Source organism: Nuphar pumila, chromosome 14 (assembly GCF_984573655.1).
Source record: "Nuphar pumila chromosome 14, dmNupPumi1.hap1.1, whole genome shotgun sequence".
Lineage (NCBI taxonomy): Eukaryota > Viridiplantae > Streptophyta > Magnoliopsida > Nymphaeales > Nymphaeaceae > Nuphar > Nuphar pumila.
In genome coordinates, this window is record NC_143262.1 from 59311532 (window position 1) to 59455710 (window position 144179).

Consider the following 144179-nt stretch of genomic DNA (forward strand, 5'->3'; position numbering starts at 1 on the left):
ATCGCATGCAAGGGTAATTTGCTAAGCATATCCCATGGTGATGTCATTCACATGCAATACCATGATGAAATTTTGCACACATGTGTCATGGTGTGCAAGTGGTGTAATTCCCAATAACTTTGCAGGAATCTCATTAGCGCTCATACATACATAATCGAACATGGCGCTTGCGAAACAAGCTAAGGAAAAACTTACGAGACGTGGTCACGGTGGTCTAAGAGTGGTGTAACCACCAATAACGACCAACAATGGTCACAGAGATCGTTGTGATGAGAGCAAACTCGGTGGGAAGCAAGCTTCCACTTGTTGTCCACCTCCCTGCTGTCGCGGCATTGCAGCAGAAAGTGCCAGAATTGCCAGCAAGGCCAACACCGCAGGCCCAGTTTGAGGCCAGCATGCTGCAGCCTTGACCTGACCCATCCGGGTACAGGCTGGGGCCAACAGCCCAGGTTTAGACAACTGGTCCAAGCCTGTGCTGATAGCGCAGAGTGTGTGCAAGCCATATACAGGGCATGGACCAGTTGTCTAGACCGAGTATGGTTTCGCCACACCCGACAACTTCAACTGAACCAAACTCGGTTCAGTTGTTGCTGACACGGGAGGCCTGGGTCTGGACTGGCCTGTTCAGACCCATGTCGAGGTGCTCGGGCCCTGAGCCATGGTTTGGACCGGGGTGTTCAGACCCGGTATGGGGCTGCCATACCAAAAAAAAAGAGAGAGAGAAGGGGGTGGTGCAGGCCTGCGCTGGAAGGCCTGCAGTCGATGCCCAGCACCCTGGGTGCAGCCAACACCCAGTTGCCAGTCCTTGTAGGGCTGCAAGGCAGGGAGCCCGTGACCGAACCCTGCTTAGTCTAGGGTGACCCTGACATGGCCGAGAACAAAGGGGCTACAGCAAGCCCCGGGCTGGGGTGCTGCTGTAGCTCGACCATGGACAAGGGAGAAAAATAAAGAAAAGAAAAGAAAAGAAAAGAAAAGGGGAAAGGGGCAGGGGAAAGGTGGCTCGGGCTGACCGTCATTCGGACAACCTGGGTCACGACTGCAATGCAAGCAACCTAGCTAGGAAACGCTGCCCACACACCGAACCAACCTAGTCCAACCTACTACGGAAATAAAACAAAAAAATCATATGAAAAAGAAAAGAAAAGAAGGGGTGTTATAGGTGCACCGAATTCAAAAATGCAAGACACACATGTTTTTGCTAAAACCGAAAAAGAAAGACATGATTCTATACCCTGAACACCATTTCAAATCCAAACTCAGGTTGAGTCCCTTGAAATCCATGGCGTGTACTTTTCAACGAGAAATAAAGAAAATCGTGAAGGATACAAGCATTTGCACGTACTAAGGTGTGTGAGTGCTCAAGACGTGAAGAAACAACCAATGCAACACACACACAGTCTAATTCACCAAAAACTCTTGCATACACCAGATGCAAAAAGAGTTTTGGTTTCATGCTTGAACCGAATACACCTCATCCACTAAAAAAATAGTGAAAAGAGGAAATCTCACCTTGATCGGATGAAGGAAGGAGAAGAAGATGATATGCTTCTTCTTGCTTGGAATGAAGCTCCACCACACACACACACTCAGAAATTTTTTTAGAGGGAGAGGGAGAGAGAAGAGAAGAGAAAGAGAAAGAGAGAGAAAGGCCAAAATCGGATGGGGTCTCTCTCTTCCCCTTCCCAATCATAAAGCAACATGGATGGCTGGGATTAAGACGGAGAGATGGACGGTCCAACTTGAACATGCCCCCCCCCCCTCCTCTTGACCTTTTGAAACCCCTCTCATAAATGCCAACCACCCTCCCATTTTCCCTCCTTAAATTCAGGTTGATTTTTGGGCTTTTTGACTTTTCATTCCTTTTTTTTTTGGAGTCTTTTCAAATTGGCATGGGCTGCACCCTAGAGTGTGCCCATGTCTTAGGAAAAGGTTGGTTGTGTGCCAACCTTTCCAAGAATTCAAAAACCCTCCTTTAAGTTGTTAAATTTCATTTTAGTTCATTTTCAAAAAACCTCTTTTTCTTCTTTTTTTTAATTTGAACTTAAAGTTTGAATACATTTCCTAATTCTCTAACCTTCTTAAAGATTTAAAAAAAGAAGAAAAACTCTTTTAATGTAATATTGTTGGTAATAAAAATCCTAAAACATTTCAAGAATTTGAATCAAATGAATATATATATATATACGTATACAGAGGCTCGTATATATACTTTAAAATTCTATCATAAATTGAATAATTTTCTCAGAAAACGTGTGGGTCTTACGCCCTATCCTCCTTAAAAAGGATTTGGTCTGTGAAATCACAAACATCAGTCAACAAAGAGATCAGGATATTTCTCCCTCATGCTCGCTTTAAGCTCTCATGTGCATTCTTCGATGTCATGGTGTTGCCAACGCACTTTAACCAACGGAATGGTCTTTGGTACACAAAACTTGATTTCGTCGATCAACAATCTCGATAGACTTCTCGGCTATCATCAAATCTTCTTGTACTTCTACATCTTCGAATCGAATGATGTGTGACAGATCAGGGATGTACTTCTTCAACATCGATACATGAAAAACATTATAAATTTGGGCATATTGCTGAGGTAGCTCAACTCGATAAGCCACTTCTTCGATTCTCTCGAGAATCTTGAATGGTTCGACATATTTAGGACTCAATTTTCCCTTTTTTCCGAAACGAAATATTGTTTGTTGGTGATACCTTCACGAAAACCATGTCGCTAACGTCAAAATGAAGCTCTCATCGTCTCTTATCGGCGTAACTCTTCTGTCTATCTTGAGCTGCCTTTAAACTCTCTTGAATCTTTTGTACTTGCTAAATATAGTGTTGAAGAACAATCGATGATTCATTGGATCTATTGTTAATATCATTCCAATATGATGGTGATCAATAAGGTCTCCCGTACAAGGCTTCGTATGGAGCCATCCCGATACTAGCATGATAATTGTTGTTGTAGGTAAACTCGACTTAACACAAGTGTAAATTCCATTCACCTTGCTAGTCGAGTTTACAATCTCGCAACATATCTTCTAACGTCTAAATCGTTCTTTCTGACTATCCATCAGTCTGAGGGTGAAAGGCAGTGTTGAACTTCAACCTTGTCCCCAAAGCTGACTGTAACTGTCCCCATAGTTCGTGAATCTGGGATCATGGTTCTCTCGGATATACAAGTCAGCTAAACTTTCAAGCAATTGACTGATCCAGATAGGTAAGAAATGTGCAGACTTGGTGAGTTTGTCCACAATTACCCAAATTGTATCGTGTTTTTGTATGGTTCGATGTAAACCTACCACAAAATCCATAGTAACATCTTCCCATTTCTATTGAGGAATCTCGATCCTCTGCATGGAACCTTCAGAACGTTGGTGCTCGATCTTGATTTGATGACAAGTCAAACACCTCGATACGTAAGCTGCTACTTCTTGCTTCATACCGGTCCACCAATACTTTCGTTGTAGATCCTTGAACATCTTAGTACCACCAGGATGAACTATGTATTTCGATAGATATGCCTCATCAAGAATCTCTTTCTTCAACTCAGGGTCATCTAGCACCCAAAGTTGATGTTTCATATGGATACTACCATCATTACTAACACGAACAACTGAGCCATCTTCATGAGCTCGATCCACAAACTTCTCATAACGCGCATCTTGCTTCTATGCCTCGATAATCTTAGGCAAAAACTCTGATCTAATGGTCAAACCAGACAATCTGATAGTTCCGCCTCCGATCAAAAATGACTTCCAAGTCACAAAATCTTCAATCAACTTCTGGCTCTACACAAGACTAGCCAAAACACTGCTCGATTTGCAACTAAGCGCATCTGCCATGACGTTCGCCTTATCAGAGTGGTAAGACAACATGAACTCATAATCCTTGATAAACTCGAGCCATCGACGTTGTCTCATGTTCGATTTCTTTTGGAAAAATAAATACTTGAGACTCTTGTGGTCGGAAAAGACCTCGAACACATCTTCGTACAAATAGTGTCGCTAAGACTTCAAGGTGAACACCACTGCTGCTAACTCCAAGTCGTGAGTTGGATAATTCCTCTCATGAACTTTCAACTGTCTCAATGCATACGAGATAACTTGGTCGTGCTACATTAGTACGCAACTCAATCATGTTCTTGAGGCGTCTGTGTACACCATAAACCCACCTTTGCCAGAAGGTAAAGCTAACACCGGAGAGGTCATCAACTTCAGTTTTAGGATCTGAAAACTCTCTTTACATGAGTCAGTCCACTCAAACTTGACTCCTTTATGCGAAAGTTTTATCAATGGTAGTGCAATTCTGGAGAAATCCTGAATGAAACGCCGATAATACCCAGCTAATCCAAGAAAACTTTGGATATCGGTAACAGTCTGAGGCTGCTTCTAATCTAATACGGCATCAACTTTCACTAGATCAACTGTCACTCCATCACTGGATATCACATAAGCCAAAAACATGACTCGTCTAAGCCAAAACTCGCATTTGGAGAACTTGGCAAACAATTTGTGCTCCCGAAGTACTCCTAAGATGATACGTAGATGCTCTTGATGCTGCTCCAGACTCTCTAAGTATATCAAGATATCATCAATGAACAAGATCATAAAGGTGTCCACAAATGGATAGAAGATCTGATTCATTAAATCCATAAACGATGTCGGTGCATTCGTGAAGCTAAATGGCATCACTACAAACTCATACAACCCGTATCTAGTTCACAATGCTGCCTTCGAGACATCTTCCTCCTTGATCCAGAGTTAATGATAACTCGATCTGAGGTCGATCTTCGAGAATATCTTCATTCTCTGCAACTGATCAAAGAGATCTTCGATTCTCGGTAACAGATATTTGTTCTTAATCGTTGCTTGGTTGAGCATTTTGTAGTCAATGCATAACCTCATGGATTTGTCTTTCTTCTTCACGAACAAAACAGGTGCACTCCACGGTGAAGCACTGGGTCTGATGAATCCTTGTTCCATCAACTCTTCTAACTGACGCTTCAGTTCTTTGAGTTCTGTTGGGGCCATACGATACGGTGCCTTCGAAATCAGAGTCATTTTAGGCAATAACTTGATATAAAACTCGATCTCACACTTCAGAGGTAATCCAAGCAGTTCCTCAGGAAACACATCGGAAAACTCCTAAACTACATCTAAGTTCTCGATAGGGACTATCTTTGGTTAAACTGGGGTGATACTGACCAAGAACGCAATACCCTCGTTCTGCAAATACTTCTAAGCCTTGAAAGATGAAATCAAATGACTATCTCAAATAGGTTGAGAGAGTCTAATTTTCAAAATTGGATGATCAGGCCGATATAAAACCACCTTGCCTTCTCTGCCCAAGACTTGAGCATAATACTCAAACAACCAATCCATGCCTAGAATGACATCGAACTCGGTCATGTCTAGCAGGATTACATTAGCTGACAAGTTTTGTCTTGCCAGTGACACCTCGATGCTCAAAATATCTGAAACACATAAGGACTGATCACTAGTCGGAGTACGAACCTCCAACGGGTAATTCAACGATTCAATAGTCATAGGTAAAGTTTTAGCAAATCTAACAAAAATAAACGAATGAAAAGCACCACAATCAAATAAAGTAAAAGTCGATTGTCCAGCGACTGGTATAGTACCTTGGACCAATTCTCCCTTGGTCACTTGCTCCACAGTGGCCGCATAGGCTCGTCTCGCCATTGTTCTCTGTTTGCCCGCCTTCTGCTGATAAGATTGATGTTGCTGAGGTGGTCGTTGATACGCAGGTTGTGATGCTCCTAGGGTGTTCCTTTTCAGATCATCTGACTGCTTTTTTCGACAGTCCTTGATGTAGTGGCTCATCTTTACACAATACAGACATCCTCCGATGTCGCGAAGACACAGTCGGCCAAGATGGTCAACAAAACATTTCGGGCAACCTAGTGTTGCCACTGGCTTTTGCTGCTGCTGATAGTGTCGCCGATTCTGATACTGATTGTTGTGGCCTTGAGGTTGGCTTCTCTTCACTGGTGGAGTGAATTTCTTTCCACCTAGATTCTTTTGAAAATGTCTATTCTTAGACCAACTATTTTGACCTGAATGTTGATTCCTTCTGAATGGTTGCGTCTTTGTGAACACCCCAAATTTTTCAAAATCTTGTAAATATTCCCTTTTTGCCTCTAGGCCCCTATTTTTTGAGAAAGAGGAGCCGTTTTCATTCAAAATTCCAGTTTATTGCTCAAATTTACTAGATTTAAATCCATTTTTTATATTTGACTCAACTTTCGGATCCGGATCCAGGTCAAAATCCTAATTTGAGCCTCGCTATCCAGTTTTCAAATTAAAATTATGAAAAATATCAAAAATAATTTCTGAAAGGCTCAGATTGTTCATCCGGTATCCGTTTGGATCCACTGTCTTATATTTCTTGATTCGATGTCCAAAACTTGAATACCTCCTCAAATTCTTGATCAAAACCCGTTGTCTGAGAAAATTTCAAAAGTTTTTCTCAAAAAACTCCTCGTCTTGTAATTATTTCTTAAAAATATAAGAATAGTTTTAAATCCCTTATTTTGAATAGATTTTAGAATTTTTATTTCAAAAATACAAAAAAATGCAGAAAACACAAAGAAAAACAACAAAAAATTCAAAACATAAAGAAAATTACAAAAGATAAGTTTTAAAACCCTGTTTAAGAAAACTTTTATTTTTAGAACCTTGTTTTTGAAATTTTGAAAATTTACAATGGCCGATCTCGCCTCACCTTGCCTCGCGCTCTTCTCTCTCTCTCTCTCTCTCTCTCTCTCTCTCTCTCTCTCTCTCTCTCTCTCTCTCTCTCCATCGCCTTCCTCTTCTCCCTCTCCCGATCCTCCCCCTTTTGGAGAGTTCCCTACATCCTCAACCCTTCGATCGTCTGCCTCTCCCTCGACCATCGATCCCTAACTGCCCTTCTCGATCTTTCTTTTGTTTCTTATAAAAACGAACACAGGGGTCTCAGAAAAAGATCATCGATCACATCCATCGGAAGGCATACATCTCTTTTGGCCTCACTGTGTCTGGTCTTCCTCCAAGATCCCTAAATCTGGTAATCCTCTCTCCCTCGTTGAAGAGGGAATTTAAGAAGAAAACGAAGGAAAAAGGCCAAGCAATTGCAGACCAATTGGCAAATTTCCCTTTGGCAGAAGATGTTAAAGCCGAGGATAATTTCCCCGATGAGCGGATCTGCAATATTCAGCAGTCTCTAGTTTGGAATTTATTTTTCGATGGTTTCAAGAATATGGCCGACATAGAAAACAGAATCTTACTGATCGCACCAGAGAAAGAGATGATCCCTTTTCTCTAAAACTGGATTTTCAATGTACTCATAATATGGTCGAGTATGAAGCTTTAATACAAGGTATGAGAATTTTACAAGACTTAAATGTTAAGAGAGTACATGCTATCGGCGATTCATTGCTCGTCGTCAGCCAAGTCAAAGCTGAATGGCAGGTAAAAGACCAGAAGTTGCTTTCTTATCAAAAGATCGTTCTAGACCTCATCAACAATTTTGATGAATTTCAGCTTTTCCATGTCAAAAGAGAGTTTAATCAAATAGCCGACGGTTTGGCCAGCCTAGGCTCCATTATGTCCTTCAGAAGCGGAGAATTATGTCGTTCTTTTGAAATTGTCAGACTTGATCAACCTGCTTTCATTGCAGTAATGCAAGTTAACCAGGCGGAGCAGAAAAAGAAGCCTTGGTATCAAGATATTAAAAATTTCATTGAAATTGATAAGCTTCCACTAGAATTATCAAAGAGGGAGCAAAAAGCGATTCAGCATATGTCTGCCCGTTATTTTATTCTTGCCAATGTTCTTTATCGTTGTGGGTTCAGTTCTGAGTATTCCAGGTGCTTAGATGAAGAAAAAACCAAAGAGGTCATGCGAGAAGCGCATAAAGGCATCTGCGGTGGTCATGTTGGCTACCAAACCCTTGTTAAGCAGATGATTCGAGCAAGATATTATTGGAAAACCATGCAGCAAGATTGTTATCGCTTTGTAAAGAAGTGTGTTCCGTGCCAGGTGCACGCACCTTCCATTCATGCGCCGACTATATACTTGCAATTGATCGTGTCTCCATGGCCATTCTCTATGTGGACCTTCGATGTCATGGGTCCCATCACTCTTTCCGCTTCCAATGGTCATATTCCTTGCCGCAACATAGTACTTTACTAAATGTGTTGAAGTCGTCACTCTGCGTACGGTGGAAGGTCAACATGTAGTCTCGTTCATTCATAAGAACATTTTTTGTCGTTTCGGTATACCGCACGATATCGTATTAGATAATGGTACTCATTTCAAGAATGAGAGAATGGAGATCTTTTGTTCGAAATTCAGAATTCATCATCATTTTTCAGCTCCTTATTATCCCCAAGGGAACGGTCAAGCAGAAGCGACAAATAAAAGTTTGATCTGCATCTTGAAAAGAACCGTTGAGATGGGTCGTGATTGGCACAAGAAAATCCATGATGCACTTTGGGCATATCGAACCACCATTCGAACCCCGACCAATGCAACTCCTTCAGAACTTGTTTATAGGACCGAGGTGGTGCTACATCTTCATGTTCAAAAACCCGCTCTTAAATTTGCATCTCTTCTAGAGCTACCACTCGATCAGTATCAGCAACAAAGATTGGTACAGCAAGACCTACTCGATGAGAAAAGACTTAAAGCAGCAGAGCATGCCTAGTCTTATCGTCAGAGGATAGCAAGGCAATACGCCAAGTCAGTCATCGAAAGAAGATTCCAAGTTAATGACCTGGTCCTTAGATCAATGACTCATCTCAAGCACCGTCCACGTGGCAAATGGTCACCAAACTGGGAAGGATCCTACGTGGTGAAAGAAGCACTACCACGTAATTCATATCGTCTGATTAATGCAGACGGGGTAGAATTACCTGATCCTATCAATGCCCGACACTTGAAAAAATTATACACTTAGAAAACTTCTGTATTCTTCAATAAAGTTTCTCCAATAAATGACCAATTATGTTTTTATCTTAATACTCTTTTTCTTCCCATAATATACTGAAGCATTTTGTTATAAACTCATCTTCCATTCAAAATACCCTGTGTGCAGGAAAGATCAAACAAATCTCTCATTCTGCATACATATACACCCAATTACATCATTTTGCATTCATTTGCATTTGCATGCATCCATTTTACATCTGTATCAAATTCTCATTCAAGATAAGGGATAAATCCTGAGACCCGTGGCATTTGTCCAAGTCATTGTGAGGGTGAAGATTGAAAATCCCCTATTACAATCAATCAACAATCTTTCAAAACCCAGTGCTCGTACTAGCAAACCTTTTAAAATCTAGTGTTCGTACTGGTGTCCTTCCAAAATCCGGTGCGAGTGTTAGTACTTTACTAAATCCTGTTTTACTGGTTGAAACTCTTAAATCTGATTTCTTCCTAGTCAATGTGTCCAAAACCGGATTATATTCATCTAGTTTTATTTCCTTCAAATGTCCTGAATTGGTCTACAAGATCCGAGTTCCGACTCGAATTTTCTTCCAAATCCAATTCAGAATTGGTCTAGAAAATCCGAGTTCTGACTCAAATTTTCTTCTAAATCCAGTTCATCTAATTCTCTTTCCTTCAAATGTCTTGAATTGGTCTAGAAGATCCGAGTTCCGACTCAAATTTTCTTCTAAATCCAATTCAGAATTGGTCTAGAAAATCCGAGTTCCGACTCGAATTTTTTTCCAAATCCAATTCAGAATTGGTCTAGAAAATCTGAGTTCTGACTCAAATTTTCTTCCAAATCAATTCAGAATTGGTCTAGAAAATCCTAGTTTTGACTCGAATTTCCTTCCAAATCCAATTTGTTTAGCTTTTCTTTGAAAGTTTGAACTTCCACTCAAACTTTCTTACAAATTTAGCAATTGGTCTAGAAGATCCGAGTTTCGACTCGAATTTTCTTTCAAAATCCAATTCATCTAGTCTTTTCTTGAAGATTTGAATTTTGATTCAAAGCTTCTGACCGAACCTAGTTTTCCGTCGGTTCGGTTAAATCCAATTTTCAAATTGGTCCTTTTATGAAATCCAATCTCGCCTTGGTTGCTTTACCAAATCTTGTATTTGTATTGATAATCTTTCTAAAATCCAGTGCTCGTACTGGTAATCTTTTAAAATCCGGTGCTCGTACTGGTACTCTTTTAAAATTTGGTGCTCGTACTGGTATCCTTTTAAAACTCAGTACTCGTACTGGCGACCTTTCAAAATCCAGTGCTCGTACTGGTAACCTTTTAAAATCTAGTGCTCGTACTGGTAATCGTTTAAAATCTAGTGCTCGTACTGGTAATCTTTTAAAATCTAGTGCTCGTACTGGTAATCTTTCAAAATCCAGTGCTCGTACTGGTAACCTTTAAAAATTCAGTGCTCGTACTGGTAATCTTTTAGAATCCAGTGCTCATGCTGGTGATCTTTTAAAATCCAGTACTTGTACTGGTACTTTGTGAAAATTCGGTTTTCATACTGGTTGCAACATAAATCTCACATTGAGGTTCAGACTCAATGTTAATCTTCAGATCTGCGAACCAAACAATCTTTATCAGACATTTTAGTCACTCCATTCTGTTAATCTGACCTTTGGGTCACCAATTTTGTCAGACCTCTGGTCATCCATTTTACCAAGCACACCTTTGGGTTATCAAATCCTATCAATATCGATCATATTTGTCTGACTTTTGAGTTGTATCTTGCAATCATAGTCTTTCAAGATTTGACTTTTATGTCGAATTTGTCCGCTAGTTAGTTTAGAATCAATTATCAATCATTTTCTCTTGCGAGGGACCCTTTTTCAGGGAGAGTTCGAGGGAGCTCGTTCTTTTCGCATGTCTTTATTGTTCGTTCGTTGAACCTCTTTTTCTAGGGAGAGTTTGAAGAGACTCGTGCTTCACAAACAGTTTGCAAAATAATCTTTATTGTCATACAAGGAACCCTTTTTCCAGGGACAATTTCGACGGAAGCTCGTCCTCCTTGTAATCCTGAATGTCTTTTGTTAGGCCACCCCCGTCGTCGAGGACCCTTTTTCCAGGAAGAGTGTGATGGACTCGTTCCTCTACAATATCCTTTCAACCTTTGTTAGCGGCGCCATTTCCATAAGAGAAGCCTAGAAGTAGGGAGTTTTGACGAAAACTTTATTTCTCTTCGAAAGTTTGTTTTGCAAACACCTCATCTTTAAAGAAGACAGGAGTATCTTTTGTTACTCGTTCAGAGAAGGGTCAAGCCTGAGTCTCTCTTTTGGAAAAAAGAGAGGAGAATCTAGCCACGAATGTGTCATTTAGATCTCAAGTGATTTCTTTCACCAAGGATTTCAAGAATATTTTGCCAATTTGCTATAAAAAAATAGTTGTTGATCTCAAAAAATCTTTTATTGCATAAAAAAATTGCCTCAAATTACCTTCAGTATTACTTCCAAAAGAGCAAAGCTTTTGCGAAGAAGGATTCAAAATCCAAATTCTTTCTATTGGTCAACCAAAGGGATAAAGAATAAATCTTCGATATAGCCAACAAAGAAAATTCAATATTGTCGCAAAGCCATAAGTGATTGATATCGATCGCAGTCAATGGCACACTTTTAAAGATCATTCTTGTAAAGATAAGGCAGCCAAAACATTTTGGGTGATATAGAAAATTCATTCAATTTCCATCTCTTCTCAATCACCTAAGCTGCAATTAAATATCTAAAAAAGGGATCTCTCAATTGTCGTCAAGATGAAGACAAATTATGCGAGTTAGACCCCCGGGGCCAAAGAAAATTTGGATCATCTCTGAGATGAAGGAGTTTATGACGGATCCTTCCAGGGAAAGTTCAGAGCACCGTCAAGATAAAGGCGACTGCGATGAGCCTCCCGACAAATCCTAAAAGATATTTAATTTTAGCTACCATCAAGAGACCACCAGTCAATGAGCCAGTATCGTCAATATAATCATTGGGGCAAAGAAGGATCAGAACATCTCCAAGATGAAGGAGTTTGTGATGTACCCTTATAAAAAAAGAGAAAAAACTAGGACATCTTCAAAATGAAGGATGATGTAATGAATTTCCCAGAAACCCAAAAAGCTCCATTTCTGTCGAAAAAAAAGCGAGTACAGGCAGAAAGACCATTCTGAGAAAATAATCCCAGGATATCAAACTGCCGAATCTGCCAAGAATCTTCTTTAATTTTGTTAAATTCTTTTATCAATATCCTTTCACCAATTGCTTTCACAATGAGAATACTCTCTTTTCCGTTCATATCAAGGAAATTGATAGCTTCCTTGAAAGAAAGTCAATGACAAGCAATTTGAATTCAAATCTTGATTCTACGAAGTTAAGTTCAGTTGGAGGTAATACTTCAAATAGAAAAGAGTGAATATTTTTCATATAAGTATACTTACATTTCAATTATTTTTGAATCAATCATAATTTTTATCTTATTGACAATCTTTTCAAGTTATCCTGACATGAAGTGAGAGCTTGATGTCTATTTTGATGTATCCAGGCGTTGTTGTTATCCCTTTTAGGATCGGATGACGGGAGTTGTCCAAGATCCTTCCCTTCTTGTTTTGATCTGAGTGCCTGGGCTCTTAGATTTACACACTTCCCTGTGCTTCCCACTGTCCCATCATAGACAGTTCCCGTTCAGGGTAAGGGTTAAACCTGAATTTTATGCAAAAAGGTCATCTGTCTTAAAAGCCATTTAGTCTTAGCAATGAGATGTCCAAGATCAATCCCTTTTCAAGCTTTAGAGAACCCCCTTTCTTCCTTTTGCAAACCCCTCTCAGATTTATTATGCAAAATTTGAAGCTCCCATCATGGTTTCTTCATTTGAGAATTTCGTTTATTGTCCCCTTTTAGGTTAAGGGTTAAGCCTGAGCCTCGTTTTTCCATGAGGTATCGTCCCCTTTCAGGTTAAGGGTTAAGCCTGAATCTCGTTTTTCCATGAGGTATCATCCCCTTTCAGGTTAAGGGTTAAGACTGAGCCTCATTTTTTCACGAGGTATCATCCCCTTTCAGGTTAAGGGTTAAGCCTGAGCCTCATTTTTCCACGAGGTATCATCCTCTTTCAGGTTAAGGGTTAAGCATGAGCCTCGTTTTTTCATGAGGTATCGTCCCCTTTCAGGTTAAGGTTTAAGCTCGAGCCTCGTTTTTCCACGAGGTATTGTCCCCTTTCAGGTTAAAGGTTAAGCCTGAACCTCATTTTTCCACGAGGTATCATCCCCTTTCAGGTTAAGGGTTAAGCCTGAGCCTTGTTTTTCCATGAGGTATTGTCCCCTTTCAGGTTAAGGGTTAAGCCTGAGCCTCATTTTTCCACCAGATATCGTCCCCTTTCAGGTTAAGGGTTAAGCCTGAACCTCGTTTTTTCATGAGGTATCGTCCCCTTTCAGGTTAAGGGTTAAGCCTGAGCCTCGTTTTTCCATGAGGTATCGTCCCATTCAGGTTAAGGGCCAAGCCTGAGCCTCATTTCAGTGAGGTAAATCTTCTTCTTTATTCTTCATTCTACATTTGTCATCACCGTCGTAGCCAATTCTTTCATACTCGGTCAGATTTTCCTAACTGGGGCATTTTTTATATAATCCAAAATTGGTGTATTTTTCTTTGCCACTAAGCTCGGCCCTATACCGGCTTAGTAGCAAAGAGGGGCATCTGTAAACACTCCAATATTTTATCTTCAACCAGTCTTTACATTTCATATATCATCGCAATATCATTTCATCCATTTGACATGTCATCTCATTGCATTGCATAGCATTGCATGTCATTGCATCTCATTATCGAGGTCTAGCACTCCTGTTTTCAAAATATTTAATCCAGATTCGAGCTTTTAAAACTTTTCTTTCAAAATTAAATTTAAAACCTGGGTTTTTAATCAACATTCTGTCATTTGCCAACCCCTAGGACCATATATTTCGAAGTGTTTTTCTCATGAAACAATCTGAATTCATTTTAAACTCAATTTTCAACTAATTTCAATTCTCAGATGAGACCCATTTAGGTGGTGTCGCTTCTAGATTCCTTCATTTATCAAATTTTTCAAAAATTTCAAAGTCCTAGTTGGATCAGAACTCTATCTTTTTATCTTTTTAAAACATTTTCAAAACTCCATTCTGATTTTAAACCAGTTATGGTCATATCCCTTGTCAGCTTCCTCCATTTTGGCTAAAATCTTAGAGTCCTAGTTGGATCAGGACTCTTTTTCCAGAGTCTTAGTCAGATCAGAACTCTACCTTTTAATACTTTTTCTACTTGTTTTGGAGAAAACCTTTCAAAATCTTCCGCTCTGGCCAAAATCCGAGATTCTTAGTTGGATTAGGACTCTTCTTCAAGAATCTCAGTCGGATTAGGACTCTTCTTCAGAGTTTTAGTCGGACTAGGACTCTGTCTTTTGTCACTATTTTTACCTATTTTTAACCAAATCTTTCAAAATGAGTCAAAAACTCAGAGTTTTAGTCAAAACAGGACTCTGTTCAAAGAGTCCGAGTTAGATCAAGACTTTGATCCTGATTTTAATTTTGAAAGAATCTTTCAAAAATCTTTCCATCTATCAAAATTGTTACAATTTTATCAAAAAAATTCAAAATTCTGAGGTTTTATCCCAGAGTCCTGATCAAATTAGGACTCTACCCTAGAGTCTTGATCCCAAAATTGGTTTTCATACTTCATTTTCACTGATTTTTAAAAGCTTTGCCCCAAATTTCATCATTTGCCTATCAGAAAACCAAAATTCGTAGAGTTCTGATCGAATCAGGACTTTTTTTTAGTCCTAATCAGATCAGGACTCTGAACCAAAACTTCAATTCCATCCTGTTTTTAATTGTTTTTCAAAATTCTCTTATTTGTTTTCTCAGAAAATCTAAAAATCTGGGAGTCCTAGTTCAATTAGGACTTTGTCCCCAGAGTATCAGTTGAATCAGAACTCTGTTTTATTTCAATATTTGTTATTGTTTACACTATTTTCACAAGTTCTTTCATCTATTTTTCAGAAAATACCAAAAAAATCTAGAGTTTTAGTCCAATCAGGACTCCGTCTCAGAGTCCTAATCCAGTCATAAGTTTGTTCTAGAGTCTGTTTTTGCTTCCATTTTTACTCTTTTTCATTTGTTTTTCAAAATTTAGGTCATTTTACAGAGTTCAGTTAATCCATGACTCTATTTCAGAATTTCGGTTGAATTAGGACTCTAACCCTGACTGCACTTTTCAACTTGTTTTTACCAATTTTGATAAAATCTTTCAAAAACTCCTTCATTTAGCTTTTAAAATCCAAAATCTCAGAGTCCTGAAATTTCAGGACTCTAACCCGGAGTCCCAGTTCGCTTGCGACTCTATTTTCAAAAATTTTGAATTTCAATTATTGATTTTAAACCCTTTTCAAAGTTATTTTTAGTGTTTATTCTAAAATTTTCAAAACCTGATGTGGGCCCACTCAGTTGGTGCCATATCCAGAAGAGTTCTGACCTAGTTGGAACTCTATGCCATTTCAAAACTTTTAATTTCAAGATTGCTTTTGAAAATCTTTTGAAATTTCTCTCAATTTCAAGCTTTAAAATCCTTTTTGAAAATTCAAGTGGGCCCCACTCAAGGTGGCGCCACATTTGTAAAAGTCAGGGTTAAACTAGAATTAGTCAATGTCCTACCTAGGTTAGATGTCTAGGTGAGTCAAAATTTAATTTTAAAAACCCCTATCTTCACTCTAGTTTCTAACTTTGATTTTAAAGTTTTAAAAAATTAGGTTTTTGAAAAACCCAAATGGCGCCACATTTGGGGTCTTTAGGTCAATTAGAGGTCTAATTAGTAGTCTTAGGTTAGTTAGGGGCTTAATTAGGAAGGTCAAAAGTCAAATTCAATTAAGAAAAATTGCCCCCCACTAATTGTTTGAGATAGGTTTTTAAAAGGGACAAATTGGAATTAATTAGCCTTTTTTTAACCTAATTTTTTCTATTTAAAGAGGCTAGAGGGGAGGTCGACCCCTAAGGCTTTCTCAGCAGTTTCTTGGACCTTCTCTCTCCTCCTAGCTGCTCCCTCCATTGCTGCACCATCTAAGATAGGATTCCTTAGTATTTTTTGATAGTTTTTATTATTTTTTTATAATTTTTCAATAGATTTCACAGTAGGAGCCTCCCTTTTCATGGTTTAAACCATGGAATCACCATCAAGAACCTCAAGTTCAATCCAAGAAGATGATCTAAAACTATTGCATGTTGTTTTCCAGGATTCTAATCTGTTAGAATCGATGAAAGGTATGTTTTCTACGTTCTTAACCAAAGAAATATGAGATTTACCCATTAAATGGGTTAAATCCATGATTTCAAAGGTGAAAGCAATTTCAGCCATGGATTCCCTGTGTTTTTTTTTACCTATTAATGTTTATTACATGTGTTTCAGCATAGAAATTAGTTTTGTTTTACTGTTTAAGTATTTTTTTCATTGTTTTCATTGATTAAAACATGATTTACTGGATTTTCTTAAATTTATGTGTGTTTTAAGCTTAGACCAGTAAAGAACATATTATTTCGTACTGAAGTACTCATTGTAAATCTCTGAATTTTTTATATATGATACATGAATATGTTAGTGAACTACTGTAAAAATTTCAGATGTTTTGAGATTCGGAAACTCTGTCAGAAAAATAAAAGATTAAACCGTGATTTTAAATCATTTAGAATCATTATTGAAATTCATAGGCAACTTGTAGTTGTGTTATTTTTCTCATCTGATATCCGATTCAAGATCCGTAAAATGTAGTGGATTCATGTTGATGCGAACTATTTACAGTAAAATTTTGATAATTTTTTGCTTCTGTTTAGTATTTTTCCTCTGTCATAGAATCATATTTAAAATTTAAAATTCGTTAGGGTCTTCCAAAACCCTAATTTGACTTGTGTTGATCATAGATCTCGAACCGTAGATCTGATTCATGATCTATAAAAAAAGAGTTTCATTATTTTTATGTCTACTATTTATTGCTGAAATTTCAAAAAAAATTGATGGAGAGTTTTATTTGTTTTTGTATTTTCAACCAAAAGTACCTGTTTTAACCAATGTTAGATTCATTAAACTTTAGTCCGAATTGCCAGAAAGGTTTCTCCCTCACCAGAGATGCTTTTTCCAATCTGTAAAATAGGAAATATCTGCTTTTATATCTAGTTTATCTCTATAAAATTTCAGAAATTTTTATGGTGATTTGACCCCTGATTCGGGTCTAACACTTGAACTGGTTTGTGACCATGGACAAAAATAGCTTATTTTAGGGTTTTAATACAATTTTTGAGTTGGAATAATTACGAAAATATATTTTTACAATTCCAATCTGATTTTAAGGTTATAATAAATGCATGTGTCGATTTTTATAAATTTTGGAATCCATTTGATGCTTGAATGGATCAAATTGCAAAACAGGGTACCTGCAGGATCCAGAAACACTGCCAAAATTGTGATTTTTGTGATATTTCTTGATTTTCGTGTATAAATTCATGCTTTTAGGGTTTGTTCATGTTTAGAATCATATTAGGATGCTTCATGATTAATTTTGTGCTTATTTGACTTCATTTGGACCCTAAACCCAAAGTTTTTACTAAAATTTATTTCAGAAAACCCTAATTTCAAGGCCATAGTCTTGCTATCAGGGGTAATTTGGTCATTTGACCTAAATTTCGAAATTCTAAACCCTAATTTTTATGTTTTTAATCATATCATATCATATTTGGTTTAATTTATCCTTATTTGAATTTTAAAACTTACATTTTACAAAATATCTTTTTGAAAACCCTGGTTTCAAAGCCATAGTCTTGCTATCAGGGGTATTTTGGTTATTTTGACCCCAATTTCGAATTTTCAAATCTCATCTTTATTATTCATTTAGTTTTATTTCATATTTCATTAAGTTTATATCAGAAAATCATGGAAAAAGACTTATATCTAGCAAAATCCAGTAATTTCCAGATATTATTGGATAAATCTAGAAAAGCCAACATATATTCACTAACAAGTTTTCTAGTTTTGCAGGGATATTGAAGACTTTACTTTCCTTTAATTTCCTGTATTTAGATTCAATTAGTGATGTAAATTATAATTAAATTTGGAATAAGAATTTCAATTTCTGCTTAGAATAGGATTTGCATTGCATATAGTTTAAACTTTGTTATATAACTGCTATGTATGCCAATTCATGTACATTCTTTACAAATCCACTATGGTCTACATGAATGACACGTGCACTAGCTCTTATGGAGTTGACAAACTTGGTGAAATTTGTATTTATGACCATAGTCAGAATACGAATGAGACCCAAATTTGTGACCTTCATATTAGCCACATTCAGCCTACACTCTTAGGCTAACTTCAAAATGCACTACATTTCTCAAAAATATAAAAAAGTCTTTCTCAATTCCTTAAAATCAAGTCTTTCAAATCCATATTCATTCATTTCATTCATTTGTAAATTCCAATTCCAATTTCAAGAAATCGATTTTCTCAAAATTTTCTAAGTTTAATACAGAAATCGATTTTCTCAAAAACATTAAGTTTTCAAAGGATATTTCAAGGGTTTCTCAAGTTCAAAATTCAATTTTCTAAGTTATATTTTCAATTTCAAAGTTTGGATTCAGAGAAATCAAGTTTTTCCATAGTTATTCCAAATTTCTTAGAATCGATTTTCACAAAACACTTGGGTTCTTCAAAAATCAATTTTCATTTTTCTCAGAAATACTTTCACCATGATTCACGATTTTCCAAGTAACATATTTTCCAAGATTTTTTTCAAGTATTTCAAATCTCAGAAGCAAACATCATGTTTTCAATTTTGCATTTTCAGAAAATTCATAGCACATGCCTGATTCTTTGTGCATTTAGGAAATAGAACACGATTTAGACAAGTTGAGCAAAGCTAAGCACACAATTGATCCTTGGTTCAATTACCCCTGGTAAAGGCGCCATGAACGGTTGAACCTCGTACCGACAGACGAGTCCTATTTTTCGGAATTATCCTGTATTTTAAAACGGAGGCGAGTTATTTTCAAAAACTTTTTCAAAGGTTAGTTTGACTTGCAAAAGTAAAATTTTGTGATGATAACAGAATCTCAACTCGAGACGACGACAAAGTTTGCATTGTTAAAGGGAGCTCCTGTTATAGCAGATGATGCAAAAGTTTACTGCTTAGAGAGAAAATGAAATGTTTGGATTTTTGAAGAATTAAAGTAATACTTTTTGGATGAATGACTTTTTTTGTCATTTTTTCAAACAATATTTTTTTTCAAATCATCGTTTCATGACGAGCATAACAGGGAAGGGTATTTCGATGCTGAGTGATGCCGATACATATAAGGATACTAGCTCCGCGAGTTCTTATGCCTGGCGCTCAGTGGGACCCCGAACACGAGATGTGAGAACATACACAACCCTCTCTTTCGTTGCCCCCCTCACCGCCCCCCCACCCCCCACCCCCCACCCCCACCCCCACCCCCGACTTCCTTCTTGTCTTCTTCTTCTTCTTGATTCCTGTGGATGCTATCCGGAGCCTCTGGTAAGAGTCCCTCCCTGTTACTGCCAAGGAGGAGGAGGAGGAGGAGGAAGAGGACTCGTGCGGACGCCCACCCTCCACCCGCGCGGCCCATCTCCTGACCTCCGCGCCACCGACGCTTCCCTTCCGGTCGCCATAGGATGCGCCTTGCCTCTTATTCTTATTTGAATAACGAGTTCACTTGGAATTAGGGTTTCGGATTGTCGGAGCCCGCCCGCCGTATCTTTTCTCTGTCGGGCAGGGCGCGTGCAGCTGAGAGTTTTGCTCTGTGGGGTTAGGGCTAGTTTCTAGGGTTAGGATTTAAAATCTGGGGATTTTCGGTCTCCGTTTGTGGAGATGGAGAGTTCTCGGAATCCGGTGGACAGAACGAGGGAGCTCGGATTGAAGAAACCTAGATTGTCGGATAAGGCCGAGAGGGGCCGAGCTGCCGGAGGAGGAGGCGGCGCATTCCTCGCTAGGTTCAGGGCGAACGACAGGGAGATAGATGGTGGCAGAGGAAGGGTCATCGTTGATGAGAATAAGGAGAGGGATGATTCGGGCAGGGGGGCTTGCACTCAGCAGCAGGAGCTCTTGAGTCAGTACAAGACGGCACTTCGGGAGCTCACGCTTAACTCCAAACCCATCATCACGAACCTCACGATCATTGCCGGGGAGAATACCCATGCGGCAAAGGGAATCGCTGCAATTGTCTGTGCGAACATCCTAGAGGTGGTTTTTGCTATAGTTGATTTCTTGTACTGAAAGGGAAAACAGAAATTTGACAAAAAAATTGTATTTTTGGTGGATGTTTAGTTCTATAATTCTATTGTACTCTTGAGTTGTTACGTTCAAAATCATGAAATTAATCGGGTCTCCTTCCTGTTATTCTCTCTCTTTTGTGTTTCTTTGGTGATGAGTGAGTGTCATATACCAGTTATTTGCTTTTCTTTGTTGTGCATTTATATGTATAGTAGTTGGAATGGTTGATGCCCTAGGATTTATTCATAATAGAATGTGTGAAATAAGAATTCTGCATTGCCAATGTATCCGGTTCATTAGTTTGTGCACTGGTGCATGTGACGCAAACAACCCTGTCTATGCCATCATAAGATGCACACACATACAGAACGTGTTCATGAACACCAGAATCTTGGACACCTGTACCCAAGAGGCATTTTCTCTGACTTCATGTTTGATGAATATTGAATCGTACCATTCTTATAGATAAGAGTTATAATTTCCATGTGGGTTCCAAACTTTTGGTACAATGAGGATTGCGCACTCCATGAGCAGCCTTATCTATGAAATATCAGACCTCACATTCTTGTTGAAGGGGAAATTTTGTTTCTACTGCTGCTAACTATATCGATCAGTGAAGCTTCATTTCGGAAATGGGATGGGCGGAATGTATTCCTTGTTGATCTTTCTGGTAGTTTGAGTTTTGAACCATGGGGGATGAATCTTTGGTTTGACATATCTTAGTGCGGACTCTGTTACAGTGAACTTCACATTCAAATTGTGCTTTCAGAATCCAGGAAGAATAATTGATCAGTTTGACAAATTCTTTCTGTGAGTTTTATTGAAGAAATTGTTCAGAGAAACATTTGGCTATTGAGAGAGCACATAATTCAACAAGTAAATGACCCTTAACAATTAACGTTATTGGAATCAGGCGATTATATCGCTTTTTGCACTTTCTGATAATGTTATTGTTGTTGTCTTTCTTTGGTGGTTGATCTTCGCCAACTTGTGGTACCGGAATTTGATATCTTTGTTCCTTGACAACTTCTAAATCAGTGGTTCATTTTTTTTTCTTTCTTGCTTCCCATGAGTCAGAAGCATGGTAGATCATCTCTCTCCCTCTCTCTCTCTATTGGGGAAATTCCTATTTGAAAGCTTTAGAAAATCACTTACCCCTTGTTCTTCCTTCCATGAAGTTTCGGATCTGCCTTATCCAATTGCAAATCTCTGAAGGAGAAAAAAGGTTTTTTACTTCTTGATCCAGCTTCCATGTAAAGAATTTGTGGTTAGATTCCAATCAAAACATGAATAGACCCAATTTTAGGGATAAATCCCTGGGTGTATGAAGTATGAACTGATCTTGGTTCTGAGTGTTTGGTTGAAGATGGGTTTAATACTTGCCACACATAGTGAGAACCATGGCCAAAATGGCCTGAAAAGAAAAAAAAAAGTGACAGAAAATGCAGCCAGCTTTTGGTCCAAAGACTTTAAAAAAAAGTCAACTTATATGAAATGACCAGTATCATGTTATAAATTACAAACAAGGTGCGCCATATGAAACTTTATAAAGAAAAAGTGTATCATGTTGTACTGTTATAAGATCGGTATATTATATAATAAAATGCAACTAGATTTCACAGCATTTGTCTAAAACCGTTCTTTCGCCTACCAAACAACTCTATGAGAAGAAGGACCATTGCCTACTACAAAATAGGCCTTTGGTCTGTCATGTTTAGAACAACTTAAACAATATAACCTATTTGTATAGTATGGTTATCAAGACAATCAAGCCTATGTTTGATGCCCTAGCTTTCATTATTTGTCCTTAGCGACTTTTCTTTTTTGTCCTTTTTGACCAAAATGATATGTTATAGATTTCATTTTGGAGATGGAAATGCAAACTGAAGAAGAAATGGCACAAAATATGGAGATGGCAGTTGCTATAGGTAGAGGGTGGTGCACATGGATGGAGAGAAACACAAGCATGTTTTAGAATTCAAGTGTGCTCACTAGCTGTTGTTCTGATTCTCATTATGATCAATGTTAACTTTGTGCTATTGTAGAAAGAACCAGTAACAAATTTTGATGAAGTAACTGCAACATGAAAGGGACTACATGATGGTTTATTTATTATTTGTAGTATAGCACTGTTTCCTTTATTTTTTTCATTTGATGCATAAGCAGGTAGAACTCATTTTCCCACCTATTGCTTTTGGCATAGTGAGGAACATCAACATAAATATAGAAAGATTTCTAATAGTCCTCCATGTGTTTGTTATATCAAGATAAAGATTGATGATTGTTTTTCCTGTGAAGTTTGTTCATTACACCATGGCTGATATTTCTAGTGAAATTTGCAGGTTCCCAGTGAGCAAAAGTTGCCTTCTCTGTATCTTCTAGACAGTATTGTAAAGAATATCAGGGGGGATTATGTCAAGTACTTTGCTGTGAGGCTTCCTGAGGTGAGATTTTTTTGGAGACTTGTTTTCTTGTTGGGTTGTTAACTGATGTAACAAAACTATTGCTGCAGATTGTGCAGTTATCTTATATATTAATATTCATTCCATATGAAGCATCCTTCAATTTTATTATTAAAGTTATCATTCTAGAATTTTTTCTCCCTGTTGCTTGAAGTTAAATATCTTTGAAAGTTATCCTACAAAAAAATCTTTGTAAGCCTAATGCCAACTTTTACATCTATTCATCAATCATTTTTTCTTTTCCTTGATTATTTTTCTTTTAGTTAGCATTCAATTTCCACATAGTCAGAGTAATTGCTGTTCATCTAGGTATTTTGCAAGGCCTACAAACAAGTTGATCCATCCATACATCCCAGTATGCAGCATCTCTTCAGGACCTGGAAGGGTGTATTCCCACCACCGCCACTTTGTGTCATTGAGCAAGAACTTGATTTTCCACCTGCTGTAAATGGTTCATCTTCTGGAGTGCCTGCATCTAGACCTGATTCTCAATCTCCGCGCCCAGCACATAGCATTCATGTAAATCCCAAATACTTGGAGGCAAGGCAGCAATCGAGCAGGGTAATTACTACCTATAGTTATGGCAAAGTATAAATAATTGAGCAGTATATTTTAATTATTACTGTAAATCCTGTAATTTGTTTCTGTATGTTTCAAAATGCAAACTTAATTACATCAGATTATGTTTTTTTTTAATTAGAACGGAATTCCCATCTTTCCATTTTTTATATGTTTCCTTTTTTTTTTTTGAGAAAACCACATTGGCATTAAATAATGATTAAGTGGCTTGTCGGTTTGTTTTATGTCTAAAGTGGATGTGCTTTCGTGCACCTTTTTCTGGTAAGTGTTCTGGGTTTATCTCCTGCATTACGCTTCTGTGACACTTGGATGCAGTTTTCTATTTATTTGATTATGATTTTAGTTTTACACATATGCATAGGCTGAGACAACATGAATGTTGGTTATTATTATTTTCCAGTGTCCAGTCAGCTCAATGGACAAATTGGAATATAGGACTTGACAATATCAAACATGAGAAGGGTGTATCATCGAACACCCTTCTCATTTGATCCAAACCAGATGCACTCGCGTGATCAATGGAGCCCGCAAAAAATGATGTTTTTTGGGGTCTTTAGCCGTGGTTGCTTGTGCTGCTAAAGACCCCCAAGGCTTTAGCTGCGGTTGCTCACCACCGCTAAAGCCTGTTTTTGAGCAAAATTGGATGCACATTGTGTGTCTGACACTGTTCGAGGGTAGTGTTGTTCGAAGTTACCCTGTTCTCTATTAAACATATATTATGTTTATATTTTTTACAATAACATGAATGGTCCAAGAACATTCTAAGTTCTCTTTTAAGCCAAGCATCATGCCTATAGCAGCATATAGAGGACTAAATGCGAGTGAACACAATGTTTGTAATATCTATTTCTACTGTGCTAGTAATAATTGAGTCAGATTATATTTTGCCAATGCTAGGAAGACATCTAATTTTTGTTTTTTCTGAATGTCTACTTTTGACTATGCTTGTTACAGATATTTTTGTAGGAAATACTTGTTTGTATCATCATGGTAATTCATTTTATCCACTAGGGCTTTGGGTACCAAACATAATCACATATACCACCAGTCTTGGCTACATCTTGTCGAGGCAACTTCTCACTATAATATAGTTTAGTTGATAAATCTCGGGCAAAACTTGGGGCTTAAAAATTTTAAAAATACAAAGCAGAAATAAGTGAGAAAATAACTGTTAAGATATGCATAATTGCATATACATGTATGTACATATAAATATATAATGTACATATACATTATGTATATATATCTATTTTAGCATTGTAATACTTAAATACCCAATAAGGGGTATTTTAGTCTTTTCACAGCCTTGTAATGGGTTGTGCCCATTAGGGGCACAACAGTCTTTTATTCTTATTTTAGTAAACTAGTTTTTTAGTTTTGTTTTGAGGGCATAAGTGTCATCAGCCCATAGACTCATAGAGTCATTGGGACCTCCCCAACAGCTCTATTTCTACCCGTTGGGGAGTGTCCCAAGGGCTCTAGTTGTGTATAAATAAGGGTATTCCACTCTTGTAAAGGCAATGCTTTCTCAAGCATTTTGGATATACAAATTCTATATTTTTTATTGTGTTCTTTTTGGCCCCTAAGTGGCCTATTTGTATGCACGTGTTTATGTGATTGACCAATAAGTGGTATATGTGCTCTTTAATATTGTGTTATTGTAAGCCCATAAGTGGCATTCTCTTGTTCTTTTTCTTGTTTTATTATAAGGTATAAGAGCCTTGGTGTTCTTGGGTTGTGACTTGTACATGAAGATCAAGAGGAAGATCATGAGATTGGTGGAGCATTGGTTTGTTGCCTCGAGAAGTGCACCATCAGACCTCTTCAACACATTTTTTGTTATCTTCTTCTTGTCCCTTCTCTTTTTCTAGTTCTCTTTCTTTATCTCTTCTTGTAAAAATAGAGGCTGAAAGAAAATTTGTCATTATCTCCATTCTCGTGAAACTCAATGATACGAACAATGTAATGTGGACATTCATAATAAAACACAAAATATGGAAAAAGGGTTTATGGGGTTTGGTTGATGGTATCGAAAGAGAACCTAAGCTTATGCTCACCAAGATCGAGAATGGAAAGGAAGTAACACTTCAAGGCGATAAAATGTCCAAAGCCGTTGCCGAATATGAGAAAAGATGGAAAGAATGGAGGATAACAACAAACAACAACAACTACGCCTTCATCCCAAAACAATTGGGGTCGGCGATATGAACCAACAAAGAAAATCATTCTGGGTCTTCCACATGAATCCTGCTCCTCCATTCCTTTCTATCCAATGCCATGTCCTCGGTGAGGTTCAAAGCATTCATATCCTTTCCTATCACCTCCATCCATGTCTTCCTAGGCCTACCCCGACCTCTTTTAACTAATATATTTTCCCATTTCTCCATCCTTCTAACTGGAGCATCATTAGGCCTTCGTCGAATATGTCCAAACCACCGTAAATGATTCTCTCTCATCTTATTTTCAATGGGTGCAACGCCTACCTTCTGACGTATCTCCTCGTTCCAAATCTTATCTTTTATTGTATTTCCACACATCCATCTCAGCATACGCATCTCAGCTACACTCATTTTTTGAATATGATGTCTCTTGGCAGCCCAACATTCCGTACCATATAGTAAAACGGGCCTAATAGTCATCCTATAAAACTTTCCCTTCAACCGCAATGGCATTCTACGATCGCACAACACTCCAGTTGCACTCTTCCATTTCATCCACCCAACCTTTATCCTATGATTTACATCTCTATCAATTTCTCCATACTTTTGAATGATAGATCCCAAATATTTGAAAGAATCATCCACCGGTATTTCTTGCTCACCAAGCTTCACTACACTCCCATCTCTATTTCGTTGCTTACTAAATCGACATTCCATGTATTCTGTCTTACTCTTACTCAACTTAAAACCTCTTGCTTCCAATGTCTGTCTCCATAATTCTAACTTAGCATTAACCCCAGCTCTAGACTCATCAATCAAAACAATATCATCAGCAAACAACATACACCACGACACATTTTCTTGAATTGATCTCGTAAGCTCATCCATCACTATAGCAAATAGGAAAGGGCTTAAAGCAGATCCTTGATGTAACCCAACCGTTATAGGAAAATTGGTTGTCACCCCTCCACAAGTGCGGACATTGGTTACTGCTCCTTCATACATATCTTTAATTATACTAATGTACTTGAGAGAAACACCTTTCTTCATCATTGTCCACCAGAGAACGTCCCTAGGTACTCTATCGTAAGCCTTCTCCAAATCAATAAAAACCATATGCAAATCTTTGTTCCTCTCTCTATTTCTCTCAATAAGTTGTCTAAGAAGATGTATAGCTTCCATAGTAGATCTTCCAGGCATAAAACCAAATTGATTCTCTGATATCATGACAACCTTTCTCAACCTAGACTCAATCACCCTCTCCCAAAGTTTCATAGTATGACTCATGAGTTTTATACCACGATAGTTTGTGCAATCTTGTATATCACCCTTATTCTTATATAGAGGCACCAAAGTACTCTTTCTCCACTCATTAGGCATCTTATTTGTCCGCCAAATCTTGTTAAAAAGATTTGTCAACCATTCTAAACCTTTCTCTCCCAAGCATTTCCAAGCCTCAATAGGTATACCATCTGGGCCAACTGCTCTTCTTGATTTCATTTTCTTCAAAGCCTCTGCAATTTCTTTCTTTTGAATCTTGCGCATAAAGTCACAATTCATCTCATGAAAAGGAATGGAAAAGTCTCCAAGATCTTGAGCATGACTTTCATTAAATAGCTTATCAAAATAATCTTTCCATCTCTCCTTAATCTCCTCATCTTTGACTAAAACCCTTTGCGTTTCATCTTTGATACATCTAACCATACCCAGATCCCTCGATTTCCTATCTCTCATTTTTGCAATCCTATAAATATCCTTCTCACCCTCTTTGGTATCCAACTTGTCATAAACCTCCTTATATACCTTATCCCTCGCGTTCCGAAATACTTTTTTAGCTTCCTTCTTTGCTATCATATACTTCTCCAAATTCTCATTATCACGACTTTTACTTAGATTTCTATAACACTCTCTTTTAACCTTAATAGCTAATTTGACATCCTCGTTCCACCACGATGTATCCTTACCTAGCGGTGCATCGCCTTTAGACTCACCCAATACCTCCTTAGCCACCTTTCTCATGCCACCCGCTATCTTATTCCACATAGATTCTGAATCCTCCTCGAGACACCAATCAACTTCCTTAACTACCCGCTCTACAAACATTCCTTGTTTAGATCCTTTCAGTGCCCACCACTTAATTCTAGGATCTATCCTATGTCTATCCCTTTTGCGACATTGTCTAATTCTAAGATTTAAAATTAAGACTCTATGTTGTGTAGCTACACTTTCTCCCGGTATAACCTTACAATCGATGCAACAACCCCTATCTTTCTTTCTAAGTAGGAAAAAATCTATCTGACTCGTATTAACCCCACTTTTAAAAGTTACTAGGTGAGACTCCCTCTTCCTAAACCAAGTGTTTGCTAAGATCATATCATAGGACAAACCAAAATCTAAAATCCTTTCTCCACTATCGTTTCTTTCTCCTATACCATAGCCTCCATGGATACTCTCAAATCCATCCCTACTAATGCCTACATGCCCATTAAGGTCACCGCCGCTGAAAAGCCTTTCTCCATAAGATATCCCTTGTACTACTCCATCTAAATCTTCCCAAAATTGACGCTTAGTGGAATCATCTAAACCTACTTGAGGTGCATAAACACTAATAATATTAATAATATCCGTACCTAATACTAATTTAATAAGTAAAATCCTATCACCCTTCCTACGGACCTCAACTACATTATCTATAAACTCACGACTCATAACAATCCCTACTCCATTCCTATTCCTATTTATTCCGGTATACCAAATCTTATATCCCCAAGGTTCTATCACTTTTGCTTTCTCACCTACCCATTTGGTCTCTTGTAGACATAAAATATCAATCTTTCTCCTACAAATAACATCTACTAACTCTACCAACTTACCAGTTAAAGACCCTATGTTCCAAGTGGCTAACCTAATTCTATGGTCTTGGACTAACTTCTTTACCCCCACCCGTCCAACAAAGTGAGGGAACCCTTGCCTATTTGACACCACACCCGGGCGCTGGTGTGACGCATCGCTTCCGGGCTACGACCTAGCAACCCTTGCCCATTTATCACTGCCTCCGGGCCTATAGAGTACAACGCGTCGCTCAGTAGGGAACGCCCCAACGAGATTCTCATATTGGTTCATATTCATAGGGTATGACTAAGTTTTTATGCTGGCTGTCACAGACCTACCGCAACCCTCCTCCTTTATCCGGGCTTGGGACCGGCAGTGTATAACTAAACAGACGGAGTTAAAGAATGGAGGATGAGTCATTTAAAAATTATTGGATGATTCATCAATAATGTTGACATTAAGAAGTGCTCAAGTTTGGCAAAGCTAATGATGCATGAAAATATCTTAGGGATATGTATTGTCTAAAGGATATAACTTATATATATAATGTACAAAACAAAGTTAGAAACATGAGTCAAGGAGAAATGAGCATTAGGAAGTACTATAATGCTCTTTCTTTTCTTTAGGATGAATTGACTCTTTTAAAGCTTAAGTGACATTGCCCTCAAGATGTAGAACTCCGTGAAAATTAAATCAAAATAGAGCATTTTTACCAATTCGTAAATGCGCTTAGACCCAAATTTGAAGGGATCAAATAGACCCTTCTTCATAGACGAGTACCTACCATAGTAGAAATGTTTGAAGAATTAATTATGGAGGAAAATAGATTAACGAAACCTACCTCTACTAAAGATGAATCGATGCTTGTTATGTTAAGGGCCGAAAACCACAGAAGGGCTTACAAGCCCCCTCACTTTGGAAGAAGCTCCAATGATTATTGGGAAAACTCCAATGATTATGGAAGAGACTCAAATGATCATGAAAGAAATGACTATGAGTACAAGAAAAGTGGTAAGTTAATATGTCACTTTTGCAATGAGTCGGGTCACATCAAGCCTTTTTGCCTAAAAAAGAAAAGAGAAGATCGAAGATATGAAAGAAGGTGCCTTTCGTAGGACCATCTTTTGAAAGAAATGGTGAAAGCGTGGGCTCAATGTCTTTAGCGCAACTCATGGAAACACTACAACCAATATTAAAAAATCAAGCCTCTTCTCTCTTCGGTGCGGTCGTGTGCACATATATTGATCCGGGTAAGACTTCTTGGATTCTTGATTCCGGAGCTTTTTTTCATATGACTCCAAATGAGTCTATACTATATGAATGCCATATTAACCCAAATGATTCTTATGTTTCAACCCCTGATGAAACCTCTTTAAAAATCAAAAGTTTTGGAACTTTGCAAAAAAACATCAAACCTTTCATATACCAAATATTAAAATAGTGTCAAAATTGAATTTAAATCTCCTATGTGTTTCTCAAATTGCGCATCATGGGTGCAAAATTTCTTTCTTATTTAATAGTTGTTTGATACAAGATCTCCAGTCCAGGAAGTCGATTGGGCAAGGCCATAGAAGGGGAGATTTTTATGTAATGGACAACCTTCAATTATCAAACCATATTTTTTATAATTTTGTAGAAAAGAAAGATATAGAAAATTGGCACAAAAGATTAGAACATCCTATTACGTCAAAATTATATTTGTTTTCATTTCTTGCAAATTATAAAGAAAAAAATTTAGTTTATGAAGATTGTATTTTTGGTAAAATGAAATCCTTGCCATTTGGACCTAGTCATTTTATATCTAAAGATCGGCTCCGGTTGGATCCAAAGGAAGAATATTGTACTATGTTATTTTTTTGGAACATTTTAGTAGACACACTTGAATATATTTTCTTAAGCACAAATCTGAAGTATTTGATTGCTTCCAAAAATTTCATCATTATGCAAAAACTCAATTTAAAGCCAACATTAAAATTTTTAGGTCCAATTTCGAAGGCGAATTTTTATCAAATGACTTAAAAAATTATCTTGATTTCATAGTCACTTGTATCGTTAAAGGTAATTTCTCGGCGAGGGTATTTCTCAAAGCGATTTTCAAAAGCTGATAAATCTCAGGAGTTTAAAAAATTGACAAAGATATAAATAACAACAAAAAACCTAAGAAAATAATAAGTTTTGTATTATTTTTCTTTCAAAAAACATAAAGAAAATGATTTAAAGGTTTTAAAATTATAAAAGAAACAAAAAAATAGGAAATACAAAGTTAAAATTTAAAAAAACAAAAAACTAAAAAATATCACGATGTTTTTGATTTGCCAATATTTTGAAAATATTACAAGCTTGAAATTGCCGATAATATCGCGATATATTCAAAATATCGGCGATATCGGTGACATTGCTTAATTTATATGTGATTATTTATCAAAAATCTTGTCCTTGTACTCCTCAACAAAATGATTTAGCCGAAAGGAAACATAGACATATTGTTGAGACCAGTGTTTTAAAACTCGCCGAGTCAACTCGTTGACTCGGCTGACTCGGCCCTCCAGCGAGTCAACCCGGCAAGGCAAACTCGGGCTTGACTCGGCCTGACTCGGGCGAGTTCTGGGATGTTTGAAATTTGTTTTTTGAGTTTCAAATGGTAATGATATATATACATATATGCAGTCTACTGTTTACTGTCTATACAATCTAGTTGAAAAATCATAGGTGCAAGTTGTATCTAAGCAATCTGACCTCATATATGTGTTCAACATGGTTTATTTGCTAGGAATCACACCTTTATCATATTTTTTTATGTAAAAATATGTTTTTTTGAGTCATGAAATTTTGGCATATTGTAGGCCATTGATTTGTGAAGCCCTTGAGAAACTTGCTTACATGTTGACAAACTATTTGAAAAAAAAATTGTGTTCTAATAGATTGTATGTACAATTGACTGTGTAAAAACATACATTGAAAAACTTACTCTATTGGCAAAACCAGGAGATTTTTGTATGCATTTGCTTTTGTCAAATAAAAAATGGTCTATTTTGCAGTTTCAGACCTTGTTTACCTCAAAATTGGGATTGATATGAAAAATCAGATAAACTGTTGAAATGGAGAACCAGGTCTTGAGTAAGGCTAAAAGAGTCTAGTACTTTCTGCAAGCTGATGAAATGGTTTGGGAGTCTGGACTTAAACTAGCAAAATTAATGAATTTTTGCTTGTCGTGACCAACTGTTCTACATCTAATAAACTTTTAATCTTTAAACTCCCAGATTTCTGTGGCACATGACAAATTGACTGTCAAAGTGCTTGTATAGATATCAAATTCAATTATTCAAGCAAACCTCTAGCTCTTTGCAGTTGTTTTTATATTCTTACAGACATTTGGAGACTATGTTTACACAAAAACATGGTTTCAGACAAATTATATATTGTTTTTCTTTTAAAATCAAAAGTTAACAAAACCCGGTCCGAGTCACCGAGTTGACCCGTTGAGTCACGAGTCAATCAAGAACGAGTCGAGTTCCGAGTCACGGGTTTTAAAACCTTGGTTGAGACTACTAGAATACTTCTTATATCAAGAAATGTTCTTAAAAAATTTTGGGCCGAAGCCGCCCTTACGACGGTCTATTTAATAAATAAAATGCCTTCAAATATTATTGATTTTTTTTCCTATTGAAAAATTATTTAAAACTCCTTCCGGTTATAAAAGGTTAAGAGTTTTTTGTTAAAAATGCTTTGTCCTTACCAACAATAATGACAAACTTTCTGCTAAAGTTATTCCTTGTGTTTTCTTGGGATACACCGAAAACCAAAAAGGGTATAGATGTTATGAAGTTAGAAAGGACAAGCTATATGTTTCAAGAAATGTCACGTTCCTTGAAAACGAAAATGAGTTTGATAAATATAAAACCAAAGAACATTATGATTATTGATTTTTTTTTATCATACTAATGAGCATGATAAAGTTGTCAATTATGATAGTAATGACATTCATGATGTGCATGAGAGTGACAATGAGGACACTCATGATGCACATGAGAATGAAAATGAAGGTCTTGATGACATAGACCTCTCACATAATGAAGTTCAAACTTATACTCGACGTACCGAAGATCATCCTCCATGTATCCTAGAAAGATATTCCCAAAAACGAGACATAAATTCATCTAGTATTAGAAAATCCATGAGGATTTCCAAAGGTCCAAGTAGATTTGTGTCATATGACTATTTTGAACCCAAATATAGAGCATGTCTGATGGCCATCCACTCATTTATGTCCTCCTATAATGATGCTAAAAATCATTAAGAATAGATTAGAGCCATCAATGAATTATGAGCTTTAGAAAAGACAAAAGCTTGAAAAATTCAAACATTACCCAAAGGAAAAAAAATAATAGGGTGTAGATGAGTTTATAAAATTAAAACCAAAAGTGATTAGACATTAGAGATGTATAAAGCTAGATTTGTAGACAATGGATATAGTCAAGAGTATGATGAAACATTTGCTCCGGTTGCTTGAATGACCACTGTTAGAACTTTTGTTTTTATAGCCTCAATTAAAAAATTGCTCATCTTTCAAATGGACGTTAAAAATAATTTTTTTGAATGGTAACCTTAACAGAGAAGTTTACATGGAACCCCCACCAGGATTAGGGTTGGCACATGAAAAAATCCTTCAGTTGCACACGACTTTGTACGGTCTAAAACAAGCTCCTAAGGCTTGGTATGATTGATTCAGTAGTGTGATGACACAACTTGACTTTAAATCTTGTTTGTTAAGTTTTCTAATGCAGTCATGGTAGTATTACTTCTCTATTTTGATGACATGATTATCATAGAAGGTGATAAGAAAGGAGTTAGTCATATCAAAGATGTTCTCAAGGCTAACTTTGATATGACAAATCTTGGTTTCTTACGATATTTTCTTAGAATTAAAGTGACTTACTCACCTCGTAGTTATTATTTGCAGTGTTTTAAAACTCGCTGAGTCAACTCGTTGACTCGGCTGACTCGGCTCGGCTCACCCCTCCAACGAGTCAACCCGGCAAGGCAAACTCGGTTTGCCAAAACTTGGGCTTGACTCGGGCTTGACTCGGCCTGACTCGGCCTGACTCGGGCGAGTTTTGGGATGTTTGAAATTTGTTTTTTGAGTTTCAAATTACAGTTTCGAAATATATAAGTACATATATTTTAACAAGGGTTACCCCCATATTTTGTATAAAAAAGAAAATAAAAATCATTTAAAGATAAAAAAGCATTTAAATCCATAGAATAAAATCGCGATGTTGTTCGAACTACTGTTCACCCTGTGTTACTGTTATCAACTTATTCTAGCAAAATATTTTAAAGAAATGATTCTCACTATATATGGCGGGTCAAGTGTGCCTATGGGAAGTCACATTTAGGTTTCATCATCCATTTGTTACGTGAACAAGCATTGTACATATTCAAATATTAGTAGTCTTTTTATAGTTGTGCCATTAATATATTTCCTGCATAGTTTTATACATGAGAAAATTGCTTATTTATGTTGATATTGGGCATTCTGTAAACTTTCAATATGCACATATATCCCTGTTTTACATTTATGGATTTGTTAATTAAAACTTTTAAAACAAGCTAGCATATATGATTGGCCATTTTAGGAACCTTAGGTAGTAGCAGACTGAACTCATGGTGACCAAATCCTCTAATTCAAGTCATGAATTAGTCAAAGTGCTTGTATAGATATCAAATTCAATTATTCAAGCAAACCTCTATCGCTCTTTGCAGTTGTTTTTATATTCTTACAGACATTTGGAGACTATGTTTACTCAAAACATGGTTTCAGACAAATTATATATTGTTTTTCTTTTAAAATCAAAAGTTAACAAAACCCGGTCCGAGTCACCGAGTTGACCCGTCGAGTCACGAGTCAATAAAGAACGAGTTGAGTTCCGAGTCACGGGTTTTAAAACCTTGATTATTTGTCACAGACTAAGTATGTAGCAGAGAAACGATAAGGTTTTCTTATGAAAAACAATTAGATATTCCAAAGGTTATCAATGCCAATATAAAGAAGAATGATGGACAACCTTTGAAGGATCCAACTCCTTACAGACAGATGATTGAAGCTTTATCTTATCTCTCTATTACTCGCCTTGATATTCCAGATGCTACTCTGCTAGTCAATTTAACCATGCTCCTATTACAATACATCTGAGTGTTGTAATGAGGATTATTAGATATATCAGAAACACTATTAACTATGATTTATTTTTTGTCATCTTCTTCCCCATTAGAAGATTGCATATTCAGACTCCGATTCGGGAGGAGATGCGAATAATCGTCGCTCAACTATGGTTTTTTTGTGTTTTTTAGGGGATTCATTGATTTCGTGAAAATGCAAGAAGCAACAAAAGATGTCCTTGTCTTCTATAAAAGCAGAGTGCCGAGCTATGACAACCACTACTTATGAGTTAGTATGGCTGAAACAATTGTTAGAAGACTTGGGAGTTTACGTAGAAAAACCCTCAAGATCGTATTCTGACAACAAAAGTGCAGTTTACATTGCCGTCAATCACATATTTCATGAGTGAACCAAACATATCAAAATGGACTGCCATTATGTTAGAGAAGATTTTTTGAAGAAGAGCATTACATTGCCATATGTACCATCCGAGTATCAATTGGCGGACCTCTTCACAAAAATACTTCCTTCATCAAGATTTCAATTTTTCCTTGGCAAATTCTCAGTTGTGGCACCGTGAGTTTGAGGGGGGTTGTTAAGATATGCATAATTGCATATACATGTATGTATATAAATATAATATATATATATATATATATTTATATATATACATTATATATATATTTTAGCATTGTAATAGTTAAATACCCAATAGGGGTATTTTAGTCTTTTCACAGACTTTTAATAGGTTGTGCCCATTAGGGGCACACCAGTCTTTTATTCTTATTTTAGTAAACTAGGCTTTTAGTTTTGTTTTGAGGGCATAAGTGTCATCAGCCCATAGAGTCGTTGAGACCTCCCCAATGGCTCTATTTCTAACCGTTAGGGAGTGTTCCAAGGGCTCTCAAGGGGCTTTAGTTGTGTATAAATAGGTGTATTCCCCTCTTGTATAGACAATGCTTTCACAAGCATTTTGGATATACAAATTTTATATTTTTTATTGTGTTCTTGGCCCCTAAGTGGCCTATGTGTATGTGTTTATGTGATTGACCCATAAGTGGTCTTTGTGCTCTTCAATATTGTGTTCTTGTAAATCACATAAGAGGCACTCTCTTGTTCTTTTTCTTGTTTCGTTACAATAACATGTTTATATAATAAAATACATATATAATAAAATAAAAAGAAGGAAAACATATTTAAGATATAGAAAAGAAGTAAAAAAAGTAAAAGTAACTGATAATATCATGATATTATTGTGATAATATTACAATATATATAAGTTTCTGATATTTTCAAAATATCGCGAGATTTTGCCTTTAATATTGTTTTATGAATTTACAAAGATATTATAATATCACCTATTCTGTGACTATGGTTCAAAAAATCCTTATGTATGGATATGAATGCTTCTCATGGACTTGAAAGATATTCATGCTCAGGAGTCAAAATGGATATCCTTTGGCACCATCCAAGTCTTCTTTTATTTTATGTAACGTGAAAGTCAAAATGTTCCCAGAACAATTATAGCTGAGCTAGGTTTGGTGGTACATGGCTATCCTTACACAGCCTGAAGTTTTATCTATTGTCATTTTGGAGTAAATATCAATGCAGCGATGAATGACTTCCAGTGCTTTTTCTTCTCTTTTGTTGTCTTTCTGAGCTGTCAATCTACTACATATATGGATCTTTTACCATGATGTGGATATATTATTTTAAAGTTTTGCCTAGTGGAAGTTTGTATTTTATGCCATATTGATATGCCTGCAGCCTTGAAAATTCCCTCAAATTGACTTGTTTTCCTTATCAATTTTGATATTTATTTTAGTTTTATGATATGCTTTATTTTCTTCATCTATGTGTTGCAGTCTAAGGGAATTGAAACTGAAAGCAGTGGAAACACACTGATGGAGGAAGTAGAGAGGCCCGAGCGAACCTCTATTTCTGGGAGTCCAAAACCATGGGCAGAAGTCCCTGCTAAGATGGCTGTATGCGATCTTGTTATCTGCTCATTTTTCTTTTATACTATGCTGAAGTGTGTGCATGAAGACCTTGCAGTGCATTCCGCTACCTTATGCTGCATGAAATTTCCACACTTCCACTTGAACATCATTTAGCTCAACAAAAGCACTTGTTTACAGTGAATTCATCTGAACGGCAAATATGATTTACGTATTATGGGATACATTTTCGTAAAAACCTTTCTATGTATGAAAACCTTTACTTTTGATATCTCTTTCTATGTATGAAAACCTTTCCATGTGATAACATTTATGATTTATGTGCAAATATATGATAACTTAATAAATACATCGTTCTAGAATTTTTTATGAAATACCCTTGTTATAAAACCTTAGTTAATGGTGAAACTGATGCAAATTGTGGCTTTCATAAGGCAATGTTACTATGATGAACTTTATGAAATCACATCAAAGCGATGATGTAAATGTAGCCAAACATTTAATGCCTCATTTGTTTTTCCAAAGGAAATATTTTGTACTGTAATGCTGTTGCATATTCGCTAACAAGTAAAAAACTTTTATTTATGGATTATAATTCCTCTTGACAGGGGGGAATGTAGACATTTCCTTTGAAATCATGTGTACTGCAAGCAAACTACCTGTTAGTTACATGATCTTAGTTGTCAACGGTGGTAGGCGGTAAGCCCCTAAAAAGACCAGTCGGGGACTAGGCAGACTAGTCGGTACCCCAATTTAAAAAAAATAAAAAAATACACAAAATATGTAAACAAATTGCTAAAATTAATAACAAACATGTATACAACATAAAATAAATCAACAATAAGCAATATCGTTGAACACTGTAAAACAATTATATTAAATAACCTGCTCAAAAAAATCAAGAATAAATGAACATTGAAATACAGAATATATAATATATATAATTTATAACTGAAATACAGAATATTACCATATATACTTATAATATGTTAATATATATAATTATATATATTTACACACAAAAAACAGATATATATGTGTGCATCAGCATCTGTGTGTGCATGTGAAGTGTGAACTGTGAAAAAGATAAGAAAACAGATTATATATGAATTACACCCACCCCCACACACACACATATATATATATATCTATATATATAAACTGAAAAACATAAACTATAGAAAGAGGAAGAAGAAAAAAAGGAAGGAAAACAGGAAGAAGAAAAAAAGAAAAAGGTGTGTGTGTGTGTGTGTGTAGGGGGTGGGGGGGTGGGGGGAGAGAAGAAGAAGAAAACTGAGAGAGACATAGAGGGCTACGCCCTTCCCTTTTTATACTTCCCCCCTTTGGCACAGTTGGTCAACAAAGTTAAAAAAAAGGCAAAAATAGTCTATAAGCCTAGTCGGTCTCCACCTAGGCAGTAAAAAAGGGCCCCACCACCTAAACCCAAAAGCCCAGGGGGTGGGGCTGCACCTAGGCACCGCCTTTGACAACTAAGTACATGATTGAGAACAAAGCTATTACTTACATTATGTTGTTTCATAAATGGCTTAAATGTGTCCTTCCTAATTTTTTAATGCAGAAAAATGACTGCCTGAAATTCACAGTCTACAAGTTTACTTATCTTTCACAAGTGTTTTCTGATTTGGACACATTTTATCTCTTTGTGGGACTCATCCATCAGTAATTCTCTTTCTACAGACTGCTTATACTGATCTTTGAACATCTGTGTGAAGTGTGAACAAATGTATTGTGCCTTAACTTCTTGTATGCTAGTAATAATGTCATCCTAAAAATGCTATGTTTTATTGTGAAGAGCTTACGTTGTTCTTTGTGTGTTCTTATCAATGAACAGCTTTCTTGTAGCTTCCCTTGCAACTGTAATTGTGGTGCAGCTCCTGTGCTGGCCTCAAGTTTCTTCTTTTCTTCCTTTCATTTGTATATTTGCTCTCGTTTAGATCTTCTTTGTTTGATAAAAGTGCTGACTAGCTGATTATTCTCTTATGTTGGATTTTGCAGAATATGCAACTACCTCAGAGGGGAGAGTGTTTCAATGAGCCTCTATTTGGTAAAAATCCTGGATCAGGATATGTAGACTATGAGAGTGGTTCTGACCCTGCAAGCCATCAAGACATGGGAATCAGAAGACTCGGTAGGAGGGTAACTGAGGGGAATGAAGGAGCAGATCATGCTTGGTATGGAGGAGTCGAGAACAATGAAGCAAGCACAACATTTGGTAACATGAATGGTCATGACATGGCACCCATGCCTCCATGTGGTTTAATTGATTCATATGGAAACTACAGAGCTTCTAGAACTGCAAGAACTTTGCCTCAGCTGAATCCAGCCTCAAATATTGCTAGTTTAGGCACAAAAGGCATTTTGAGGAACTGGAAGAATTCTGAGGAAGAAGAATTCATGTGGGGCCACATGAATTCCAGAACAACAGGAGGGGCAGATGGATCAAGGAAAGTTGGTTGGAATTGTGATCCCTCTGAAAAGCCTCCAAGTGCACAAAAGCGCAAATGGATTCCCACAGAGTCTGGACAACTGGATTCTGACTGGAGTCAAGCTGATACTTTATCTCAATCAGTCAAGCCTGTGGAAGCTGTTGCTAAATTTCTTGTGCGAAGAGTATTGTCTCAAACTTGTCTCATTTTTTATGTTGATATTTATGGTTCAAAGTTCAAACATTGCTTTTGATCTTTTGTTTCCTCAGTTCTGCCGACAAGAAACAAACTTCCCTTCTTTTTCAGCCAAAAAATATTTGTTATATGCCATGTTATCTTGATTCTCTTACTAAGCTGCCCTTGTCACTGACTGATACATATGCATACCCTCCTTGAATGTTTCTGGATGCAAGTTTTAATTCGTGAAGTGGCTGCTCAATGGACTTTAATTCATGAATGTTTCTAGCATTTATAGACTTTGACACCTCTTTGTACTCTATGCTTTTGGTTTTCTGTTTTCCTCTTTGGTTTGGATTAAATTATAGTTTTTATGTTAATGTTATTTTATTTTTATGTTATGGTCCTAGATCTAGAGAAGACGTCAAAACCATTGTTTCAAAATCCAAATGCCACCTCATCAAGTCAGAGTGTCTTCCCAACTACAAGTGGGGCTCAAGGAGGTGATGTGGCTCCTCTCCAAGAAGAAAAGTCAAATGACACATATCCACACCAGAATGAAGAAGAGGCAAGCTAGTGGGGCCCATATGAGGGTGCCAACTTGGAAGAAGGAGAAGGGAAAGTGAGGAATGTTTCCTACTTTCCCAAAGGGACACCTACTTTCCAGATTGTGAGAGATGGGAATAGAGTCCAGCCAAGGCATGCTTTCCTTTTCTTAATTGTTATTTTTATTTTTGGTAAATAGGCCTAGTTAGGATTCCTATTAGAAAAGGACTGTAGAATCTTATGTCACATAGGTGCAGGTGCGGGTGCAGGTGTGGCAATGCGGCACTTTAAAAAAACTTGGGTGCAGGGGTGCGGGAGGGTATATATATATATAAATTTTACCCCTTCTCGATTAATTTTTTAATGGGTACCCATTCTTTTTTTTTAATGAGGGGAGGGCAGGGGGTGGTGGTGGCTCGAGGTACCCCATTCTCGAGCCCCGTCCATATTTTTAATGGATCATAATGGACTCGATCAAAGTTGATCAAGTCCATTTTGGACAAAGATAACCTTGGGTGCGGGTTGACCGCACCGAAGGTCACATTGACTACACCTGGTGCGGCTCCTGCACCCACATTGCGTTGATGCTGTTAAAATGTAAAATGTAATATATATATATATATATTATTTAATATTATTATATTTTCTTTTATTATTTTCTTTTTCTATTTTTCTTTATTTTCTTTTTTAGCATCTAGTTTAATAGAAACTAGATATTTGATCTAGTCAAGTTCCTGTTGGAACTTGACTTTCCTGTTGGAACTTGTTGGAACTTGACTGTGCAAATAGCTGTTGGACTGTATTCCAACAGCTATAATAAATGTTGTTGGACTATAGTCCAACAACTATAATAATAAATGCTGTTGGACTGTAGTCCAACAGCTATATTAAGAGACGTTGGAATCCAACGTCTCTTTTGGAGAGCTCAAAATGAGCTCTCCTCTCTCCCACTTTTTTGTATATATAGGGGTGAACCCCTTCAATGTATATTACCATGCTTCTTAAGCATTTTGTTCATGAATAAAGTATTATTTATTTTTCAAGTGTTCTTCCTTTTATACCCTTTCAAGGGTCATGCTTGTAGTGTCTCCAATAGACACTTGTTTGTGAGTTATTTGTGCATTTGTTGAAGACCATCATTTCATTACATGGTATCAGAGCTACGAAATCCTTAGATCTTAAAGTGCTTCCGCCTCGATTTCCGTGCCACATTTACAAAAGGTGTTTCATCACCTTGTTCTTTGCTCAAGAAGATTTGTTTGAAGAAAGGCGAACTTGTGCTACAAAAAATTTTGGTTTTGTATCCTCTCTTATTCCTTTGTCTACTCTTTTTCTTTTCTTTTTATTTTTCTCTCTCTCTCCTCCTATTTATTCCTCTCTTACCCTTGTAAAAGATGGATGACAATGATAAGATCACCATCATTCCTATGAAGCTAAATGATACTAACTATGTAATGTGGGCTTCGATTATGAAGCACCACATTTGGGGAAAAGGTTTATGGGGTATAGTGGATGGTTCCGATTTGGAACCTAAACTATCTCTTACCAAGAAAGAGGGTGATAAAGAGGTTCCTCTAACGGAAGAAGAGAAGAGTAAGGCATTAGCCACTTATGAAAAGAAATGGAAAGAATGGAGGATAGGGCATGCAAAAATTATGTCATGGTTCATCAATAGCATAGACATTAAAAAATGCTCTAGTCTAGCTAAGTTTGAGCATGCCGATAAGGCTTGGGAATACCTCAAAAACATGTATTCCCTTAAAGATATTGCACATGTATGCAATTTACAAGATAAAGTTCGGACAATGACTCAAAAAGATAAAACTATTCGAGAATATTATAATGAGTTGTCCGAACTTTGGGAAGAGTTGGCGCTTCTTGAGCCCAAATGGCATTGTGCCGAAGACATCGAGCTTCGCCAAAAGCAACTCGATATGGAACATTTCTATCAATTTGTGAATGGTCTAAGGCCGGAGTTTGAATCCACCAAATCGGCCCTTTTACATCGTGGAAAAATTCCTTCTATTGTTGATACTATAGAAGAGCTCACTATGGAGGAAAATAGACTTAGAAAAAGTACTCCAAAAGTTGATGATGACTCTGTTTTAGCTGTATCTAGACCGGGAAATCATACTCGTACTTACAAGCCGCCTCATTTTGGAAGGCAAAACGGCGACTTTGATAAAAGAAAAGTTATTTGTCATCATTGTCATGAACCGGGGCACTATAGGCCTCAATGTCCAAAGCTAAAAAGAAGAGAAGAAAAAAGAGTTGCATCTGTTGAATCTGAGTCAAAAGATCAAGATGCACCTGTGTCTATGGCTCAACTGATGGAAATCCTTCAACCTCTTCTCAAAGGGGTATCCTCCTCAACCGAAGCCTCAACTGGAGCGGCAGTTGCATCTTTCTCCGGTCCAGGTAACTTTCCTTGGCTTTTAGATTCTGGTGCTTCTTTTCATATGACCCCAAATGTTAATAGTCTATCCGAATGTCTTAAAAATAACTCAAGTGTGTCAAAGGTTTTTACAGCCGATGGCACATCTCTCGAAGTAAAAGGAATAGGATGTTTTGAAAATCTTCAAAAATCCAAAAGATTTTTTATCCCAGAAGTTAGATATATCCCTAAACTTAATTTGAATCTCTTATCTGTCTCGCAAATATCTGATTATGGATGTAATATCTCTTTCTCTTCTCATGGTTGTTGGGTACAGGATCGCCAGTCAGGGAAGCTGATTGGGGAAGGCCATAGAGAAGGAGGACTTTATTACATGGACTTTTTGGAATTACCCAAGAATGCATTTTGTTATAATATTCAGAAATTAGAATTGGATTTATGGCACAAAAGGCTTGGCCATCCTCATATGTCTAAAATTCAATATTTTCCAAGTTTGGAAAAATTTTGTAATTCTGAAAAATTTTCTTGTAAAGACTGCATTCTTGGCAAAATGAAAAGGTTACCATTTCTTAGTAGAACTTTTGTTTCCTCACGACCGCTTGAGTTAATACATTCGGATGTTTGGGGCCCCGCACCAGTTATTTCCAAAGGTGGTTATACATATTATGTCATTTTTGTTGATGACTTTTCTAGACATACTTGGATTTATTTTCTTAAACATAAATCTGATGTCTTTGCTAACTTCCAAATATTTCATAAAATGGTTAAAAATAAGTTTCAAAATGATATTTCTGTTTTTCGCACTGATTCAGGGGGAGAATTTATGTCCAACGAATTCAAAGACTATCTCAATTTACATGGTATTACACATCAAAGATCATGTCCACACACTCCACAACAGAATGGCCTAGCCGAACGCAAACATCGGCACATTATGGAAACTACTAGGACATTGCTAATTGCAAATCAAGTTCCAAAAAGTTTTTGGACTGAAGCGGTCCTAACTGCCACCTACCTCATTAATAGGATGCCATCTTCCTCATTAAAGAATACAACTCCAATAGAAAAGCTTGTTAATTTAACTCTAGATTATTCTAGATTAAGAGTCTTTGGATGCAAATGTTTTGTTTTCACCAACAGAAATGACAAACTCTCTCCTCGTGCAATCCCATGTGCCTTTTTAGGATATGCTGATAATAAAAAAGGTTACAGGTGTTTCGATTTTCAAAATGACAAATTATATGTGTCAAGAAATGTATCTTTTTTGGAAAAAGAAAGCTTCTTTGAATTTGAAAAATCCAAGGATGTCACTGAATACTCGTTTTTAATTGATCCAACTTCAAAATCCAATGAATGTGATGTTGGATGTGACCTTGACAATGATCAAAGTCCTATTGTTGTTGAAAATGATGATAATGAAGAGCAAATCCATAGGGATGTTAGTCTACAATATTCAAGACGTAGAGAGCAAAATCTTCCATGTGCATTACAAAAATACTCTGAAGTCTCACCTAGAAGAACGTCTAGAATCTCTAAACCTCCAGAAAAATTTGTGTCTTATGAATCTTTTTCACCCACGTATAGGGCCGCCATTACATTAATACAATCATATGTTGAACCATCATCCTATTCTCAAGCAAAAAATCATATAGAATGGATAGAAGCCATGAAAATAGAATTGGATGCACTAGAAAAGGCCAATACTTGGACGATACAAGATATTCCTCCGGGTAAGAAACCTATAGGTTGTAGGTGGGTATACAAAGTCAAAACCAAAAGTGATGGGACCCTGGAAAGATATAAGGCCCGTTTAGTAGCAAAAGGATATGCTCAAGAGTATGGCATCGATTATGAAGAAACATTTGCTCCTGTGGCCCGTATGACCACTGTTAGAACTTTAATAGCCTTGGCCTCCATTAGAACATGACCTATCTTTCAATTAGATGTCAAAAATGCTTTCTTGAATGAGAATCTCGTTGAAGAAGTATACATGGAAGCCCCACCTGGTATTAGTATCCCTAAGGGTAAAGCTCTTCGTCTAGAAAAAGCTCTTTATGGTCTTAAACAGGCTCCAAAAGCCTGGTATGACCGATTTAGTCATGTTATGCTTGATATTGGTTTTCAACCTTGTTTAACTGACACTGCTTTGTTTGTTAAGAAATCTGATGCAGGCATCATTATTCTTCTTCTCTATGTGGACGATATGATCATCACCGGAGGCGACAAACAGGGAGTTGCAAATATCAAATCTCTTCTTAAAACTCACTTTGAAATGACTGACTTAGGTTTATTAAGATATTTTTTAGGCATTGAAGTTGCTTATTCCCCTCGGGGGTATTTGATATCTCAATCTAAATTTGCTCTTGATATCGTTTCCAGGTCTGGAATTACAGATGATAAGAAAGTAGACACTCCAGAAGTGGTCAATGTTAAAATGAAAATTGATGATGGAGAACTTCTTGATGATCCTACTCCTTATAGACAGCTTGTTGGAGCTCTTTCTTATCTTTCCATTACTAGGCCAGATATAACTCATGCGGTTCATACAGTCAGTCAGTTTCAGCATGCTCCCACCTCCGTGCACATGGGAGCGATTTTGCGTATTATTAGTCACTTAAAATTCTCTCTTTCACGAGGACTCTTCTTGTCTGCTTCATCTTCATTAAATTTAATTGCATATACTGATGCTGACTGGGGAGGTGATCCCAATAATAGACACTCAACTACTGGTTTTTGTGTGTTCCTAGGTGAAACCTTAATTTCGTGGAGGTGCAAGAAGCAACAGAAAGTCTCTCTTTCCTCCACCGAAGCTGAATACAGAGCCATGACAACCACCACTATGGAGGTTGTTTGGATCAGACGATTGCTGGCGGATATGGGAGCTAAAGCAACGCAAGCTTCAAAGATGTGTTGTGACAACAAAAGTGCGATCTACATTGCAAGCAACCGAACATTCCATGAGCGCACTAAACACATTGAGATGGACTGTCACTATGTCAGAGAGGAATACTTACATGGAACCATTGATCTGCCATATGTTACATCAGAATATCAATTAGCAGACTTCTTCACCAAGCCTCTCGCTGCTCCCAGATTTCACTTCCTCTTAGACAAACTTTCGCTCATTGTACCGTAAGTTTGAGGGGGAGTGTTAAAATGTAAAATGTAATATATATATATATATTATTTAATATTATTATATTTTCTTTTATTATTTTCTTTTTCTATTTTTCTTTATTTTCTTTTTTAGCATCTAGTTTAATAGAAACTAGATATTTGATCCAGTCAAGTTCCTGTTGGAAACAGGAACTTGACTGTGCAAATAGCTGTTGGACTGTAGTCCAACAGCTATAATAAATGTTGTTGGACTATAGTCCAACAGCTATAATAATAAATGCTGTTGGACTGTAGTCCAACAGCTATATTAAGAGACGTTGGAATCCAACGTCTCTTTTGGAGAGCTCAAAATGAGCTCTCCTCTCTCCCACTTTTTTGTATATATAGGGGTGAACCCCTTCAATGTATATTACCATGCTTCTTAAGCATTTTGTTCATGAATAAAGTATTATTTATTTTTCAAGTGTTCTTCCTTTTATACCCTTTCAAGGGTCATGCTTGTAGTGTCTCCAATAGACACTTGTTTGTGAGTTATTTGTGCATTTGTTGAAGACCACCATTTCATTACAGATGCAAGTGCGATGACCTACTAGGCGAGTCCATGTGACATAGGTAAAATCTCTTTCCTAGTCTAGTTTTGATTGCAATTAGAACCTCTTTTTTGGCAATTAAAGGGTGTTTGGGTTATTTGGGTTAGCTTTTATTTTTGGATTGGAACTGGACTCTAACCCATGCCAAAAGCTATAAATAGAGGGTATTAGTTCCCTTGTCATGCATAATTGAAATTTGGAATAAGAAATTCCCTTCTCTCTCTCTCTCTCTTCTCTTCTCTTCTGTTTGTGTTCTCTCCTTGATTCACGTGAGGACCAGGCCCCTTAGGTTTGTCGATCACCCCCTCCAACACTCCCAAGCTCTTGACGTCTAGGTGAAAGCAATCCTTCTTCCTGGTGAGGCGATCGGTGTTCCATCGAAGCAGGTCGAGTGTCAGCACTCCAGAAGGTGGGAGCCTTCTCCCCAACTTGCTAAAGACCTGTAAGCGACCCCTAACACCCTATCTCAGCTTTATCCTAGCCTCTACCCATTTTTCTGGGTCAAAAACCCTAAATCACCTCTTACCAATTAAGAAATACATGTAGTCTTGAGCTAGCCTACTTCGAAGCCTAGCATGTTATCCCAGACCTCTAGAACTTGTACCAGACCTCCACACGTCCCAAGACAATCCTAGATCTCCTAGACCAGGTCTTACAAGTTCTGAACTTAAACCTTAAACCCCTAGCCGAATCGCTCACCGAACACAAACCGCACCTACCTGCTGAGCCGATTGACCTAGTCCTACGGTTCATCTTTGTTCACAATCCAATGGAGGGATCTAAACCCTCCCAGGTAGATAAGAACGAGAAAGTTTGCCAGCATGCCGAACTAGTTTGGACGATTTTTGAGAAAACACAAGCCAAACTTTTTTGGCAATGACAAGAGAGCGTGGAGCAAGGCAACCGTTTGGAGCGCATCGAGAGGGCTCTAGTAGCCTTAGTTGATTGCATTGAAGCCCTTCTGCGCAACACACCGAGACACACTGCCAATCAGAACTTCACCTTCACCGATGGCTGCATGGAGGACTCGGACGACTCAATCCTCAGGGAGCCGCCGTACGAATATGCATGAGGTATGAGCAAAAAGGCTCGTTTTGATATTTCTCCTTTTTTTGACCTGTCATAACGTGCCTCATGACGCACGGGTTGCCGAAGCGGTCACCCGCCTTGAGGGTGACACCCTTTGATAGTATGAGAGGTTGGACACCGTATACGAGAAGCCTACATGGATTGACTTCTTAGAGCGCATTATGAAAATATTCAGGACCGCAGTGCTTGTTAACTATCATGTGGAGCTTAAAAATCTTAAGCAACGAGCCAACTTGGATGAATACCAAATGAAGTTTGAAAATCTTTGCACCAGAGTTACCGGAAGCGCCTAGGCATATGGGGAAGCACGTTTCAGAAGCGCGAAACGTCACACTTCCGAAACGTTTTGGGAAGCGTTTCCCTTTTTTGGGAAGCACACTCCCCCCTTTTTTTTCATTTTTTTTAATTTTAATTTTAATTTTTATTACAAACTCGCTGCTATCAGATCTCCAACAAGAGAGGAAGTAGAGCAAAAAGGGGGGCTATGAAGATGTTACGTGGCACCCAATGTGCCTATTTGCTCATCGCTCAAGCGGTAGAGCCAAAAAACGCCCCGGTCCACATGGATGTCCCCCCCCCCCCCGGTATGACTGGTTTGTCAGAGGAATTTTATGATGTATTTGATGAGCCACATGGTTTTCCACCTAGGAGGTCCCAAAACCGTATAATACCCTTGAAGGTGGGTATGGGACCCTTGAAACGTAAGGCCCTATTAGTATGCTCACTCTCAAAAGGACAAAATCAAAAAACTTGTGGGAGAGATGTTGAACCAAGGGATCCTCTGCCTAAGTGTTAGCCCTTTCTCCTTACTGATACTTTTGGTGAAGAAGGATGATATAGGGAGGTTTTGCATAGATTATCGGGCTTTGAATAGCGTAACAGTGAAAGACAAGTTTCTGATTACTATCATTGAGGAACTACTTGATGAATTGCTCGATATCACATTCTTTACAAGGCTTGATCTTTGTTTGGGATATCATCAAGTGTGCATGACTCATGATGACGTGCACAAGACAACATTTAAGACTCATAAGGGTCTATATGAGTTCCTGGTCATGCCTTTTGGGTTGATGAATGCACCTGCAACCTTTCAAGCCATAATGAACGATGTTTTCAAAACTATGCTCTGGAAGTTTGTATTTGTTTTCTTCGATGGGATATTGGTGTATAGTCGTTCTTGGGTCACACATTTGAAGCATGTGCAAGTTGTGTTGAGAACCTTGCGGGAGCATCACTTGAGTATTAAGATATCCAAATGACCCTTTGGACAAGCCCAAGTGAGCTATCTTGGCCATATTGTTATCAGCCAAAGAGTCTAAGCTGAACCAGACAAAATCGATGCTATGCTTGAGTGGCCCAAGCCGCATGCTGTGAGGGCACTAACGAGATTCTTGGGGCTGACCGATATTACCGAAGATTTGTGAGAAATTACAACCATATTGCCCAGCCCTAGCCCCTTACCTCCCTCTTGAAAAATGATCGTTTCGTGTGGATTGACAAGGCTACTGATACATTCAGGAAGCTGAAGGAAGCGATGTGCCAAGTTCCTGTCCATGCTTTGCCCGATTTCTCTAAGGTCTTCATGGTGGAGACAGATGCGTGTGACAATGGGGTAGGTGTTGTCCTCTCATAAGATGGATACCCCATTGCATTTATGAGTAAGGCCTTGCCCAACCACAGTCGTGCCTTGTCTATGTACAACAAGGAAATCCGCGGTTGAGAAGTGATGCCCTTACCTCCTTGAGCATAAGTTCATCGTGCAGACAGATCATCAAAGCCTCAAATACCTGTTGGGGCAGCATGTTACTACTGTCAGCCAGTAGAGATGGGTTGTGAAGCTCATGGATATGACTTTGAGATCCAATACAAGAAAGGCTTGGAGAACAAGGCAGTCGATGCCCTATCCTGGCAATTTGAAGATGCACCAAATTTTCACGCACTTACCACAATTGAATATAATGTATGGAGTAAGGCTATAATAGAATCCAAAAAGTAGTGTGCTATGTCACACAGACTCGGCTAGGGAGGCGTTGCACCCGAGTCGACACGCCCCGACACGGGCGCGGCTTAGGACACGGCCCAGACTCGGTCAACGAGGAGTCAGACTCGGTCAACGGATCGAGGCTGAGTCCGTCCTCCTTTTGGACTCGGTCAATGTTGACCGAGTCTATATTAATCTATTTTAGGATAAAAAAACTAAAAGAAATGATTTTTTTTCTATATTTTTTTAAATATATATACACTGCTGTGCCCAATGCACAGTCACTGTTGTGCACTGGTCACAGTGGCTGTGCACAGTCACAGTGACTCTGCTGTATGCACAATCATGATTTTTTTTTAAATAAATAAATAAATAAATAAATATATATATATATATATATATATATATATATATATATATATATATATATATATATATATATATATATATATATATGTCCAAATTTTTTAAAATTGCGCCGCACCCATGTGACATAAGTGGTGTGTGAGTTGGGTAAGAACCCTTATAGTCAACCTAATCACACTCTTAGAGGTGGGGTCCTGTTTTATAAAGGACAAATCTATTTGCTGTTGGAGAGCGATGTGATTCAGGATCTCCTGCACAAGGTGCATGACACACCTAGTGGTGAACATGGAGGCACGTCCAAGACCTATCAGAGGTTGAATGCCTTCTTTTATTGGTCAGGCATGAAGGGTTGTGTCTGAGAATATGTACGACAATGTATGGTCTGTTAGGCCAACAAGTATGGGGCGATAAAATTCCCTTAATTGTTGCGGCATTTGCCGATTCCCGAGCAGGCGTTGCCGGATATATCTATGGACTTCGTGGAATCCCTACCCTCATGTGAGCGTAAGGTCATTTTTACAGTGGTGGAAAGGTTTTCGAAGTATGCTCATTTTGTCAAATTGCCACAGGAGTATACCACCTAGATGGTAGCGAAACAATTCGTGAGTCACATGGTGAAACTCCACGGGATGCCCAAGAGGATAGTGAGTGATCGAGATTCAATATTTTGAGTTAGTTTTGGTCCACCTATTTGTTAAAAATTTTGTTGTAATAAGTAATGCCCATCAAGGGCATTTTAGTCTTTTTACTTTTTGTATATGGGTCTGTCCTGTAGGGAGAGTTTTGTATTTATTTTTGTTTTTTTATATTTTTTTGTAATTGCCTTGGTTTTGAGGGGCTCTTTTAGTTAGGTTCTTTTTTGACTAGTCTACATAGAGTTGACTAGTCAATAGAATTGTTGGAACAGTCCAACAATTCTATTTCTACATGTTAGAATGTTCCAACAGCTTTATTGAGATATTTGTAACAAATATCGCGAGATTTATAAAAATCTTGCGATAGTATCTTGAGAAATTGCCTGAAAGTTTAAAACGGCAATTTCTTGCGAGATTTTCAAACTGTGACAAATATCGTGATATTTATGGTTTTAGCAGATATTTATCGCAATATTTTTATTTTTAAATGTATTTTATTTATATTTTCTTATAAAAATTAATTTATTATAATTTTTAATTTATTTTTTATTGTCGAGATTTTGCCGAAAAAAGCGAGATTTATGAAAAATTTCAAAATCTCTCTAGTTTTTTACTCCCGAGATTTTGCCCTTTTAAACTTGTCACTATGATTGAGACTACCTCTTGTGTATAAATAGGGGTAACAATCCCTATTTGTTTCTAATGCTCTTTTAAGCATGCTAACTCCTTTGTGAATTTTATTATGAATAAAATATTATTATTTTTATTGTTGTTCTTGCTCTTGTGCATTGCATTGCCCATAGTGGCTGTTTGTATTGCCTATGTTGGCTCTTTGTTTTGTCTCTTAGTGGACTTGTGCATGTGCACTTTGTGTTTATGTTCTTGTAAGCCCTTGGAGGCTCTTGTTTTGTATTTCTGCATACTTCATTACATGGTATCAAAGTCGGGATACAACCATCTTGTCTTTTAATGGTCTTTTCAGGATTCTTTGATCGTGGAGATAAGAAAATCTTAATCCTAAGTATTTTAAAATTTCTTTGTTTATTCTTACTTTTGTTGCATATCTCATGCATTTTGTATGAGAAAGCATTTGTTTTGAAAAAGAAAAAAGTATTAAAAGTTGGTTGTTGCTCCTTCAAAATCTTTGTGAGACATTCTTTGTTTCTTGGTTGATCCTAAGCACATGATTGAGCTCTTTTGAATCTCTTTATGTTTTCTTGCGTTTCAAAATTTATTGTGCTTTATCCTTATCTTGGACTTGTTGAGTTGATATCGGTGTTGTTTTTTCAATTTTGATTAAATAAGATTGAAATGATTTCAAAAATTTTGTTTTTTTAAATTTTGCACAATAATTTTGTGTAATATTCACATGCGTGATCTTATGATATTTTGCTTAACTTGTGTTTAAGATTTCTTTGACTTGCTCTTATGAGAAACTTAAATGCTTTATGTATTTGAGAAGTATTAAGATTATATGGTTGGTTCTTAGTGATTATAAGTATCTTGTTTTGTAAACTTGAATTTGTACTCATAATTTTGTCTTGTTGATATATGATATATGATATATGATATTTGTACTTGAGATTTTCTTATATTTTACATGAACATTAATGAATAAAGTTTGTTTATTCGTGCATAAGTTTTTGAACATGTTTTTTCATGCATGATTTGTCCCTTATGGGCTTTATGATCTATTCTATAAGATTTATGAATGTATTTTAAATATGTTTTTTAAAAGATTATTAAAAATATTTATTGAGTGCTCTCTTGTTGGCTTTCTGGTTGCCTTTGGGATTGAAGCATTTGTGCCTTATGGTTATGATATTCTTTGTCTTATGACCCTTGAGTGAACATTATTTTACGAGTTTTTACATTGTGTTGCCTTACATAGGGATTTATGTATTATGCTTCTTGCATCCTTTCTCAATAATAAAACATCATATTTTTATGATTGTATTCTTTGTGTGCCCTTGTATGGGTTTTGTGGGTATGCCCCTTTGTGGCTCTCGTGGGTGAACTTCTTTGTGAGTTCCTTTTTGTGATTGTCCATTGTGAACCTTTTGGTGGACATTGTTGGGGATATTTATAGACTCACTCCTTTGCATATTTTGTTGAGTGTGCTCTTAAGTGGCTCTTTGTGTTTACCTACTTTATCTTGCCATATGATTGCATTTATTGCATAATGTTACTTGACTTGATTTGAGAACTCTTATTCCTATTGCCTCTTTTTTTGCTTGGTCCATCACTCTTCTTTCAATACATCCATTATTATTTGATTGGCCTTATCGAGCTGAGTTGTATGCACTTTTATGTTGTGGAGTTAGAGTTAGTTGTTGAGGTGAGTTATGTGTACACCTCTGTCTTCTTGTCGGTATAGATTACCAATGTTTTGGCTCTGACTAATAGTTGATTGACCTCTGATTCTATGAGTGAGTTGTGTCACAACTTTGTTTTATGCACCTCGGTGTTGTGGAGCCAGAGTTAGTTGTTGAGGTGAGTTATGTGTGCACCTTTGTCTTCTTATAGTATAGATTGCCAATGTTTTGGCTTTGACTGATAGTTAATTGATCTCTGATTCTATGAGTGAGTTGTATCACTCATTTGTCTTTTGGCCTTTGTTGTTTATTGGATTTTCGTATTGATTTTTTGTTAGTTATGGCTCTATTGTTATTTACTTGTGACCATTTTGGTTCTTGTGGATTAAATCTCATATTATTGCAAAAGTTATTGCTTTGATTTGAATATTGTTTTTCAAATCTTCTTGCTTATGACATTAGTTTGTCTTTGTTACAATATTATTATCTTTCTAACTTTCTTCACTCTCTTCTTATTTAAGTAATTTTTTCTTTTGGATAAGCGATTTTGTTTTATTAGTGTGGTGAGTTATGTGCACCCGTTGAAACTAATGTTGTTTGCAGTTATATAATCATTTGTGAGGTGAGGGATGTGCACCTTTTGTGGTTGTAGCTGCTTTGTATTGTCAGATAGCCAGTATTGCTGGTGCATGGTCATTGGTATGGTTATTGCTGACATTTGTGTTTGATCTCTTGTCCTATGCGCTGATATACTTGAATTTTGAGGATTTTGAGTTGGAGATCAAAGGGGGGGTTGCTTGTGGTTAGAAAATTGGTGATGAGATTTGCAAATATCATTCCTTTTGTTATGTGGGATTTTTAAAAATCTCTCCATGAACTTTATATTTTCTTTCCACTGCTTGTTTTTTCTTGTATGAAAAATGGTTATTTATTGAAAAATTTTCATGCATTATTATGTGCATTGAACACGTTTTAATTGCATGTTGGATATATACGTTGAGAATATTGAGATTTGTTCCATGTTGGTTGTCTTGCGTGTTTTGTGTGAATTTAATTAATTTCTCGTTTATTGTAAACTCCTTTGAGTTCTTGCATTTGATATACATGTGTTTTGCTTAGTATAATTAATAAGTGGTATCTTATTTGAAATGTTTACCCAAAGCCTTTGAGACATTATTCCAAAATTGTTTATATCTTATTGATATTTTATGTTTAAATGTGTTTTTCTAAGCATTCTGTTAATGGGAACATTTTATATTTTGTGTTCGTGACTCTTAGTGAGTTGTGTATCTTTATTATGAGGGTGTTCTTGGTCCATAAGTGACCACTTTGCTTTGTCTCATTTTAGCCTTTAAAACACCCTCTTGTGTTTTTAATATGTATTTGTTTTTTTTTCTATTTTTAGTGATCAAAATTCTACTATGATCAGAATTTATGAAAAACATGTTTTTATGGTTTTAATTGTCTAAACAAGAAATTCTTAATTTTTTTTTTGAAGTATATTCCTTGTGTTTTTATTAATGGCTATTGTACCTTGCTTGAATTGGTACTAATGTTTCTAAAAATCTTAAAATTATTGCTTAAGGTGCATATCTGATTCATTTTTAAAATTGTTTAAGTTTATAGTGTCGTTATGTTTTGTTGAGGAACTTAACCATCCTCACTTCATATATATGAATTAATAAGAGTTATTCTTGTTCAAAATATATATATTTATTTTGAATCTAAATACATGTATTTTATATATATTTTTTAAACTATTGGGTTAAAATGTTTTTCGTTTAATAACTATTTGGTAATAATATCTTCCTTTGCGTAGTTGGAACCTTTGTTTTGTTTTCTATGCAGATTCTTAAAGATGCTATGGGTTGATAAATAAATTGTATCTTTGATGCATCATGAAGATGGAGATAGCCGATGCAGGCATTTGGAGAAGATTATCATTGAAGACTTTGATACTTTCCTTTGTTTTCTTTTTGTATTTTCAAACTTTCAGTGTTTACACCGTAAGTTTGAAGGGAGATGTTAAAATATGTGTATATATATTTATAATATAATAAATACATATAATTTTGTTGTAATAAGTAATGCCCATCATGGGCATTTTAGTCTTTTTACTTTTTTTTATATAGTTCTGTCTTATAAGGACAATTTTGTATTTATTTTTGTAATTTCCTTGGTTTTGAGGTGCGCTTTTAGTTAGGTTCTTTTTGGGCTAGTCAATACAGCTGTTGGAACAACCCAACAACTCTATTTCTAAGTGTTGGATTGTTCCTGCAGCTCTATTGAGAATACCTCTTGTGTATAAATAGGGGTAAAACCCCCCCCATTTGTTTCAAATGCTCTTTTAAGTATTCTAACTTCTTTATGAGTTTTATTATGAATAAAATATTATTATTTTTATTGTTATGCATTAGGGCTATCACGGGCTTAGAAGCGAAGCCCCCCCGCAACGTAGCTTCTGGTAATCACAAACACCGAAGGCATGCCTTTTAAGCACACAAGCAACGCATAGCACACGCGCACGAGCAGAAACAAGAGTACGCGCATGCACAATCACAAAGAGAGCAAAGAGGCAATGATACAAAATGCTTCTTTATAGATACTTGAAAGCAAAGTACATCAAGAGCGGGAGAGAGGGTCCGAATACACAGAATTCTTAAGCCGTAAGGCCTTGTGGGGTACTTGAGAGTGCCAAAGAGGTATTATACATCAAAACAAAAAGGTGAAAAACATGACAGTCCAAAACACGCTTCCCTGCCTAAGTTGGTATTAGAATATGGATCGGATATGGATCCAATAGAGGATCCATATCATCCACAGCTATTCACGTGTATGTTTTATATTCTAATGTAATATGTATTACTAATACAGGGCAGTTTCATCCATGTAAAAGTATTGTAACCCTATTAAGCTTAATGATGAATTAGTGCAACCATTAAGAAAATAGAGAAGCTGCCAATTCCCCAAAAGAAGGCTCTATTCTCCCTCCTTACTCCTTTCTTGGTTTCTTCAACAAAACACGCCAACCCATTGGCAGTTTTATCATGGTATCAAAGCGGCGACATTTTTGGGCGTAAAAAGATCTTCCTCAGGGACGTGAAAAGCCGAGTTCTCCTCCTCGTCATCAGGCCACGTGAATCAGGTTGCAATCTGTCACCTGACGTCTTCTCCTTCCTCTTCTGTCTTCGTCTGCTACACGATATGTCCCCTGACGCCTTTTCTTTTCCCTTCAATCTCCCTCTGCAAAAAGGTTAGCTATCCATATCGTAGATCTGAAACACATTCAGATCTGCTGCGTGTGTTCAACTAATCTGAAATAAATTCAGATCAGCTCTCGTTAGCCGTCGTTTTCCTATCTTCAGATCTATTGCAACCATAAAACAAAAAAAATATATATATATCTGTCTGTCGTCCTCTTCTGATCTGCTGCATCTATAAAACACAATATATATATATATATATATATATATATATATATATATATATATATTTCTATTTCTGTCTTCGTCTTTTAGCTGTCTTCGTCTTTTAACCCTATAATAAGTTTCATGTCTCTGCGTCTTTAGGTCTCATATATTCCTGTTTTTCTTCCCTATTTACCAACAACTTAATCTCCGTTATTCTTCACCAGCCGACCTTGACGTGTCATCTCACGTCTTCTTCTTTATTCCGGTCCTATTTTCAATCTGAAATCAGTTACACAATCTTGCTTCATTGATTCAATTTTAGTTTTTTTTTTAAAGTCATTATCCTCGTTCTTAATTCCTCTTAATTTTAAATATAAAATTTCCAAGGTCTGTAAATGGATGCTTCTGCCAATTCTTGTCATTCTTCTAATTTCCTGGGGCAGCTAGTCTCTGAAAAATTAAATACAAACAACTATCTGACTTGGAAAAGGCAGATTACTCCTTTCATTCAAAGTCAAGATCTTTCAGGTCACTTGGATGACTCAACTCCAGCGCCTTCAGAGTTCATCACACAAGAAGCAAAAGAGGAAGGATGATTGCCAGACATCGTTCGCAACCCTGCATTTGTTGCTTGGATGAAGCGCGATCAGGCTCTCATCGCGTATATCACTTCCACATTATCACAAAAAGTATTAGTTTCTATTCCTAATGATTGCACAACTAAAGTATTGTGGGAGTCTCTAGCTCAGACCTACTCTCAGATATCAGAGGCTAAGGTGTTATTTCTCAAGCGTGAATTTCAGCTTTTAAAAAAGGGGGCAATGACCATTATTGAGTTTTTAAATCAAGTCAAAAGCATCACAGATCAATTAGCAATTGTCGGTTATCCAGTGTCAGATAAAGAAAAAGTGCAGCAGACGCTGAGTGCCCTAGGATCAGAGTATCATTTTCTTGTCACTTCTTTATTGTGGTTGCCCACGTTGCCCAGTTTTGAGGATTTACGTGCTAAACTGTTCCAGTACGAGATGTCCTTGAAAAGTATGTCAGATGCTTCAGAACCATCTACGCATGATGTTCTTGCCACAAGCATGACTGTTGATCGTGCACGAGGAGATCCCTCTTATAGAGGGGGGCGCGGCAGGGGCAAAGGAGCACAAATCCAGGGTGGACGTGGGTTGCTACCTACTTCAAATTTCACTGCCGGCCTTTCAAAGAATGTCCCCACATGCTACCAGTGCAACAAACGTGGTCATATCAAAGCTAACTGCTGGTTCAACCCCCAAAATCATAATAGAATACAAAACAATAGAAATGTTGCTACATCAGGAACTGCGGGTATCTTTCGGGTCAGTGATGATGCCAAGGATCTTCTTTATTGTGTTTGCCTAATGATGCTCCAGTTAGAAGGATGGAGAAATGAAAAAAATATATTAGTTAAAAGAGGTCAGGGTAGGCCTAGGAAGACATGGATGGAGATGATAAGAAAGGATATGAATGCTTTGAACCTCACCGAGGACATGACATTGAATAAAAATGATTGGAGGAGAAGGATTCATATGGAAGACCCAGAATGATTTTCTTTTGTGGTTCATATCGCCGACCCCAATTGTTTTGGGATGAAGGCGTAGTTGTTGTTGTAATATTGTAATTGGAGATGGGAGTCACCACCCTATTTCAAATGTAGGCAACGTCTTCATCTCTTTGTTCGAGTCTTCATCTATTCCTTTATCTAATGTTGTCCATGCACCAAACATAAAGAAAAACATTGTCTCTGTTTTTAAGCTTGTTGACTCTACCAATTCATCTGTGGAATTTACTCTTACTTCTGACTTTGTCAAGGATCTTCAAACGAAGGAGATGTTCGGTAAAGGAGAGCGACGTAGAAACATGTATATCTTCAATGAAGATCCAGCCTCCAGTGTCCTGAAGCACAAGTCCGATCATGTCTCTAAAAGCGTTCTAAGTATATCAAAATGTAATAAGCCATATCTTTGGCATTCCCGTCTTGGTCATTGTAGTCAAGTCTTTATTGAAAAATTAATGTCCAATGGTTTTCTTTCAGAGTCTGTTTCACCTTTATTGAAGGATAAAATGTGTCCCAGTTGTCAGGTCTGCAAAAGTCATGTACTTCCTTTTCATCAAATAAATAAAAGAGCTTCCATGCCTTTTGAGATAATATGTTCTGATGTTTGGGGCCCAACCCCCAATCCTTCCTCTTTTGAAAGTAAATATTATGTATCCTTTATTGACGGTTTCTCTCGCTTTACCTGAATATTCTTTATGAAACACAAATCAGAGGTTTTTCTTATTTTTTGTCACTTTCATGCCTACGTTAAAACTCAATTCTCCCAAAACATTCAAATTCTCCAATGTGATGGAGGTGGTGAGTATTCCTCCAAAGAATTTTTAGATTTTCTACAAGATAATGTGATACATCGTAGAGTTTCTTGCCCATACACTCTATAGCAAAATAGAATTGCTAAACATAAACACAGACACATCGTGGAAAGTGCAATGAGTATGATGCATGGTTGCAACTTGCCTATTAGTCTTTGGACAAAAGCTTTTCATACTGCCACTCATGTGATAAATCGTCTTTCTATGCCTATTCTTGAAAACCAGTCTCTCTATTATGTTCTCTTTGGTGTACATCCTGATTATGATGAGTTACGAGTTTTTGGATGCACATGTTATGTACATAGAGAACTAAATTTCAGGACAAAGCCTCTATATGCCAATTTGTAGGTTATGCAGATGAACACAAGGGTTACAGGTGCTATGATCCTGCCAATAAGATCAGAATCTTCAGAAATGTTGTTTTTGATGAAAATAGTTTTCTGGAGAATAAAGCAGATCACAATCGTGAACATATTGACGCAACTGCTAATTGGTATGATCCATGGCTCAGTGCTGAACTTATTTCACATGCTGCAGAACATACTACTTTGGCTCCTGAAAGTATACACGATGAGACAGTTTCAGATGAGGTATCAGAAACAGAATGTCTGAGATACAAAGAAAATGTCTATACCAGGAGACACAAAGAGCAAACAAATGTACATGCTGGAGAACACATGACATTGTCCAATAACATAGAGGCACCAAGAAGATCAGGCAGGATAAGGCATCCTATTGAAAAATGGATGAGTTATGATAACTTTTCTATGGATTTTCAGATCTTTCTATCCAAGATTGAAAAACACGAGGAACCACTTGGTTTTTGTCAAGCTATTCAATCTAACTAATGGATTGGAGTGATGAATGAGGAGATCGAGACACTTCATGAGTGTCAAACATGGGAGATAGTTGGTCGTCCCCCAAATAAAAATGTTGTTGGCTCAAAATGGGTATACAAGATTAAATATAAACCGGATGGTAGCATTGAACGATACAAGGCACGTCTTGTTGTCAAAGGTTTTACTCAAGAATACAATCAAGATTATGATGAGGCATTCAGCCCAGTGGTGAAAATGAGAACTATTCGTATTATACTTGGTCTCACAATTGAACATGAGTGGACCCTTAGTCAGCTTGATGTTAAAAATGCATTCCTTCATGGGGATTTAAAAGAAGAGGTCTACATGGAGCAACCTCAAGGTTATGAGGGACACCCAAAAGAATATGTATGCAAATTAACCAGAGCTTTGTATGGTTTAAAGTAAGCCTCCAGGTCATGGTTTGAAAGCTTCTCCTTAGAGATTCACAACCGCAGTTTCTTTCGTTCCCAACTAGATCATTCTCTATTTATATATAGGGATGGAACCACTATGGTTTTCTTATATATGTTGCTGATATCGTGATCACTGGTAATGCTCCAGACCATATTCAACAAATTAAAGTTTTATTAAGTATGCGGTTCAAGATGAAAGATCTTGGGGAACTGAGATATTTTCTTGGTATAGAGGTGGACAGACAGGATGAAAAAATGTCATTAACTCAACAAAAATACACTCTTAATCTTCTAGCCAAAGCAGAAATGACAACTGCCTACACCCAGTGTTGTCAATCAAAAGCTCAATATTTGTGATGGTGAGTTATATCCTGATGCAAGCAAGTATCGCAGTTTGGTGGGCATGTTACAATATCTTATTTTTACTAGACCAGACATTGTATATTCTGTAAATCAAGTATCTCAGTTCATGCATGAACCAAAGACTGGTCACATGGATGCTGTCAAACGTATTCTTCGTTACCTAAAAGGCACGGCGGGTGGACTCACATATGTACAATCTTCATGGGGGACACCAAAACATGACATATTGGCCTATACAGATGCAGACTGGGCATGAGACCCAGATGAGAGGAGGTCTGTTTTAGGATACTGTGTTTTTATCGAAAGAAATCTTGTCTCATGGAGTAGCAAAAAACAGAAGGCTGTAGCAAGATCTAGCACAAAGGCAAAGTATAGATCTATGACAACTATCACAACAGAAGTGACCTGGATTAGGCATCTACTTACAGAGATGTGAGAGAATATCTTAAGTTCGACTCTTATGTGAGATAATAGAAGTGCTATACAAATTGCGTTTAATCTAGTTCATCATAGTCGGACTAAGCATATTGAGATTGACCAACATTTCATCAGATAAAAGATAGCAGACAAAGAGATTGAACCGGTTTATGTGTCTTCAGAAGACCAAGTTGCTGATATGTTCACAAAAGGTCTCACAAGTAACCGTTTCTGGTATCTGAAGAACAAGTTGCGCATGGTTCACTCCCATGCACAACTTGAGAGAGGGTATTAGAATATGAATCAGATATGGATCGAGTAGAGGATCCATATCATCCACAACTATTCACGTGTATGTTTTATATTCTAATGTAATATGTATTACTAATATAGGGCAATTTCGTCCATTTAAAAGTATTGTAACCCTATTAAGCTTAATGATGAATTAGTGTAGCCATTAAGAAAATAGAGAGGCTGTCGATTCCTCAAAAGAAGGCTCTGTTCTCCCTCCTTACTCCTTTCTTGGTTTCTTCAACAAAACACGCCAACCCATTGACAGTTTTATTAGTTGGCGCCGTCCTCGATGCCAATTGTTTATGGTAGTCTTCTACAAGCTGTCGATGCTGAAACATGCTGTTGACCTTCTCACAAGTGGCTTCACATTCTGGCAATCCCTTCCACTGCACTAAGTACTTTTTGACTTCCCCTAGATAGTTGTTGGAATGATTGATGATGACTTTTGGTTCTCTGCCTGGTACACTGACCGTTGAGGGTGCCCACTGAGGGATCCGAGCACGTTGAGATATGCTCCATTGAGGATCTCCTTCATCTTCGTGGAACGACTTCAGGTTACATATGTGGAACACCAGATACACTTGAAAGTTTGCTGGCAAGTCTAGCCGGTACGCCAAGTTTCCTATGCGTTTGATAATGGTGAAGGGACCATCATACTTGCGGATAAGGCCTCGGTGGTGGCCTCGAAAGATAGCTGTGCGGTCAGGAAAGAGCTTGGTCAACACCTTGTCTCCAACACGAAATTCTGCTGGACGATGCTTCTCATCTGCTCATTTTTTCATGCGCTTGGTCGCCTTGTTTAGGTATGCCTTCGTCAACTCTGTCTGATCTTACCAATTCCTGACGAACTGGTATGCATAAGGTGCTTTGCCACGTCTTCGCACAAGGGAGTGCGGAGTCTGTGGTTGTTGTTCGATTGCGACTTCAAATGGACTGTGGCCGGAGGACTCACTCTTTTGGAGGTTTTAGCATAATTGAGCCGCATCAAGTAAATCAACCCAATCCCTTTGGTTGGCACCGACAAAGTGACGCAGGTATTCTTCCATCATACCATTTATTCTCTCTGTTTGTCCATCGGTTTGAGGGTGAAAACTTGTTTGTCCCAATTAAGCGAAACACTTCTCGCCAAAACTTGCAAGTGAAGCATGCATCACGATCGCTGACGATGCTCTCCGGAATTCCCTAATGCTTATTTACGTTCTGCATGAACAACTTCGCTGTATCTACAGTTGAGCAAGTGGCAGGGGCAGGCACGAAGACAACATACTTCGAGAACCTATCCACAACCACATAGATCGAACGACAGCCTTGTGCTTTCGACAAGCTCACAATGAAATCCATGGTTATGCACTCCCACAGACGGCTTGGCACAGGTAGGGGCTCCAGTAGTCCACCGGGTCTCTGATTGATGGGCTTGTCTTGTTGGCAAATCAAGCAAGTCTGCACATAAGCATCTACATCATCATGCATCTGCGGTCAGTAGAACGACGCGTTCTAACAACGCTAAGGTCCTCTGTTGCCCTGGGTGATCCGCCCAGGTAGTATCGTGGCACTTGTGCATCAAGCACCTCCTCAAGGTATCGGCTTGGCAAGAATATATAGATGGTCGCCCACAGCGTGGAGCAAATCGTCCTCTAGCCAAAATCTCCGCGTCTTGCCTTCCTTCACCAATGCGATCAATTGTTGAGCCATCGGGTTACTTTTTGAAGCTTCTCGCACATGTTCAAGAAGATTGTTCGTCGGTTGACTCACATTGCCATCCCAAGTGAGCAAAGCTGCGGGTTTCGCCTTCTGACTGAGGGCGTCGGCCACATTGGTCCAGCCTGGCTTATACTCGAGGACCATATCGAATTCTGCCAAGAAATCTTGCCAGCGTACTTGCCTTGGACTCCGCTTCTTCTGAGTCTGAAAGTAGCTTGTCGCAACGTTGTCAGTGCGCATAACGAATTGCGACACCAAAAGATAGTGTCTTCATGTGCGAAGACAGTGCACAACCGCCAACATCTTGCGCTCGTATACAGTGTATCGATGCTCAACGTCGTTCAACTTCCTACTTTCAAATGCGATAGGACGTCCTTCTTGGAGCAACACCCTTCCAATAGCAAAGTCAGACGTGTCGGTCTGCACTTCAAACGGTTGCCGACAGTCAGACAACTTCTGCACTAGCTTCTCTGTTAGAACATGCTTCGACCTATCAAAAGCCTTCTGGCAGGCATCATACCATAGCCATGATCTGTCTTTCTTCAACAGATCTGTGAGCGCAGTAGCAATATGAGAGTATTCCTTAATGAAACGTCAATAATAATTTGCAAGCCCCAAGAAGGAGCGCAACTCAGGAACCTTAGAGGGCGGCTCACATGCTTGAATAACCTCAATCTTCTTATGGTCTATTTTCAGAGTGCCTCCTCCCACAATATGGCAAAAAAAGTGGACTTCCTTATAGCCGAATAAGTACTTTTTTCGCTTGACATACAACTCGTGGTCCTTCAGAGTCTGAAACACAATCTGAAGGTACTGCACATGCTGCTTAATCGAATCGTTGTACACCACTATGTCGTTTTGGTACACGACGACAAATTTGTCAAGGTACGGGTAGAAAATCTTATTAATTAAGGCCGAAAAGGTAGTGGGCGCATTCGTCAAGCCAAAGGACATGATAAGGAATTCGAACGCCTCATATCGCGTTACACAAGTAGTTTTTGACTCAACCCCTTCTGCAACTCTGACTTGCCAGTAGCTAGATCTTAAGTTCAACTTAGAGAAGATCTTCGCATTTCCAAGCTGATCAAATAAGTCCGCGATCAAAGGAAGCAGGTATTTGTTCTTCAACGTCATTTTGTTCAGTGCCCTATAGTCGATGCACAATCGCTTCGACCTATCGTGCTTCGCTTGAAAAAGCACGAGCGCTCTAAAGGGAGTTTTGGATGGTTGGATGATCCCCGCTTTGAGCATATCATCCAGTTGTTTGCATAATTTCTACAGCTCAGGAATTGCCATGCGATAAGGAGCCATTACAGGTGACCGTGCACCCGGTACTAGTTCAATCTGATGGTCTACCTCACGCCTCAGGGGTAGCTTCTTCGGCATCTCGGCAAGCATAACATCGCCAAACTTCTTCAATACTGGTGCTAAGGCTTCTGGGACATCTGCTGCTTTTTCTGTCTCGTTCGTTGCGTGGATTGTGACAAGAAAAGTCTCGTCACTGCTTTTTATGCCTCTCTTCAACTGGAGTGCAGACACCAAGTGCTCACAGGGCTTCCCTGATATCGCAGTAACCATGCATGGCTGATTCTCACTCTTAAAGCTGACAACGTTGAGGTGAGGCATCGACACTGCCTTGTTGCTTTTTAAGAATTCCATCCCGAGGATGACCTTGAAATCATCCATAGGTGCGACTGATAACGTGATCCTCCTCGACCAATTGTGGATTCACACTGGTGCATCATGGACAACACCGTAGATGGCCTTGGCCTCTGAATTAACCGCTTTCATGCGGCTCTCTTTCCGTTCCCACTGAAATCCCAACCGTTCTGCTTTTTCATGCGAAATGAAATTATGCGTGGCTCCCGTATCTTCCAATGCCTTGGTGAGTCTTCTGTTAAGCAGAAGCCAAATACATCAGTTCTTTACATATGCTCGATTCTGCAGCAGCTGCCACCTTCACTGCATTCATCATTTGCATTGCGCCAACCATTGGCTCCTCATCAGGTTGATAATCTTCGTCACCCTGAACAACATTCGCAGCTCGGGGTGCACGGTTATCTCCATTCTCTTGACCGCGATTTCTGTTGGGACAAATATCCTGCCAATGATCACCATGGCAGATACGACAGTCGCGGCGACGATAGTTGCCACCCTGAAAGTTATTCCGATTCTCATTATTGTTTGGGCCATCCTGTCGGCCCTGATTCTGCTGGTTCCCATGGCCAGCATTCTGCCTATGGCCATTCCTTCGGTTGTCCCTTCGATTGTTACGGTCATTTCTCTGCTGTCTGCCTTGAAATACCGCATCGTTCCTGTCAAGCTCGACAAGTTTTCCTGCAATCACGAGTGCCTCAGCTAGTGTCGCAGGGTCATGCTGAATAAGTTCAGTGTTTGCCCACCCTTGCAAACCGTTAGTGAAAAAGAACAATCGATCCTGATCATCCATTCTCTTGACTTTCAACATTATTAAAGAGAATGCCTTGACATACTCTTGCACAGACCATCTGTTTCAGTGCCAACAACCGTTTCCAGGCCATTTTCTCTTGATTTTTAGGTAGAAAGTATCAGATTTGCTTTCATATGTATCTGGTACAACTTCCACAGGAAACGAGAGAGAGAGAGAGAGAGAGAGAGAGAGAGAGAGAGAGAGAGAGAGAGAGAGAGAGAGAGAGAGAGGAATGCACAATGGCTGGGGCGGCACTCTATTGCTCGACCTCCAAAACCCTAAACATTATAAAGTAAAAATATGTACAATGATATTACAAGAATGCCATTAATGAGGTTATATGAGCATGCGTTTCATTTAACATGCGTATGGATCTGGATCCAGATCCATACGCAGACTGTATTTTAACACCCTCCCTCAAGTTGTACGTGATTTTGGAGCATGTACAACTTGCTCTTCAATAGCCAAAATTGACGTCCTGTTAATCCCTTGGTAAACAGGTCTGCCACTTTATCTTCTGTTCGAACATACATAGTTCTATCTCCTTCATCTCGAGTTTCTGCCGTATAAAATGTTGATCAATCTCAATGTGCTTCGTTCTGCTATGCTGGATAGGATTACATGCAATGTTTATTGCGCTTTGATTGTCACATAAAAGAAATGATCGAATAATTGTCTCCCCAAGATCACTCAATAAGTGTCTAATCCATGTGGCTTCTGTCGCGCCTGCAACCATCGATCTGTATTCAGCCTCTGTACTCGATCGTGCCACTACCTTTTGTTTTCTGCTGCTCCAGGACACTAAATTGTGCCCAATATATACACAATATCCAGAGACAGATCGTCTCTCATCTAGATCCCCTGCCCAATCTGCGTCTGTATAAGTGATGAGTTCATGTCTCTATGCAGATTATCGTTCTTGCGATAAACAAGTTCGTCTCCTATAGTTCCTTTTAAATAGCGTAGAATGCGCTTCATAACTTCCATATGACCCTCCGTTGGAGCATGCATAAACTGGGATACCTGATTGACAACATAAACTATATCAGGTCTGGTAAAGGTCAAGTATTGTAACATCCCCACGAGACTTCTATACGTTGTAGGGTTGACACAAAGATGACCATCTTTGAAGCTCAACCTTTGATGTAATACACTAGGAGTGCTGACTGGTTTGCAATTCGTCATCCCGGCTCTTTCCAGAAGGTCAAGAGTGTATTTTTGTTGCATGAGTGTCAATGTGTCTTGTTGTCTGTCAACTTCCACACCAAGAAAGTACTGCAACTCCCATAAATTGTTTCACGTCTTGCACATGATTATCTGAGCTTCCAGTGATCACAATGCCATCAACATATATAAGCAAAAGTATAACAATGTTTGCCTTTTGGTAAATAAAGAGTGAGTGATCCAGAGAGCATCTTCTAAAACCATAACTCTGAATTTGCATAGAGAAACTTTCAAACCAGAACGGGAAGCCTGTTTCAACCCATACAGAGATTTCCTTAGTTTGCACACCCAGGCAGTAGGATCCTTTTCGGCATAACCAGGTGGTTGCTCCATATACACTTCTTCCTTTAAAGTTCCATGCAAAAATGCATTTTTAACATCCATATTGCTAAGGCTCCAACCTTGATCGACTGCTACGGATATGATGATACGAATAGTACCCATTTTGACTACCGGACTAAAAGTTTCATCGTAGTCTTCACCATATTGTTGTGTGAATCCTCGAGCAACAAGTCGTGCCTTATATCTGTCAATACTTCCTTCAGGCTTATACTTTATTTTATAAACCCATTTTGAGCCAACTACATTCTTTCCTTCTAGCCGAGGGACTATTTCCCAAGTCTGGCATTCATGAAGAGCTTCCATTTCTTCATTCATAGCTTCAGTCCAATGACGGGATTGAAGAGCTTGATTAAAACAAGTGGTTTCATCCTGTTTTGTAAGCTGAGACATAAACAACTGGAAATCAAGGGAGAAGGTCTCATAACTCACCCATCTTTGAATAGGATGCTTAATGCGTGACGGCCTTTGAGCCGAATCATTGGCGATGCTTTCCACATTCCTCGGCTCTGTATTTTTGTCCTGTCTAGTGTATATCTGTTCAGAGAAACGTTCTACTGGGGGTGGCTCAACTGGAGATAATTCAACATGCATTTGTGAGTCATTCAACTCCCTACTCAAGCCGAAGGAAGGACAATTTGTTTGACATGTTTCTCCTGTATTAGCAAAAAGATCTGCGCTCATCCATGGATCATATACTTCTAATTCTCGAGGTGGCAACACTTCAGAGTCATTGGCCTGAAAATTTTGTTCGTCAAAAACATTTCTGGAGGTCCTAATACGTTTTGTAGTTGGGTCATAGCATCGATAACCTTTGTATTCCTCTGCATACCCAACAAATATGCACTTGACAACCTTGTCCTGAAAATTATTTCGCAGAGATGAGTCAATATGTATATAACATACACAACCAAAAACACACAGCTCATCGTAAGAGGGATGTTGCCCAAATAAAGTATAATAGGGAGATTTCCGATCCAAAAGTGCCATAGGAAGACGATTTATGATATGAACAGATGTGTGAAAAACTTCTGTTCAGAGACTAACGGGCACATTGCTATCATGTAACATGCTCATCGCGCTCTCGACAATATGCCTGTGTTTCCTCTCCGCAACCCCATTTTGTTGAGGAGTATGAGGGCAAGAAACCTGTCGACTTATTCCTTTATCTCGAAGAAAGGCAATAAACTCGTTCGATGAATACTCACTCTCCTCCACCATCACATTGTAAATGCACAATATCACAAGCAAACCTTGTTTTGACCATCGAATGGAACTCCTAAAATATTTGAAAAACTTCATGCTTGTGTTTTAAGAAATATATCCAAGTATTACGGGAATAAGAATAAATAAAGACAACATAGTAACGACTGCCAGAAAGAGAAGGAATAGGTGCGGGTCCCCAAACATCGGAACAAATAATCTCAAATGGCTTTGAAGCTCTTTTATTTATAATATGAAAAGGAAGAACATGGCTTTTGCAGAGTTCGCATGAAGAACATTTATTATTATTATCAGAAAATGAACATAAACTAGACTCTGGAAGGAGACCATCAGATACAAGATTTTCAACGAAACCTCGACTACAATGTCCCAAACGACTATGCCAAATATCTGGCTTATTACAATGAGATGGATTAAAAACTTCCAATGAAGGAAAAAACAAAGACTCTGAAGGCGAAGACACTGAAGAATGCTTGGACGACTTCAACTGGAGGACTGAGACTGAGGGCGAAGACACTGAAGGAATCTCCTTTGAAGACGTACATGTTTCCTTGTCGCTCCCCTTTAGCGAACGTCTCCTTCGTTCGTAGATCCTTAACATAAACAGAAGAGGGAGTAAATTCGACGGAAGAATTCATATCGTCAACAAGTTTAGCTACAGAAACAATGTTCTTTTTAATATTAGGAGCAAGAAGGACATTGAACAAGTGAAGTGAGGACTTTGACATAGGGATATGTGCATTGCCAGTATGACTAATGGAGTAATAAGTTCCATCTCCCGTAATTATACTACATTTTTCAAAATAAGGCAATAAGTGAGATAACTTACCCGCATTATCCGTAACATGTGTGGCGGTACTTGAATCAACATACCATTCGCCTTGTTCATTTTGCTTGATCGTCATCTGTGACAATGCTGATAACAAAATTTGTTGCACATCTGTGGATGGCACTTTTGTGTCCACATCAGTAGCTGATTTATTCTCAATTTTGTTTATTTTTCCTCTATTCTGTAGATTGAACCAACAATCAGCTTTCACATGTCCTTTTTTGTTACATAAGAAACAAGTGGGCACTCTCCTCTCATTCCCTGTATTAAAAACCCTTGAAATATTAGGTGTAGGCAAGATACCACGTCCTTCCTGCCCAAAACGTTCGCGGCCTCTGCCTCCTTGATGCCCTCCATTCCCTCGTCCAAAACCTACAGAAGTGTCCATGGCCAAAACTGAATGAGGACGAGCTGATTCATTTCCTTCTGCCCTTTGCTTCATAATCATCTCATGCTGGAGAAGTTTCGCTTGGAGGTCGTCAAAAGTGGGCAAGTGAGGAAGGCATGATAAAACTGTGGTAAACATGTCAAATCAGAACCCAATCCATTAAGAAGTTGTTGAACTTTATCTTTATCTGCAATAGCACTTTCAACAACAACCAATTGATCAATAATACTCTTCAAGCGGCCTATGTATTCCATGACTGTCATGGAGCCTTTCTTCAAACTTTGAAATTCATTTTTTAAGTACATAACTCGGGCTTCTGATATCTGAGAGTATGTCTGAGACAACTTACTCCACAGATCCGCCGCAGTGCAATCATCTGAAAGAGTAACCAACACTTCTTGAGAGAGTCTTGATGTAATATAAGCAACCAAAGATTAATCCCGCTTCCTCCAAGCTGTATACTCTGGATTCTTAATAGAAATGGTAATTGTGTCACCCTTCTCATCCTTGGTTTCCTGCAAAATAAGCCGTGGTGGTATAGGAACTAAACCATCCAAATGTTCATCGAGATCCTGACTCCGTATAAAAGGAAGGATTTGCCTCTTCCAGGTCAAAAAATCGCTGAAAAAGGAGGAGGATCGAGCACGCTGTTCACGCTGAAAAGGAGGTTGCTGTTCACGATCTGCTGTTTCAGAACTTCTTCACGCACATGATGGCTAAGGCTCTGATACTATATCAGATTTGCTTTCATATGTATCTGGTACAACTTCCACAGGAAACAAGGAGAGAGAGAGAGAGAGAGAGAGAGAGAGAGAGAGAGAGAGAGAGAGAGAGGAATGCACAATGGCTGGGGCAGCACTCTATTGCTCGAGAGAGAGAGAGAGAGAGAGAGAGAGAGAGAGAGAGAGAGAGAGAGAGAGAGAGAGAGAGAGAGAGGAATGCACAATGGCTGGGGCGACACTCTATTGCTCGACCTCCAAAACCCTAAACATTATAAAGTAAAAACATGTACAATGATATTACAAGATAGCCATTAATGAGGTTATATGAGCATGTGTTTCATTTAACATGCGTATGGATCTGGATCCAGATCCATATGCAAACTGTATTTTAACAGAAAGTAGTCTCGCAATTCTTTTTGGAGGTCCTCCTTGAAAGAAGGAAACCCTAATCGACAGTGAGAGAAGAGAAGAGAGGGAGAGAGATATTCCAGATGAAGGAGGGTTTTGTCCATCGTGACTGCCCTCTCATTCTATTTAAAATAAAGTGTAAAACACTAGGGTACGAAAATACCCCTTTACAAAATGTTAATTTACAATACATGAACTGGATCTGGACCCGATCCATTACATAAATGGATCGGGTCAGACATACACAATGAAGATAACAATGCCTTCTTTTCAGCCTCCCTCAAGTTGTGCATGGTGTTGGACCATGAACAACTTGTTCTTCAAAAACCAAAATCTATCCTTTGTTAACCCTTTAGTGAGGATATCAGCAACTTGTTCTTTAGTTGACACATACATGGGCTTAATCTCTTTGTCTTCAACCTTTTTCCTAATAAAATGTTGATCTATTTCAATGTGCTTTGCTCGACTATGGTGAATGGGATTGAATGACATGTTGATGGCACTTTGATTGTTACACAACAACAGTGACCGAGCAATCGGCTCTCCCATTTCAGTCAGAAGATGTCTTATCCATGTACCCTCGGCCGTGGCAGTGGCCATCGATCTGTATTCAGCCTCAGTGCTCGATCTAGCAACCGCCTTTTGTTTTCTACTGCTCCAGGATACCAAGTTTGGCCCAATGAAGCTGCAGTAATCGGATACTGATCGTCGTTCGTCTGGATCACCCGCCCAATCAGCATAAGTAACAATCTCATGGCCCCCACCTGGATCTAATTCTTCCTTGCCTTTGTATACCAGCCCATCACCCACTGTACCCTTTAGGTAGCGAAGTATACGTTTGACTGCCTCCATATGTGACACACGAGGTTCATGCATAAACTGGGATACCTGATTAACCGAATATACTATGTCGGGTCTAGTAAAAGTCAGGTATTGCAACATGCCAACTAAACTGCGATACTTAGTGGGATCTCCATATATATCCCCTTCTTGTGAACTCAATTTCTGATGAATGACATTTGGAGTTGTTAACGACTTACAATCTGTCATGCCTGCTCTGCCGAGAATGTCCAGCGTATATTTGTGTTGAGTAAGGGTAAGTGTATCATTCTTGTTATCAACTTCTACCCCAAGAAAATATCGCAGCTCTCCCAAATCTTTCATCTTAAATCTTTGATTTAATAACTTCTTCACCTGCTCAATGTGGCTTTTACAATTCCCTGTGATGATGATATCATCTACATATATCAACAAAAGAGTAGTAACTCCTTGTTCATTGTGAATGAATAATGAGTGATCCAGAAGAGACCTAGAAAAGCCATGCCGTTGTATTTCTAGAGAAAAACTGTCGAACCAGGAATGAGAAGCTTGTTTCAAACCATAGAGTGCTCTCTTTAATTTGCATACATATTTTTTGGCGTCTCGTTCTGCATATCCAGTGGGTTGTTCCATGTAGACCTCTTCTTTTAAATCCCCGTGCAGAAAAACATTTTTTACATCCAGCTGGCTCAATGTCCATCCATGTTTAATGGCTAGACTCAACACAATACGAATAGTCCCCATCTTAACTACAGGACTAAAAGTTTCATCAAAGTCTTGGCCTTCCTCTTGTGTGAATCCCTTGGCTACAAGTCGAGCCTTGTACCTTTCGATGCTCCCATCTGGTTTATATTTTATCTTGTACACCCATTTTGACCCAACAACATTTCTGTTCAGTGGTCTAGGCACAATCTCCCATGTGCCACATTCATGTAAGGCCTCCATTTCTTCATTCATTGCTTCTACCCATCTTCTAGAGCTCGCAGCTTGATAGAACATAAGAGGCTCATCCTCTTTACTTATGGATGTCAAGAATAACTGAAAATCCAATGAAATTTTTTTATAACTTACCCACCTGTCAAGCGGATGTCGAATCCGTGAAGATCTTCTGATATCCATTTGCTGCGAAACGGATGATCCAGATGGATCCGTGTTCGTACAAGGAATGAATGAGGGCTCTTTCTCTCGCCGAGTGTACACAATTCCCTTATACCTTGTTGGCTCCAAGTCATATGTGACAGTTTCCTCCGTTTGAGTCTCATTGGCTGAATCCTCATGTGGCTCATTCTGACTGCAATTTTCTGGACAGTCTACTGTTCCGTTGGAGAAGAGTTCTGAATTTAACCATGGGTAGTATACCTCAATGCTGGAGCTTGAGTTATCAGTATCCACCATAGTTGAATTAGTATCCTGATCAGCAAAGTTCATTTCATCGAAAATAACATTCATTGATATTTTCACACGCTTACTCAGGGGATCATAACACCTGTACCCTTTGTAATCTTCTGCATATCCTATGAACCTGCATTTCAAAGCCTTATCTTGGAACTTGTGCCTGAGTGAGCTATCAATGTGCACATAACAAACAGACCCAAACACACGTAATTCATGATAATCAGGTTGTATGCCAAAAAGCGAGAAGTATGGTAACTTATTTTCTAAGATATTCATGGGCAAGCGATTTATCACATGAACTGTGGAGTGGAAGGCCTCAGTCCATAATGATATAGGGAGATTGCTCCCGTGCATCATGCTCATTGCAGTCTCAACAATATGTCGATGCTTCATCTCAGCAATCCCATTTTGTTGAGGTGTATGAGGGCAAGACACTCTTCTCTTTATCCCATTATGTTGAAGAAAATTAACAAAATCACTCGAGGAGAATTCACCTCTTCTATCACACTGGAAATTAAGAATGTTGGTAGAGAAATGATTTTGAACGAAAGAGTGAAATTTCTGAAACAATCCACAAACTTCTGATTTGTGCTTCATAAAGAATATCCAAGTATAACGTGAGTAACTATCAATGAAAATAAGATAGTATTTACTGCCAGAAAAAGAAGTAATTGGAGCAGGACCCCAGACATCTGAACAAATGACCTCAAATGGCTTTGAAGCTCTTTTATTAATGGAAGCAAAAGGTAAAACATGACTCTTACATAGATGACAGCTAGAACATTTTGTATCAACGACTTCTGAACTGAGACTGGACTTAGGAATAAGATTATTCATGACAAGTTTTTCAATGAAATGACGACCACAATGGCCAAGACGACTATGCCAAAGTCTTGGCTTATTACTTTCAGAAACAGTAAATATAAAATCAGAATCAAAGACTTGACGTTGGTGAGGCTTCAAGGATGAATAGTTGGAATGAATGAAGGAAGGATCTTCTTGGAAGATGTACATGTTGCCCCATCGTTTTCCTTCAGCGAATATCCTCCTCGTGCGAAGATCCTTGACATAAACAGAAGAGGGAGTAAATTCAACTGAAGCATTAGCATCATCAACAAGTTTTGAGACAGAAACAATGTTCTTTTGAATATTAGGAGCATGGATGACACTTGGAAGTTTAAGAGAGGATTTTGACATGTGTATAATGGCATTTCCAGTATGTGAGATGGCATGATGGGATCCATCTTCTGTGACTATGCTATTCTTTCCAACATAAGGTGTAAGAGTCAAGAGCTTACCTACATCACCTGTAACATGAGTAGCTGCTCCGGAGTCGACATACCAAATTCCTTTGTCATTTTGCTTCATATTTAATCCTGCCAAGGCTGCCAACAGTAACTCTTTTACTTCTCCATCCTTTTTAGTCTCTGCTTGTGGAGCTTTCCCTTTGTTTTGGGGATTAAACCAACAATTCGCTTTAATGTGCCCTTTCTTGTTGCATAGGAAGCAGGTGGGAATGAGTCGTTGTCCCTGGACATTGGGTGTTGGAAGTATGCCACGACCTCCATAGTTATTTCTCCCTTGGCCTCCTTTTCCTCGAAAAAAACTTCCTCTACCTCGACCATAACTCATTCCCATAGCCAGCACATCTTGTGTTTCAGAATTCCCATGAGAGGTTTCAGAGGAACCTTTCAGATTCATCTCATATTGCAATAATTTTGCATGAAGATCTTCAAACTTTGGAAGTTCTGGTAGACATAGTAAGGTTGTCGTCATAACATGATAGTCTGGCCCCAATTCACTCAAGGTTTGTTGTACTTTATCTTTTTCACTGACAAGACACCCAACAACCGCCAACCGATCTGTGATGCCTTTCATTTTATTCAGGTATTCCATAATAGACATGAAATCTTTCTTCAACATTTGAAATTCTCGCTTAAGAAACATAATTCTTGCCTCAGAAATTTGTGAATATGTTTGAACTAACGTATCCCAGAGTTCCTTTGCCGAACAATCATCAGGAAGAGCAATAAGGACCTCCTGTGAAAGAGTTGAAGTGATGTATGCCACTAGCGATTGATCTCTCTTCATCCAAGCAACATATTCTGGATTCTTGTGAAGAACAACAGATTGTTCTCATTTATCGTCCGCCTTTTCTTGCGAAAGGAATTCTGGAGGCGGTGGGACCGATCCATCCAGATGACCAGAGAGGTCCTGACTTTTATAAACGGAATAATATGTCTTTTCCAGGTTAAGAAATTGCAGTTATTCAATTTTTCAGAGACTAGTTGACCAAGAAAACTTGAGGACAAACATGATTGCCCGTGAGTAAATTCCATTTAATGAATATGCTTGAACTGACACTTAGGTATGAAAAACAAAGGACTCGGCTAACAGAAAAAATTTTAAGATGAGGAAAGACAGATGGCTACTAGCAGGCAGTTCTCTTTAGAATCAACAAAAAATACAGATCAACAGAAAAGGAAATCACAGATTGACAGTGATTAGCAGGTAGCAGGGAAACACATATTCAATGCAGGGGAAAACAGCAGGAAAAACAGCAGGAAGGAAATCACAGATCAAGAGAGGCAGATTAACAATGATTAGCAGGTAGCAAGGAAAAACACATATTAAATGTAGGAAAAACAACAAGAAAACAACAGGGATTAAACCACAGATCGAAAGAGGATCGAATTTTCACAAAGGAAAGGGGGAACCTGATTTTATTAGACACAAATTTTGTTGGTAGAAGCACACTGATGAAAGGCACACAGATTGATGCTGTGATTCTTTGAGATTCACGGCTGATAGGTCCAGATTCACGCTGGGTTTTTCTTCACACAGATTCACGCTGGGTATTTGAGGTTCACAATACTCTTCACACAGATTCACGCTGGGTATTTGAGGGTCACAATATCACGCAGATCCACACTGGGCTTTCTTCACACAGATTCACTCACGGCTGATAAATCCACTCTGCTGACGCTGATGGATTCACGTTGGGATTTGCTCCCAGATTTTGGCTCACCCAGATTCACGCTGGGCTTTCTTCACACAGATTCACGCTGGGCTTTCTTCACACAGATTCACGGCTCACGCAGATCCACGCTGGGCTTTCTTCACGCAGATTCACGCTTGGCTTTGATACCATGAAAGAAGGAAACCCTAATCGACAGTGAGAGAAGAGAAGAGAGGGAGAGAGAGATTCCAGATGAAGGAGGGTTTTGTCCATCGCGACTGCCCTCTCATTCTATTTAAAATAAAGTGTAAAACACTAGGGTACGAAAATACCCCTTTACAAAATGTTAATTTACAATACATGAACTGGATCTGGACCCGATCCATTACATAAATGGATCGGGTCAGACATACACAATGAAGATAACGATGCCTTCTTTTCACTCCCACGAGACTATAGCAACCAAACCCCATCGAACATCACCCAAGCGACGTCTCCACCAAAGAGTCACTTCATCCGCAAAGTATATTGTTGTGGTCCGCAGCCTATCTGCGGCGTCCTTTATTCTCGCAACTTCTAAAAATTGGTCTATCTCGTAGATAAAATTCTCAAGATCCTTTGAGTCCCGCGTGCCCTTATACTTTGTGGGCTCAGGTAGCCTGTAACGTGGTCTATCCACATATGTCGCAACACCGCCAGTTGAGGCAGTCCTCGATTGTCGCTCCAACTGTTAATTCTTTCGTCGGACAACATCCAATTTAGTAGGCATGATGTTGAACCAACCCAACAAATCATCAAATCTGGTGGAAAAGTCCTCCACCGAGTAGTTAAGTTTAGTGGCAAGACTTTCTACCGAATCTTCCACTCCTTCTATTGCTGTTTTGATCTCAGCATTGAGATCCTTAAAAGCCATACGAGTCCCATTAACCATGTTCTCCATGTTGGTCACTATCCCAGTCAGCTCCACAACATCGCGCGAGATGTGCTTGAAGGAGTCATGACATTCTTCTTTGGTGCCATTGTCACTCCCAATGTCGACAGGGTTCTGATACCAACTTGTCACAGACTTAAAAGCGATGGCTCCCGCGACGTAGCTTCGGGTAATCACAAACACCGAAGGCAGGCCTTTTAAGTGCACAAGCAACACACAACACACGCACACGAGCGGAAGCAAGAGTACGCGCATGCACAATCACAAAGAGAACAAAGAGGGAAGGATGCAAAAAGCTTCTTTATAGATACTTGAAAGCAAAGTACATCAAGTGGGGGAGAGAGGGTCCGAATACACGGAGTTCTTAAGCCGTAAGGCCTTGTGGGGCACTCGAGAGTGCCAAAGAGGTATATACATCAAAGCAAAAAGGTGAAAAACATGGCAGTCCGGAACAAGGGCATTTTATTGCCAATAGTGGCTGTATTGCCTATGTTGGCTCTTTGTTTTGTCCTTTAGTGGACTTGTGTATGTGTACTTTGTATTTATGTTCTTAGTAAGCCCGTGGAGGCTCTTGTTTTGTATTTTCGCATACTTCATTACACTATTTTTAGCAAAGTGGAATAAAACTGAACTACACCACCCCTCACCACCCTCAAACAGATGGCAGAAAGAGATTATGAACAAAGATGTAGAGACTTACCTCTGTTGCTTCGTAAGAGACCGCCCAAACAAGTGGTACCACTTTTTGCCATGGGCGAAGTATGCCTACAACACTAGTCATCAGTCTTTCATAGAGATGACTCCGTTCGAGGCATTGCATGAGTTTTTTCCCCTGTTGGTGGCAACATACGAGCACAGGAGTGCTGAATCTCCCGAAGTGGACCATGATTTGAAGTCGCGAGATGAAATTTTCGTTACATTGAGGCAGAATATCGCAAAGGCCCAACAACGCATGAAATAGATCTATGTTAAGGGTCGTTTCGATTGGGCATTTGAGGCCTAGATTGGGTGTGGCTAAAGTGGAGGCCTAGGGGTCAAAAAAACTGTCTTGAGCCGAGAATATCACAAACTCCTACCAAAATACTATAGACCGTACCATATTGAAGAGCAGGTAGGGAAGTTAGCCTATCGTCTGACACTCGCCGAAGAAGTAAAAATTTATCCAGTCATCCATGTATCCTACCTCAAACCATTCCATGGTGAGCCTCCAATTTTTTTAGTTGTTTAAGGCACTAGGCAGAGCCTAGGCAGTGAGCCATTAAAAAGATGAGGCAAACTAGTCGGACTAGTGGGTACTCAAATAAAAAAAATAAAAAATACACAAAATATGTAAATAAAATACTAAAATTAATAATAAACAAGTATGCAACATAAAATCAATCAACAATAAGAAATAGACAAAACACAATATGTGTTACAAGTATACAACCATCATGTTAGCATCTCTAAACAAAATGCTAAAAATTCAAAAAGTAATAACTATGCATATATCAACAAAATTAACATGCTTTCAAGCTTTTATAGAAAAAATTAATCAACAAAATTAACTATGCATGCTTTCATAGAAAAAAATCAGATTATATTGCAGAATATACATAATTACATATATAATTGTATATACATATATATTCAATTACTCGTAACATATCAATATAATCAACAAAATATGAATTCGGCCTTTCACAAAAAAAATCACAGAAGCACATTAACACACATATATAATATATTACATAATAAGTAATACTAAACATGCTTTTGGGATTTTATAAAAAAATTCACAAAAACAAATAAAAATTAAAAAAGTAATAACTATGCATATATCTACAAAATTAACATGCTTTCGGGCTTTTATACAAAAAATTAATCAACAAAATTAACTATGCATGCTTTCACAGAAAAATAAAAATTCAACTAATACAATTTCAACTAATAAAATTTCAGAAAATAAAAACATATAAATAAAAATCAAACATATATAAGAGGCGGAGGAAGAAGAAGAGGGAGGAAGAACATGTGCGAAGAAGAAGAAGAATAGGCGAGCGGAAGAACATGGGAGAAGAGGAGGAAACAATGGGGGAAGAAAAGGAAGAGGAAGAAGGAGAAGAGAATAATGAAGAGGGGAGAAAGAAGAAAGGAGTGGAAGAAGATGGGGCGAGAAGAAGGGGGAAAAATGGAATGGAGAGAGAGAGAGGTATACAATACCTGTAGGTGAATCGTGAGCTAGGTCTTCTTCTTGCTGCAAAAGACAGAGAGAGTGAGTGAGAAAGAGAGAGGTGCGCATACCTCTTCTTCTTGCTGCAAAAGACAAAAAGAAAGAGTGAGAATGAGAGAGAGCGGCAAAGAGAGTTTAAGAAAGAGAGAGGAGTGCATACCTCTTCTTCTTCTTGCAAAAAAAAAAAATAAGGCAAAGAGAGAGAGGGAAAGCGAAAGGGCGACAATGAGTGAGAGGGTGAAAAAAACCCTCTTTCCCCTTTTTATAGGGTCCATTGTGGTAAAAATAAATTGACAAAAACTAGGCTTGTCACCTAGGTGGTCCCTAGCCTAGGCACCGCCTAGGTGGTAAAGTAGGCCCCCACCACCCAAACCTAGTCGCCTAGGCGGTGGGGTTGCACCTAGGTCTCCTAGGCAGCCTTTGACAACTAAGCCAACAGTTGTAGACGTGCCCCATAAGGAAGACCGTGTGCCCCAACCTACCACCATCTTTAAGACCAAGAGGTTGTAGAAATATGATTGGATTATGCGAAAACATCTAATCGATTGGGATTATGGTGAAAAGGATTCAGTGACGTGGGAATGAGAATTCAACCTGAAAAGGAGTTTCCTAAACTTTGGACCTTGGGGTCAAGGTGTACCAGAGTGTAGTCGAGCTGTTATGGTCCTAGATCCAGATAAATCGTCAGAATCATTACTTCAAGATCCAAATGTCACCTCTTCAAGTCAAAGGGTCTTCCCAACTCCAAGTGGGGTTCAAGGAGGTGATGTGGCTCTTCTGTAAGAAGAAAAGTCAAATGACACATGTCTACACCAGAATGAAGGAGTGGCAAGCTAATGAGGCCCATAGGGCTGCCAACTTGGAAGAAGGAGAAATGAAAGTGAGGGACGTCCCCTACTTTCCTAAAAGGACATGTCCTTTCCAAATTGTGAGAGACGAGAATAGAGTCTAGCCAAAACATGTTTTCCTTTTCTTAATTGTTATTTTTATTTTTTGGTAATTAGGCCTAGTTAGGATTGACTCTAGAATCTCTTTCCTAGTCTAGTTCTAATTGCCAATTAGGATCTATTTTTTGGCAATTAAAGGGTGTTTGAGTTAGCTTTTATTTTTGAATTGGAATTGAACTGAATAGTGGCTTGGGGTTCCCTTGTCATACATGATTGAAAATTGAAATAAGAAATTCTCTTCTCTCTCTCTCTCTCTTGTTCTCTTCTTGATTCACGTGAAAACCAGGCCCTCAGGTTGGTCGGACACCCCCTCCGAAGAGCTCAGGCTCTTGATGCCTAGGTGAGGGCGATCCTGCTTCTCGGCGAGCCAACCAGTGTTCCATTGTTGCGGATCGAGGGTTAGCACTCCAAAATGTGGGAGCCTTCTCCCCAACCTGCTACAGACATGTGACGCTTAACACCCGTTCTTAGCCTTAGCATAGCCCTTACCCATTTCCCCGGGCCGAAAATCCAAAACCGCCTCTTATCGATTAGGAAATATGTGTAGTCTTGACCATTCGACCTCACCTGCCTATTTCGAAGCCTAGCCTGTTATCCTAGACCTCTGGAACGTGTACCAAACCTTTACACACATCCAAGATAGTCCTAGATCCCCTAGACTAGGTCCTATAAGTTTTGGACCTAAACCCTAGCCGAACCGCTCACCGAACCCAAACCGCACCTTCCCGACTAATCTGATTTACTTAGTCCTACCGTTCTTCGTCCGCAACAATGAGGAACCTATGACTTTTTCCACACCATGTCAACAAGGGTGTTGAACCTCATACACTTAACCCACAAGCCCCATGGCCTAAGACCTGGATGATCGATCCGCTCGAGTCCGTAGGACTCCGGTTGAAGTACCCATCTGTTGCAAACCCGGATCTCCCAACCGGTCCCAACTCAGACCCGTCCAGTTCAGAAAACCTGGAGGGTACAACATTTTATAACGAGGAACCCTCATCGAGAATCAGACCACTTAATGGACCTGCTCCCCAGCAAGGCAAACCCTAGGTGGGGCCCATGACCTCCCTGCCTTATGTACCTTCGAAAGCTACAGACATACCTGTGCACCAGCAGAGTTTGATCTAGTGCCTTCATCTCATCGCCTTCACAACCACCCCACTGTCTGAAAAGAAGCGTGTATTCACGACTGGGTTTGGATCTTATCCAAATCCAATTTGAGTTCATCCAATTAGCACTCTAATTAGCACATGTTCATTAAAGGCACTAATGGCATATTGTAATTTACATTTATTGTATGATGGGTATTTTCGTACCCTAGTAATTGTAACAACATGTATTTAATGGGAAGCCCAATACCACAGTTGGCTATTGGGAAAATTCTGCAGCTTTCTTTTCTCTCTCCCATTCAGTGTCTGCTCTTGTGTATGAAACAGGGAACCACGATTTCTATCATGGTATCAGAGCGACAGATCCAGGCTTAAGGATCTTCTTCCTTCATCCGGTAAAGCCTCTTCCCACTCTCTTGCCTTCAAATCATCTCTCTTGCCTTCAAAACGAATCAATCAAATCCTTCAAAATAAAGTATTCTTCCTTCTCTTATTAGCCTACCTGTTTCTCTACATATTTCCGTTTCACTGTTTGCTGAACAACCTTCTCTCATTAGCCTACCTGTTTCTCTACATACTTCTGTTTCACGGTTTCCTCTCTATTTTCTTCACGTTATCATATTTTTGTTTCCCTTTTGACTTGTCACTGCACGTGATCTTATATGTTAACAACACAAATAATCACGCAAGATCGGATTCACATCATTTGATCTTTGCGTGATTCCAAGGCTTGAATAGGGTCACGTCAAATATTTTTTACAAGTTGACTGCATATCAGATTCAGATCTTGGAGTGATCCCAGGTCCGTCCTGATTAACTAATATTACATTAGTTGATCTTTCTCTATCTTCTTCTCTGTTTCACACTGTCTGTTTATATCCCCGAGTCATAAGTCCATATTCCCTCATATTCTGAAATTACACACGTTAATTTTAAAGTAACGTGTCTCTTTGATCAAATTCTAATTTAGAACAAGTTCTTGGTGCATAGTTTTGGTTTTCTGCCTCAGTTTTATCATTCAAATAGTAAAAAAAGAAGAAGCTGGCAGCAGAATTTCTGATATTAAGTTTCTGTTCTGATTTTCATTAGATTTCAACCGCAATTGGGTCCTTGTCGTAAAGTCATTTTCTTAATTCTTATCTCTTCTTATATTTTTGGTTTCGATACAATATGGACTCATTTCCTCACTCTCAGTCTGGTCTTTCCTCAAACTTTCTTAGTCAACTCGTGTCTGAGAAACTGAACAATTCCAATTTTCTAACTTGGAAGCGACAAATCATTCCATTCATAAGAAGTCAGTGTAAGAAAGTGAAAAATACGCTACAACAAATGTCTCTCAACAAGTTCTCACAAATACATCATAAGAACCACAAAGGTTCACAAAGAGAACTTAAGAATACACAAAACCCAAAACGGCTATAAAAATGAAAAATAAACAATTTTATTGATTTGAGATAAAAACCCAAAACAAGAGTAAGTATTTACAAGGGGAATAGCCCCATATTTATAGAGAGGTAGAGAGAAGCCTTAAGAGAGCTGTTGGACTCTCCAACGACTCTAATAGAGCTGTTGGGGAGTCCAACAACTCTTTTTGGATTTACCTTTTTGACTAGTCAAAAAGGTAAAGACCAAATCAGTCCAATGATGGACTGGTTTGGCTAATTCTAGTTGTATTTTAACTAGAATTAATTAAACGAAAAATCCTAATTAGAAAGGAGATAAAACATTACATGTCTATGAGATTACATATGAGATATTATATGAGATTACATATTTTAACACTCCCCCTCAAACTTACGGTTGGATAAACGAAAGTTTGCCTAAGAGAAAGTGAAACCTAGGAGCAGCGAGAGGCTTGGTGAAGAAATCGGTCAGCTGATATTCTGAAGCAACATAGGGAAGATTGATGGTGCCACGCAAAAATTCCTCTCGAACATAATGACAATCCATTTCTATATGCTTGGTGCGTTCATGAAATGTCCGATTGCTTGCAATATAGATAGAGCTCTTGTTGTCACAACACAGATTTGATGCTTTTGGACTTTCAACTCCCATATCGGAAAGTAGATGTCGAAGCCAGACTAATTCCATAGTAGTTGTAGCCATTGCCCTATATTCAGCTTCAGTTGATGAGAGAGAGACCTTTTGTTGCTTCTTACATCGCCAAGACACCAAGGATTCTCCTAAAAAGACACAAAAACCTGTAGTTGAGTGGCGGTCATTTGGATCACCACCCCAATCTGCATCAGTATAAGCAAGCAATTCTAAGTTAGAGGAAGCGGATAAAAATAATCCTTGAGAAATAGAATTTTTGATATATCTAATAATACGCAAAACTGCTCCCATATGAACAGAAGTTGGAGCATGTCGAAATTGACTGGCTGTATGGACCGCATGTGTAATGTCCGGTCTTGTGATAGATAGATACGATAGAGCCCCAACAAGTTGCCTATACGGAGTCGGATTCTCGAGTGACTCTCCATCATCAATCTTCATTTTGACATTCACAATCTCAGGAGTATCAACATGTCTTTCATCTGAAATACCTGACCTAACAACAATATCTAATGCAAACTTAAATTGAGTTAGCAAGTAACCTCTAGGTGAGTAGGCAACTTCTATACCAAGAAAATATTTCAAAAAACCCAAATCACTTATTTCAAAATGTGTTTTGAGATTTTTTTTAATATCATAAACTCCCTGTTTATCACTTCCAGTGATGATCATGTCGTCAACATAGAGTAGAAGGATGATAATACCTGCATCAGAATTCTTAACAAACAAAGCTGTGTCAGTAAGACAAAATTGAAAACCAAAATCAAGCATAACCTTACTAAACTTATCATACCAAGCTTTTGGAGCTTGCTTGAGACCATATAAAGCCTTGTTTAGGCGAAGTGTTTTCCCTTTAGGTATATTCATTCCTGGTGGTGGGTCCATGTATACTTCTTCAGCTAAAGTTCCATTTAGAAAAACATTTTTAACATCCATTTGAAAGATATGCCATCCCTTTATTGATGCAAGAGCTATTAGGATTCTAACAGTGGTCATTCTAGCTACTAGGGCAAAGGTCTCTTCATAGTCTATTCCATATTCATGAGAATAACCTTTTGCCACCAACCGGGCCTTGAATCTTTCAAGAGTGCCATCACTCTTGGTTTTCACCTTGTACACCCAACGACAACCAATAGGTTTCTTGTTGTTTGGAGGATGATCTTGAATGGTCCAAGTATTTGCTTTTTCTAAAGCTTCTAATTCGACTTTCATAGCCTTGACCCATTCTGGTTGATCCTTGGCTATATCATAACTGGGAGGTTCTTCATAGGAATGAATTAGAGCAATAAAGGCTTGATGTTTTGGTGAAAAAGACTGATATGACACAAACTTTGCAGGAACCCTCGAGATCCTAGTGGATTTTCTAGATGAAGAGGCAGATTCATGTTCCCTTGTGTATTTATCCAGGGCACACTGTCTTTCTAAATTTTCTCGTCTAGAGTATTGAATACAATCTTGACTATTTCTATGAGGATCAGAATCAATCACATCCATCTGATCATCTAGATCAATTTCTCTTTCACTATCCTTTGGAACTAGATCCAACAAGAAGGAATACTTATCTATTTCAGTAGAATTTTTGTTTTAAAAAAAACTTTCATTTTCTAGAAAGGATACATTCCTTGAAACGTATAACTTGTTGTTTTTAGGGTCAAAACATGTGTATCCTTTTTGATTATTTGCATATCCTAAAAAAGTATAGGGTATAGCACGAGGAGATAATTTATCATTTTTATCTGTAAAAACAAACCACTTGCACCCAAACACCCTCAGTCTAGAATAATCAGGTTTTTGTTTATAAAGCTTTTCAGTAGGAGAAATATTCTTTATTGAGGATGAGGGCATCCTATCAATAAGATACACAACAGTTAAAATAGCTTTGACCCAAAAAACTTTAGGAAGTTGATGTGTGATAAGTAGGGTTCTAGTTGTTTCTATAATGTGTCTGTGTTTTCTCTCAGCCAACCCATTTTGTTGAGGGGTATAGAGACTAGATTTTTGGTGTGAAATTCCATGTGAGTTCAAATATTCTTTAAATTCAGTTGATAAAAATTCTCCTCCTGAATCAGTGCGAAATATTGAAATATCATTCTTAAATTGATTTTTGACCATATTATGAAATATTTGAAAAAAAAGAACACTTCAAATTTGTGTTTGAGAAAGTAATCCAGATATATCGTGTAAAGTCATCCACAAAAATTACATAGTATAAAAACCCACCTTTTGACGTAACTGGTGCAGGACCCCAAACATCAGAGTGAATTGATTCAAGTGGTCGAGTGGAGACAAAAGTTCTTTCTTGAAATGCTAGTCGTTTCATTTTTCCAAGAATACATTTTTCACAAGTGAAACTTTCAAAATTACAATTTTTTTCCATGTTTGGAAAGTACTGAAGCTTGGATATACAAGGGTGACCAAATCTTTGGTGTAAAAGATCCAAGCCTACTTTTTGAACATTGCAACATAATGTTTTCTTGGGTAATTCCAAAAAATCCATGTAATATAAGCCTCATTCTCTATGGCCTTCCCCAATCAGCTTCCCTGACTGGTGATCCTGTACTTGACAATGATGAGAAGAGAAGGAAACATTACACCTATGATCAGTTAATTGAAAAACAGATAAGAGATTTAGATTAAGTTTGGGGATATATCTAATCTTTGGAACACAAAATCCTTTTGAGTTTTGAGAGTTATTTTCAAAATTTCCTATTCCTTTTATCTCAAGGGATGTTCCATCCGCAGTAAAAACACTCGATCCACTTGAGTCATAACAATGCGACAATAATTTTAAATTTGGTGTCATGTGAAAAGAAGCACCAGAGTCAAGAAGCCATAGGGGTTTACCTGGATCGGAGGTGCCAACAGAAGAGATCGCAACTCCAGCTGAGGGAGAAGTTCCTTTAAGAAGAGGTTGTAGAGCCTCCACCAGCTGAGACAGAGACATGTTTCCAATGGATGTCTCATTTGATTCTTTTGATTCAACAACAACTACCTTCTTCTTATAAGATTTTTTCAACTTTGGACAGTAATAACAAATAACTTTTCTCCTTTCAAAATCGCCTCCTTGCCTTTCATTGTTTATTCTCCCAATATGTGTAGGTTTGTATGTGCGAATGTGATTACCTGGTCTAGATACAGCTAAAACTGTATCATCATCGCTTTTGTCGACTCGTTTCTTGAGTCTATTTTCTTCCATACTTAGCTCTTCAATGGTATCTTCAATAGAGGGAACATTTTCCCGATGTAGAAGAGCGGACTTGGTTGATTCAAATTCGGGTCTCAACCCATTTATAAATTGAAAAAAATGCTCCGCATTTACTTGATTTTGGCGAAGCTCAATGTCTTGTGGACAATGCCACTTTGGTTCAAGAAGAGTCAACTCTTCCCATAGTTCGGATAAGCTATTGTAGTATTCTCTAATACTTTTATCTCCTTGAACCATATTCCGAACCTTTTCTTGTAAGTTACATATATGAGCAATATCTTTAAGAGAATACATTCTCTTAAGATATTCCCACGCATCATTAGCATGTTCAAATTTTGCCAGACTTGAACACTTCTTTATGTCTACACTAGAAATTAGCCAAGACATGATCTTGGCGTGACCCATTCTCCATTCTTTCCATTCATTTTCATATGTGGAGATGGCCTTAGTTTTTTCCACCTCCGAAAGACGTACTTCTCTTTCACCTTCTTCTTTAGTGAGCGTTAGTTTAGGTTTTTTATCAGTTCCATCAACTAAGCCCCATAGACCCTTTCTCCAAATAAGATGCTTCATGATTGAAGCCCATGTTACATAGTTTGAATCGTTGAGTTTTATGGACTTAATGGTGACATTATCATTGTCATCCATTTTACAAGCTTGGGAATGAGAGGGGAAGAAGAAAAGCAAGTGGGAAGAGGAATATTTTAACCACAAAGATCGAAAATAAGTAGCCTTCCACGCCCTTCAAGGCTACACACGAGCACTTCTTCAAAGAGACTTCACTTTCTTGAAGAGTAGTTGCATGGCACACTTCCCAATACACGTCCACCGACCTTGCTCTGATACCATGTAAGAAAGTGAAAAATACGCTACAACAAATGTCTCTCAACAAGTTCTCACAAATACATCATAAGAACCACAAAGGTTCACAAAGAGAACTTAAGAATACACACAACCCGAAACGGGTATAAAAATGAAAAATAAACAATTTTATTGATTTGAGATAAAAACCCAAAACAAGAGTAAGCATTTACAAGGTAATAGCCCCATATTTATAGAGAGGTAGAGAGAAGCCTTAAGAGAGCTGTTGGACTCTCCAACGGCTCTAATAGAGCTCTTGGGGAGTCCAACAACTCTTTTTGGATTTACCTTTTTGACTTGGTCAAAAAGGTACCTTTTGACTAGTCAAAAAGGTAAAGGCCAAATCAGTCCAATGATGGACTGGTTTGGCTAATTCTAGTTGTATTTTAACTAGAATTAATTAAACGAAAAATCCTAACTAGAAAGGAGATAAAACATTACATGTCTATGAGATTACATATGAGATATTATATGAGATTACATATTTTAACAGTCGGACCTTTCTGGACATCTGGATGGCTCTGTTCCTATTCCTCCAGAGTTCATATCACAAGAAGCAAAGAATGGTGAGGGAGATCTTTCTATTACCTATGTCAGAAATCCAGAATACGTATCCTGGATGAAGCGAGATCAGGCGCTGGTTGCCTATATCACTTCTACATTATCACAGGAAGTGCTTGTGGCAATTCCAGATGACTGCTCTGCAATGCAATTATGACATGGATTGGTTCAGACATATTCTCAAGTTTCTCAGGCCAAAATATTATTTTTGAAGAAAGAATTCCAAATGTTAAGAAAGGACTCCATGACCATCATGGAGTACTTGAACAAAATGAAGACCATTACAGATCAGCTGGCCATCGTGGGATGCACAGTTAGTGACAAAGATATGGTGCAACATACTTTGAGTGGGCTGGGATCGGATTATCATATGATGGTTACTTCCTTATTGTGTTTGTCAGAGTTACCTGCTTTTGAAAATCTTCATGCCAAGCTTTTGCAGTATGAGATGACCCTAAAGGGATTTTCTGAACATACTCATTCTCAAGGTGGAGCACACACTGTTCTTGCCACAGGAGTTGCATATGGGCGAAGACGTGGTAGATATGATTTTCGAGATAGAGGGAGTCAAGAAAGAAATGGACAAGGAAGTCGTGGAATATTACCTACACATAATATTCCTCCCAGTGGGCAAAGGCAAAGATCAATACCGACATGTTTTCTATGCAATAAAATGGGGCATATCAAAGCAAATTGTTGGTTTAATCCTCAAAATAAAGGTAAACGACCAAAGACAAGCAAGGGGTCAAATAAATTGAAGAACAGTGACGAAGTCGAGGAGTTGTTACTCTCTGCTCTAGCTGAATTGAACTTAAAGCAAAATGATCAGGGCACTTGGTATGTTGATTCCGGTGCAGCCACTCATGTCACTGGTGATGTTGGTAAGCTCCTAACTTGTGTTCCCTATGCTGGTAAAAATAGTATAGTCACTGGAGATGGGTCTCACCATCATATTTCTCACATTGGAAACTCTGTCATACCTATGTCTACTTCTTCCTTTGCTCTTTCAAATGTCATTTATGCTCCGCATATCAAGAAAAATATTGTTTGTCTCTAAGCTTGTTGATGACATCAATGCCTTAGTTGAGTTTACTCCTTTTTCTGTTCGTATCAAGGATCTCCACACGAGGGAAACGTTCGCTGAAGGAAAGCGACAAGGGAATATGTACGTGTTTTAAGAGAATCCTTCCACATTGAAGCTCGCATCATCATTTTCTTCAGCTTTTTCTAAAAATGTTTTTAGCCTTTCTGAGTGTAATGAGCCAAATCTTTAGCATGGTCGTTTGGGTCATTGTAGTAGTCGTTTTATTGAAAAACTTGTTTCTAACAGTCTTATTCCCAAGTCAAGTCTAAATTTAAATGTCGATGATAAAAAATGTTCTAATTGTCTTCAATGTAAGAGTCATGTCCTTCCATTTCATTCTATTAATAAAAGAGCTTCAAAGCCTTTTGAAATTATTTGTTCTGATGTTTGGGGTCCGGCTCCAGTTCCCTCCATGTCTGGCATCAGGTATTACCTCATTTTTGTTGATAGCTATTCTCGGTATACATGGATTTTTTTTATGAAATGTAAGTCTGAAACATTCAAGTTATTTCAGAATTTTCATTCCTTTGTTCAAAATCAATTCTCTGATAATATCCTTTGTTTCCAATGTGATGGAGGGGGTGAATTCTCCTCAAATGACTTTATTAAATTTCTCCAGAAAAATGGAATACGTAGGCAGGTGTCCTGTCCTAATACACCTCAACAGAATGGGATTGCTGAACGCAAGCATCGCCATATTGTCGAGAGTGCCATGAGCATGATGCATGATAGTAACCTTCCAGTTACCTTCTGGGCAGAGGCCTTTCATTCAGTCGTTCATATCATAAATCAATTGCCCATGAATATCTTGGAAAACAAATCACCCTACCTTTCCTTACATGGTGTTCATCCAAATTATCATGATTTGCGAGTATTCGGGTGTGTATGTTATGTTCATGTTGACAGTTCAATGCGACATAAGTTTCAGGATAAGGCCTTGAAGTGCAAATTTGTGGGGTATGCTGATGACTATAAAGGGTACAAATGCTATGATCCCGTGAGCAAGCGTATCAAAATATCCAGGAATGTTGTATTTGATGAATTGAATTTTGATCACAAGGTTGACACCCTTCCTGAAATTGAAGTTTATCACCCTTGGTTGAACTCTGACCTCTTCTCTAATGTTAATGATGTTTGTCCTTCAGAATGTAATAAAAGAGATGAGGGAAACATGTCTGATGTTGTACAAACGACTCAGGAAAGTGTCGTTTCCGATCCACTCTTGCCTCCCGAAAGGTATAAAGGCATTGTTTACTCTCGATATGAGAAGGGGATTCTTCCTAATTCTAATCAAGAGATGAATTCTTCTTCTGCTCCCAGAAGATCCACTCGACCCTGACATCCTATTGATAGATGGGTAAGTTATGAGAATTTCACTATGGATTTTCAACTCTTCTTAACCTCTCTAGGTAAGGAAGAACAACCCATGACTTTCTATCAAGGAGCAAATTCTAAGCGATGGATTGAAGCTATGAATGAAGAAATGGAGGCTCTTCATGAATGTGGCACTTGGGAGATTGTTCCCAGACCACATGATCGAAATGTAGTTGGGTCCAAGTGGGTGTACAAAATAAAGTATAAGCCGGATGGTACTATTGAGCGATATAAGGCTAGGCTAGTTGCCAAGGAATTCACCCAGGAGCAAGGACAAGATTACGATGAGACCTTCAGTCTGGTTGTGAAAATGGATACTATTCGAATCATACTATCATTGGCTATTGAACATTAGTGGATTATCAGTCAACTGGATGTAAAAAATGCATTTTTATATGAAACTCTAAAGGAAGAAGTGTACATAGAACAACCCACCGGGTATGCAGAAGGGAACTCTAGATAATATGTGTGTCGATTAAAGAGAGCTACATATGGTTTGAAGCAAGCCTCTCGATCTTGGTTTGACAGTTTTTCTCTTGAAATAGAGAAATATGGTTTTAGTCGTTCGCTTCTTGATCATTCACTTTTCATATTCAAATGTAACGACACAATTACCTTATTATTGATATATGTAGATGACATAATCATTACAGGTAACTCTGCTGAACACATTGAGCAGGTCAAAGAACTCCTAAACCACAGGTTCAAGATGAAAGACCTTGGTAAACTGCAATATTTTCTTGGAGTAGAAGTTAACAGAACTATTAAAGGCATGACACTTACCCAACATAAGTATACCATTGATGTTCTCAGCAAAGCATGTATGAAAGATTGCAAGCCTCTAAGCACACCCAGTGTACTTCATCAGAAACTCAGTTCCAGAGATGACGATTTGTACGAGGATCCTAAAGGATATTGCAGGATAGTGGGGATGCTTCAATATCTCACTTTTACTCGCCCTGATATTGTCTATTCAGTCAATCAGGTATCTCAGTTCATGCATGAACCGCGTATTGGACACATGGAAGCTGTTAAACGTATTCTTCGATATTTGAAGGGAACTATTGGGGATGGTCTTTTGTACAGAAAGAGTATGAATGGACATAACATGCATGAACTTCTTGTTTACACAAATGAAGATTGGGCAAGAGATCCAGATGAGCGTAGGTCAGTGTCAGGATACTGTATTTTCGTTGGCCTAAATCTTGTCTCTTGGAGCAGTAAAAAACAAAGGGCTATTGCCAGATCAAGCACAGAAGCTGAATACAGATCAATGACAACTGCTACAGCTGAAGTAACATGGATTAGACATTTGTTGACAGAAGTAGGAGAATCAATATCTAAATGTATTCTCCTATGTGACAATCAAAGTGCCATCAACATGTCATTCAATCCTATCTACCACAACCGTGCCAAGCATATTGAAATTGATCAACATTTTGTAAGACAAAAAGTCGAAGAGAAGGAAATTGAACCAGAATTTGTTCGGACTACTGATCAAGTTGCTGACTTGTTTACCAAATGGCTTATCAATGACCGATTCTGGATGTTGAAAGGCAAGTTGTTCATGGTTCAAAACCATGTACAACTTGAGGGAGGATGAAAAGAAGCGTGTATTCACGACTGGGTTATCCAAACCCAATTTGAGTTCATCCAATTAGCACTCTAATCAACACATGTTCATTAAAGGCACTAATGGCATATTGTAATTTACATTTGTTGTATGATGGGTATTTTCGTACCCTAGTAATTGTAACAACATGTATTTAATGGGAAGCCCAATACCACAATCGACTATTGGGAAAATTCTGCAGCTTTCTTTTCTCTCTCCCATTCGATGTCTGCTCTTGTGTATGAAACAGGGAACCACTATTTCTATCACTGTCCACCATGGGTGACCCGCCCCCAAGCAAGGCAATCCCTGGGTGGGCCATGACCACCCTGCCTTACGTCTCCACCTTCGAAAGCTACAGACACACCCGTGCGCCAATGGGGTTTGATCCAGTGCCTTCACAACCACCCCACTGGCCACGCGGGCAACCCCCACAGTGATAGTTTTTATGTTAATGTTATTATTTTGTACATAATTACACATCTTTTTTATGTAATTTTTAAATCATATTTTAATTTTTTTCTATAAATTTTCCAGAAAAAGGAGTAATACTTGTATTTTTTATCTCTCATTCATTATATTACTAGCTTAATGTCATGATTAATTTTTGTAATTCAAAGGTCAAACATGTGTGTGTATGCAGAGTGTCTTTAATTTCCACAATATTACATGGATATTAGCAAGTCAAACACTTTTTTTCACCCTAGATACATTCATTAGTTATATTTTGGAATTGGAACATCTTTTTTGTGTTCTATAAAATTAGCTCTGATAGTAATCATTAATGCGTGAAACTTCCAAGAGAGAGAGAGGTACCCAACACTGCATAACTGTCTGATGCTGGTATCTGTATGTGTGAAGCAGTTGTTTTAGTTCGTGGTCTGATTTTGATTATCATATACAGGACCTTCATGATCACCTTCAACAATCTCATGGCCAGAACGATGCTGGCTCTAGGAATAGGAGAGAAGTGGATTCATCGTCTGTATGTCAAGGGGTAGAAGCTGCATTTGTTCATCAACCAGGATGGGTTCCACAGGACCAACTGAACCAGCCTCATTCAATGTCCAGGTTTCTCTCCAGGCTACACTCCATTGATGCTTTAAACCATCCAACGACTGCTTCTACTAATACAGGTCAACAAGAAGGGTATATCATTGCTTTGGATGGTAATTTAAGTTCAAATGTGGATCCACCATCCATAGAAAGAACAGGAATTGGATCACAAGTAGGGCTGGGTGCTCCTTCAAGCTTTGGATCTACCCATCATGCTCTCCCATTCAGTGTAATGCCTGGGCATAAGCAGCTGCAACCACAGAGACCTCCATCACCTTCGACTCATGCATCTGTGCACCAGCTCACACAGTCACCATCTTTGGCACCTCATCAGCTACACAGTCAACTTCATCAGCCGTATGGTTTACCTGAGCATGACCGTCTACAAGCCATGTCTCCTCCAGGTCAAAAAGCCTCACATGTGGGGCAGTCAAATGTATCACAACAATTCCAAGGAAATAAAGAGCTTCCTTTTATGCCTCAAAATCATGATGAAGGTAACACCTTGTCCCATTCACGAGTGTCCCAGCAATTGCAGACATCATCTTCTCTTGCACAACAAAGGATGCACGTTCCTTTTGTGCAACCAGAACCATCTCAACCACCTGGACAGTCACAACAGCTGCAGATGCAACCTCAAGGTTTTGGACTCCACCAAGCTATAGAATACTCAAATTCAGGTCTCCCTAAAAATTCTTCAAGGGTTCTTCCAGGTCAAACAAACACAGATAGTTTATTGGCTGCAACCATGAAGAGTGGCTTGCTACCTCCACACTCCTTTGCATCAACTGATGTGCCTAAAAACACCAGCAGTTTCTCAAACATGAATTATCCTGAGTCTGGTCCTTCACAATCAAATTTAAATGTGCCGCCCCCTTTGCCCAGTGGGCCCCCACCCATGCAACTCTCAGCATCCTCACATTCTGTGTCTACATCCACATCTGCATCTGTGTTAGGTCCAAGCTGGCAGGATGCCTTATCGGCTGTATCCTTGCCACTGCCCAGAACTTCTCAGCCTCCACTACCTCCTGGTCCTCCACCTGCATCATCAATGGCAGGTACATCCTCACAGAGTTCAAGCTCTGGAAATGTCACGACAAATCCACTTTCAAGTTTGTTGAGCTCTTTAGTGGCTAAGGGTTTGATATCTACATCAGAACCAGAATCATCAAAGCCTAACCCAGTCCAGGTGCCAATTCAGATTCACCAGAGTGAAGGCCTTGTTACCAGTAGCTCTATGCCAGGCTCCTCAAATTTGGTTTCAACAACCTCCCCTCTTACCCCTCCAGATGGTGAGCTGTCTGTTTCTGAGTCTAGTTCGAGGCCTTCTGATTGTTCAAATGCAACAATTGAAATCGAGGCCCAGATAGGCGTTGAGTTTAAGCCTGAGGTAATCCGAGAGTTTCACCATTCAGTCATCAATGGTCTGTTTCATTACCTTCCACATCAATGCAGCATATGTGGCCTTCGACTCTTATGTGAAAGCAATCTCATCAGGCACCTGGACTGGCATGCTTCAAGAAAGCTTGAACTTGACAGTTTCAAGAGAATATCGAGGAAGTGGTATGTTAGCTGGAGAGACTGGGTTGAAGGGAGGCCTGGTTCATCCTCTGGCCCAATCCATAGCCCAGCAAGTGAAATGACTTTGCCTGCTGACAGGTCTGAACCAATGGTCCCTGCCGATGAAAGCCAGATTATATGTGCATTATGTAGTGAGCCATTTGAAGATTTTTACTGTCATAAGAGGGATGAGTGGATGTTTAAAGGGGCAGCGTATATGACCCTTCCTACTGATGGTTCTGGGAGCATGGATATTGACTTTTCAGCAAAACTAATAGTGCATGTTAACTGTATGTCAGAAAGCACCAGTGGTGGCTTGGAGAAGCCTCAATCTAGTCACATGGTAATCTTCTTTGCCTTGTAAGCCAATGTTCATTTAATAGTTTTCTAACTGGTTGAGTTTGTTTAATATGAAGCAATTTTTCATCGTAGCTTTTCCTCCACATCAGTATATTTTCTTTTGGAACCTCCTTTTTTCTCATTTAATATTTTGTTCCTGTAATTTGTCTTTGTTGGTAGTGCATGACCAGTCATATTGAAGCCTGTCTTAGGCACCAGCCAGCTAATCGATAATTCTTGTCAGATTCATTAACTGGAGCTCTTATAAATTCATAAATAACAATTAAACACTTGCTGAGCCTTTTCTTTTGAAATTTATTTCTTTACATTAATTTTGTGGGCCCATCTCTGACATAGAAATCCTCTTCTGTTTGAATCTGCATTGCCCTATGAACAGAATCCATAGATGCAACTAAGTGCTTGTCTTTTAATGAGTGTCAATTCCTGGGTACCCTGCTGTTAAACTTACAATAAGACTTGGTTGGCTGGTCAGTGCTAAATTCCATGAAATAAGTTGAGCTCTTTTGCATCGCTGTCCAACGTGACCTTTATCAGAGTTGGTCTGTCCGAATTTGAGGTACAGAATATCAATCAGCCCGATTGGATTGCACAAATCACTTTTAGGCATAACCAAGTCATTGTTGGATTCCTCCCTGGTCTTATCTCTATCTTTGCCTGAGTTTGCAATTTTACTCATGTCTTCAACAATAAAATATTTCTCTTTATTTATGTCTTTGGTTGTTGCTGCATGCAGGATCAGACAAGTGGTTGATACATGTACACAGGAAAAAATCCAGATTATTCTTTCTATTGCAGGTGCAAACGTGGGCAACAAGGGGGTCCTTTTGGTGTAATTTTTGCATGTTACATGCACATGATATCCTGGTTAATTAGTTGCCTTGTTTCTGGAAAGTGGAAGTTAGTCTCCCACTCATCTGTTATTCTTTATATCTGGTAAAAGAAATAGAATCATCAATAGGTTTTTGTATCTCCTTTTTTCTGTTTGTTGTGTGTGCGTTTTCTCATGTTCTGATTTAGTATGCATCAGCGCTATCTTGGCTTATCTGTCTGTATGGATGATAGTTTTTTTCGTCCTACGTGGTAAAATAAAAATAAAAAGCATATGCTTGTACATCAAATCATCTGCGTGTCGAATGCTTTCAACTATCTCTGGTAATAGAAGCAACCTATTTCAAATGCTTTCAACTATCTCTGGTAATATATGGCAACTTGGTATCAGAGCAAACCCTGGTCACTTTAATTCTACCTTTGAAAAATCAAGTCCCAATTCCCAACATGAGCTCCGCCTACTTTAGCTAAACTGTCAAGAGAAAGCCCAACACCATGGTTAGAAAGCACGTGACCTGTGTGATTGATGAGTGATTTATCTTCATTTTTCTGGCTTGTTTGTAGTACAGTTAGCAATTTTTGGTGAACTATCAAGTATATTATGAATTTTGATTTAATTTTCAACTAAATCAATTAATAATTTATGTGGTTGAATTAAATTGGTTAGGGTGGCTAACTACACTGTCAGGGCATAATTAATTATGCGATTGAATTATATAACCAGATGAAAAAAATATATACAGAGAAATTTATTTATTGAAAAATCTTTAGTGGGTTAGATTGTATTCAATTGTATCTAGATCCAATTGAGGATCCAATCAAAAAGTCGACCAAGGATTTAAAATAATATATATATATATATATATATATATATATATATATATATATATATATATATATATATATATATATATATATATAAAGAAAAAAGAAAAATAAAACATATGTTGTAACTAAATCGTGGATTTGGTGTTGGTTTGGAACTAGACCAACCCAATCCCTAGGGCTGGTCGGTTTTCTGTGTGGTGCTCTCCCCTATGCCATGTGCACATGGGGGAGGGGAAGCATATTGGAATATGCATGATAAGATCCTTCTCTCGTGCATGTTCCAAGGTGATTCTAATAAGTGGGAATCCCAAGGGTTGTCCCTAAAGGGATAAAACCTTTTCAAAACAAAAGGCATTATTGCCATTTTATTGAAAACTGAATTTGGACTTATGGGAATTCAAACTTTTTGAAAAATACTATTTTTGAGAGGAGAGTTTGATCTCTATCTCAGCCCTCCATCTCCTTCTTTCAATCTTAGTCGCACATCCTCATCAAACCCTAATTCAACTCTATAAAATGTTGTTAAAAAGGTGAGGGGTCATAATCTTCCTCATTTTTTCAAAAATCTCTTCTCTCTCTCTCTCTCTTTCCCCTTGCTCTCACCTTCATCGATTTTTTTTCTAACTTGAGACTTTTCGAGCTTGGTGGTTGGTTCATCCCTAACCTCTTTGTGTAGTGTGAGGTACCAAAAGGGACTTCACCCTACCTTGAGTAAGGGATTTTTTCTTATTTTTTGGTTTCTTTTGTGGTGTTTGATCTCCAAAAGAGTAAGTAAATCCAGATCCATCATCTAGTTTGTTCATGTTATCTTACATGTATTTTTGTAATAATGTAGGTATGAGTATGAATATATGTGGGAGAAATCCATGTTAGTATTTTTAAATGCTTTCATCAGTGTAAATTTGATGCATTTTATGGTTGATATTCATTGTAAATGCATATTTTATGGTTAGTATTCATGTAGAAGCATTTTCAGTGGTTGATATTCATTTTAAATGCATATTTTATGGTTAGTTTCCTTGTAAATCTATTTTAATGGCGGTTCTTCATTTTTAATGGCTAAATTTAATCTAGATGTATTTTAAATGGTTGGTTTCATTTTAAATGGATTTTAATGGTTAGATATTATCTAAATGCAGTTTTTCATGTTTTGCCGAGTGCATCAATATTTTGGTTAACCTTCATCTAAAGGCATGGGTTGGTAAAAAATGTATATAGTCTGGAAACTGTATATACATGGTTTAAAAAAACAGTTTCAGTTTGATCTGATTAGACTGTTAAAAAAATGTATATGTTCGGGCGTGTGTGTGTAATTTTGGACCCCGGTTTGAACTGTGTGGGTTAGGTTAAGGTCTGAAATCTGGGCACGTTCAGAGTTCAGACCGGCCTGAACCATGGAGCGACCAGACCAATGTCTGAAGTGTTGTGCGTTTTGACCCTGCTCCGATCATAGGGTGCATGTACAGTGGGAACTGGTGTTTCAAATAAATAAATAAATAAAATCAGGTTGTGTTTTAAAATCTGGCCATGCATGTGTTTTAAAATTTGGGCATGTATAATATCTGATATATATAGTTTAAAAAAAATGTATATACAGTCTAAATTTTTTTTACACATGGTTTCAAAAAATGACATACTGTTTTGAGGGTATTCGTAAACCCCGATCTGGACCATCGATGCACCCAGACGTGAGGGTATGCTGTGATCAGACCTGAACTATCTAGTGTTCAGATATGAACTTAAGTGTTCAGATCTGAATTAATTTGATTTCAGCTAAACTTTTTTTTAAGTATAGTTGAAATACACACACACACACAAGTGTTGAAATGCTATCAACATTATGTGTACGTGCCATTATATATAATGTTGATAGCATCTCAACACTCATATATATATATATATATATATATATATATATATATAGGCCGAGATCACCTACGATCTCCTCCACCAATCATTCATTTGGAGTGATCTTAAAGTGGCTCCCAAGACCCTACAAGGAGATACATGTGAGTTGAGTTGGCCTGAGATGATGGTGTTATGGGTTGTTGATCCCGCCCATAATTATCTTGAGATGAACATGGTTGAGAACTTCAGAGGGGTTTTGTGATTTAAATGATGTCCAAAGCTCTAAAAAGCTTGAAGAAAGTGAGGAGTAATTCAAAAATGCTGAAAATTGAGAGGATGGTTCAACCATGGCCTCACTCCTCCATGAGGATGACTACATATCAAGGCTAGAGACCATATCTCAATGAAAGCGCCAACAACAAGGAAGACAACTTGAGGGTGTTGCTCATAGTGTTTGGATTAAACCTATTCACTATTTTTTATTGCGGTGGAATTTGCAAATGGACCCACCAGCGAAGTGAGCTTCTCCCTCTAGAGGCTCACGAATGCAGATGGCTTGTGTATTGGAAGGACACATGGGTGCCACGTGGTGTTAAAGGTTGGAAGATGGTCTTCCAAAGAATACGAAGTGGTGCATAAACCTTCGTGTTCAACTGCAGTCTTCAAAGTGGATCTTTTTCAAGTGGACTAGGCAATTTTAAGGGGGAGGGGATGATACGATCTGATTTTTGATGGACCCTATTATGGATCTATTGCCCAGTCAATCAAAGTGGATCTCAATGTGGAAGTCCTCAACCCACATCAATTGGCCCAATTGGATCTAAGTATGACATACTCAGATCCAAATTCATATTTATTATACCAAGGAACTTGGATGGATCCAATTGATGTTGCTCCAGATCCAAGCTCCAAGCAAGTCACCTTAGCTAAGTGAGACCCAAGCCAAGTATCACCACATCTGACCATGCAATCCACATCGTCATAAGCACCATATTGGACCAATAGGACTCACTCCAAGGGTGCCACCTTATTTTAGCATTGAAGGGATGAATGGGATCTAGATCCACCAACCTACCCGAGAACTGGCCAACCCTTATGGAGCCCATCTAGGAGAAACTTCCTTATTTTTGGAGCAGGAAAGGATGTGTGGGGGAGTGTAAGAATGGTAGAGAGTGGCTAAAATTAGCTTGGCTAAGTTTAGCCAATTGAAGGAGGTGTTAACCTAATATATCCTAAGTCAAGGAGGTATTTACTTGAAATAAACTTAGGTCAAGTAGGTGATACCTAATTCTAGTGAAGGCTTACCTCTATTTAGACTTTATTTAAGTTGAACCTTGTAACTTGTGAGGGCTGTAAATAGCCTCTCATATGCCTATATGTAGGCCTTGTAAAACTCCATTTGCAAATATCATGAAATGAAATAAAGTTTGAATCTCTCCCTCTCAAAATCATCTCCCTCCCTCTCTCTCTCTAACTCTTTAAGCCACTAGGCTTCTCTCTCTCCTTTGCTTCTAGGCTCTCTCTCACGTTTCAATCTTGTTAGACTAAGCTCAGACCTCTGGCAGGTTTGGAACTTGAAAACTTGGCCCAAGCCAAGTGTGGTGTACTTAAGCTCGATGGTTGTCAAAATCTTGTTGTAGCAATATTTATCCAAATGACTCTCCTAACCTACAACTCTATAGTAGGACTCTCCAATAGTGTCTACTAGGTCCTTGTAAGTCAAACTAACATTCACCGTTGCCCAAACCTGACGTCTGCACCCACTTGACCTAAACTGATTTCAAGAAACCCAACATATTCTGCATGTTGTGCATTATATAATCTGATCCAACTTTCTTGAGTCATATCTCCCAATTCCAACCTGATATAAGCTTTAAATTTTAACCATAGGTGCTCCCACATGTCCTCAACCAATCCTCAAAAAATCAGTCTAAAATCCTAATTCAGTAGAGAGAACAAAATTTTCTACTGAACCCTTTTAGACTCAAAACTCATCCCAGACCCAGTCTGAACCCACTTTCTTACAACCTGATCACAAGCTCATAAATCCTAAACCCAATAGAGTTTGGCTCTGATTTTTTACCAGGACCTACTTACATGTGTCCTAAGCATCTTTTTAAAATTGTAGTATTTTATTTGTTGTATTTTGGTCACACTAAACTTTTCCCCCAAACTTGTCAGAATCCTCTTGAACCTAACCCTGTTTCTAACCTTGCTAGCCTACCTAGATTGTAAAACCTATAAATTTTGAATATTATAAATAAATAAATAAATAAATAAATTAGCTTTATCCTCGAGTTAGAAATATGTTTCTATCTTTTAAATTTTATTTATTGGTATTTTACATTCTCAATTACTCATTTTTTGCCAATAGGGGTAAAATTGGTATTTCTAGAATTATTTCAAAAAAATTACTATATAAAATATTTAATTTATAATTAAAACTATTTATTTTAGTGAGTTATGACTCATCAAGGTGTTTTCAAAGTGTTTTGAGCCTAACTAGATGCATTTTGGTGGTTTTAGAAGAAATCCTATCAAAGGGTATTTTAGTTATAAAAAATTTATGAAAAATATTCTAATCAAATAAAATGATTATTTTAGAAAATACCAAAACCATGAACTATTTAAAATTAATAAAGTTATTTGGTGTTAATAAGATAAGAAAAATAAATTTTAGAAAAGATTATGAATTTTAGAATGGACCCAAATGGATCGACCCCAAACTTAAGGTTTTATGGGTTTTTAAATAATTAAATAAAAGGATATTAAATTCTAGATTTAACTTTAGGCAATATTTTTTATAAATATATTTAGTTATTTTTAGTTGATGATTTTTATTTTTAGAAATTACTAGATTGGAGTTTGGGCTTTTTGGATCCAAACCGAACCCAAAATTGGACCCGTTTGGAACTGGCGCCTAAAGGGGCTAGCGTGTGACCCACCCTCACTCTCTTTTTTCTCTCTCAAAGGGGGTGACACCACTTCTTGCTCCTTTTCTCATTTGGGTTTTTGAAAACCCTATTCCTACTTCTTCCCCTTCTTCTATCTTCTTCCTCTCTTCTTCTTAGGAAACATCCAACAACCTAGGGATCTATGCCGGACATTACTACAATAGTGTGGAGGTGAGTATCATAATCTTCATTCCCTTTTTTTCATTTCCTTCTTCTTCCTCTATCTTCCTTTTTCTTTTTGGAGATTTATCTAGTTGATTTTCTCTTAAATGGAGGTTTCTCGATTTTTGTGCTATTATAGCATTGTGAACTATGTCCCAACCATTTTGTGCCCTCCTACGTTCCCTTTGGCAATTTTAGGTGAGTTCCCCCATACCCAATAGCTTCTTCTTTGAATTTGTTTCAAATTTTGAGTGTTTGCTAACCAATTTACCCTATTTAGGGTTTCCTCATTTTGTGTGATAGAATCCCAGCCTTGAGAATCATGCCCTATTGTTGATACCACTTTCGTTAGTAGCTTCATTGTGGATTTCATTCCCTTCATCTCTTTCTCCTTCGATTTCCATTCTTTTGGGTTGATTTCCCTGAGGAAATAGGATCTCTAATGGAAACTAGGTGCCTTGGGATTTGTGTCACCACCTTAAAGACTTCCTGGGTTGCGTGTAGAATAGGGGAGATGCCCAACATAGCCATCCAACTCTGTTCAATGTTTTTGGTATGTTGTGTTGTATTTTTTTTCAAGAAATCAATTTATCAATTTGTGTATTATATTGTTTGTTTTATGCAAAAGGTCATTTTGACTTCTCCTCGTATTTTGTGCAGTGTTGTAGCACTCTCCAACAACAAGAGGATGCCTCAGCCATGTAAAAAGTATTGTTTTCCCCTTGGTGTGACATGCACACACCAAGTGTTCATTAAATTATCACAAAGGCAATTTAATACAGAGCTTGCGATACCTATTATCGAAGTTACACTATGATCAATCATTATAACTGAATTAAAACAAGAATAATATTCACTATTAAATGAGTCAAAGTATTTTAAAATACATATCAAAGTATTTTGAGTCTAAAATAGCAATAATTGGTTTTCTAAAATTGTCATCGAAAAAGAAAAGGACTAGCTCCAGGCATCGCCCAAGCATTCTGTATCTGCTCCGTAGTTATACATCTTACTTTACCTGAAACCCTATAAAATGAGTTAGGCTCATGAAAGTCGAGTAGAAAGTACTATTCAATACACATAAACCAAAACTAATATGCAAGATAATATCCCACCAACTCACACAAGCATGCAAAGAGTCACCAATTCCAGCATGAATAGCATTACAATGCATCAAAAGATTATCATTCATAAATAGTTGAAATATTATGCATGAATAGATAAATATGCATGCACTTATCATTACAGAACAAAAGATCATTCATGCATGAGTGACTTAATTAACTTTATTTTTTTTTACATGATGCATGCCATGTCTATCTAAATGCACAAACAAATTTAGGTTATCACTTATTATTCCTGTGGATACTACACAGGCAATATCTGAATCAGGGCCATAGTGCAAGAGGTGTATTCATACAATTTATGATTTTTTCCTGGTCGAGCACCTTTCACTAGTCCTGGGTGAGAGACAACATTAATCGAGAGATAGCTCCCAACACCACCAACCTGATGCATCATACTTTCACTTATGAGTTTCATAATCATCTACTCTACGGCTAATATAGAGGCTTTCCTTATCTTCATGACTGAGGAGGAGCAACCTTTCGTGCTTAAAATAATACCCATAAAGCCAGAAGTATCACTTACTATCTCATTATAAGCCCAACAAATTTAATATCATATGGTTAACTTTTTAATCTATTAATTTCATTCAGTCTATCCATGCACAAAATGAATCTAATTTAAGATTTAAGCTCTAATATGGGCTCACAGATGCATAATTTCAATGCCAATGAATCAATCATGACATAAATACAATTTTAATATTTCAATTTAAACATGCATTTACCAATAAGCATTGGCCATACATAATCAGATGCATCCATACACAATCATGTAATATGCAATGCATAATTCATTTATTTCAATCACAGTTTGCAATAAGGCATACAAGTGCAGAGAATAACCTTACCTACATAAATTCAGTATTGGAGTTGCATTTATAGGTTCAATAAATTCTTAGAAACACAATTCAAAACCATTCATACATTGCCTGTACAATTGATTTGGTCCATAGCAGGTTCGGGACTGACGGGGCCCCAAATTGACCTGTTGTTCTGACTGTCATAGTTCTGTGTACAGCCTGAAAACATACCTTAGATTTTCATAAAATAAAAAAAATTGTCAACTTTCTAATGCCGCAAATCGCTTGTAAAAATTCCTTTGAACAAGGGAGATACGATCGGCTTAGGGCGCCTATACTTTTCTATTTCTACTGTCATAGTTATGTGCACAGTCTGAGAATAAAACTCAAAATTTCACAGAACATGCAAAATTTTGTCAACTTCTCAACGTTGCAAACTGTTCATAAAAACTCTTCTGAATGAGAGAGATACAAATTATTTACCAGACATATGTCGGGTCTTTTATGGATACATGTGGGTAAAGTGCATTTAGGTAAACTTCTAGCACACAAACTGAATTTTAATATATTTTTTTACAAACATCAAATCATTCATGGCTAAAACAAAATATCTGTATTAACAACATAGGGTCACTTACGTATCAACCACTCAAACACCGCCATTTAACTGAATAAACAACCCGTTAAGCCGAAAGCGATTTTCTCAGAAATGTTTCAGTGTTTCCCATGCAATATGTGAATTTTATATTAATACCACTTTTTTCTTTTCTTTTCCTCACATGACTGATAATGTGCTTCACAAATTTTGGAGGTTATATAAAAATAACAGTCCATACACCAGAATCATATCTTAGCCCACACTTAATCCAGAATGCCCGATCGAACTTGCATTACGGTCGATGCATTGGGCGTGAATATCGCCATCTCTGGATCAATCCATTTGTGAGAACTGGGTAGGGATAAATACGTCTAGAACTGATCTGGACATAATTGAATATCAAGCCTTTGGACAGATCCACATGTGGACCAACTCTTTTCAGGTTCTCAAAACAAATTTTTGAAAATATTGATTCCCAGAAAAGTATCTAGTTTAAAAGAATAATTAATATTTTTTTTTGAAACCAGCCAGACACAGTTCCTCTAGAGGCTGATCTGGTATGTTTCTAAGGTAGATCAAAACTGATTGACAAGTGGATCAATTTCATGAACCATCACATGGTCGGTTTCGGTAAAATCCCATCTACTTTTGTACTTTATTTTTCCATCTGATTTTTAAGAACATAGTTTTCACTTTTTTTGTTAGGGACTGAACCAACCCAACATATAGGGTCTGATTAGTCTACCTTTTCATTGATCCAAACTCATCCATGAGGGGATCCATTAGAGAGCCCTCGTGCATCCCGTTTTGGGCTAATGGGCTATGCCTAATTTTGCTGGCATAAAGCCATAATGCATAAAATTGATTTTTTTATTTATGGCATCTTTCTTGGCAAACAACACACCCCTTCACGTGGGTATGCATATACATATCCATTTTGATATGTAATTGTAGTACACATACGCAACACTACGGTCCATCCATGTTCATGATCGATTCATGTTGTAATTGATTCATGAATTCAGTCTTCGGTTTCAAAAACCGACTCCATGCTCAATAGGATAAAACTAACATCTATTTTTCATATGGGATGGTCAATGTATGGTTCCACCTATTCAGCCTCAGGAATCCACGAATAGAAAATAAAACCCCTGTAAACACCCCAAATTTTCACTCACCTCCCCGACATTTTCACCAAACACCATCATCCAGCCTTTGAAATCGCTGGAGGGCAAAATGGTCATTTTCTGAGCCCGGACCTTGCAAAAGTCCAAATTTCATCTGGAACTCTCAAAATTTCCCTATTTTAGCTCAGATGTTCAAAATTTTATTCCTGACAGGAGACAGACAGCTCCAAGTCTTGGCTCAAGATTATATTGCATAAGACATGACATTGCATATCATTGCATGAGCATTTCAAATCACTGCACTGCACAGCATGTCATTTCGAAGTCCAGAACTCTTGATTTCAAAATTTTCAATCCAGATTAGAATTTTAACTGTTTTCAAAATTGATATCAAAACCCTGGGTCTTCAAAATTATCAATTCTTCCCATTTTACGCCCAGGACTCTGAATGTCAAAATATTTTCTCAGGAAAACAATCTGGATAGTTTTCAATATGGATTTCAGCCACTTCATCTCAGATTTTGCCATTTTGTCAACAAATTCAAATATCTCCTTTTTACAAAATCGCCCCACAAGGGCCAACTCTTCCCAAAAAAATTTTACTTTACCAATTAGTCCAGATTTTATGAAAATTCCAAAAAGAGGTTTTGTTATTTTATCCTTATTTCAATAAAGAAGCAATGTGGGACCCACACTGAGGTGGTGTCACACAAGCTTTCCTTTTGAAAATTTGAATTTTGAAAAACCCAAAAATATAGGAGCCTTGTCCCCTGGATTGGCGCCACTTGTCATTTCTCTCTCCTCCCATTTCCATGCCAAGTGTCAGTGTGGGGCTACCCTAAAAAGCCGCCACATGTCATCCCCTTTATCTACCATGTGTCACCCTATCCATCCTGCGCCATGTGTCATTCCAAGACTACCAGGAGATGCCAAGTGTCATAGGTTGTCCTGTCTAGAAAAAGTGGAGCTTGTCTCCTCTGAGGTGGCGCCACTTGAAGTGTGTCTCCTACAGGGGACACGTGTCAACCTCTTACTCTTTCTAGAAAAGTAGCCTGGCACATGTCTCTCCCTACTTTTCTCAGAAAAGTAGGAGACATGTGTCACTCCTAGATTCCTCCAGATAAAGTAAGCTTGTCTCCTCTGAGGTGGCGCCATCTGGAGTGTGTCTCCTGCAGAGGACACGTGGCAAGCTCTCATTTCCTCAGAAAAAGTAGACGCCATGTGTCGTTTTATGCTTTCTTCAGAAAAACTAGAATTTAAAAGTTCAAAACTCCTCATAGGTGGCGCAAATCCTGAACTTCTACCTTTTCCAGGTTGTCTGAGATGGCGCCACATGGCCTGGCCCACCTTCTCTCCTCTCTGCCACGTGTCATTCTCTGCTTCTTTCAGAAAAAGTAGAGGACACATGTCTTCTCCCTACTTCTTTCAGAAAAGTAGGAGACACATGTCACTCCTGGCCTTCTTCAGAAAAAGCAAACCATTCAAAATTCAAACAAGGCACTAGGTGGCGAAAATCCTGAGCTCTGATTTCCCAGATGGCCTATGAGAGCGCCACATGTCCTTTCCCTCCTTTTCTTCCCTCTTGCCACATGGCATTGTAGGAGCCACCCTGAGGTGGCGCCACATGTCCATCCTCCATTCCTCCAGGGCCAACCTCCATTTGAAATTCGAATTCTCCTCTGAGGTGGCGCCATCTGAAGAACCTCTCCAGCAGGCTGACACTTGGAACCATCCTGGACTGCCACATGTCCAGATCTCCTTTCACCAGAAAAAGCAAAATTCAAATTCCTCTGAGGTGGCGCCTTCTGAGCCCACTGCTCTGTCCTTCTGACATGTGTCAAACACCTTTTGAGGTGGCGCCATTCCAGGACTCCACTTGGCTCCATTTTTTTTATTTTTATTTTATTTTTCATAAAGGTAGCCCACCATGAGGTGGCGCCACCTGAGGACTCCCTACAAAAGGTGAGTTTGAATTTCAAATTCCAAGAGAGCACCCTCCGAGGTGGCGCCTTCTGGGAGTTCCCTGCAGAGAGAATCAAGCAAACTTTTGAAAAATTTCAAATTCCCCCTGCTGAGGTGTCTCACCCACAAAATTTCCATTTTTTTTATTTTTCTCAAAAATCAAAATAGCCCCATTAGGTGGCGCCACCTGAGGGCTCCCTGCAAAAGCCAAATTCGAATTTCAAACCCCCATATGGCACCCCCTGAGATGGCGCCACATGGAGGGCTCAGATTGAGCCTGTTTGAAATTCAAATTTTTTTCAGAAAATTTATAAAAAAAGGCTCCACGCCCAAGAGAGGGGAGGATCTTTGGGAAACCATTTTGTGAACTTGAAAATCCGACCTAGCCTCCCTAAAATCTGATTTTGAACTTTGGAAATCGTGCCCCCTTTGGCTCATTGGAGAAGGTGGAGTAAAGTTCGTGCAGTGGCCAATTCGATTCAAGCATAGGTCGATTTTGGTGAACCATCTGAAGCCCGGAGCGAAGGACGAAGGAAGCTCGTGATAGCCGCCCCTTTCAAGAGCTCCTACGCTGCGTAACAAAACAAGGTGCACTTCTTTTCCCATTAATTTGACTCCATAATTCGAATCGGGAGTCGTTTGAAGAAAGAGCTCATCCGAGAGATGGATTGAGCTATTCTCATAAAACGACATATATAAAAACGTTAATTATGCTTCCTTGATGATTTTTAACATGCATGTAGTTAGTTAGATTTAATTTACATTTTATTTCATTCATTTAGCACATTTCATGAATTAATTAGGATTAATTTAGCATTTATTTCAATTATGCTTATTTTCAGTAGGTCTCTGTTTTTGTCAGTCAGTTCACACGTCATTTCATGCATTTATTTTTTATTAAAAATCCCAAAAAAATCACGGAATGCGCCATGAGGTGTCCTTGAAATTTTGCCAAAAATTCGGAGGCATTTGAATTTTTTTACTGCGGTAAACATTCAAAATGGCAAGTCGGGTTTTGTTACCCGGGATGCGTTTTGAAAATCATTTGCCGATTGTAAAATCGAGATATCCCTCATGGGAGATCCGATTTTCGATCCGAAAAATGTTCTGAACTCGGGAGAATGTCTAGTTTTTTATATGATTTTTTTAGAGTTTTCAGATTTTTGTTTATGTCTGACAAAAATCTGAGAGTTCGAGACACGTGTCAGAGCCTAATTTGGGCCTCTGAGATTTTGGATCGACTTAGGGCTGTGGTTTCTCTTTGTGTGTTGCTCCAAATCCAAAACCATAAAAAGTGAAAGTTGTGTCCGAGATGTCCTCTGTTTGCATCTGAAAGCCTGTGATTTTTAGAACAGCGTTGATACCTGCTTCGGATTTTTTTGTCAGTCCCCTGTTTTGCTACATTTGTCTGTTCTGTTAGTTTAGGTAGGAATAGTTATATTTTATCTGTGTTTCCGTTGATCAAATGCCGAAGTCATAAACATGAAAGTTGTTCATGTAGGTGTCGTGCATAGCTATGATTCATTTCATAAATTTCCATGGCTGTTTTATATGTTTTTAGCATTTTACATCATATTAGGGTGATTTTTACCTCTGTCAGAACTAAATCCTTGTTGCCGAACTCACCATGTCTCAAATCTCGAGGCTGTAAAAACCAAAAATGTTCCATTTTGGGTCTTTTAGCAGTCTGAAAAATATCAGAAGTTTCCATGGTGTAAATCTTGCCTTATCATATTAGGCATTGCCTTTGGTTCGGATCCATAGGCAAAATCCACAATTTTAGGACTTTCTTTGAATTGTAGCATTTAAATCATATCATTTCTTGATTTTTAGCATTCTAGGTTGTTTATCAGAGTAAGTAGATGCTTCATACCAAATTTGGTGCAATTTGGAATCCATTTGAGGTTCGGATTAGCCATAATACCAAAACAGGGTCCCGCAGGACCCGGATCAAGGTGAAAAACAAGCGAAATTCGTTATTTTGGATAAATTGCAAAATGCCAAATTCTGATTTTACAGTCCTAATGTGTTTAGCAGCATGTCATCATGTCTCTTACTGCATTTCATCATGATTTGATTCAATTTGAAATTTCAAAATCTCAATTTTACCAAGTTTTCCTTCAAAAAAACCCTGATTTTAAAGGTATAACTTTATAATTAGGGGTATTTTGGTCATTTTGACCACCATTCCGAATTTCAAACTGTTTTCCACTGAATTCCCTACATTTACATCATTTCAAATATCAAGGAAACATGAGAATAGGGTTTATATCCAATTAAATCCAATAATTTCACAATATTATTGGAAAATCTTGGAAAAACCCACATATCTGAGCTAACCCTATTTCAAGTTTGGCAGGAACAATCAAAAGAAGGAGCTGAAGTCTGCAAATTTCTTTTATTTCCTTTATTTAATAATGTAACAATGTAAATTTTGGAATAAGAGAGTTAATTTATGCTTAGACTAGGATGCATATCATATAGTTTGAATTATGCAATACCCTGCTTATATGATTCATGCATTTTATTTCAAAAGCACTATGGATGTTCACGAATGGCACGTGCACCAACTCTTAGGGAGTTGATGGACTCGGCGGGATCCATATTTACGGCCCTAGTCGGAATATGGACGAGACCCAGATCCGTCATCTTTCTACTAGTCACATTGAGCCTACACTCTTAGGCTATCTTAAAATGCACATCATATTTCCAAAGTTTTCAAAATCATGTGCATCAAATAAACTAAATTCTGAACATATTCATGGCCACAGTCAGAATATGTGAAGGATTTATCTTGACTTAATGCATATTTTTCCAACAAATCTCTTAGAAAATCTTTTCAAAGTGCATTCATTCACTCATGTCATTTGCATCATGAAATCATTGATTTTCTCAAGATTTTCTCAAGAAAACTTCATTCTCAAGAAATCGATTTCTCAAGAAACTCTAAGGATTTTTCAAAATTGGTTTTCCAAAGACAAGTTTTTCCACAGTTTTCCCTGGAAAATGATATTTTCTTAAGAGATTCAAAAGAGTTTTCCAATCTTTCTCCAAGATCCAAAATCGATTTCCAAGTATTTCAAAAGGTAAAATTCCCAGGATTTCGATTCCCCAAGTTTTGAATTTCCTTCTCCAATGAGTTTTCCTATAAATCTTCCATCATTTTCCTAAGAAAACTCTCAAAGTCCAAGTTTTCCTAAGAAATGTTTCCTTTTTCAAAAGGTTCATCTTTTCTCAAGAATCACTTCCATTTTCCCAGGATTTTCAACCATTCATGATTTCTCAAGTCTTTATGAACTTTCTCGGGATTTCAAAACCCCTTTTTTTATCTGAGTTTCCTGAGGAATTGACTTTCATCCTTTTCCTGAGAGATGCTTTACAACTCCAAATGTTTTCTAAACATACATCATGTTTTCCAACTTGCATTTTCCAAAATCTCATAGCACATGTCTGAATTCTCTGTGCATTTAGGATAGAACATAACTTTGATAATTTCGCTAAGTCAAGCACAATTTTGGTCCTTGGTTCGATTACCCCTGTTAAAGGCGACAGGAACGGTCGAACCTCGTACCGACAGGTCGAGCCCCATCCCATGGATTTTCCCGCAACTTTTAAAACGGAGGCGAGTATTTCAAAACAATTTCCAAAATCCGGTAAAGTTTGAATCGCGAAAGCGTTTCCCTCTCTCTCTTCCACAAGGAAGGGAAGACGGGGGAAAAATTTCGCGACGATAACAGGTTTGGCGACCCTGATGGGACCTGTCCTTGTCTGACCTAAATTATGCTTGACTTAGTTTAATTATCAAAATTATGTTCACAAAATGTCAGCTCTTTTACTTTCAATATCATGTGAACCTAGGAGCCTAGATTCTAACCTAGCTGACATTGACTGCATATAGACTAGGCATGGTTTGGTAGGACCAGATTGAGGAGATATTTTCATGCCCACATAGACTTAGGTCTAAATACAACTCTCTTCAATTTAGGATCTGAATGCAAACAATGTATGCTTCTTCAAAGATTTTCAAAAGTCTATCTCTCTAGGACTTAGAGCCATCTATTTCTTGCATGTGATCATTTTTTCAAAACTCCCTTACCTATCATTACCCGGTCTTCACGTTGCTGGGCTCTCTTCCAGAACCATAGTTCGGGACAGAGCCTCACAACTTGGCCAACTATTTGGGTTAACACCCCCTACCACGTACCGCGGGCCACAGTCCGAAGTATATCGGTAGGCGCTCAAGGATGTTGGAAAACCTTACCTTAGAACCAGAGTTGAAATTCTATGCCACGTACCTCGGATTTCGGTTCGAGTATATCGGCATAACTGGATTGGACAAAGATGATCTGAACCTAGAGTTAGGATTAGGGTCCTACAACTGTTTTCAAAATGATGCATTTAGAGTCAGCCTTTTAGGGAGTGCTGAATGTGCATAAATGTTTGTGCAAGATGTGATTGTATGTGTATGATTTCCTTAATTTTTTATATTTCCCAATATTTTCCAACTTATTAGGCCTTTTCTAAAACATCCTTATTTTCCCACAAGATCTTTTTCTCAAACCCTGGATGATTTTTTTTCAAATATCCCATTTCTTCCAAAACTCCAGGCGATTTTACATTCTTCCTTTCTACTGGATCTCGAATTTCTAGCTGCATTTTTATCCTACCTGCAAAATTTTTCAAAATTTCTCACACTTTCCTAAGTCTCATTCTGAGTCTTTCTCTGTTTTCAGTTCGATGGCATCCAGTCAAGTCGATCCTATCTTTCCTGAAGGTCACATCTCCTTCGAGGTGCGACAAGGTCGTCCTGAACATCGAGCCCTTAGCACCGGAACTTTCATTCCCCGGTGGTACTATTCCTGGCTAAAGAGCTTTTCCCGAATGTTCCCGAACCATTTGAGCGAGTGCAGATTAGAGATGGCATCAGCAGTCGGAAAGCAGACCATCAATGGCAACCTAATCCATGCAATGGCGGAGCGATGGAATCCTCGGACGTGTACCTTCTGGTTCCCATGGGGAGAAATGACTGTTTTAATGGATGAATTTTCAGAAATCATGGGGTTACCAGAACCAGCCGGTCAACCAGGAGACCCATTAGAGCATCAATTCCTTATCAATGTCAAGGGTTTGGACCCCCGATACTCCTTAGCTCGTATGACAGGCCGCCGATCTTGGCCCCTGATCCAGTTGGAAGGAAATGAGTATGTTGACCTACTTGAGTTGTACCGCCAGTACGGGACCTTCGTCGAAGTCAGCTCGCTTTCAAGAACAGCCAAAGAAAGGATTCAAAATACGATGGTTCTGTGCACTGTAGGATTATCCCTCTTCCCAGATGGACAAAACTACATGGACATCAGAATAATCCAGCTTATGAGAAGATGGGGAAGTCGGCAAACCAATCGCCTCTCTATAGCCATGGCAGCGCTCGCCTTCCTCTATCGAGGTCTGACCCGATTCTCACTTGGAGAATCCATTTTAGTTGAAGGATGCATCTATGCACTTCAGTCCTGATTTTTCCAACACGTTCCAGCCCGAGCAAGCTCTTTCAGATACAATGGTCAAGAACTCCTTCCAGTGGCGCAGTACCGGTCTATGATCAACAACATTCAAGAGGATGACGTAGTTTGGGACTATTTTGATCGACAGTTGTCTCCTCCCAGATATACCTACGCTTATGACAAGCGGTTCAAGTTGCTAGGACCATTCTTCTGCACTTACTACCAACCGGAGCGATGTGTTCGGCAATTCTCCCAGAGACAGCAGTACGTCGAAGCTCGCTTGTTATCAGGAGTTATGGCAGAGTTTGATCTCACTTCCGCACAATGGTCCGGGGCATATCATTCTGCCCGCTACGGCTAGGATTCCTTTGTCTCTCTCAAAATCTTTCCGGGTCCTAGAGTGTCTGCCGACTATCGCGAATGGTGGCAAATTGTTTGTCCCCCACCTCTTTGTCAAGATCAATAAAATCATATTTTCCTTATTTCAATAAAATTTTCTTTCTTTCTTTCTATTGTGGTTTGACGACCTCGCCTAGGTAACAAGGCATATTTTCGTTGTTTATTTCTTTTGCAGAAGGAATGACAACACAATTGTCCTTATTCCCACGACGACTCAGTCCCTAGTAATGGGACATCTTTTCCAAATTGTCTACCATATTTTCAGCAAATATTTCTTCCAAAAGCTAATTCCTTCATAATCTAATCAGGTCTTTGCCCTGCAGAGAGCATCCATACCATTTGATGGTTGAGACGAGATCAGGCAAAAGAACCACGGCATCCCAGTACTCGTCAGCCTCGGAAGAAGAAATGGGTTCCCCTCGATCCGAGAAGAGTCAAGAGCAGCAGCAAGAAGATGACGGCATAGACCCTCAAATGTATGCCATGTTCAGAAAAATGATGAACAAAATGATGAATGAGCAGCCCGGGACCAGCTCAGAAAGAAATCCATTCAGAGAAAAGTTCCATGGTCGTAGGAGTAAGAAGGCTCCCAAGAAACAGATCCAACCAGAAGAGATTTCAGATGAATCAGATTCCACTGAAAACACAGATGAAGAATATGAGGTGCCTCCGGCATTTCAGAAGCGTGGCCAAAGTAAAAGCCGCAGATCAAAGAGCAGAGATAAAAAAGAGCCGTTGCAAGCGCAGTTTAAAGAAATGGCCCGAGTTGTCAAGGATCTCCAAGCCCGCGACAAGGGCAAGAAAGTCTTCACCAGTGAGGACTTTTATGACGGCTTAGAAGGGGATGATGATCTGGAGAATCTCCCCCGTAAATTCATCAAGTTCGATGGTTCTGGCGACCCAAAAGCGCACCTCGCCACTTTCTTTGCTGAATGCTCGAGGTTCAGAAGGGATAACCGAGCATTGTTTCTATGCTTCCCCCGCAGCTTGGAAGGAGTTGCAGCCAAGTGGTATGCTGAGCATATCAACCCCATCGAGCTCAAAGAGTTCGACAAAGTTGTGAACCTATTCATTGGACGCTTCTTGTTCAACACAGAGGCGCTTCCCACATTAAGTCATCTCTGCAATTTAAGGCAGAATGAGAATGAAAAAGCACGGGACTTCATTCACAGATGGAGATCAGCCTGTAATAAGATGAGAGATCCTATCTCGGAAAGGCATGCATTGTCCCTGATCCTCAACAATTTTTCGCAGCCGTTAAGAGGATTGATCTCCACAGCACCATCCAGGACCTTCATTGAGCTGACTGAACGAGCCGAATGGCTCGAGCTAAGTGTGGAAAATGGAGTCTATGAAGGCTTCACCTTTTCTAAGAACAACTCCCATGGTGAGCAGAAGAAGAAAGCTCACTTCACTTATTCTGCCAGCAACAACAACAAAGGCCAAAATCGATACAAAGGGCAGAAGAAAGATTACTGTTACAGCTCAAGCAATTCGAACAACAAAGATCAGAAAGCAAATCCTGCTCCTCAGTACAACAAGCCTCCTCAGCAGGATCAAGGGCCAAAACTGCGTGAGAAGACCAAACATGAAGGATGGAGCTACGACAGAAAATTTACTCCTCTCGACCAATCACTCAAGGATGTGCTCGAGTACATGCTATCAAAAGAGATGGTCAAGTTGCCCAGATTGGCCGATCCCCCTGTGCCCATGGGGAAATGGAAAGATCAGTTCTGCAAGTTCCACAGGACAGTGGGACACAACACCGAGAACTGCTTTGTTCTAAAAAACATCGTGCAAGATTTCATTGAAAAGAATCTATTGGTAGAAGGAGAAGAAGAAGAGAAAATGGACATTCTCAATCACCCCTTCCCTTCACACACCACAGCAGTAGTGTCTGCACAACCCTTTTTACCGCATGAACATATCAAGCCATGTTCTGCGCAAGATCTCCAAGTTCAGCATCAGGTGACGGTGCTACGACAAGCAGCTCCAGATTCCAAGAAGATGGACTTAATTTCAGCATTCGGTAAAATGAAAGTTGCGGAAGCACCTGTGAAGTCAGTCCCCAAATCAAAAGGAACTCCTGACTTCTTCAAGCAAATCGTTAGACCCAGGCTGGAGAATTCAAGTCAGAAGCCTCTGACCGCTCTATCCAATGTCTCCATCATTGATTTGGCCAAGAATTCTAGCAAGCACCGACAAGTACTGGATGACTTACTCAGGAAAATCAAAGTTAAGCCCAGTACCACTCTAGAAGACATGGCACAGATTGTGAACTCTGCCATGACCAATGCACCAATCACTTTTTCGGTTGAGGACCTTCCAAAGCCTCATTCCTTTCATAATAATGCTCTTTACATTGTCGTTCGGGTCAGAGGAATGACAGTACCACATGTGTTGGTCGATGGAGGCAGTAGCCTCAATATTTGCCCTGAAATGACCGCAAAGGCATTAGGGATCAAGGATGAAGAATATATTCCAGATCCCATCACTATCTATGGGTTTGACAATCATGGTCAAACGGCCAAGGGCAAGATATTCCTGGAGGTGTTCATCAACTATTCAGTGCATTCAGTGCTTTTTCACGTGGTTAATGTACCACCAACCTACAACTTGCTGCTCGGAAGGACATGGATTCACAATGCTAATGCAGTGCCTTCCACCCTACATCAATGTGTGAAGTGGTCAAAAGGTGGAATGATTACCACAATACTGGGAGAAGACCCATAAGAAAGGCTCCCGCAGCCCATGATTCCCCGGCCATCATTCAATGCAGATATTCCCAGCATCAGGGAAAGTGAAGAGATCAGTCACGGAGAAAATCGAGAAATACTCCAGGCATCCTCAGAGCCATCTCTGCACACAGTAGCCACAATCCGATGGAAAGGTCCTCAATTCTTCAAGGTTGGAGGTCGAATCGACTACAGCACCATTAAGGATCATCCCTTGTTTCCTCAATTCATGAAGTCAAAAAAGGGATTCGATTTGCTCCTGAAGCATGGCTATCAACCCTTCAAGGGACTCGGCAAGAACGAAGATGGCCGCATCGAGCCAATGATCCAGAAGCATCGTCCCCACAGAGCAGAACTAGGGTTTGCCGGAGGAAGCTCATCAAGGAAGACTGTTTTTGTCAAAGGAGCACAATAAAGACCATTTGTTATTTTCTTTCTATTCTTTTTCAAATAAATGTCTCATTTTACCAATGTCACTGATCAATTCAATCAATAAAATTCCAAGTTTCTTTGTCTATCCGAATGCCATCTACTCCCTTTTTGTCTATCCCATCATTTTATAATTCAATGCCATTTTATGCATGGTTCTCTTCAAATGATTGCTTGTCTCACTATAAGCCGATTTATCTGAACCAAAAATTTTTTTTCTCTCCAAAATTTCAGAATGACTTCTCGGATAATCAAGAAGCTCGTTCTCAATCCCAAGGCCTTTCAGAAGTCGACAGCAATTCACAGAATCAAAGCAAGCACCAGAAATGATAAGATTGCAAAGCAGTCAGATGATTGTGCTAAATACGATCAGTCCCTTCAAGAATTACCGGAGTTCGCCGCAGTTCAGAAGCAGGACGAACCATCTCCTCTAGTACAAGATCCAACTGAAGGTGTCAATATCGGTTCAGAGGAAGATCCAAAAATTCTCCGGATCGGAACCAGTCTAAGTTCAGAAGAAAAGAAAAGGCTTACAGATTTTCTTAAGCGGCATGAAGAAGTGTTCGCATGGACATATGAAGACATGCCGGGCTTAGACCCCAAATTAGTCGAACACCGTCTTGTCTTAAAGCCGGATGCTAAGCCAGTCAAGCAGAAGCTGAGAAAAATGGATCCCAGAATAGAACAACAAGTCAAGGAAGGACTTGAAGATCTGCTCAAAGCATGATTTATCCGAGCTATTGACTACCCGGATTGGTTAGCCAATATCGTCGTTGTCCCAAAGAAAAGTGGCAAAGTGAGGATCTGCATAGACTTCAGAGACCTCAACAAGGCAACTCCGAAGGATGACTATCCACTTCCAAGCATCGATCTTCTAGTCGATAGCACGGCAGGACATGCCATGTTCTCTTTCATGGACGGATATTCCGGCTACAATCAGATTAAGTTGGCCGCCCACGACCAATCAAAAACTTCCTTCACTACGCCTTGGGGCACTTTCTGCTATACGGTTATGCCTTTTGGGCTCAAGAATGCTGGAGCAACGTATCAACGGGCAATGGCTGTCATCTTCCACGATCAGATGCGCAAATTCATGGATGCGTATGTTGATGATATCCTCGTGAAATCTAAAGAGGAAGAAGATCACCTCGAAGCACTTGATCAAGTCTTTAAGAGACTCATCCTTTATAAGTTACGACTTAACCCGCAAAAATGTGTCTTTGGAGTCGAATCAGGCAAACTGTTGGGTTTTCTGGTCAGCAAAAAAGGAATTGAAGTCGACCCAGCCAAAGCAAAGGCTATCATTGATATGCCACCCCCAAAGAATCTCAAAGAACTACGTAGCCTTCAGGGACGTATACAATCAATCCGGCGATTCATTTCCAATTTGGCGATGAGATGTGAGCCCTTCAACCACTTACTCAGAAAAGGAGTGAAGTTTGAATGGGGGCCAGAATGTCAGCAATCGTTCGATAGAATCAAGAAGTATCTTCTCAATCCTCCAATCCTGAAGCCACCAGAATTGGGAAAACCTCTTTTGCTATACATCTCAGTCAATCAAGTCGCATGCGGCGGATTCTTGGCGCAATACAAAGAAGACAGTTTGATAGAGCATGCCATCTATTACGTGAGTAAGACTTTCATAGATTATGAAAAGAGATACTCTCAAATAGAGAAGACCTGCCTAGCTCTGGTATGGATGTGTCAGAAGCTAAGACACTACCTGCTAGCATCAGAAGTCAAAATCTTGTCTAAACTCAATCCCCTCAAATACATCTTGGAGCAACCTTTCCTAAGCGGACGAGTCGCCAAATGGCAAGTCTTACTGATGCAGTATGACTTAGAATATGTCTCGCAGCAATCAATCAAAGGCCAAGCAATCGCAGATCAATTGGCGGATTTTCCTCTGGCCGAAGATGACTTCCCTGATGAGCAAATTTGCAATATCCAGCAATCTCCAGTCTGGAATTTATTTTTCGACGGTTCTAAGAATATGGCGGGAATAGGCATCGAAATCCTATTAATCACTCCTGAGAAGGAGATGATTCCATTTTCTCTCAAGTTAGATTTTCAATGTACTCACAATATGGCTGAATATGAAGCCCTGATTCAAGGTCTAAAGATTCTACTAGACTTCAATGTTAAGAGAGTGCATGCCTATGGCGATTCATTACTCGTTGTTAATCAAGTCTGAGCTGAATGGCAGGTCAAAGATCAGAAGCTATTTCTATATCAGAAAATTGTTTCAGCTCTTGTCAGCAAGTTTGAAGAATTTCAGTTATTCCACATCAAAAGAGATTTCAATCAAGTGGCCGATAGCCTAGCCAGTTTAGGCTCCATTATGGCATTCAAGAATGGAGAATCTTGTCGCTCTTTTGAAATTGGCAGACTTGACCAACCTGCTTTCATTCCATCGGAGCAAGTAAACCAGGCGGAACAAAAGAAAAAGCCTTGGTATTACAATATCAAAACTTTCATAGAAACTAGTGAATTTCCTCCAGAACTCTCAAAGAAAGAGCAACGAGGGATCCAGCGTATGTCTACTCGATACTTCATTTTGGCCAATGTCCTCTATCGTCGTGGATTCAGTTCAGAGTATTCCAGATATTTAGACGAAGACGAAGCCAAAGAAGTCGTGCGAGAAGCACACGAAGGCATCTGTGGTGGCCACGTTGGCTACCAAACCCTTGTCAAGCAAATCATCAGAGCAGGTTACTACTGGAAAACTATGCAACAAGACTGTTATCATTATGTGAAGAAGTGTGTACAATGTCAGATACACGCACCTTCTATCCATGCTCCGACAACTTATTTACAGTCTGTTGTTTCTCCATGGCCGTTCTCCATGTGGGCTTTCGATGTCGTAGGTCCCATCACTCCTTCAGCTTCAAATGGCCACAAATACTTCCTTGCCGCAACAGAATATTTCACCAAGTGGGTAGAAGCCATCACTCTTCGCATAGTAGAAGGCCGACACATGGTCTCTTTCATTCACAAGAACATCCTTTGCCGTTTCGGCATCCCGCATGACATTGTGTCAGACAATGACAGTCATTTCAAGAATGAAAAGATGAAAACATTCTGCTCAAAATTCAAGATCTATCACCATTTTTCCGCTCCATATTATCCTCAAGGGAATGGTCAGGCAGAGGCCACCAACAAGATTTTAATTCGTATCTTGGAGCGAACTGTGGAAACAGGCCGTGACTGGCATGAGAAGATCCACGATGCACTATGGGCCTATCGGACCACCATTCGAACTCCAACGAATGCTACTCCATCAGAATTGGTCTATGGAACAGAAGTAGTATTGCCGCTACATGTTCAGAAGCCCGCTTTGAAATTTGCTTCACTACTGCAATTACCTCTTGATCAATACCAGCAGCAGCGACTAGTACAGCTAGACTTACTCGACGAGAGAAGGCTAAAAGCAGCAGAGCATGCTCAATCCTATCGCCAGAGAGTAGCCAGGCAATATGCGAAGTCTATCATCGAAAGAAGATTCAAAGTCAATGACTTAGTACTTCGATCCACAGCTTATCTCAAGCATCGTCCCGGCGGCAAATGGTCGCCAAATTGGGAAGGTCCCTATGTTGTCAAAGAAGCATTACCCCGCAACTCATATCGGCTCATCAATGCCGATGGGGTAGAATTGCCAGATCCTATTAATGCGCGACACTTGAAAAAGTTTTATACTTGAAACATTTATTCTTCTCTTGTAATCCTTCCTGTTTCTTTCAAATAATGATCCAACTTTCTTCCCCAGTTACACTGGGGCATTTTAAAATTTTGTTCTGTATGTAGGCAGAATAAACAAATTCCTCATTTCACGCACTTGTGCATCAATTCATGTTCATTTGCATTCAACTGCATTAACAACAATCTGGTCAGTATTGGGATTTCAACAAATAGTCCCATCACAATTCCTAAAGATTTAAAATTAAAAGGTCATCATCCATACTGAACCAAAACCCAGTGCTCGGACTGGTATTATTTCAAAATCCAGTACTCAAACTGGCACATTTTCAAAATCCCAATTTTTCAGAAAAACGAGTTCCGACTCGGGCTTTTATTTCAATCATTTTCATTTGTTGATCCGGGTTCCGACTCGAGATCTCTCTATGTATTCGAGCTCAGAATCGAGCTCTTCATTTTTTCTCTGTTGATCCGAGTTTCGACTCGTGATCTCATTATCTTATTCGAGCTCAGATGCGAGCTCTTCATTTTCTTCTGTTGATCCGGGTTCCGACTCGAGATCTCTTTAGTTACTCGAGCCTTGACTCGAGCGCTTCATTTTCTTCTGTTGACCCGGGTTCCGACTCGTGATCTCTATATTTTATTCGAGCTCTGACTCGAACTCATCATTCTCCCTTATTGATACAAGTCATTTTGATCCTCAGGGTCTGACGATTGCTCAAATTTGACATTTTGACCTCCAAATTCCAATTTAAATCTTCAAATCAGGCAATTCTCCAATTTCGACCTCTGGGTCACCCAATTTCCAATTCTCAACCTTAATTTCCAATTTCCAATTTTTCAACCTTCGGGTCAATCAATTTCCAAATTTCGACCTTTAGGTCCATCAATTCTCAATTTCGACCTTCGGGTCACACAATTTCGACCTTCGGGTCAACCAATTTCCAATTTTCGACCTTCGGGTCAATCAATTTCCAATTTTCGACCTTCGGGTCAATCAATTTCCAATCTTTGACCTTCATTTCTCAATTTCGACCTTTTTGGTCAAATCAATTCTCAATTTTGACCATCAGGTCATCCAATTTCGACCTTCGGATCATTCAATTTCCAGCAACCAATTTTCCAATTTTCAATTTCGACCTTTGGGTCAATCAATCTCAATATCCAATTTCAATCATTTTCTCTTGCAAGAGACCCTTTTTAGGGAGAGTTCGAGGGAGCTCGTTCTTTTCGCATGCTATCCAATTTGTTCACTTAGCCCCTTTTTAGGGAGAGTTTGAAGGGACTCGCGTCTTTGTGAACCGTTTGCAAAACAATTTCCAATTTCACACGAGGAACCCTTTCAAAGAGAGAGGCTCGACGGAGACTCGCTTTTCTTGTGACCCCCCAATTTCATACTAGGCCATTTTCGTCATGAAGGACCCGCTTTACCGGGAGAGTGTGATAGACTCGTTCCTTTCATGACCCAATTTTCAGACCTCACTATTACCGGCCCCCTTTCCATAAGAGAAGCCTAATATTAGAGAGCTTTGATGAAAGCTTAATTTCTCTTCGAAAGCTCGTTTTGCAAACACCTCCTCTTCAGGGAAGAGAAGAGTATTTCCCATTTCCCATTCAGGTAAGGGTTAAGCCCGAGTCTCTCTTTTTGGGGAAAAAGAGAGGAGAATTTTCGTCACGGATGTATTGAGCCGGATTTCAAATACTCACTTTCACCAAGGATTTCAAGAAAATTTTGTCAAATTTGTCAATCAATTGTTGATTTCAGAATCTTTATTGCACTAATCTCTATCTCAATTTACCTTCAGCATCACTTCCAAAAGAGTGAAGCTTTTGCGAAAAGGGATTCAAACTTCAAATTCTTTCTATTGGCCAACCAAAAGGAGGAAGGATAAGTCCTCGATATGGCCAGAAAAGAAGATTCAATGTTATTGAAAAGTCATAGATGATTGATATTGATCGCAGTTATGGCACATCTTTAAGGATTATTCTTGTAAAGATAAGGCAGTGGAAATATCCTGAGTGCTAGAAAAGAGAGAATTTACCCAAGCCCCGTTTCCTCAAAATCACCTAAGCTGCAATTAAATATCCGCAAAAGGGATCTCTCACCTGTCGTCAAGATGAAGGCAAATTAGGCGAGTAGAACCCCGGGGGCCAAAGAAGATTCAAAACATCTCCAAGATGACGGAATTTGTGACGGATCCTTCCAGGGAAAGTCCAAAGCACTGTCGAGATGAAGGCAGATGCGATGAACCTCTCGACAATCCCTAAAAGATATTTAATTTCAGCTATCAGCCAAAGATCTCCAAACCCATCGTCCAAGAAGGATCGAAACATCTCCAAGTTGAAGGAGTTTGTGACGTACCCTTCCCAAAAGAGAGAAAGAGAGGAAAAAGAAAGAGAGAAAAAGTCAGAACATCTCCAAAATAAAGGAGAATGCAGCCAAAACCCAGAGAACCAAAAGAGTGCAGAAAGATTATCATGAGAGAAGCCCTCAGGATATCAAACTGCCAGATCTATCAAGAATCCTCTTTAAATTTGTGAAATTCTATTATCAATATTCTTTCATCAATTGCTTTCATAACATCAAATTCTCTTTCCTGCTCATATCAAGGAAATTGATAGCTTCCTTGAAGAAGGTCAATTGTAAACAATTTGGGTTTCCAATTTCGATTCTACGAAGTGAATCTTGTTTGGAGGTAATGCTTTGGATAGAAAAGAAAGAATATCTTTGCAAAAATGTGCAACATTTTCAAATATTTTGAATCAACAATAAAATTCTCAATATTTTGACAATATTTTCTAGCTATCCTGACGTGAAGTGAGAGCTCGATATCCGTCTTCGATGCATCCTGACACCAATTTTAAATCCCTCCTAAGGACTTGATTCCTTCCCTTCTTTGAGAGCATGAACTCTCAGATTGCACACTTTTTTGTGTCCCCACTGTCCCACCATAGACAGTCCCATTTCGGTTCGAGGTCGAACCACTAATCATTTTCTCGCAAAAGGCAATTTCAAAAGCTGATTTTAGTATCAGCAATGAGACACCCAAAACCAATCCCTTTTCAAGCTTTAGGGACCCCATTTTCCTTTCTTTTGCAAAACCCTTGTCGGATTTACTGTGCAAAATCCGAAGGTTCCATCATGGTCTCTTCCTTCGAGGATTCCATTCATTTTCCGCCTGATCAGGATAAGGGTACAAACCTGAGCCTCGATCAAAGAGGTATTTCATTTTCCGCCCGATCAGGATAAGGGTACAAACCTGAGCCTCAATCAAAGAGGTATTCCATTTTCCGCCCGATCAGGATAAGGGTACAAACCTGAGCCTCAATCAAAGAGGTATTCCATTTTCCGCCCGATCAGGATAAGGGTATAAACCTGAGCCTCAATCAAAGAGGTATTTCATTTTCCGCCCGATCAGGATAAGGGTATAAACCTGAGCCTCAATCAAAGAGGTATTTCATCTTCTGCCCGATCAGGATAAGGGTATAAACCTGAGCCTCAACCAAAGAGGTATTTCATTTTCCGCCCGATCAGGATAAGGGTACAAACCTGAGTCTCATTTCGATGAGATATTTCATTCCCCAATCAGGTTAAGGGTCAAAAACCTGAGCTTCGCTCCATGCGAGGTATTTCTGTCCCATCCAGGTTAAGGGCAAAAACCTGAACTTTGCTCTCATAGAGCAAATCTTTCCTCTTCATTCTTCGTTCCATATCTACCATCTTCCTCAGACTAAATTCTTTATACTCAGTCAGATCCTTCTAACTGGGGCATTTTTTTATATAGCCCAAATTTGGTGTGTTTTCTTTGCCACTAAGCTCGGCCACGAGCCGGCTTAGTAGCAAAGAGGGGCATCTGTAAACACCCCAAATTTTCACTCACCTCCCCGACATTTTCACCAAACACCATCATCCAGCCTTTGAAATCGCTGGAGGGCAAAATGGTCATTTTCTGAGCCCGGACCTTGCAAAAGTCCAAATTTCATCTGGAACTCTCAAAATTTCCCTATTTTAGCTCAGATGTTCAAAATTTTATTCCTGACAGGAGACAGACAACTCCAAGTCTTGGCTCAAGATTATATTGCATAAGACATGACATTGCATATCATTGCATGAGCATTTCAAATCACTGCACTGCACAGCATGTCATTTCGAAGTCCAGAACTCTTGATTTCAAAATTTTCAATCCAGATTAGAATTTTAACTCTTTTCAAAATTGATTTCAAAACCCTGGGTCTTCAAAATTATCAATTCTTCCCATTTTACCCCCAGGACTCTGAATGTCAAAATATTTTCTCAGGAAAACAATCTGGATAGTTTTCAATATGGATTTCAGCCACTTCATCTCAGATTTTGCCATTTTGTCAACAATTTCAAATATCTCCTTTTTACAAAATCGCCCCACAAGGGCCAACTCTTCCCAAAAAAATTTTACTTTACCAATTAGTCCAGATTTTATGAAAATTCCAAAAAGAGGTTTTGTTATTTTATCCTTATTTCAATAAAGAAGCAATGTGGGACCCACACTGAGGTGGTATCACACAAGCTTTCCTTTTGAAAATTTGAATTTTGAAAAACCCAAAAATATAGGAGCTTTGTCCCCTGGATTGGCGCCACTTGTCATTTCTCTCTCCTCCCATTTCCATGCCAAGTGTCAGTGTGGGGCTACCCTAAAAAGCCGCCACATGTCATCCCCTTTATCTGCCATGTGTCACCCTATCCATCCTGCGCCATGTGTCATTCCAAGACTACCAGGAGATGCCAAGTGTCATAGGTTGTCCTGTCTAGAAAAAGTGGAGCTTGTCTCCTCTGAGGTGGCGCCACTTGAAGTGTGTCTCCTACAGGGGACACGTGTCAACCTCTTACTCCTTCTAGAAAAGTAGCCTGACACATGTCTCTCCCTACTTTTCTCAGAAAAGTAGGAGACACGTGTCACTCCTAGATTCCTCCAGATAAAGTAAGCTTGTCTCCTCTGAGGTGGCACCATCTGGAGTGTGTCTCCTGTAGAGGACACGTGGCAAGCTCTCATTTCCTCAGAAAAAGTAGACGCCATGTGTCGTTTTCTGCTTTCTTCAGAAAAACTAGAATTCAAAAGTTCAAAACTCCTCATAGGTGGCGCAAATCCTGAACTTCTACCTTTTCCAGGTTGTCTGAGATGGCGCCACATGGCCTGGCCCACCTTCTCTCCTCTCTGCCACGTGTCATTCTCTGCTTCTTTCAGAAAAAGTAGAGGACACATGTCTTCTCCCTACTTCTTTCAGAAAAGTAGGAGACACATGTCACTTCTGGCCTTCTTCAGAACAAGCAAACCATTCAAAATTCAAACAAGGCACTAGGTGGCGAAAATCCTGAGCTCTGATTTCCCAGATGGCCTATGAGAGCGCCACATGTCCTTTCCCTCCTTTTCTTCCCTCTTGCCACATGGCATTGTAAGAGCCACCCTAAGGTGGCGCCACATGTCCATCATCCATTCCTCTAGGGCCAACCTCCATTTGAAATTCGAATTCTCCTCTGAGGTGGCGCCATCTGAAGAACCTCTCCAGCAGGCTGACACTTGGAACCATCCTGGACTGCCACATGTCCAGATCTCCTTTCACCAGAAAAAGCAAAATTCAAATTCCTCTGAGGTGGTGCCTTCTGAGCCCACTGCTCTGTCCTTCTGACATGTGTCAAACACCTTTTGAGGTGGCGCCATTCCAGGACTCCACTTGGCTCCATTTTTTTTTATTTTTATTTTATTTTTCATAAAGGTAGCCCACCATGAGGTGGCGCCACCTGAGGACTCCCTACAAAAGGTGAGTTTGAATTTCAAATTCCAAGAGAGCACCCTCTGAGGTGGCGCCTTCTGGGAGTTCTCTGCAGAGAGAATCAAGCAAACTTTTGAAAAATTCTAAATTCCCCCTGCTGAGGTGTCTCACCCACAAAATTTCCATTTTTTTTATTTTTCTCAAAAATCAAAATAGCCCCATGAGGTGGCGCCACCTGAGGGGTCCCTGCAAAAGCCAAATTCGAATTTCAAACCCCCAGATGGCACCCCCTGAGATGGCGCCACATGGAGGGCTCAGATTGAGCCTGTTTGAAATTCAAAATTTTTCAGAAAATTTATAAAAAAAGGCTCCACGCCCAAGAGAGGAGAGGATCTTTGGGAAACCATTTTGTGAACTTGAAAATCCGACCTAGCCTCCCTAAAATCTGATTTTGAACTTTGGAAATCGTGCCCCCTTTGGCTCATTGGAGAAGGTGAAGTAAAGTTCGTGCAGTGGCCAATTCGATTCAAGCATAGGTCGATTTTGGTGAACCATCCGAAGCCCGGAGCGAAGGACGAAGGAAACTCGTGATAGCCGCCCCTTTCAAGAGCTCCTACGCTGCGTAACGAAACAAGGTGCACTTCTTTTCCCATTAATTTGACTCCATAATTCGAATCGGGAGTCGTTTGAAGAAAGAGCTCATCCGAGAGATGGATTGAGCTATTCTTATAAAACGACATATATAAAAACATTTAATTATGCTTCCTTGATGATTTTTAACATGCATGTAGTTAGCTAGATTTAATTTACATTTTATTTCATTCATTTAGCACATTTCACGAATTAATTAGGATTAATTTAGCATTTATTTCAATTCTGCTTATTTTCAGTAGGTCTCTGTTTTTGTCAGTCAGTCCACACGTCATTTCATGCATTTATTTTTTATTAAAAATCCTAAAAAAATCACGGAATGCGCCATGAGGTGTCTCTGAAATTTTTCCAAAACTTCGGAGGCATTTGAATTTGTTTACTGCGGTAAACATTCAAAATGGCAAGTCGGGTTTTGTTACCCGGGATGCGTTTTGAAAATCATTTGCCGACTTGTAAAATCGATATATCCATCATGGGAGATCCGATTTTCGATCCGAAAAATGTTCTGAACTCAAGAGAATGTCTAGTTTGTTATATGGTTTTTTTAGGTTTTTCGGATTTTTGTTTATGTCTGACAAAAATCCGAGAGTTCGGGACACATGTCAGAGCCTAATTTGGGCCTCTGAGATTTTGGATCAACTTAGGGCTGTGGTTTCTCTTTGTGTGTTGCTCCAAATCCAAAACCGTAAAAAGTGAAAGTTGTGTCAGAGATGTCCTTAGTTCGCATCTGAAAGCCTGTGATTTTTAGAACAGTGTTGATACCTGCTTCGGATTTTTTTGTAAGTCCCTTGTTTTGCTACATTTGTCTGTTCTGTTAGTTTAGGCAGGAATAGTTATATTTTTATCTGTGTTTCCGTTGATCAAATGCCAAAGTCATAAACATGAAAGTTGTTCATGTAGGTGTCGTGCATAGCTATGATTAATTTCATAAATTTCCATGGCTGTTTTATATGTTTTTAGCATTTTACATCAGATTAGGGTGATTTTTACCTCTGTCAGAACTAAATCCCTGTTGCCGAACTCACCATGGCTCAAATCCCAAGGCTGTAAAAACCAAAAATGTTCCATTTCGGGTCTTTTAGCAGTCTGAAAAATATCAGAAGTTTCCATGGTGTAAATCTTGCATTATCATATTAGGCATTGCCTTTGGTTCGGATCCATAGGCAAAATCCATAATTTTAGGACTTTCTTTGAATTGTAGCATTTAAATCATATCATTTCGTTATTTTTAGCATTCTAGGTTGTTTATCAGAGTAAGTAGATGCTTCATACCAAATTTGGTGCAATTTGGAATCCATTTGAGGTTCGGATTAGCCATAATACCAAAACAGGGTCCCGCAGGACCCGGATCCAAGTGAAAAACAAGCGAAATTCGTTATTTTGGATAAATTGCAAAATGCCAAATTCTGATTTTACAGTCCTAATGTGTTTAACAGCATGTCATCATGTCTCTTACTGCATTTCATCATCATTTGATTCAATTTGAAATTTCAAAATCTCAATTTTACCAAGTTTTCCTTCAAAAAAACCCTGATTTTAAAGGTATAACTTTATAATTAGGGGTATTTTGATCATTTTGACCACCATTCCGAATTTCAAACTGTTTTCCACTGAATTCCCTACATTTACATCATTTCAAATATCAAGGAAACATGAGAATAGGGTTTATATCCAATTAAATCCAATAATTTCACAATATTATTGGAAAATCTTGGAAAAACCCACATATCTGAGCTAACCCTATTTCAAGTTTGGCAGGAACAATCAAAAGAAGGAGCTGAAGTCTGCAAATTTCTTTTATTTCCTTTATTTAATGATGTAACAATGTAAATTTTGGAATAAGAGAGTTAATTTATGCTTAGACTAGGATGCATATCATATAGTTTGAATTATGCAATACCCTGCTTATATGATTCATGCATTTTATTTCAAAAGCACTATGGATGTTCACGAATGGCACGTGCACCAACTCTTAGGGAGTTGATGGACTCGGTGGGATCCATATTTACGGCCCTAGTCGGAATATGGACGAGACCCAGATCCGTCATCTTTCTACTAGTCACATTGAGCCTACACTCTTAGGCTATCTTAAAATGCACATCATATTTCCAAAGTTTTCAAAATCATGTGCATCAAATAAACTAAATTCTGAACATATTCATGGCCACAGTCAGAATATGTGAAGGATTTATCTTGACTTAATACATATTTTTCCAACAAATCTCTTAGAAAATCTTTTCAAAGTGCATTCATTCACTCATGTCATTTGCGTCATGAAATCATTGATTTTCTCAAGAAAACTTCATTCTCAAGAAATCGATTTCTCAAGAAACTCTAAGGATTTTTCAAAATCGGTTTTCCAAAGACAAGTTTTTCCACAGTTTTCCCTGGAAAATGATATTTTCTTAAGAGATTCAAAAGAGTTTTCCAATCTTTCTCCAAGATCCAAAATCGATTTCCAAGTATTTCAAAAGGTAAAATTCCCAGGATTTCGATTTCCCAAGTTTTGAATTTCCTTCTCCAATGAGTTTTCCTATAAATCTTCCATCATTTTCCTAAGAAAACTCTCAAAGTCCAAGTTTTCCTAAGAAATGTTTCCTTTTTCAAAAGGTTCATCTTTTCTCAAGAATCACTTCTATTTTCCCAGGATTTTCAACCATTCATGATTTCCCAAGTCTTTATGAACTTTCTCGGGATTTCAAAACCCCTTTTTTTATCTGAGTTTCCTGAGGAATTGACTTTCATCCTTTTCCTGAGAGATGCTTTCCAACTCCAAATGTTTTCTAAACATACATCATGTTTTCCAACTTGCATTTTCCAAAATCTCATAGCACATGTCTGAATTCTCTGTGCATTTAGGATAGAACATAACTTTGATAATTTCGCTAAGTCAAGCACAATTTTGGTCCTTGGTTCGATTACCCCTGTTAAAGGTGGCAGGAACGGTCGAACCTCGTACCGACAGGTCGAGCCCCATCCCATGGATTTTCCCGCAACTTTTAAAACGGAGGCGCGTATTTCTAAACAATTTCCAAAATCCGGTCAAGTTTGAATCGCGAAATCGTTTCCTTCTCTCTCTTCCGCAAGGAAGGGAAGACGGGGGAAAAATTTCGCAACGATAACAACCCCCTACCTCTTTTGACAAAATCAGTGAGCACGAACGCCAAAAGATCGGTTTGGTAGCACGATCTGCTTCTGCCCATTGAAGTGTGGCTGCAGCTCCTTGTTCAGCCTAGGTCCAATGGAGGTACAAACCTCCTAAGCTCAGAAAAGGGAAGAGGGAAGCAAGGGAGAGAGATAGAGCAACTAAAAAAGAAGGCTAATACGGGGTGGGGTGGGGTGGGGGGGGGGGGGGGTGGGGGGTGTTGGGCGTGAACCCCTCCTAGCCCTTTTATATGTCTTTCTACTCCGAACCTTCTCTAAAAACATCTCAGCCCACTTTCTATTTTACACATTTTTTTCTTTGCTATTAAATCTTCCTTAATTATTTCCAATCTTTTCTCTTATTTATTTATTTTTTCATACTATGGTTATACCTTAGGTCCCATATATACTTTCATATGATGTACATTATTACCATGTACAACATATTGACATGTAAGCAAGGGGGTCCACATGCATTGAATGTCCCCCCTTGTTAAAATTTCAAAAGTCATTGCTTGCTTGAATGACAAGTATTTGACTTAGTCATTTTTTTATTTTTTTCTTTCCTTATTACTATTATTATTATTATTATTTTTTACTTGCTTGATAGCCCCACCTAGAGAAGCTTCTAGGATGACCCCCCCCCCCCCCATCTTATGAGGGATTCTTTTGTTTTTGGCAAGTTTGAAATTTAGCTCCCTTTTATTTTCTCTTTTCTTGCTTTAGTTTTAGAAAACTTTCAAAAATATATTTCTCTTGTGTTTTTAAAATTTCAACTTTAAATTTGAATTTTACTTGAGTTGCCACATAGGATGAGCCCATATAGCGGGATGCCCCACCTTATGGACCTCTACTATTTTATTAAATTTAATTAATTCAAGTTTTCTATTTCATAAAATCTATATTTAATAATTAGATTATTTTAGAATTTGAATTTCAATTCCATACAAAACCCATTCTAATTTGATATAATTACACTACATACATGCCAAATAAAACTTAAATTCATCTGAAATCATATTCAACTTTATTTTGATGGAATTTTCCAACTATTCTAATTAAAATTCTATTTTTTCACAAGTTCAATTTTGAATGAAAATTTCTCTAAAATCATCTAGAATCAACTTTAATTTTTTTTATAAGATATTTTTTATCATTAATCTTAGACAAATTTGCATTTTTTTATTTCTTTCCCATAAAAATTCTCTATTATTATTATTTTATTCTTAAAATATACTAAAAAAAACCATAGGTTTTAAATCCAGATTTAATTTAAAATTCAAAATTCAAAATTCAATTTCAACAAATATTTAAATTATTGTATAACTAAAATTCTGAATTGACATTCAATTTAATTATAGTTTAGATGAAAATTTGAATCAAATCGAAATCCAATTAGAATATCCAAGATCCATTTTATTAAATCCAAATTATTTCTAAATCTGAATTTAAGATCTTGAAATTGAAATTGAAATCGAAATTCAAATGCACAATCAATTTAAATCCCAACTAAATTGAAACTCAAATTAAATTTCAATTAAGTCCAACTTCAATCCAGATTAAATCTAATTAAAAATCAAAACTCAATTCAAAATTAATTCTTAATTCGAGACTCATTCTATATCCAAATTAAAGCTTGAATTATAATTTTAATCTCATCTTAAGTTTAAATAATATTTTAATATTAAATTTTACCTTTATTCTTCATAAAATATCAAAAATTTATGGGTTTGACATCCTTCCCTCCTTAAAAAAAATCTGTCTGTGAAATTTAGCTAGCGTTACTAAATAAATTCTTGGTATATATATTGCTTTTGTTTTTATCGTTCATTTGCTTAATAACTATAGAAAATCTAAGGGTATTATATTATTTTCCCCAAAAAAGAAATTCATTCTCGAAATTCAATATTAAATCATCGAACCTGAGAAATTCAAAATATAAATTATTATGCTTCAACTACTCAATATCTCATATTAAACCTTCTAGCATAATCACCATGAGTAATCACAAACATACATCCTTAATCTGGCATATCAAATTTTTTTTTTAGTGTTTATCCTCTAAAATTTATTATATCTTGAAAAATAAGTTTCACTCTAGATCACCTGGTTTTGGGAGTGTATAACCACACAGGGAGTCTCCACCTAGTCGGATTACTTGGTATTGGACAATGCACTTCCTCATAAGGAATTATCATCCTAGCAGGGTACCTGATTTTGGAGAATGCTCCTCCTCACAACGATTTACCACTCTAGTCGGATCACCCGATCTTGGTCATGCACACCTTCACATATATTTTCTTTGGAATAGTTCCTCAATGGATTTATTGCCATACACTCATAACCATAATTAACTACTTATAAGATCAATAACCACCAATTCAGGCACAAGCACATATGCATTCAACATGCATCACATCATAGGTTACAATTGTACGATAATTCAACATGTAATCACATGTTAGCATATCAAAAGGGTTTTATGACTCAATAGCTCTATCATTGAGCTTAAACTTTTATCGCATATATTAATAACCTCAACTCATGTGGCATTTCAATATCAAATAGAAGCACATCATCTCATGCATTGACATCATAACATAGCCACATGTAACATCATGGTTGAACTTTTGCAATGGTATTTTTAAAAGGTATTTTTCAGTAAAAGATTTGGAAAATCGTCAACCAAAAATAATAAAACCGACTTTCAACGAATGTGGCAAGTACGGGTCGAATCCTCATGAAACAGGAAATATTCAAATGAATTCTAAAAATTTCAATTTATTAATATTAAAAATGTTACGACTAAGTTAAACAATACAATTCTAATTAAGTTACAAACTAAAAACAAAAATTAACTAAAAACAAGTTTCTAAAGTCTTCTCCAGATCGCCAGGGGGTATTTTCATCTTTTCACCACAACTGCATTTGTGCTCTCATTCTGAATACACCTTTTGATCTGTTGTAAACTTATCAACCTAAAACACAATAAAATACAAAATTAGTATACAATTATGATAAGTAATTCTAAAAATTACACTAAGACTAATTCTAAAATTAATTACTAAAAGTAAATTATAATTAAAAGCAAAAATAATTAAAATGTAATTTCTAATTGAACTAACTAATTAAATGAAATCTAACTAAGCTATCTACTCTAAATATACTGACTAAAATGCAAAAAAACAAGAAAATTACCAAAAATCAATTAATTAGCTAAATGATTGTTTTGCCCTCAATGTAGTGCAAAATTAAAATTTGACAAGTTTTTGAAAACAAACTGTTTGGATGCCCAAACAGAGTCCGAATTTGATGATTTTTCTTCTGTTCTCTTATTGACAGATTCAAGAATTTGTCAAACTTTACGGATATCAAAAATTCATCTGGGAGCTCCGGATATAAGCATTTCAAGTTCGGAAAAATTCTTAAAACAGGCCTGTCCCAAAATTGGAATTTCTAAAAATCTGGTTTTTGAAAAACACTTAAAAACCAGACCAAATCCACTCCAATTGAGCTGATTTTTGGTCTGCTGACAGTGAACACCCCAATGAAAAGAATAAAACAAAATTTTTAGAAAAAACTCAGAAAAATTAAACATAAAATAAGGAGTGCAAAATGGTGCAAAATCCAGTTTTGAAATTCAGTGCACTATTCACTTGACAAGACTCAATGTTTGCACTATTGATTTAAAATAATTGCAAAAACAGTCATTTACAAATCTAATGACATTAAATAACAATAAATACACTAAAGGATTCAATCTAATCATGAGAATCTAAATTACTTGAAATAAATACAAGTTAATTCTAAACTATCATTCTAGACTACATGTAATCCCTAAACTACATTAAACTAACATACAACTAAGAGTTAGAATGACTAAATTAATGGAATTTTCAACCTAATATAGTTAACTTAATGTAAACTAACTAATTAACTAGAAAAAGAAAAATTGAATCTAAAATTAACTTTAAATTAAAGTTAAATACTAACTTGACTTGACTAGGGTTAGTTACTCTAATTTGGGTTAGTTGACCTAACTCAATTCAGTTGACCTAACTAGGGTTAGTTACCAATTAACCAAGGTTAGACTTACCTAATTGGACCCCTACATGATTTTGGTTAACTCATGACTCTAAACAAAAGAAGATCAATTAGACTTAAGGGAATTGAGGAAATTAATTTCAAATACAAATCTAACCTAATATAAATTAGAAACTAGAGTGAACACCTAAGAAAAGACACACTACACGAATTTAGAATCCCTATTGCAAAGTCAAGACTTTCTAAATGAGAATATGCAAAAACACCTATGCTAAATTCATATGCTAATTAATTGAAAGAGGCCAATATGCTAGTTGGTGAATTCCTGAATCAAGAGGCACCATTACCACTTTCCAAAATCGCTTCTTTGATTTATTCAACTACAAAATCGCCAGCCCATAGTGGCCCACACGATTTGTGACTTTCCCAAAAATCAAGAGCATGTTATCCTTTACTTAATTCATTGCAAGATGGATTTAGGTAACGTTTGAAAATTCAAATGCACTTTCCTAAATGTTTAGGAAGACAATTCAGATACCCAACCCTTACTAAATTAAGATCCAATGCATTTTTAGAAAGCTCACTAAATATCAAACTCGCCACTTCTGAAAATTTTCTAAATTGCCCTTTCTTCCAAATTCAAAAATCACCAATTGAACTAACTTAAACTAATTACCTATATGCTAACTTAGTCACTAAATGCATGGACTCAATTGGAATGAAATAAAATCGTGACCCTTGCTAAAGAACACAATTCGAAAAATCAAATTAACTAAATATGACAGGCACCAGAGTGAATACGACAGATCTGCTCGGCTTTTGGAACTGAATCTGGTGATTTGCACAAAATCTCCACTGGACCGATCTGCTACGGTGAATCATGGGTTCACAGCAAATCGGTTCGATTTTCAATTTAACAAATGATCTTAGCTTGTTACCCAAATCTCACAGAGAGTTTAACACCCCATTCTCAATGGATTAACAAAAGGATTTCCAGGGAAGCTATTCCAATTCATAGTGAAGATCGCAGCAGAGCCCACAATAGATTTTACTGTGAATCAAAGTTGATTCATGATGAAATCGTTGCAGCAAAAAAACATTATAAGCAGACCAATTGTATATGTTATCCAATACCGAAACGATTAAACAGGATGCAAAACAAAATGCTAAAATATTCAACGATTAACACTCAGCAAACATAGATGTGATTGTTAAACAAATGATGCTGGATTTTAGAGTAGCGGATGACAGGATGAAAAATCGATGAAATGATATCGGTGAAACAAATCAAAACTCAATGAATAGTCAATGCATGATAAACCATAGACAGAACTGCAGGAACTGAACATAGAGATTTCCAATGAAATCGGTTCTGGATGATTTTTATAGCAAACGATTATGTCCAAAATAAACGGGAAAGAAAATGGGATGAAATAAAATGATCACACACAATGAGAAAACTATAGTCAAGCAAGACAAACAAATAAAACCAATCGATGAAATGGATTAGTGGGGATTGAACAAACTAATATTCAAATTGCCTAAGCTAAAGAAAATTTGAAACAAAGAAAAGAAAATGTCGAAATCAGATCATTTAGTTGATATTGCACACATGCAAATCAAAATTGCCATGAGCAAATCGATACTGCAAGAGCTGCGTTAACGAAGTAAGAACCAAAAAAATGGAACTCAAACAGAGAGGAAAACAATGGATTCTTACCGTAGCCTGATGTTGCAGGGAGGATCGACCTTCTTTAAACAATTCAGAGAAATCAAGAGAAGAGAGGCTGAGAGAAGGGAGAAGGGGTTGAAGAGGCGATCAAAGAGGGTTTGATGGGTGAGGTACCAGGGAGAAGAAAAGGGGAAAAGAAGAAGGAGAAGGAAGGCAAGAGGGAAACTCGGATGGGGAGGTGAAGACGATCTGCAGTGGAGAGGTGAAAGGCAGATCATCAGATCGAGTTTTTTGGCCCTGTTTTATAACAGAAGGCCATTAGAGACATTTTCAAAATAGGTCCCTCTAGTTTTAAAAATTTTCAAAACAAGGTTTATTTACAAATTTTTCTTCAAAACGGTGTAGAAGCTATATTTTTTTGAATTTTTTTTATATTTTTGAAAAAGATTCTAAAAATAAGAAGGAAATACGAGGGTTTTTTATGAAATTGGATCCAGATAAGGTTTTTGAAAGGTTTTTATAAAATATTTGTTTTGAAATTTAAAGATTTTTTGAAAATGAGGTTTTTGGGAAAATACAGGGTTAATTTCAGAAACGAGGTTTGAAAAATGGATCTGGATCCAAGATTTTGAGAAAACATTCGAGTTTGGATCTTGAATTGAAATTGGATCCAGATAAAATATCTGAGAAAATATAAAGAATTGATTTTTTTATTTTTTAAAAAATAAAAGATCCGGACTCAGAATCAGATTCGGATATTAGATCTGGATCTGAGATTGGGTGAGATATGGAATTTGGGATTGGATTTTGGATCTTCAATCAGTGAATTCGAGAAATGAATGGAAATTTATCATAAGTTGACCCAATTTATTTAGAGGATGAGGCCAGGGGTAAAAAGGGAATTTTTGATTTTTTTTGGAAAATCTGGGGTGTTCAGAGATGCCCCTCTTTGCTGCTAAGATGGTTGAAAGCTGAGCTTAGTGGCAAATAAAACACACCAAATTTTGAAAATGCCCCAGTCAAAAAATCTGAACCGGGCATGGAAGAATTGTCTTGTGAGACATTATTCTCAGGTTTGGCACCTTATCCTGAATGGCTTTGAAAAGAGACGAAATCCTCGAAAATGAAAAAAATGGATAGAAGAAAATGAGGAAATCATGATGGGTCTTTGAGATAAAGATCCCGAGAAAAATGAAGATTTTGAAGGTCTCATGGGTGAGACCAAATGAACTTTTTGGGAAAGACTCAGGTTTAACCCTTAACCTGGATAGGACAAAGATATTTCAAAATGAATTTCAGGTTTAACCCTTACCTGAATGTGACGAAGATATTTCAAAATGAATTTCAGGTTTAACCCTTACCTGAACGGGAATGAAATACATGAATTCCTTGTCAGAATGAGGAAAACATGATGGGACATTTTTGAAAAATACCTCACGAGACAAGGTTCAAGTACAATCCTTACCTGAATGAACATGAAAAGTATGGATTCCTCGCTAGGATGGGAAAAACCATGATGGGACTGAAAGAAATACCTTAACAGAATGAAGCAACTCTTTTTGAAAAAAATGTAAACAACGCTAGGTTGCATCAAAATAGACATTGAGTATTTATTTCACTTTTGAATAGCTAAATTTTTTTGCCAATAAGATAAAATTGTAGTTGATTCAAATGCTTGAAAATGTGCACGTATGTGCAAAAGATATTCCCTCTTTTACCTGGAGTGTTTCCTTCAAATGAGGTTAACCCCTTGGATTCAAGAGTCAAATTCAAATTTTAACGTTGTTGATTTTCTTCAAGGAAGCTATCCATTTCCTTGACATGAAAAGAAAATAAATACTGTCAGTTTCATAAAAGCAAGTAGTGAGAAGATATTGATAGAATAATTTTGCATGAGAAAAGATGGTTCTTGGCAATTTTGATATTTGAGAAATACTCTTTGCACCTTCTGAGACATAGAATGAATTCTTTTGTTGGGGTTTGGCGAGAATTTCATTACATCAACCTTCAATTTGGAGATATTCTGATTTTCCCTAGAAGAACACTTCACACACTCCTTCAACTTGGAGGTGATCAGGGTCTTCCTTCTCCTCAGAAATTGATAAAGATGTTCCTTTGGATTGAAATCTTTTGATCGTATAAATCAAATATCTTTAAGGGTTTGTCAGAAGGTTCATCACATCAGCCTTCAACTTGGCTATGATTTGAATTTTCCCTGGAAGGATACGTCACAAACTCCTTCAACTTGGAGATGTTTCAAATCTTCTTTGGCCCAGGGGGTCTAACTCGCATATCATTCTTCAACTTGACAATAGTTGAGAGATCCCTTTTGCAGATAATCGATTATACTTGATTTACTGAGAACTTGAGAGGATTCTTTATTTCTCAAAATATTTCTATTGCTTTTCTTACTAGAAGAAACATCTTTTAAAATACAGCATAACTATGATCAATATCAATTCGCTTCTGGCTTTTCAACATCATTGAATATTTTCTTCGTGCATCATACCAAGGATATTTCTTTTATCCTTTTTGTTGATCAACAGGAAAAAAGTTTGAATTTTGCTTTTTTTCACAACAAGCTTCACCTTTTAGGAAAGAATACTAGAGATAATCTGAGGTGATCCTTTTGTGTAATGAAATATTGAAATCAATAAATGTTTTTAATAGATTGGCAAAATATTCAAGAATTCTTTGTGAAATAATCACTCAATATCAATTTTGATGGGGCCTTGAGTTGAAACATTGATTTTGGAAATCCCGACCAGTAAAACTGGATTTTGAAAGACTGACCAACGAGAGCTGGAACTTTTGACTTGCCGACCAGTGGAAAACTGAAACCTTTTATTTAACAACCAGCGAAAGCTGGAACCTTCGATTTACCGACGAGTTGAAAAACTGAAACCTTTGAAAAGACTGCCAGCAAGAGCTGGAACTTTTGACTTACTGTAAACACCCCAATTTTTTCTCATCCATTTTCAAACACACCCCTCGTGCAGTGCCAACCCTGTTAGGTCAGTGTAGGAGTCCAACCCCAAGTTTGTGTCAGAAAACTACCATTTTACCCATTTTCATTAGGAAAATTACCATTTTACTCCTAGGTCATCCAGGACCCCAGTTAGTCGGAGTCAACCAAGCTCATTCTCAAGCTCAGAACAGTTAGAATGTCAATCATTTCCAGCTCATCTGAGCTCATAGTGAGAAGGCCATTTTCATTTCTGACCATTCCTACCAAAATGGGATCATTTCTTCAGAAATGAGCTCATTTCTCACTCAAATCCAAGCCAATTATCTCCGAGTCAGTCATTCACAGTCAGTCATGTTTCCCAGAGACTAGCTTGAGCTCACCAGGAGTTCAAGCACTCCAATTTCAGTTCAAAACCATTTCCAAGTGTCTAGTAGCCCATTTCAACTCATTTAGCTGAAATTGAGTTGAGTCCAGCTAGTTGAGCTAGTGTTCGAGCTTCAATTTTAGTTCATCTCAGTATTACTGATCTTTGTTTTAGCTCAAGCCCAACTCAGGTTTATAATTCACTTCGCTCCAGTGACCATTCCGTACCATTTCTCTAAAAGTGACAGCTTTTCTTGAAAATTTAGTAGGAGAGGTAAGCTGATTCAGTGTCTTGTCAGTCCAGTTGAGTTCTGAAACCTTAAAACCCAACTCAATTCAGTTCATTTCAATTCAATCCAGCTCAAACCCCAATTTTTAGTGTCACTCTGGCCCTGTAGAACCCAAAAACCATTTCTTGAATCATTTTGCAAATTTTATCAATTTTAATACTTTTTGAACTGATACAAGTGCCAATCGGGGCCCAATATCCAAAATTCTTCATTCAGGGTTAGCATTTTTTGTGACATTTCATGTCATTTCTCATCATTTCATATCACTTCTCGGCATTTCATACAATTTCATCACATTTCATTTCATTTTCGAAGTCCAGAACTCCAGTTTTATAAATTTCAATCCAAATTGAGTTTTAAAAGTTTCCAGAAATCAATTTCAAACCCTGAGTTTCCAAAATTGACATTTTTACCCCCGTGATTCTAAATTTGGAAATATTTTCTCGAGAAAAATAATCTAGATTTATTTCAAACTCAAATTTTCAAATTCTAAACTGGATTTGTTTCGCAACGGGGTAAAGAACTTCAAATTCTGATCTTATTTCAAAAACTGCCAAAAATAGCTAAAAGTTTTTTGAGAAATTTTACAAAGTCATTTTTTGCTTTTGTCACAAGTGGGACCCACTATGAGTGGTGTCACACTGAAGCTTTTCGTCTTTATTTCAACATTTCTTTTTTTAGAAATCGCGTGGGTACTCCAATGTGGCGCCCACTCTGAAACTCTTTTGAAAAACTGTGTGGGCCCCACTCCAAGGTGGCGCCACATGTAAAAAAATAAAAAAATAAAAAATAAAAAATAAAAATAATTTTTTTCCAGATTTTTTCTCTTTCACTCTCTTTTTCCCTTTCTTTTTTTTTCTTTTCCTTCTTTTCTTTTCCCTTTCCTTCTTTCTTTCCTTTCTTCTTCTTCCCTTTCTTTCCGTTTTCCCTTACCTTCCTTCCTTTCCCTATTGTCCAGCCCATTCACCTAAATCCATAGGCTGGATTTTCATTAAGGGATCTCAACCCTAAGTTGAGGATAAAAAACCCTAAGTCTTTTGTTAAGAGAAGAAAGAAAGAAGGGCCATATGTTGGAACCCTTTTGGACTCCTCTTCTCTCTCCCTCTTCACTAGTTTTCTGTTTTGGCAGCTCCTTCCCAAGAAAAAGGCATCCAACAAGGTGGCATCCTCCTCCTTCAAGCACTCCAGCCATCTCCATCCCTCCCTTTGGTAGCAGCACCACCACGACTTTTTTTGGTAGCAGCACCACCTCTTCCTTGACAGTGCCTACCACCCCTTCCAAGGCATCTCCTCCTCCAACACCATCATAGCTCTAGCCGGTACACAAGGTGCATCCAACCTTCCTCCTTCAGCCGACACCATCTCCACCAAGATCAGTGGCATCTCCATCCTTTCAACCACCTGCAGCAACACCATTAGTCACTTCTCAAATCGCAGCAAGATCAAGGCTACTTACCTCCCTTTCCAACCGGTCCAAGGTAAGATATCCACTTTACTTTTTCTTGTTTTTCCTTTGTTTCATACTTTTGCTATTGAGAGAGAAGGATCCGTCCAATCAATGGACTGGACCCTCCTTTCTCATAGCCACAAAAATAAAAGAATATGATTCATATTTCCCTAAGTTTTCATGCTTTATTCCAGGTTTTAGATAAACTTTTATGTTTTATGTTACTTATTTTAATTTATATTGATAGTTTGTTATGTTCTACCTTAGGCATTTAGTCCAGTCGTAATTTCATGTTTGATTTCCCACCAATAAATCCTAAAAATTTCGTTAAGAATGCCTCTATTTATCTGTGATCTACGTTCAAAAATTTGATTCAATTTGGGTTTCGGAACCCTCTCAAACAAATAAAATTTCAAACTGTGATTTCATACTTTTGGAAATTCTAATTTCTGTTTTAGCAGACAAAAACCTCCGAGATCTCCTAGATGGATGATCCAAAATTCTCTCAACAAAATACCATGAGTCTCTGCAGTAACCTACTATTTTCCAATAAATTTTTAGGTTTTTCCAGCAAGATTTAGGTTCTGCCAAAAATCAATTTTCCCAGACCCCTCAGAAAATCTCACTTTTCCTTGTCAGGGTCTAGACCGACCCTAACCTACTATGTCTGTTCAATCCATAGGCTTTTTGTCAAAACTTTCAACATATAAGTTGTTCCTAACCCTTCCCTCTGTCATTTACCAAAATTTGGGAATTTTTAAAATAGCCTAAATATTTTTCCAGAAATTAATTTTCCTATCTGTTAGATTCCCATGCCTAAGAATTTCAGTGATCTAGGTCTCTGATAATCCTCTGCTTTCTCTCAAACCATAACCCAAATCCTAATGCTGTAAAAATATAAAACCTTCCTCTATTTGTCAAAGACATTTGCTCAGAATTTCAGCCATTTTCCCATCTGTCTGCTATTTTTACCATAATTTTTCCCGAAACCTGTCTGTCTGCTCTAGATCCTAGAGTAGCCGGATTCTGATCCAACTTGCCGGAGCTGTCCAGCTCCGACCATAGGTCAAAACCAGAATATGTAAAAGGAAAAAATCTTTGCCTAACTGTCCTTTTTCACCCCATAAAATTTAGGAATTTTTTATGGAAGTTTAGTACCCTAAATTTAATTTAGAATTAGCATTTTAGGTAAAATCTTGTTTTTTAGGATTTTTAGCTATTTTCTACATTAAAAAAATAACAAAAAAATATATTTTAAACCTTCATTCTGTTTTTAGAGTTAGTCTTGGTGTCCATGCCAAATTTGGCTTAATTCCAAGTTCATTTGCTTTGTATGTTAGTTTATTTTTAAATTTAGAAGCGAAAATCAAGTTAAATTCGATAATTTATGATTTTTTTTTTCATTTTAGGGGTTTTATCATGTAAATAATCATGTCATGTCATATTAGGGTTAATTTCAATGTTATTTGTATTTCAATTTCTCATTTTTGCAAAATTTATTTCAGAAAACCCTAGTTTCAAGGCCATAGTCTTGTTATCGGGGGTATTTTGGTCATTTTTACCTAAATTTCGAAATTCCAAACTTCAATTATCTAAATTTTCATGTATATCATCATATTGCATTATATTGTGTTTAATTTGATTTCATTTGATTTTCAAATTTCCAAATTTCCAAATTTTACAAAAATTCTTTAAAAAAACCCTGATTTCAAGGTCATCAGGGGTATTTTGGTGTTTTTTACCCCAATTTTGAATTTCCAAGTTTATTTTCGAATTTTATTACTTATTTCTCATGTTTATATCAAAGGGGTATGAATTTGGGTTTATATCTGAATAATATTCGATAATTTCTAATATTTTTGAATAAATCCAGATAAACCTACATTTTTGTGCTAACATTGTTTTCTAGTTTTGTAGGAATATCAAGGAAGAAGACTTTTATTTTATTTTATTTCAATTCAATGTAATATCAAGATGTAATATTTGGAATAAGATTTACATTTCCTGCATAGAATAGATTGCATTGCATATAGTTTAATTTCTGCAATTTCTAATATCTGATGTATGATGCATATGCACATTTTTCAAAATCACTATGGTTGACACGAATGACACATGCACAAGCTCTTATGGAGTTCATGAATTTGGTGAGATTTGTATTTATGGCCATAGTCAGAATACGAAGAAAACCAAGATTTGTGATCTTCGTATTAGCCACATTCAACCTACACTCTTAGGCTAACTTCAAAAATGCATTGCATTTCTCCAAATTTCAAAAGGATTTTCTCAATTCCTTCATGAAATATCTTTCAAATCCATGTTCATTCATTCATTTCATTCAATTTGCATCATTTTCAAACTCTTTTCCCAATTCCATTTCAGAAAAATCGATTTTCCCAAAACTTTCTAAGTCTTTCTCAGAAATTGAATTTCTCAACAATTTTGGGTTTTCAAATAAGATTCTAAGTATTTCTCAAGTTCAAATCATGATTTCCCAAGATTTGCACATTCTTAATTTCATTTTAAAATCCCTAAATCAATTTTCTAAAAAAACTTTGAATTATTTCTGAAATTAATTTTCCTAGAATTCTTAAATCCTATTCATAAATCGATTTTCTTAGAAAAAGCTATTCCAATCTTAAAAATCAATTTTCTCAGAGTTTCCATTTTTCTGAGAATCCATTTTCCATTTCAAAAATCATTTTCTAATGAACTTCTTGATTTTCTCAAGATTCTCAAATCCATTTCCTCAGAAAAGAAATCCAAATCTCAAAATTAATTTTCCCAAAGTTCAAGTTTTCTTGAGAATTCATTTTCCAATGTAAATTTATGATTTCCTATGAAATTCAATGATTTTCCCAAGAATTCTATTTTCAAGCACTTTTTCAGTCATTTTCCAAGGCAAGCATCATATTTCTCAAACTTGCATCTTTTCAAATATCCATACCACATGCCTGATTCTTTGTGTATTCTAAAGAAATAAAGCATAATTTAGATATTTGAGTCAAGTTAAAGCACACAATTGATCCTTGGTTCGATTACCCCTGGTAAATGCGCCAGAAACGGTCAAACCTCGTACCGACAGGCAGATCCCATTCCATAGAATTTTCTCGTAAATTTTCAAAATGGAGGCGAGTAATTTTCAAAACCAATTTTCAAAACTTTGGTCAAGTTTGACTCGCAGAATCGTTCTTCTCTCTCTCGCAGAGGGAGGGGGAAAATTTTTGTGATGACAACACTTGCCGACCAGTGAAAAACAAGAACCTTTTATTTAACGACCAGCGAAAGCTGGAACCTTTGATTTACCGACCAGTGAAAAACCGAAACCTTTGAAAAGATTGACCAACAAGAGTTGGAATTTTTTACTTGCCTACCAGTGAAAAACTAGAACCTTTTATTTAACGACCAACGAAAGCTGGAACCTTTAATTTGCCGACCAGTGAAAAACCGAAACCTTTGAAAAGATTGACCAGCGAGAGCTGAAACTTTTGACTTGTCGACCAGTAAAATTTGAAACCTTTTATTTAAGGACCAACGAAAGCTATAACCTTTAATTTAACGACCAACGAAAGTTGAGACTTTTGATTTAATGACCAGTGAAAACTGGGACCTTTGATTTAATGACCAACGAAAGAGCTAGGACCTTTGATTTACTGACCAGTGAAAGTGCTGGCACCTTTGATTTAATGACGAGCGAAGGAGTTGGGACCTTTGATTTAACGACCAATGACAAACTGGAACATTTGATTTATTGACCAACAAAAGTTGGAACCTTTGATTTACTGGCCAGCAAAAGAGCTGAGACCTTTGATTTACTGACCAGTGAAAGAGCTGGGACCTTTGATTTAATGACCAACGAAGAAGCTGGGACCTTTGATTTAACGACCAGTGACAAACTGAAACCTTTGATTTAATGACCAACAAAAGTTGAAACCTTTGATTTACTGACCAACAAAAGAGTTGGAACCTTTGATTTAACGACCAACAAAAGTTGGAACCTTTGATTTACTGACCAGTGAGAACTAAAACCTTTGATTTAATGACCAGCAAGAGAGTTGGGACCTTTGATTTAATGACCAACAAAAGTTGAAACCTTTGATTTACTGACAAGCAAAAGAGCTGGGACCTTTGATTTAACGACCAGTGAAAACTGGGACCTTTGATTTAATGACCAGTGAAAACTGGGACCTTTGATTTAATGACCAACGAAAGTTGAAACCTTTGATTTAACCACCAACAAAAGTTGAAACCTTTGATTTAACGACCAACAAAAGTTGGAACCTTTGATTTACTGCCCAGCGAAAGAGCTGAGACCTTTTATTTAACGACTAGTGAAACTAGGACCTTTGATTTAATGACCAATGAGAGAGCTGGGACCTTTGATTTAATGACCAACGAAAGTTGAAACCTTTGATTTAACGACCAACAAAAGTTGGAACCTTTGATTTAACGACTAGTGAAAAACTCGAACCTTTAATTTAATGACCATCGAAAGAGTTGGGACCTTTGATTTAACAACCAGTGAAAACTGGGATGTTTGATTTAACGACCAGTAAAAATTGGGACCTTTGATTTACTGACCAGCGAGAGAGCTGGGACCTTTGATTTAATCACCAGTGAAAACTGGAACCTTTGATTTAACGACCAGTGACAAACTGGAACCTTTGATTTAACGACCAATGAAAGCTGAGACCTTTGATTTAACGACCAGTGACAAACTGAAACCTTTTATTTAACGACCAGTGACAAACTGGAACCTTTGATTTAACGACCAACGAAAGAGTTGGGACCTTTGATTTAATGACCAACGAAAGTTGGAACCTTTGATTTAACGACCAACGAAAAAGCTGAGACCTTTGATTTAATGACCAATGAAAGTTGGAACCTTTGATTTAACGACCAGCGAAAGAGCTGGAACATTTGATTTAACGACTAGTGAAAATTGAGACTTTTGATTTAACGACCAATGAAAACTGGGACCTTTGATTTACTAACCAGCGAGAGAGCTGGGACCTTCGATTTACTGACTTGCGAGAGAGCTGGGACCTTTGATTTACTGACCAGCGAGAGAGTTGGGACCTTTGATTTACTATAGACCATCATAATTGAATGTATATGGTCCATTTTCAAGATTATCCCCTTATCCTGAATGGATAGCTCATGTTTATCCCTTAACCTGAAGGGGAAAACTCAGGTTTATCCCTTAACCTGAAGAAGAAAGCTCAGGTTTATCCCTTAACCTGAAGAAGAAA

The 144179-nt window shown here is 38.1% G+C and overlaps 1 protein-coding gene across 1 annotated transcript; it reads left to right on the plus strand.

The window, feature by feature from the left end:
* Positions 1-19517: 19517 nt before the first annotated feature.
* On the plus strand, positions 19518-94579 carry LOC149816869 (uncharacterized). Its single transcript, XM_089986691.1, has 7 exons — positions 19518-20233; positions 22606-22707; positions 23035-23286; positions 36321-36440; positions 38430-39044; positions 91541-93595; positions 94346-94579. Exons 1-7 carry the CDS (start codon positions 19862-19864, stop codon positions 94361-94363), a joined length of 3534 nt encoding a protein of 1177 aa, XP_089842817.1. The 5' UTR covers positions 19518-19861; the 3' UTR covers positions 94364-94579.
* Positions 94580-144179: the final 49600 nt, after the last annotated feature.

What these genes read in the sequence shown, in the direction of transcription:
- LOC149816869 (XM_089986691.1), top strand. Translation starts at nt 19,862, where the DNA reads ATGGAGAGTTCTCGGAATCCGGTGGACAGAACGAGGGAGCTCGGATTG. An exon ending in TTGCTGTGAGGCTTCCTGAG is followed by an intron (nt 22,708 to 23,034) that starts GTGAGATTTTTT and finishes CTGTTCATCTAG; the next exon opens with GTATTTTGCAAGGCCTACAA. An exon ending in CTAAATTTCTTGTGCGAAGA is followed by an intron (nt 39,045 to 91,540) that starts GTATTGTCTCAA and finishes TATCATATACAG; the next exon opens with GACCTTCATGATCACCTTCA.